Consider the following 144,179-nt stretch of genomic DNA (forward strand, 5'->3'; position numbering starts at 1 on the left):
TCCTCAACACCTAAGAACGCATCTGGCACAGAGTAGATGCATAATAAACAGCTACTGAAAAAAGGGTGTGGGGAGAGGAGAGAGGGAGAAGATGCCGGACTTCTCAAGCGACTCTCACGGCTGATCCCAAAGCCCCAAGAGCAGCCCTTGCTGTTGTTGCCCCCCTGAAGGACCTGGTGAGACTCCCATCACCTCTCCAGGCCTGTGCTCTCCTCACTTATGAGATGGGGTCGGTTTCATTACACCGGAAAAGACTAGCTAATTAGAAAGGACCGTACAGCTCCGGCATCTAAGGCCCTTGGAGCGAGGACTGTGCAAACGGGCTTGAAAGTGTGATGGAGCAGCCTGCCTCGCCGCTGCAGGCTGGCCCCAGCTCCCCTCGCGGGCACGGGTCAGGTCGTGCCTCCGTCTGGCTGAAGCAGCAGCCCCTGCTCCAGGGACGTCCAGAGCCCGGGCACCAGAGCGTGCAGGTCCAGGCTTTCTCGGAGCCTCAGGACAGTTGAGACCTGAGCGTGGCCGTCGCTGCCCTTTCCTTCTCTAGTCCCCTCCCGCCACCGCCGAGCAGCAGGGTCCTGGTAGACACAACCCCAGGCGCCGACCCGGGAGCTCGCGGGCGGCCCTCCGCGGGCCTCATTGGCGGGGTCCCTCGCACGGAGGAGGGAATCCGTGCCCTCTGCCTTCTTTTCTGAAAGGAGGTGATGCCTGTTTTGTCCAGGGCCTCGTGCAGGGAGGTCAGCTCCAGGGCTTCCTAACGGACTCCTTTGCACAGAGTTGTGAACCCCACTCCGCCGGGGGTGGGGGGATGGCTCGCTTAGCTCGGCCGGATCCGAGCGCGGGCTGCTGTGATTACCGCCGAGGGAGAAACAGCGAGGGCGAAAGGCCGACGGAAAGGCTGTGGAGCCCAAACAGGCCGTGAAGTCAGGAGCGCCCGACCAGACCCGTTGCTTGACAGTCCCGACTGTCACTTTCAGGCTGGGCTGTCTGCACGGTGGATATGGAGTTTCACCCCGACTAAACGTGGCAGAGAGGGCGGAGGAGAGGAGAAAAGAGGAAGGAAAGGAGAGGAGGGAGGAGGTGAGAGAGGAGAGGCGAGGATAATGCAGACGCGAGAGAAATGGAGAGAGGAGATGGAAGAGGAGAAAGCGCAGATCTGGGCGGAAGCAGGGTGTGTGTGAGCGAGCAAAGGATGCGAGAGAGAAGTGGGGAGAACACCAAGTGAGGACGGAGACCGAGGAGGCTGACAAGGCCTCATCCTCGCTCGTGGCCAAGTGTCCTCGGCTCTCTCCTACAGGGTCGACCCCACACCGAGCGCCGGGCGCGACCACCGGCCTCCGAGCGGCCGCATCCCCTCTCCTCCCTCCCGCCGGCGGCGGCGCCCCGCGGGCCCGACCCCCGCGGCTGCCCGGCCGGCGCTCCGCGCGCCCCAAGCGCTGGGAGGGAGGGAGCAGGGAGGGAGCGAGCGAGCGAGCGAGCGAGGGAGGGAGGGAGGGGCTGCCGGTGGGAGGCAACCATGTGGTTCCAGCTCACTCTATTCCCCCCCCCACGGCTTTCTTCACTCCTTTTTCTTTCCAAACAGGGAAAAGTGTTCCACGAAGCGGTAGGGTCTTTCTGCCTCGCCTTTTCCTCGCTGACCCGGGTCCCCGCTCCCGTCCGAGTGCCAGCTGGCGGGACGAGTGCTGGAAGCCCTTCTGCGCCTGTTGCGGGGATCCCGGAGCTGGGCGCAGGGCGCGAGGCGTGGGGCCGCTCCCGCGCCGGCACATGGCTGCAGCCGCCCCGCGCGCACCCCGAGGCGCCGCGCCTAGCTTGCCCGAGGTCCGTCGGCTGAGCCCGCCCGCCCCGGAGCCAAGCAGCGGCTGAGCGGGGAGGAGCCCGCGCCCGGGGATCGGGATGATCCTCCTCGTCCTGCTCGGGCTAGGTGAGTGCCTGGGGAGGGCGGGTGGCCCCGAGCACACATTGTCCCGCACCCGGGCCGCGACACGGGCTCCGAACGGTTGTCCCCGCGGCCCCCGGAGTGAGCCGGACGCCTGTGTCCCTGCCTCCCGGCCAGGGAGGAACACATCTGGCAGCGGAGGGCCGCCCAGTCGGCCATCGAAAACGTCTCGCACATCTGGGCCCTGGAGCAGCCTTGGGCGTTGGGGTGTTTCCTGGTTGAGTTTGGCCGAGAACTGCTTGGTGTGGCGGGTGCTTTTGGGGGTGGTGTTTAGTTTCAGGAGTATCTGGGGAAACTGGAGAATTGGGGGAGGGAAGGTATTATTCAGGAATTTTTGTGCCAGGTTCCTGAGGGTGGGGGGAGCTTTTTCGTTTCAAACAGGCGCCTGGAGGGCGCAGATTAGAAACAGATGTGTTGGAGGGTAAGAGAAAGGGAGTGGGAGAAGAGAGGGGGAGAGGAAAGCCGGAGAGGGGAAAGGGCAGAGCACCAGGAGGACCAGGAAGGTGTGGACAGACTGGGAGGGACGAAGAGGGGAAGGGAAAGGGCCGGGAGGGAGAGAGGAAAGAGGAGGAGGGATGTGAGGCAGAACAGCAAGACTGAGAGAGACTGATGAAGACAGAGAAAAACGGAGCGGAGGATAGCATAGAGGGAAACAGGTTCTGGGGCCAAGAGAAGTGCTGCCCTGCGTGTCCCTTCCGGGTGTCACCCAGGCAGGACTCCTGAGGCCTCAGAGGCCCTAAGGCATAGACTCACCCGGGCTGGAAGCAGGCAAGTTTACAGGGTAGGGCAGGACAGTGCCCATCAAGGATGTGTGGACAAGAGCTGACAGGAGGGAGATGCACCAGGGCAGGGAAGCCCGACTGGGGAGCTGAAGAAAAGTCATGAGAGGCACCAGGGAAGCGTGGGCTACACCTAGAGCCAGGACCAATTGTGAGCCTGAGTTCAGAAAACCAAAGAGCCAGCAGGCGTGGTAAAGTGAGTGCTGCCCTGGAGACCAGGCCAGGTGAGAACTGGTCCCGGTTTTGAACTGACTCGCTGGGTGATCTTGGACCACTTACCCACTACCAGGCCTTCAGTTCCCTTCACTCCAAAACAAGCAAATGAGATGGTTCCTAAGTCCCTTCTGGCTCTGACAGCCTTAAACACCAGGAGTTTGTCAGGGACCTAATGGATAGAAAAGCCCCCAAACAAAAGTGAAGAGGCACTAAAAACTCCCTCCGAATTAGATGTCTAGAGCTCTCTGTCTCTCTTTTTGAAACCTTACAAACCAACTAGGCCATATGCATGCCTGCCTAAGCCAGCCTCAGGCCAACAATAACTCTTCACCCAGATTAGAGGAATAAAAGAGGTGGATTAACCTAAACTATTGCTCAAGTAGGGCAGGTGAGGAGCCACGATTTTCTAAGCTCTTTTAAATACCAGCCAAGTATTGCAGTACTGCTCCTGAGCACAGCTGGCATATCTGGATGGCACCTTTACTGGCCTCTACCCCTAAGCTACCAACCACCCGATGTCAGTAGGCTCAAACGTCAGAGCAGCCTTATTAAAAGCAGCTGGAACTCATTGATTACTTATTATGCTGAGCATGTTATATGGGCTATCTTGTTAACTCATTTATTCTTCACACCACCCACTACTGACCACCCACTATTACTACCCCGATTTTACAGGTGAAGAGAATAAGATGTAAAGAGGTCAGGTAACTTGCTCAAAGCTGTAAGCTCCTAGTTAGCAGAGATAAGATTTGAATGCAGGTTGTTTGCTTGCTAAACCGCCATGTATAGTCTTCCGGCACCACAGAAGGACTCTTAAAGATGTTCTCTGCATTGAGATCCAGTTCAGTCCTATTCATGGAGCAGGAGATGTCAGCGAGATCCTGCCCCGTGGGAGGAGTCTGGGAAAGGGAAACAAAACTAAGAGTGTTTGAGCATCTGTTCTACACCAGCCCCATTTGGGCACAGTTTCTGGTGGAAAGTGACTTTGGCCTGCATGGTCAGTTGAAATCAGCTGGCTTTGATGATGGTCAATGTCTTAGTTCATGAGAAAGAGGAACAGACCAAGACATGGATCGAAAGATGTCATTGGTTCCTTAGCCATTTTTTATTGAGTGCCTACTATGGGTATCATTCCTCTGGTGAGAATATCATCTGTTGGGTTGATGTCTTTCTCATACAAGTTGTCTCTCATGATATCTTTTTGGGGAGGGTTCTGTCTTTATAAAATTGTTACAAAACCAAATGCCATGTAGAAGAGAAAAAGTGGACCACTGACTTAGAAATTCTCCATAACTGGATGTTCATCTACTATTCACCTAATAATAGGATGTTCACCTACTATTAAGCTTTTGCCACATCAATGCCCTTGTCAGATGTACCCATACACATGACATCCCAGCTCCGAAATGAATAAACTGTTCAAGTGAGAAGTCACAGAGGAGATGAGTTGAAGAGTCAGGACAAGGGACAGGGCAGGAAACCTGAGATGAGGTTGGAGAGCCAGAGACCAGCATTTGAGGGGAGCAACACTGAAGGAACTGAAATCCCTGCATGGGTCAGCAGCCCCTGGGAACCACTCCTGTGGGCTGGATTAGCCTTATTTGCAAAGTGGTTTTGAGCCCTGGGATGCCTGGGTGGGCACTCTTTAGGAAAGCCAGAAAGAAAGCCCTCAGCGTTGCCTGAATCCTAAAATCATCTCCTGCTCCATGAAAGGAACAGATCCCGGGTGGCTTCTGGCCACTGCTAGCGTGATTTCTGGCCTCTTTTTTCTAGAGAAAGCACAGATTGAAGGGGAGTCAGGAGGGCTAAGGGTTCATAGTCTGAACAAGGATGGGCCAGTTGACTCCTTGCTTTCTGGACCTGCCAGTGAGTGAAATCAAATGTCCTGCCTTTCTGATGTGAATGAAAAGGAATGCTCTGAGCCCCACGGAGGAGAAACAAGGGGGACTTCATGGGTTCCCTCAGCCCCTCCTCTGACCACCACCTCTCCCCTTCCCCTGTTGCTCAGGTCTCATTATCCTACCTGAACTTCTTCCTAGACTTCTGTAATAGCTGCCACGTGGTCTCCTGCCCAAGCTGTCTTCCCTTCCTACATACTGCTACCCGAGTAACCTCGTGAAACAGCTGGTATAAGGCAAAGAATTTGGATTAGGAATCTGGCAAGCTCTCTGGGTTCCTTGACTGCAGAATGGGGGTGGAGGGATTTTGAATTCACATTCTCTCTGATTCCGTGATGTTATTCTGCTCTTCCATAAACTTTTAGTAGTCTCCGTTGCCTGTAATGTCAAGTATAAACACTTCATTCTCATATTAAAGATTTTACACAATATCATTCACAACTCACCCCCCAACAACTCTCCAAGAAACCTGGATTACTTCCCGTACTCAAACCACACCCCATGCTTCTTTCTGGCTCTATGCTTTTGTTTATGATAATCCCTCCACCAAAAATGCCCTCTTACTCTCCACCCTTACAGATTGTTGACTCTAGATCAAAATCATGTTCACTCGCCAAGTCTCACCTCAAATACCACTTCCTCCATACACCTGTCCATGATTTCACCAACAGAATATACTCTTTTCCTTCCTTTGAATCCCAGTAGCCGTTCTATTATGCTACTTTGTATTACAGCGATCTGAATACTTACCTAACATTCCAGTTAGAGTGTAAGGCCCATGCCTCATTCATCTGGGTACCACTTTTAGTACCTAGCAGAAACTAAAAGCTTGCGAAGTATCTGTTAAAATAATTGGGTATTTGAAACATTTGGAACATTTAAGGTCAAGAGAGGTGAAAGATCTGGAGTATTATTACTCTTTGACTGTGGAACAACACAATTACGAGGAACCCAGTTTTAACTGTTTGCTTTTGTGCTGCCTTGTCCATTAATGCAAACACAATGAGTACTGTTTTTAAAAAAGTTATACATAGAACATTACATGGACAAGGAGGACCAGATAATACATTTGTTATACAAACTTAATATATCAAGTACGTTAGTACCAGACATTAACAATAGAATTCATCGAAACTTTTGCCAGGATGAGGAAGTAGCCTTGTTTCCAAAAAAATGAGTTTGAGGAGTGCTTGAATGCTTGGTCCACTGGCCTGTGGTTTAATGACGGGTCTCAGTAGGGTTCCATGTCCTTCCCTCGTCTTCCCATATTAATGGTGATGGTTATAATATAAATACATTCCAGATAGGCTCATATCTTGTCTCGTTCAATTTTTATCTTTTGCTCAGCTGAGCAAAGTACACATGAGTATATTTCATAAATGTACCTAATGATGATGAACTAGACAGGCATTTTTAAAAGGTAGAATCAAAGATTAGCAGACATGGGGAAAAGCTAAGACACTATCTAAATCAGTGGTTCTTAAAATTTTGAATCCCAGACCCCTCTGAGAATCCAGTGAAAACCCTGAATCCACTTCTTAGAAAAAGACACATACACATCAAGTTTTCCTATAACTTCTAGGGGTTCATTGACCTCCTGATACCGTTCCTTGGAACCCAATTAAATCCTTGATCTAAACCTACCCCTTCTTTTATGATGAAGAAACAACCAAAGTTCAGAGAGATTTGGCTAAAGTTAAACAGGTAGCTTAGTAGAAGGGCCAAGACAAGACCCCCTAACTCCATAATCTGTCCTATCACACATTCTTGAAGTGGAAAATCTCTCTTCCTCCTTTTCAGCTCATGTAATTAAGCTCCAAGATCACAGTTGCTCTTCAGATGCTTCAGTTGAATGAAGTCAGTGCTGAATAATTGCCATTGGTTTTATGTTGAGAAATTGTCTGAAAAATAGGGCCGATGTCATAACATTTCAGTTTAGCCATCATAACTAGAAATCCTGGAAACTTCTGCAGTGCCTTGTATAATGTCTGGTATATTCGGGAAGAAGAGATTATACCCAAAGTCCTAAAGATGTAGATATGCCTACAGGGAATAGAATGGGAAATCAATAGCTCTAGCTCCTTCATAATTTTGCTGGGTTATTCTGGGCAAGTCATTACTATTCTGAGCCTCAATTTCTTTCTCTGTGAAATGAGCTTACTAGACTCAGCTTATCTCTATGTTTCCTTATACCATTAACATTCTCTGTTTTTTTTATAATTCTGAGAATTTTCCGGCTGGTCCAGATGTGGCTGTGATCAGAGCACATGGGTGTTACCATGCTTATCTGATTTTTTTCAGGCACTGAGCCCTCATGGCAATAGGTAGCATATGATTATGAATCTAGAACGGCTGGCTGCCTAATGTGAAGAGAGCAGTAGTGACTCCATCCTGGGTCTGCACTGGGGCACTGTTAGCCAGGCAGCATCATTCAGGGTCAGGGTAGATGGCCAGAGACCTCTGCCCTAGAAGTTTAGTACCTGAAATACTCACCAAAAGGATTTCATCCTGAGCAGAGTTACCTACAAAACAAGCCCAAGCATGGACACCCAGGGTAGACTTCTGAGTAGAGGGTCTGTTGCATGAAACTGTTTGCAGGCATTAGCATTTCCTTCAGTTTTTAAAATTAAGACATGATTTACATACAATAAAGTACACCCACTAAGTGTGTAGCTTAACGATTTCCCTGCATGGATTTGAACTTGTGGTTGGGTTTTGAAATATGAATTGTGTATTATTAGCTCACTCGTAGTACCTGAGAGAGAACTATGTGGGTAGGATTATTACGGCAGTAGAATTTATTGCTAACATTTGTACAAAGTTTCACAGTTTACAAAATATATTAACATACCTTATCTCATTCTCAAATCACTCTTTGAGAGTAAATGTCATTATTACACCACTTTACAGGTAAATAAACTGAGGCCTAGAGAAATAAAGTGAGTTTCTCGAGATTACCCACTCAGTAAGTAGCTGAGCCAGGACACCGACCCAACATTTTGGATTCCAAAAACTATTTGCTTTCCAATTATCAGGAGGCACATAGTTATTCTGAAATCAAGGCTTCTGTGTTATCAAGAAGAGAGGATCAGGCTGAAGTAAGGCTTCATTTACAGGATTCCAAACGATAAATCCCACAGTGGAAAATTCTGTTAGAACATTTATCACCCCCTCCCCCACACTCCATTCAAATTGTTAAGAAATGGTTCGTTTGGGTTAATGTCTATCGTTTATAACCCAGAATTACTATGTATGTCATACATGGGTTACATACATACAGTACAGTACATACATACTAACGAATCAGAAGACTCTCATAGTTGTGGAGACCTCGCCTTGCTTTGGGGTTGGTTGCGTGAACTCCTTATTAGTCCTGAGGCTATGGATGGTGAGTGTATTGGCTACAACTCACCCTATATGTTGCCTTTTGTAGTTAAATTCCTCGTTTCAGCAGTTTTGACTTCTTCCCAAAGAAGAATGCAGACGGTACCAAAAAACAAAAAAATCTGGTTATCTGAGCTTCCTAACTGTCTAGATTCTGGGAAAATAAGTTTATTTCCTTTGGCACCACATAGACCAGAATGGGGAAGAATGCTGAAGTCAGACAACCTTTATTTTGTTAGTGACAGTGGTTGGATCACTGTGTGTGGAGCCTCGGCCAGAGTCTGCTGGTGATAAGACTGAAGGCTACTTTGTTTCCTCAGGATGCAGGGAGGAAGCCGCTGCCTTTGTGCCCACACTGAGAAGGGAACACGGGCAGCTGTCTTCCGAGGTCGGTGTGGAATATGGGAGGTTTTTCTGAAGCGAGGCAGCAAGCGGATCTGGAGAGTTCAGGTCACGAAAGGCGACAGGGGAGAAGAAATAGGAGCGGGAGGAAGAGGAAGGCACAGAAATAGAGGGCAGAGGATGCACAAGCTAAAAGCTCGGCCCTCCTGGCATTTACAGGGCAGCTTCTCTGAGCTCTTTCTGTTTCATGGAGAGCGGCAGCAGCTTTCAGGAGCTTCCAGGGACTCTCATGTGTGTCCCCTCACATTTTCGACATCATTCATGCACCCTCACTCACAAAACAATTAGAGGAGGGGGGCTCCTTCTGTAGTTCAGGCCCTGTGCTAGGCTCTCAGATGCCACTGATACGGAACACAGTTTCCACCATCTAAGAACTCAGCCCAGTGGGGCGACATAGTCATAAACAAGGAATTGCAGATATATGGGAGCGCTGTCATCAAGGAAAGTACCAGGGCTTTTAGGAGTCCTGGGGAGGTAGCAACTCAATCCTGTGCCGTCTTACGGAGATGGGCTGTGTCTTCCCACGTGCATCTTCAGGACGGTGGCTGATGTTCCCCTGTCATCCACAGCACTTGCACATTAGTGGGGCTGGTGCTAACTAAACAGCTGGTGGGTTGATGGATCACCCCCATCGTCATCAGAAGGGACGGATTCAGTGCTGTGTGTCCTTGGCATTCAGCCAGGTGCTTTCTGGAAGGATTGGACTGCCCGACATCCTTGCCTATTGAAAGTTATGGTTCGTTCTCCCTCACAACCTGCCAGTTACATAGCTGCCTCTGGTTCCTCGTCCCTCATGGGATGTTTAAAAAAAGAAAAGAAAAGAAAAAGAGGAAGAAATACATCAGTGAATTTGGATCTCTTAATTAAGAATGGTGGTCTGGTCACCTGAGGTTTTAGTAATATTTGTCCACGTGGAAAGTGAATAGGATTAAGCCGAAAAGGAAATTTTTGCTGCAGAAAAAATCTGTTGTATTGAACAGACTGAGCCCCTGACATAACCTTACTTCTTTTCTTGTTGGGAGGGTTGGGGGTGAGGGGGTGTCAAATCCTGGAGAGGGAAAGTGCTTTGCGACTTCACTGTTTAAATTTAGGTTTGGGTTTGTGGGGATCGTTTTGACTTGGAGCAATAAGCCTTCCAACCCAGCCTCTGTCACTTCTCATTACTTCCAGTGACAGTTCCAATCATTTCCAATCACTCTTCAAGGGAAGAGTGGGGGAAGGCACATAGGCGGCCATGTGGATGTGCCGGGTAGCCACTTCTGTAAGAGTTCAGCCCCGGGGTCCTGGCTGGGCCACTTTATAACCATGTGACCTTGGGCACTTCACCTTCCTGACCTTAGTTTTCTCACCAGTAATCACATCTATTAACAATTCATAGGTTTGTTGTGAGAATTAAATGAGACAATGCATACAAAGAATTTTAGCATCCTGCTTGGTACATAATAAGCTAATAAATGGCTGTCCTGATTCCCATGACTGTCCTTGCTGGGAGAGGCTCAGCCCAGAGGTACTTGGAGGGTCTGCTTGAAGCCAGCAGACACCAGACCAGCAGGGCCAGCCTTCAGGGCTCCGGCCACCACTGCCCCTCCATCCTGCAGATGAGTTCCCAGATGTCCTTCGGGGAATGTCGCCCTGCTCCAGGATCCCAAGAGGTGCATAAACCCCGTGTGTGCCCCAGTTGTCTGTAACTGCTCTAGGAGAGTAACTTTTTGTGTTATTCAGCTCCGGGCAAGAGGCGCCCATCGTTATGCTGCCCTGCATACTGTCTGCAGGTTGCTGAAGCTGAATCGCAGGGGGCCGGACTTCTGTTCCCTATTCTGCCCTCTCCATCACACGTTCCCCAAGGCCTGTGCCCGCTTGGGCTGTCCAGCCTGGGCAAACACGGGCTGGTTAATTTTTGCTTTCGCTGTCAGGTAATGTTTTATTGAGCACCTACTATGTAGCAAGCATCATGCTAGGGACTTTCATACCAGAAATTTCTGGTATCCTCACAACAATCTGTGAGGCCGGTATTATTTTTTTTTAATATTTATTTTATTTTATTTATTTATTTATTTGGTTGCACTGGGTCTTAGTTGCGGCTCATGGGCTCTTTAGTTGCGGCTCGCCGGCTCCCCAGTTGTGGCATGCAAACTCTTAGTTGCGGCATGCATATGGGATCTAGTTACCTGACCAGGGATCGAATCCGGGCCCCCTGCATTGGGAATGCGGAGTCTTAACCACTGCGCCACCAGGGAAGTCCACTGTGAGGCCGGTATTATTGTCATCCCTATTTTGGGTCAGAAAAGTTAGACTGAAGAGGTCAGGTGTTCTGTCGTAGGCTGTACAGCTGTACAGACTGGAGCTGAGTTTGCCTTCTGCTTCAGTAATGATCTGGGGAAGACAGGAGTGCAGAGACATATGGATGACATACCTATGGGGACACATGGATGGGAGGCCACCATGTGGTCTTTGAGGATTTGGCCTAAGATGGAGCTGCAAGGCCCTGCATCCTCTGCTTTTGTCCTGACCAAAATTAGATCCAGTGAGCCCAATACCCACATTCAAGACATGTTGAATTGTATTTCCTGTTTAAATTTGGGAGGAAAGGCAAACCTCAAGGTGGGAAGAAAAATGTCTGTTTTTTTCCACTGACCTGAACAACAAAGAGTGTGGGCTAAACTGGGTGTCCCAGATTTCCGCAGACCTAGAATTCCCACTTAGATGGATTCCTGGCCCAGGTGGGTAGAGTCTGGGTTTCTAGCCGAGGCCTGGTCTCCATCTGCTTTCCTTGGCTGGAGGTCCATCCCCCATCCCTCCAGCCAATAGCAAAGTTCAGGCTCCCGCCTTGCGGCCTCTCCATCCTCAAAGAGCCGGAAATGGGGCCACCTCTCCGTAGCCACCGTCTCTGCTCCACTGCCTCTCCCTCCCTGTTCCCAGAGTCCTGCAGCTTCCCAAGCCCTGGGGAATCCAGGTGACCGTCCTCATATGCCTGCCACCTGAGCCTGACCTTCCCCTTGCTCTTCCCCTCTCTCTCTGGACCCAGTGTGGTTGCTCTCGGATCTGGTATTTAATGAGAGAGAGACAGAGAAGCAGAGAGAGAGAGATAAGAGAACAAGACAGAGAGAGACAGAAAAAACAGAGAAAGACAGAAAGAGACAAAGACAGAAAGAGAAACAGACATGCACACACAGAGACAAAGACACACAAAGAAAGAGAAAGAGAGGGACAGAGTCAGACACACACACACACACATACATGCAGAGCAGGCAAGCATGAACTCTGTACATCTCGCCTTTCCTGTGTCGCCTGGCACGTGGAGTCAGAGGTCCTCTTCCTCCCTCTTTCTCCTTTGTTTTGGTGGATTCACCCTGCACATCACTAACTCCACTAGGGTATCCGAGGTAGGGCAAACAGAGGAAACACAAGTCAATGATTACAGAAAGTGTTGGTGGGATTAAAAAAATATTATTTCCAAGCTCAGTGCTTATGTGTATGTTAGCGCATTTAATCTTCACGACAGCTTTGTGAGACAGGTCTTGTCAGCCTCCATTTTATCGAAAAGGATCAGAGAGGTTAAGACATTTTCCTGGTGTTATACAGCTAATTAGTAGCAGAATCAAAAGGAGAAGCCAGGTCTTCTGGCTCCCAAACCATTGCTCATCCCCTTCCTCCAGTGGACCATGAGCCTCCCTATGCATGGCAGCAACACCCCACAGCAGGACTCCTCACTGGCTCTCATCTTCCAGTGTCTCATTACCAGCTCATGGAGGGGGCAATGCATAAGCTTTGTCGCCAGATATGGCTGCCTTCAACTCTGGGAAGGCTTGAGATTTGTCTCGAGTGATCAACCGTTCTGATTTGCCCAGGACTGGGAGGTTTCTCAGGACGTGGAACACAGGATTTTTAATGATAAAACAAGGACAGTCCTGAGAAAACCATCTGGTTGGTCACGCAAGTAGTAGACCACTCAAAGTGTGATCCTCAGATGAGCGGCAGGGGTAGCACAGGGAGCTTGCTAGAAATGTAGCATCTCAGGTCCCACCCAGCCCCACTGAACCAGGATCTGCAAGCTCCCTGCACAACATAAGAAACATCTGAGAAGCTCCAGAGCAGGACCTCGGGCACCTTTGGCAGGAGTTGGGGAAATGGAAGACGTGCACCTGAGTTCCCTGACCTGGGACCGTCACCTGCTGTAACCTCAGGTGATGTCCATTGACACTCCAGACTTAGGCTTATAGGCTGAGAGGAAAGGAGTTAAAGGTCCCAGAGTTGAGCACATGGGGGTGAGAAGGCTGGAGGGTGTCTTGGTGCTGTGTGGGCGTGAGTGATTCGTGGTTAAGCTTTTCTGTCTGTCCTTGGAATGATGATGTTATAAAGGTTCTGAAGTTTCCTGGATTCTCCTTTCCTTTTCCTGGGGCGAGGCTGGAGTGGGCAGTGGCCGACAGCAGATTACCCAGGGTCTACCTGGGGCCAGCAGCAGCCTCTGCCCCTGGGGCCTGGAGACTCGGGAAATGAGAGCACAGGGGGCAAAGCATCTAACTGAGCCATGCTTGCCGAAGAGCAGACTCTCCAAGTTAGTTATTGAAGGAATAGTAGGCTATTCGAGCAGTGCTGCACACCTACAGGATTTCCTGTGTGATGCCTGGCTCCTCGTCACAGGATCCTAACCTAGCTTTGCGAGCAAGCTGGCAGCGGTTACCTGGCCCTCCCTTCCCCATGGCGAGCACTCCACTGGGACGTAAATAGAAGTTATTGAACCTGTTCTCCAGCGAGGAGGTGGTTGGCCAACTCCTCACATGCTTCACGGGCTCCTCTAGGCCTTGGCTTATCTCGAGTAAACCTGGGTCAAAGCAGGTGTTCCGTCCTTTGAGTGATGGTGGTGGTGTGTCATCTTCTGTTAGTTTCTTTGCTCTCAAACCTGACTGTCATGTGAAAACCACAGGTACCAGGCAAGGTAGGAAAAGACGTTTGTAAGACTGGGGTGGCGGAGCAGCCTCAAACTAAAAGAAGCACAACCCACATTTGTCCACTTTCTCTCTGTTCCAAGTCACACGCTCAGTAGGGGCTCTGAAATAAAGGCAGCTCGAAGGAGGGGATGACAGGCAGGCCTGGAGATGGACTTGTTCATCTGCTCAGTTAGAGCCGTTTCAGACAAAGCTGATTTCTGCTGTGATTTTAATCCCACCCTGACACTGAGAAATCAAACCATCACTTTTCTCATAATAGGGAGAGATGCCTCTGACCTAGGTTGGTTTTGTAACAGTCTCATCTGTGCATATTGTTTTCCCTGGGATCTCCAAGGGCTTGGTTGTGGGTGGATTTTATCAGAAGATACAGATTTCCATTATGAAGCAACTCCTGTGTGCTGGATACTTGCTCATCCAAGTCCTATCGGAGGACCAGACTGACAGAGGAAAAAGGAAATGGTGAACGATGTCAGACGGAATGTAGTTAAAGTCCAGAATGTTTGGTACAGACAGGAAGTGAAATGCGGGATTTGGAAAAGGAGAGTCATTAAGGTGTAAGATCTTCAGCAAACAGTGGAGCAAGAGTACGTGTCATGTGAGATGAAGATATTGCGTCGGGGTGGGTGAGGGGTCAGGAGCCTGGAGACGCACAGCTGGAGGCATAGAGGGGGCAGGGAGGACACGGCGGGGATAGTTGTGAAACAGTTATTCAGCCTCACTCTGGGAATAACACACAGTCATAGTTTACAGGCCAGTTTGGGGACCTACCTCAGGCAGTGTGGAGAAGGACCTTGGGCAACTCCCTCTCTGGGCCTCAGTTGTCACCATGCACCAGGAGAGATCGGAGGGGAGAAGTTCTAGGTCCCCCACTGACTCTGCATCAGGAGGACTCTGCTGTTCTCCTTAGCGGGAGGCTTCAGACCCCAGCGATCCTTCGCCATCCTCCCCGTGCAGGCATTGTGAGCTGATGCTTCACCTGCGCCCCCCCAGGTCTCCCTGCTCCCCCAGCTCCCTGGCTCTGCCCCCAGGGCTTTCCCTGGCACTAGAATAGACCCACATACAGTCTGACCTGCCCAGGCCTCTGCCTCTGAAAATGCCAAAGTCGCTCGCATCCCAGGGCTTTTGCACGTCTGTCCCTCGCCTGGAGCGCTCTCTCCCTGGCCTTTGCAAGGCTGGCTCTTACCTTACAGGTTTCAGTGTAAATATTGCCTCCGTGAGACCCTCCCTGAGCTCCACTCAGCCTCCCCTCTAACCAGAGCCTTGGCCTGATCACTTCACATTACCCTGCTATATTTTCCCCCTAACATTTATCACAGTCTGAAGTCTTCTTTTTACCTCTGCTCATGCACTTGTCTCTTGTCTGTTTCTACAAGAGTCTGGACTTCGTATCACTGACTTCTGTATTCGCACAGTGCTTGACACAGAGATAGGTACTCAGTAAAGAGATGATAAACATCTGCTTTTTTTCTCTATGGTGTGCATAGCAACCGAGACATTTTATAAATGAAAAAAGTTATTTAATGAGCCCTTCTTTGTGCAGAGCTCTTTGTATATGTTATTTCATTTAATCCTCATGACAACTCTACCATGTAGATACTATTAGGATCCCCTTTTACAGAGGAGGGCGTGGATCATTACAGAGGTGAAGTCCTTGCCAAAGTTACACAGCTAGTGAGCTGTGAGGTCTGGGTTTGAACCCAGGCAGTCTGACTGCAGAGCTGGTGCCATAAGTTCATGTGCTATTTAGGTCACTTAAGCCAGCGCTTCTCAGACTTTAAGGTGCTTATGAATCAGCTGAGGACCTTCTTAAAATGCAAGATCTGATTTAGTAGGTCTGGGGTGGAGCCTGAGATTCCATGTTTCCAACAAGTTTCCAGCAGTGCCGCTGGTCCATGGAAAATACCTCTCAGGAGGGAAGGGAGAGATGGAGGGAGAGAAACTGGCCTCAGAGAGGCCAGGTGGCTTTCCTTAGATCATGTAGCTAGCTCATGGCCAGCCTGGTGTCCTGGCTCCTAGCCTAAAGCTCTTTCAATGGCTCAGCAACCCCAAGGATTTTAAAGCATGTACACATTTTCAAAGACCGTTTGCAGGAATATAGACACCTGAATTAGAGATTGCAAAGGGGCCCATGATGCTGGCCTGTGCCCCCTGCTGATCATGACCAGGATACCTGGTTGCTGCTGGGCTTCTTTCCATCCCTGAGGCAGAGGGCATGGGAGGGGGTACGTGGAGAACACACACCTTGGCGGCTGAGTTTGTGTGCTTGGAGGAGGTCTGGAAATTCTGGGGAACCATGCATGTCTCTCAAAACAAGAACTGTCATGCCCAGGACAGAAACTGCCATTATCTGCAGTTTACCAAGCTCCCACTGGCTGCTCTAAGGTTTGTGGATATATCAATAGGATTTATTACATGAGCATCAGCTCATTTGAGCCGCCTCCACCCTTCCCCACCTTCCCTGTTCCTGCCTTCCTGACACAGAAGATTCAATTTCTGAACACCTTGACACATTGGTCTGTTCCCCCTCCCACCCAGCAGAAGTCCCTCTGGAAGATGACCTCCATCCTCCAGTGGAACACACCACAGGGTTCTCAGAAACTGCAGAGCCCCATCCGCTCCAGGACAGCTCTTACCCTGGGAGGGACTTTCCGCTCTGAGCTGGAGACGCTTGAAACTGCCACCTCCCAAGGCTACACAGATTAGGACTGCCATAATCTTACAAGTAAAGGGCCCTCCAATTTGTAAAGTGATGTTTTAAGAACATTTATCTGTGATGGGTACTGTGCTAGACATTTTCATATACACGTCACCTCATGTAATACTACAAGCACACCCTGAAGTATGTAGTGATCAATCCCCCTTTGACATATGGACACTGAGGGAGGGATTAAGTGACTCGCCTCAAGACAGACGGCCGATGTCATTTCTACTACATCATAGCTGCCCAATCTCCTTATAAATAGTTGAAGAACGTTCTTTCATGTTTGTCTCCTATCCTGCTCTCTCCTTTTACCAACTAAACACTCCTGTTTCCTTTAACCTTTCTCCCCAGTTATTACAACCATCATTAACTGAAGCCATGCTATGAGCCAGGGACCCAGTATGTAGACTGAACCCATCTCCATAAGAACCTTAAGACATCTCCATTTTGTAGATGAGCAAAGTGCTGAAACTCAGAAAAGTAATTTGTCCAATGTCACTTAATAAGTGACAGAAAGTGAGGATTTGAGCCTGGGCCTTGTAGACTGTGAAAATGAGAAGAATGCTGGGTGAAGGGATGGAATGAGGACAGTGGGATTCGGGTGAGAAATGATGCAAACTTGGACATTCTCCCATCATAACTATCTTTATTGTGTTGGCAGGCATGGCCTCCCTTACAGAATAACCACGTACTAAATTGGGCCTTCAGGGGAGCCGAATCTGTGCAGGGTGAGAGTTACTGAGGGCTTTGTTATTGAGAAGGTGATTTCACACCAATTCTGAGTACTTCAAACAAAAAAAAAACCCAACAGCTTTATTGAGATGTACAATAAACTGCATATATTTAAGGTATATAATCTGTTAGGTTTTGGCATATATATATACACCCATGAAACCATCCCCACCATCAAGATATTTTAAATATATGTCATAAATCCAAAAGGATGGCATGCCTACTTATGAATTTTGGGGGTTCTGATCTTCATGGACGGTCTAGTATAAGGACCCAGGAAGGACACAAACCATCTCCAATCCCTGGAAAGCCTTGTGGAAGGTTTAGACCTGAGGTCAGCGGTAGTCCAGATCTACAGGACCCTCCAGCTCCCTTTGCTTCTAGATGTTCATACTACTTTGCAGTTTTCCGACTTATTTTGACCTTGAGGCCAGAACCCACATCTCCAGCCCTGTTTGGCTTCTCTGGATTCCTGTGAACCTTTCAGGAATAAGTTAACTATCAAGTTCTTGGGGTTGAAAAATTAAGTAAAATGGAACCCAATGGGGCTGGTCCTCCAGTTCAGGGGCCCGTCTTTTCAGGGTTCTGGATTCAGTAAGGATGAGATGGCCCATCTGAGTCTCCAGGAGATAGGAGGCACCGGGTCAATGTCCAATTCCTATCTCCCCACTGCCCCTCTTACCTCACCCTTGCCTCCTGAAACCCCGTCCCCAAATACACACTGCATTAAAGGGAGCAAAGACACCCTAAGTCCTTCCAGGGAAGGACTCTGAATGCAAAGACAGAGGCTTGCTCTGGGATAGCTCAATGGCCTAAATACCCTCTTCACTCTAAGACCTTCCTTATTTCCCTCAGTTGAAGTAATCTTTGTCTGCTCTAAACTCCTAAAACTATCATTATGTCACCAATCACCTTCTACCCTTAGAAATATAATTATTCACTTTCTGGACTGTACGCTTTCTCAGGCATGATCCTGGTTTGATCCATCTTTGCGTCCCCTGCAGTGTCTAACACGTAGTACACATGGTACTCGTTGAACAAATGAATGAATGACCCACCTTGTCCTAAACCTCAGGGAAGAGCTGTGTCGCTTTGCTTAGGCAGGACTCAGAACTGAGCCTAGCATTATCCCGGTGTCTCGCACATCAGATGTCACACATGGAGTAGCGGTACCTTACACCCAAAATGTGATTCTCACTCGGGTGATATAAATAGAGCCAGAAAGATGCATACACCATCTTTGCACACACTGTTAATTCTCAGCAAAGGTGAGGCTTAGCTTGACAGGCTTGGCTCACAGAAGGAAATGGGCTGCTGATACTGGTGAGCCTGCCGTCACTGGTGAGGCTGTCTCCGAGGGAGACGTGGCTCCCGCCTCCAGTGCCTCCAGTGCCTCCAGCTGGTACTGATGAGCCAGGGGAAGGCAGGTAGTTGAAGTGGGAGAGAGTAGTTCTGAGCAAGGCCGGGTGGGGGGCTCAGCAACTAGGGTCCCACTTGAAAAGAAGTCTACAGCGTCCTGGTACCTGTGGGCTTCCAGTCCAATTCCCCGTCCAGAGACAGCCATTCCTTGTAGACAGATGGGGCAAGGCCCAAGTGATTAGATGCCTTAGGTCACTGGGAAAGGAATCCATTCATGTTTTAGACAAAATTTGATTCGAAGTATAGGTGCGCCTAGATTACCATTTCTCAGACTTTTAGGTTTCAGGGACCAGTGAAAGTTCAAAAATTAATTTGGATATGAAATCAGGTGCCCACTTTTTAAATATTGCTGACTATTGACGTTAAACAAAAATGTAAACTACCATCCTGTTACAATTATTCCTAAAAAGAAATGGCATTTCAACAGCAAAAACAATAATAGAAACAAAAAGACAGTTGACAACCATACACAGACAGCTGTCTATCTCAGCTAACATTTACCGAGTGCTAACAGTATGCGAGGCGCCATTCTAAATATTTTACTTTTATCTCATCTTACTCCATACATATTATATCATCTACATTTTTCCTTCCCTGTGAAACCATGAAAATTTCATCATGGACCAATGGTACCAGTTTATACCCAAGAGTTAGGGAATCACTAGCTGAGAGAATTTTTAGAGGTAACTCACAGCCCTAGGAATCAAACTCCCATGAACCTTAAAGTTTCTGCCTGATGCAGAGGCCAGGACGTGATCCTTCAGGGTGAGTGCTCGATGCAGGGTCCAATGACAAAGATCTTCCTCTGAAGTTTTCTTTGAGATGTGGGACCCGGCGAGTTCTGTTCCCCGGTTGCAACGGAGACTCTCAAGCTTGCAGCTTTTATCTACAAATGCAATGACCCAAGTAAATCACAATCCAGCCAAAGATAAAATGCTTCCAACTACATTTTTGGGTCATGAGAGATGAAGGAAAAGTTACCACTTTTGCAAGACAGAGCCTTTTTCCCCTTTCCTTGCCTGTACTTTGAAAAACTTAATATCCTGCTATCATGTTTCACAATGAGTACAAACCAGATGGCTTAAGCCAAGGGAAAAAATGCTAGGTTGAGTAACAGGGTATGAATTAAATAACCCTTAAACAACCGTGTAAAAAAAAATTCCTAAGTGTTTTCTAATTTCTGGATTAAGGAAATTCATGGAGGCCTGAAATAGAGAATACAAAGGACCTTAAGATGCTGCCTCTAGACTTAAGGGCCTTCTTCAGAAGATGGGCAGGCCAGCAAGGTCATCCATTGCTAAGTCTCCCTGGAGGCCAGACACATCTTCAAAAGGAGGAAGAAAGTGAGAGGCACTGTTATTTATTTTTCCAGTGCTTAACAAATCAGCTCAAGGAGACCCAGTGTCAGACCTAGATGTGAAATATTACATTTCTGGAGATAGTGCTTTAATATCCAGATGGAAAAGGAGCCAGATTCAGGATAGAATGTGGTTTAAGTCCAGACGATCTTTGCTTGTTTCATCCCTTCCCCTTAACCATCTTGCTTCCCAATAGGAAAGAAAGACACAGTTGGCACTTCCTATTATAGATAGAGTGCAACAAAAAATTTTCAAACTACTTCTTATTACCAAAGAACTAGATTTGGAGGGAAATATGAGGAAGCATAATGTAGTAGAAAGGACATTTAAGTAAGTGTAAGAAGAACTTAATTTGAAGGGGGAGTCCTAGACTCCATGTCATGGAAGTTTAGACTCATAGGGCTGGAATTTTTGAAATCTAGTGGGAGCTGGGGATAGCCCTGGATAGTGATAGCTCCATTTTCTATCAGCTCTATGACCTTAGGTAAGTCACTTACCCCTGAGCCTCAGTTTCCTTATCTGCAGAATGAGGATACGCATTCCCATTTTACAAAGGAGGAAGGTAAGGATCTTAGAGATTCATAAACTTGGCCGAAGTCACAGCCCAGTAGGTATCTTATTGCAAAGCCTGTGCTCTTTTCCCTAACCACACCAAGATGAGATCATAGGCACTGAAATGTTTGCAATGAGCCAGGTACTGTGCAATCATCCCTGGTGGCTATTAGGCACAGACATCCACCTGGCATGTGCAAACAGACATGTCAGCCCACTTCTACATGTGTCCACGAAGACATTCGTGTCAGACTGTGCTTTACAAATAGAAGCAATTTTGTGCTCTGACCAGCATGAGTATACTTTAAGAATAAATGGACAAACCCAGGGACTGTCCCAGAAATCCAGGCTTGGTGGTGGCTCCAGCCACAGGAGAAGCAATCCTGGGTCACAGACAATTGCTCGTGCTCTAATGCCAGTTCTGATCTTCCCAGCATGAGTGACACTTCCCTCGCTCTGGGATGAGCCTAGTCCAACCTCAGAAATGAGCTCTTTCTAAGAGGTTAAAGCAAACACCATATCTGCTCTGACTGATCACTCTTCTGGGAAAGTCTGGGAAAAAGAGTGTGGACTTTGAGGAAATGATAAAGAGGGAGTGAACTCCTGGTCTGCACCCAAGGGTGCAATGCTCATGCATAATTAGTGGGGTGCTAATAACACAAACCATTTTAAAGAGCAGTTTAAAAGTCTGCTTCAGGAATTTTAAAGCCATTCATAGCCTTGGACCAATACTTCCATTGTTAGGGACCTATGCTAAAGAGATAATTGAATAGAATGTACAGAAATTTATGTATTAAAATGTTTACTGCAGTAAAAACACTGGCACAAACTAGATGTCCCAGAATAGGAAAGTGACTAAGTAAATTACAATTCATGAATCCATACAATTGAATATAATGCTGTTAGTGAAACAGGTAACAAAGAACTTTCATGACTTGTATGAATGTTCATGATATAAAAAGCAATAAAAAGACCTCAGAACTATGTATATAGTAAAATCTGTACTCTGTGTGTGTGTGTGTGTGTGTGTGTGTGTGTATGCATAGAAAAAAGACTGGAAGGAAATTTTACAGGTGTTTGTTATTTTCTGTGTTATTTTTGTCCCTGTTTTCCAATTTTTGTATAATAAGTACACATAACTTCTACTTTTTTAAATGTTATTTTTAGAATTGCTGAAATCTCTGAGTGCCGTCCTTAAGTGGCTTTCTCTTTTGCTTGGATAAGTATGACAGCCTCCCAACCGCCACCCCTTCCTCCCATCCTACCCGCTTCCCAGCCCAGCCTGTACTGTCTCCAGGGTCGTCTTCTCTGACTCCAAGCTGATCAGGTTGAATACCGTTGGTCTAATACAGACTCTGACTACCTGTTGCCTTTAGACTAGAAGGTAGGGTTCAAACTCCTTTGTATGATTTGCTGTTCAACCACACAGACCAGACTCTCAGATCTCTGGCCTCATGCATGGTCTTCCCTCTGCTTAGAACACCCTTTTCCTTCCTTCTCCACCAGGGAAAGTCTTACTTGCCACGAAGGCCAAGCTCAGAGGTGAGCCCCTCTGTGAAATCTTACCCATCAGTCCCAAGCAGAGCTGGTTGCTATTGGCTCTGTCCCCAAAGACTTTGCCTATAGCTCTGTGTTAGCAAATATAATTTATCATAATAAATGTATTTTAATATATCCTGCTCCCCCTCAACTTCCTCCCTGTGTAAGACCATATGATTGTGAGGGTCAAGTTTGAGACTCATTCATCTTGGTGTGCCAGTGACTGGCACAGAGCCCAGGGATGGATAGGTAGGAAAACCGGTGACTGAGCTGGACCAGAGGAGGCAGCAGGGGGTTCTAAAGCCGAGGAGGTCGTCTGTGTAATATGGCGGCGAACTGACCTTCATTCCACTGCAGCCAAACAGGTTTAAGTTAGCCAGAAAAGTTGCACAGTTTGCCGTCACTGGAACAGATGAATGTTTGGGGTAAGGAGATGCCTTCAGAAGAGGGTAGAAACCTCCCTGTGTAAGAGGAGTTGTGACTGCAAGGTGGACAAGGGGACTTCAGCCAGACCCAGGCTTCAGCGAATTGTCCGAAGAAGCTGGGTGGGAGGCTCCCCGCTTCTCCCCAGCCCGCTGTGATTCTGCTCTGAGCCCCGGGCAAGTTTCCATGTCAGCTGTACTTCCAAACCCAGATCTGCAATTTGAACCTAAAGGCCCGCCGACAAAGAAGACTGCTAAGAGTGAAGCCAGTTGGTCACAGAGCCCAGCAGGGCCCTTGGCTCCACACCAGTCATTAGCATCTTAAGTTCACATATATGAGGCCTGTGGATTCACCCGGGGGTCCCAGAGGCCCTCACAGCCAAAGTAACATCTCTCCCCCTTTGCACCTCCTCCTGGGCTTTCTGAGCCCAGTTGCCTCTGGGGAGCCCAGTGTTGTGTGGCTATTCCCTGGCAGGGGCCCAACAGCTCATTTTCGGGGTGCAAAAATAGACACTTGGCCCTTTGGGAGACCAGCTCTGTTCTGCCCCTCCCCCTTTGTGGTGGTCCAAGGTCTCTGAAGACCAGGGGTTTCCCTGCTGTCCCTCTCACAGCCCGGGTCCTAGACACTAGAAGGCAAAGTGAACCCACAGCATGGATGCAGCACAGCCCCCGGCAGAGCCCTGACTGGATGCTGTAAAATGCAGAGCTGAGGGAGTAAGGACACTCTGGGCTTTTTGTGCTTAAACAGCCCCCAGTCTAATGGCATATCCAAGACAGAGAAGGAAAATCAAAAAGTAGAAACCTGAGACATAGTACCAGCCGCAGGGAGATGTAAATGAGAAGATAATCAGCAGTGTGTGAAGCCTGTAAATTCCCAGGAGGGGGCAGGGCAGGAAGGAAGTCTGGCTCCATCCAACCTCAGAGCTTCTTGGAGGAGGTGAGTTTTGAAAGGAAAAGGATGGAGTTGGGAAGGGTACTGACTGCTGGGCAGGGACAGCTGATCGGCTGCCCTTTCCCCACCCAGGGGTGCTGAAGGGCAATGGGAACGGCAGGGAGACAGCAGGTCCGGAGGTGCGCAGACTCCCAAGAACAGCCCCGTCTCATTCCAGACTAACTGGCCCAACCACCTCGACTGTTTCCAGGTCTGGAAGGAGAGAAGGGCTTGCAGAGAGAAGCCATGAAATGAAGCCGGTGGACTCCCGATACGGATGGGGGAGCCCGGTGTGGGTGGCTGTGCCTCGGTGTTTTCTGGCCGCAGCTGCGGGATGTGGTGTCATGGCTCTGCCCTGGCCAGATACGTGACTCTCCCTCTACAGCTTGCTCTGCAAAGAAAGCACGTGGATCCCTTAGAGGACTAGAAGAGGGCAGTGGATGGAGTGGAAGGAGGAAATTATGGTGGCAGATTTCCAACCTCTGACAGCATTTTTAGCTCAGATTCTTTGGACAAGGTTTCTCCAGTCCCACTTCCTTTGCTGACCTGGTGTCCCTCAGGGAGGCTAAGAACAAGCATCCTGCTTTCTGAAGCATCCTTCACCCTAGTTTTCTGTCCATCTTTCTTCCTTGGGCCTAAAAGAGCCCAGGCTCTGCGTCTGCTTCTTATGGACCGCAGTCACCCTCCCCATCACAGCAGCCTCTCTTGGACGGGGAAGGAGACAGACTTCTCAGCTAGGGAGGAGCTCCCCTGCCCCTGAGATCTTCAACTTGAAGTCACAGCAGGTAACACTGGAAGGATCCTTAGGGGTCATTAATTTCAACTCCTACCTCAAGCCCAGAGTGAGGAGGCGACTTCTTCAGAGCTGGAGTATAATACGTGGTCGTCTTGTCCCCACGGTGAGAAGTGGCGCAGAACAGAGGCTACAGCACCATGTCTGGCTTTACACCCTGACTCGAATGCGATGAAACCAGGAATAAGTTATTGAATGTCTCTGAGGGTCTGTTTCCTCAGCTGCCAAAAAACAAAAGAGAAAAAAAAAAAAGGGTAATAATGAATAACAATACGTCTTTGTAGGATGATCTATAAGGTTATTGATTATTGATAGTAAGAGCTCTCGCTTACCGAGTACTTACTGTATACCATGTGCTGTGCTGAGCACTGGACGGGCATCACCACAGCCCCGCCCCGCCCCGAGCCTGGCGCCGTAATTGTTACGACACGCAGACCCCAGCCATCGGCACTGGTCATGGACATGCCTCACCTTTGATTCTGAGATGATGGAATTCCTATGGTCTCCAGTTTATACAAGTCAGAGGACCTAAAGGCAGGAGAGCAGTTCACCTTAAGTCTGAGCCCTGACTTGCTGACCTGCCCTCTGGTGCTGGGGGAAGGTCCCTGGTCTTCTGGTCCAGACACAGCCTGCTCTCATCTTGTTTAAATAAGGCCAGGGAGGCAGGCAGGAGGCCTGTGGCTGGGGAGGAAGAAACAAGGGCTGTTTGGGATTCCATGTAGACTCTGGGCTATTGAAGCTGTCAGGCTGATACACAAGTTCTGTCAGGCTTGTAGCTCTTGGCATTCTGGCTGCTTCCCCCTGATGACCATTTATAGTCAATCCCTCTGAAGCGAACGTAGCCCTGGGCTTGGGCGAAAATGATGAAGCTGGAGGAGAGGCACCTGGCCGTGGGGAGGCTGGGGGTCACTACAGACACCTCCCTACCTCCACATGCTACACGTTTCCCAGAACCCGTGTTCTACTGTTCCTTCTTCAGGCCTAAGACGTAAGAGCAGGCCAGTGGCGAAGGGAGGTCGGACGGTGGAAGGGACCAAAGGATCGAAGGAGTGTGGCCACACGAGTTTTAATGCAGGACAAGCGCATATGGTTTTGTGGCAGGGAATCCAGTCCCTATGCCCCTTGGAGTTTTCTTTGATTTTTCCCTTAACTGTAATTCAAGACCCTTTTACTGGAAGTAGCACGCCTTTAACGAAGCTTGGGAAGGGGAAAGATGGCTTGACAGCATCCACAGTTCAGTCTGGACAGTGAGCTGTGGTTGCTATTACTGTGATTTCCGTGGCATCAGCTTCGGGAGAGGGCACTAGATTACGTGGATCCTAGGTAGGCCCTGTGCTCTCTTTGTGCCTATGATGATGAAAGATTAAGAGGTGCGTTTAGGGCTTCCCTGGTGGCGCAGTGGTTGAGAGTCCGCCTGCCGATGTGGGGGACACAGGTTCGTGCCCCGGTCCGGGAAGACCCCACATGCCGCAGAGCGGCTGGGCCCGTGAGCCATGGCCACTGAGCCTGCGCGTCCGGAGCCTGTGCTCCGCAACGGGAAAGGCCACAACAGTGAGAGGCCCGCGTACCGCAAAAAAAAAAAAAAAAAAAAAAAGAGGTGCATTTAGAAACAGTCCTGCGGAGTCAGGGTTGGGTAAAAAAGACACTGTCCTCAAAGCCAGCTAGGTCAATTGCTAGCAAGACAGGAAACTCCAAGAAATGGTGATAAAAGGAGAAGCTTACTGGGGGCTGAGGCCACAGGAAAACAGTACTTTGAGGTGGTCACCATGGGCCTGCGTGCATGTGTAGGAATGCAAACTAGTAATAATGTCCTTGTTCACCATGATAGGGATATGGGGGGGAGCGGGGGTGAGGGATGGATAGAGGCAGGGGATGGACAGGAGCAATGATATTATCGTCCTCGGTACCAGATACTGGGTTGGGCGCTTTACATACACTAATTTATTCTTTAATGTTCATTATCTTGAGAGGTCAGTTTCAATCTACTTTACAGATGAAGAAACTAAGTCTCATAGAGGCCAAGTAAATTGCTCAAGGTTTCAGACTTAGCCTGTGATGGAGCTGGGATTCCAACTTCTTTCTACTCTGTCAGGCCTTTTCAGCAGCTGAAGGTTAGTTACTTGTTCAGGACACCGCCATAGGGGGAGTGGGAGTTACACGTGCTCAGGAGGCCAGAGGACAGACCAGCAGTTGCTGTAGTGGATACGAGGATCCTTCCATCAGGCTGAAGGAGCTGAGACACTGTCTCCAGTCTGAAGAGGTGTCTGTTTTTATCAGAACAGTCTGTCCCCTGCACAGTGTGGAATGACACTGTCACAATCTCATTTTTCTGGTTCATTTTTCTAGAACTTTGTAAAGATCATGACCTTTCTCTGATGACATCCTTTCTTCCTTGGCTGAATGAAAACATACTTGGTTATGTTACAACATTCTTTGGTTAGTTTCAAATCCGAGGATTCTGAGGTCCTGTTTTTATTAACTTTAGGGGTTTGTTGTCACATGTTAAAAACCTTTTAGTGCAATCTACAAATTCATTCATTCATCCAAATTTATTGAGTACTTGCTATGTGCCTGACAGTGGTTCAATACTGGGAACAGGAGAATGACTAAGTTTGTCTCTTCCTATACGAGGCAGATGCATTATCAAGTGCAATGTAATGTGTGACTAAACATCAAGATGTTTAAAGCATCGTACACATAGCTAGTCTCGCTCGATTGGGGTTTTTTGGTTTTGTTTTTTAATGAAGGAAAAACCAGTGAGTTCACTGTAAGGTGCTATGTTAAGTACTAGAAAAACTAAGAAGAGTTGAATGGGGGAGACAGATGAATAAATAGATAAATAGATAAATTATATGGTGCAAAGGAGGTAAAAATCTATAACAATCAAGGGCAACGTTTGGTAGGCATATTACTGTTGATTTGCATAGTAGTCAATGATTTAGTGTTTTCCCTGGAACAGAGCAAGCACTTAATAAATGGTAGTATATGTTGCTGTTATTATCATCACTATTATTGTTGTTGTTAGCAAACACTTGGTGAATTAATGTGGATCTTTTCCTATATAATTTATAGAAGCTGGACGATATTGTTATGTCTCCATTTTACAGAGAAAATTTTACAAAATATGATTCAAGTGGCTCCACCGTACAATGATTTGGAGTAAACAAATTAAGCAAATACTCTGGCTCCCGACATATGCCTCCAGCTATGGGCCCTTGAACCCACAAGCCGGTCAGTAGTCTGCTCCTCTCAGCCTCAAGTCAAACGTATTCTGACTCCGCCCCCAACCCCTTATGGTCCAGTCCTCAAAACATCTGATGATATCTTCGAATCTTCTCCTTCCCCTACGCCCTGCATTAAGGAACTTGCCTGGTCCTGGTAACCCTTGCTTCTCTAATAGTGCTGTGCATACAGATCACCTGGGGCTCTTGTTAAAATGCAGATTCTGACTCAGTAGAGGTCGGGCGAGGGGCCTAAGGTCGCATTTCTAACAAGCTCCCGGGTGATGCTGGTACTGCAGGGCCCGGGAGTAGCGAGCAGTCCATTATAACTCCAAAGCCTCTCTTTCAGCGACCTGCCTTTCTCTTGCTGCTCAGGCCATCCTCCCTCCTCTAGGTTAGACCCAGCCTCCTCAGTGGTCTCCCCACCTATACATTCTACTTCCACTCCATCCTACGTTAGTGCCCCCAGGTTGCTCCCCTCTAAAACGTCTTCCGCGACTCCCCACTAACTAGGAAACGGGCCACAGATTTCTCCAGCTGCAGTTAAGACCCTCTTGAATTTAGCCTCAGCCTCTTTAGTGTGAGAAATCTCATGATTCCCATTGATTTACCCTATTCTTTCTCTCCATCACTTCTTTGCCTCGGGGACTTTGTGGATTCTCTTCCTCCCACTGATGCCCCTTCCTGCTTCCAACTGTGGCCCTAATCTCAGCACCCAAATCCTCTCCCTCCTTCAAGGCATGGACACCCACTTCCCCAGCTCAAAATGATCTCGAAAGTGCCACAGCTCTTGGCTAAAGTATGGTCATTTATGTGCACTTTCATCTTCCCTGGTGGGGTCCTTCATCTCTCAGCAAACCCCATAGCACCTCTCACAGGGCCTTGCTCCCAGCCAGCCCTCAGTTAATACATCCCAGTGCCTGAAAGATCTGTTTCCCAGTTGCTTTTAATGGGACTCTGTTCCATTTGCATTATTTATGCTCCTGTGTTAGATGTGTTTTAACATTATAAACCACCTCAAATCCTGTTTGGAAATTGGCGAGCTAGAGATCATAAATAATCAGCCGTAAGAGTAGACATTCAGGAAATGTTTGTAAAATGAATAAATGGATGCTTGCTTCAGGGCCGAGTAAAGAGCAGGTTGCTGTCCGCCCTTCCCACTCCTTCCTGCCTCTGGACCTTTTGCTCATCTGTCCCTCTGAAAGGTCCCCCTGCAGATCTTTGGACCCCTGTTCAACTTTAAGGTGCAGGGTGAGCTCCAGCTCCTCCAGGAATTCCCCCCAACCCAAGGTGGAGCTGTTCCGTGGCCTCCAGTAGCATCTAGTTTAATACCGTCCACTGAACCGTGAGCTCCTTCACGTCAGGGGCCGTGCTCTCAGCATCCCTGTGTCTCTCATATCACCAGCCCAGTGGTTCCCAATCCTGGCCTCACGTCAGTATCTCTGTGCAGCTTTGGAAATATTCAGGAGCCCAGACACCCCATCCCACACCAAGCCTATTGAATCAGATGGTTCTCAGATGTGTGTGTGTATGTGTGTGTGTCATAAGCACCTGGAAGGCTTGTTAAAACGTCGATGGCTGGCCCCTACCCTGGAGACTGTGGGATGGGACCAAGAATTTGCATTTGTAACAAGTCCCCAGATGACTGATGCTGCTCTGAAAATGACTCTTGGACCACTGCTCTGGGGGTGAGGCCCAGCCATTCTGTATCTAAAGAAAAGAAACCACAGGGACTTCCCTGGCGGTCCAGAGGTTAAGATGTGCTTCCACTGCAGGGGGTGCAGGTTCGATCCCCGGTCGGGGAGCTAAGGTCCTGCAAAAGAAAAAGAAAAAAAGAAAGAAAAGAAACCACAGAGCTTTTCATGGGCTGACTGTGACTGGCTTACCACATGGTAGGGACTTCATAAATATTTCACGGGTCAAATTCTTTGCTCCATCTACCTTAGTCCTACCTCCCCAAATAGATTATATAAGTAACTTGCCGTTAGAGATCAAGTCTTCAACTACTTCTCTTGCAAATTCCGTCTGGCAGAGCCCAGGGCTAGGCCTCAAGTTTGCACTTAATACATACCTTTGAATGAATAGCAGCCTTTCCTGTTCCTTTTCAGTATTGCTGTCACAGGAAAGCCAAGGAAACCTCAAGTTCCCCATTTCAATCAATGAATAGGAGGAGGGCAAGTTCCTTGTCAACTTCTTTGAAGTGCTCATGCCTAAGACGTTTACAGGGGAGGAGGTTTCTAAACAAGAGAACTACAGCAGGCCTACGCATTCTATGCATCTGAGGAAATCAGCACAGCAGAGACATGTCTCTAACCCAAACCATCCCAACTAATTCAGCATGATTCAGCCCCTCTTCCAGTGGTTCTGGTGCTGCATATCTGCTTTCTGGTTTTCCCTTAAAATAAACAGTCTGTATTCATGTGAGCCAGCATTTAGGAAATCATTAAAACACGTAGAGGTGCTTCCCTGGTGGCGCAGTGGTTGGGAGTCCGCCTGCCGATGCAGGGGACGTGGGTTCGTGCCCCAGTCCGGGAGGATCGCACATGCTGCGGAGTGGCTGGGCCCGTGAGCCATGGCCACTAAGCCTGCGTGTCCAGAGCCTGTGCTCTGCAACAGGAGAGGCCACAGCAGTGAGAGGCCCGCGTACCAGAAAAAAAAAAAAAAAAAAAAAACACGTAGAGAAGCCACTCAGGAAAACATGCTTCTAAGGACTGTCCTTCCCAAAATGTCAGTATTTATTTACCTCCTCGGGAAAAAAATTAAGTTCATGAGGGTATACCTGGACTGTTGAGATAAATTCTTATCACCAGGGTCTGTTTTGTGGTTCTCAGAACATTTAATAACTTGTTATAAAATCACCATCATCACCATTAGGCAGGAGGTCTTAATAACAAACAAACGTGGCAAATTTAAGCAAAAAATGGATGAATTCCTCATTTTTTCCCTTTTGGGCTAGAAATTTAAAATAATTTTTTAGAACAACAATTCTTAATCCAGAGGATTTGCGGAGAATTATGGATACACCTCCTTGCAGACTCAGGGCAGTCATCCCAACCCTCCTGTGGGGTCCCCATGCTGTACCCCCCTACCTTGTGCCCCCAGCACAGCCCAGCCTCTTGCCACCATGATAGCACTTACCTCACTGCCTCGTCATGTCAGCTGACCAGCCCCTATTCTGTTATGCTTGAGACAGTTATCTCAAGATTGAAGCAGTAGAGAAGCTAATGTAAATTAAAATCGACGCAGCCCACAAATTTTCAGCATCCAGCATGCTCCACGTTCTCATGTTCTCATCCAGACGCAACACACACTCAGGTGATCCCCATATCATCTGTTGCCTGTGGAGTGGGGACCCAAAGGAGACACCAGGGACACCATTTACTCATCTCACCACTGGGTCTTGGTGTCTCCCTGCTCCTCCCTCTCCTGCCCAGGCTCACCCCATGGGGGGCCATGCAGCTCTGTTTGCACAGTGGCCCATGGGGAATCTGATAGGAGCACTTTCTGGAAGGTTCATAGCCTGATATTTATCTTCTCATTCAAAATAGAGGTTAAATGGTTCCCTGGAGAGACTGGGATTTTGCTGGGCTTTCCAGACACTGTTGTAATCTTTTTTTTTTTTTTTTTTTTTTTTTTTCTCGGTACGCGGGCCTCTCACTGCTGTGGCCTCTCCCATTGCGGAGCACAGGCTCTGGACACGCAGGCTCAGCGGCCATGGCTCACGGGCCCAGCTGCTCCGCGGCATGTGGGATCTTCCCGGACCGGGGCACGAACCCACGTCCCCTGCATTGGCAGGCGGACTCTCAACCACTGCGCCACCAGGGAAGCCCTGTAATCATTTTTTTAAATAACACACACCCATCCATATTTAAGCACATTCTTTTTTTTTATGCTTTGACAGATCTTTGGGCTTTCCACATTTTCCAAATGTCTTAGAACCAGGCATGCAAGGCAACTACTTCATGAACTTCTTGAGGGAACGACTATCTTTTTTATTTGAATCCCCAGTGATTAGTGTAATTCCTGGCACATAAAGGAGCTCAGAGAATTAGACACAGAATAGCAAGAGTCACAGCTAATACTCACTGAGCATTTTCTTGGTGCCACACTGTGAAGACCTTTATGTGATGATCTTAGTGTGATCCTCACAACCACGTGGTGGTGGGCTGTGGATTACTAGCCCCACACATGGTAGAAGGAAACAGCATGGGGCTCAGAGAGGGGAAGTAACTTGCCCAAATCCAACAGCCAGGAAGTGGTAAAGCCAATTTTGAATCCATGTCTGTCTATTTCCAAAGCCCCTGTGTTTGATACCGCACAACGTGAGGACTAGAGTTGAACTAACTCTGATTTTAGGGACTGAAATATTCAAGTACGCTACTGATTTTGTGATTTATTGCAAAACTAAAATCATATATGCAACAGCATAACATGTATGAGAAAATAATGAGCAGTGCCTTTTCAAGGGGGAGACAATGAGGCCCAGCTAGGTGCCTGGGTCCATCCAAAGCAGGCAGGCTGAGGCAGCACTGCCCCTGGGTTCCCCGAGGCTGATTTCTAGCAGAGGAGACTGGCACTTCCAGCTTCCACAGTGTCTGAATTCTCCACCATTGTTCTCTCTCTTAGTCTTCTCCAGGAGAGAGGCATTTCATCAAGACTGCAGCATTCCATTATGTAGGCACGCTGAGAGCTGGCTAGCTCATTAAACAGGATGGCTCTCTGATTGATGGGGCGGCGGGCTATAATTGGAAGGGCGCTTCAAGGCTGAGAAGCAGTACGTGACTTGCCTAAGATTCCAGGGCCGATCTTTGGTGGCCGATCGATATTGGAGCCCCAATCCCTCACCCTGCCATCCGTCCGGGGCACGTTCCCTTCCCCCTACCTTCCTACCTGACAAAGGCTTGCTGGCTATCAGAGTTCTAACAAAGCAGCAGAGGGTGCTTTCAGGTAGGCTGAGTGATCTATGTGCGGAAGCCTGCTAGAGCAGACCTGGGGGGGTTGTGTAGAAGGGATCCCGTAGGAAGGAGCAGGAAAAAATCATCTGATGAGGACATGGCTGCAGGGAGGGCAGTGGTGCAGAGCTGCGTCGGGTCAAGATCCCCCTTCGAAGAAGCAGCGGTCTAGCGCTCTCCTCCCAACCCTGGGACAGAACAGCACGAAAATCCAAAGGCCAGAGCTCCAGGCTCTGCTCCGTCATGTACATGCACATCACGTGCGCTTGGGCAAGTGACTCAGCTGCTGGGCCTTCATGTCTCCTTTACTGTGAAGTAGAGAGCTTCTCTTGGGTGATTTTTAAGATAGTTTAACTCTGAAATTCTCAGATTCTCCTGAACTGGGATGATTTAAGGTTAGGCCTGATGTCCTAAACCTTCTCAGAATATTCCGCCGCTGTGACCTCCTCTCCCAGTTCCTCTGAATTTTATCTTGGAATACAGAGCCAGCTGATAATTTGTTCCCAGATATTTACCCTCCATGATTCCAACGTTGTCCTGGAAGTACTGTAACTGTATCCCTCAGTGTTTCTGCTCCTAAAACTCTTAAACATTAATTTGGTCATAAACTTCAGCATTCAATAGAAATATTCACCAAAATAATTTATGAGCAAAATAAAAGACAGTGTCCAGGAAAGAAAGTGTCCAAGTAGTGACATTTGGGGAGATTTTCCCTGGAGCTGTATGCACTGCTCCTGGGGATGCTTAGCAAGTATTTCTGAGAGGAAGGAAGCATCATTTGGGAGATGTTATTTGTGGGGCGGTGCATAGCTGGCCATCTCTCTCCCACATCTCTCCACCGCTTTGCATAGCTACAGGAGGAAGCATCGTCTGAGACTTTGCCTGTGGGACAAAGCATAGCTGGGCTCTGTCCCACAGGTAAAGTCTCACAAATGATGCTTCCTTCCTTTGGCTATGCAGAATGCCCTGCGGGTACTGCCTTGCCATCAAGGGCCCTCTCCCTCACTTTTGCATCAGTTGTCTATTGCTGCATACAAAATTATCCCGCCCTCCAGTTAAGTGGCTTAAGACAAGAAACATTTATTATTTCACAGTTTCTGTGGGTTAGGAATTCAGAAGAGGCTTGGCCAGGTGGTTCTGGCTTGGGATCCTGAGTTTGCAGTCACGTTGGGGCTACAGTCATCTGAAGGCTTGGCTGAGACCGAAGGATCTGTTTTGGCTGAGACCGAAGGATCTGTTTCTTCGGTATTAGTGTACTCAGGCTAATGTGATAAGAAAATGTCACAGACTGGGTGGCTTAGCTTAAGAAGCAGACATATATTTTTTTGCAGTTCTGGAGGCTGGAAATTCATGATCAAGGCGCCAGCAAATTGGTTGCTTCTGAGGGCTCTCTTCCTGGCTTGCAGATGGCACCTCCTTACTATGACCTCATGGCCTTTCTTTGGTACATGGGTACAGGGAGAGGGAGGGAGGGAGAGGGATAGAGAGAGAGAGAGAGGGAGAGAGAGATATGGTGTGAGTGCTCTGGTGCCTTTTCTTATAAGGACACTAGTTGTGTCAGATCAGGGCCCTACCTGTATGACCTCACTTAACCTTAATTAATTCCTGAGAGGTTTCATCTCCAAATACAGCCAGCAGATCTGGAGCCGAAGTCAAATCCCAGTTCCACCACTTGAGGGCTATGCTAACACTAAGCCTCTCTGAGCCTGTTTCTCCATCATAGGCTAAATAATACCTTTCCTCATAGGATGGTTGTCTTAAAGGAGAGAATAGATTTGCTGAGTCACAAACTGTGGTTATCAAGTAAATATTCTTTCCCTCCCCAACCTTCTCTTGTCTCTCACCACCTTGCTATTCCCACTTCCAGCGCTTGCCCAGGCTTCACATACTTTTCTTGTACAATGGCAATACAGACAAGAATTCTAGATTGTCAGAGTTAGAAGGACTTCTGTATAATCTAGTCTAATAATCCCAACTTTTTTAACTGCCAAGGTTGTATTTTTTTTCTCCCAGTGAGACCCATAGTTTGAAATACTTTTGATCCCCAAACAAATTACATTAACTACACATTTCATTTCCCATTAAATTCATCAAAGGCATATATAACTGCCCATCAGAACTTCTGATCAGTGAGAGACCATCAGTGATTCCACACTGGGTTGTGATAATTTCAGTGAAAAGCAAAGCAATTATCATCTTAGAGGCCCAGAGAGATGAAAGGTCATTTGTATTAGTTAATGATATAACTAGGACTCAAACCTGGACCTCCTAATTCCAAACCAATGATCGTCCCCTAATTCTAAATTGTCACCTTATTTATTTGATGTACTGTTCTATAGTTCATGATATCTGACATGATAAGAGATCTATGGTGTCTTTCAGTCTAACATAAAAATCCAGGATAAAAAAACCTTCTCAGGGCTCAGGTTAAATGAACAGCACAAATGAGCAAGACCTCCAAACCTACCATTGTGGGCCTGTAAATATCCCAGAACAGGCTATTATTGCCAGTGTGGCCTCCATGGAAGGCTGCCTCACTAGCCAATATGCCTGTAAGTTCTCAGGCTATTTAATCAGAGCTTTTGGATAGGGAGCTAGTTTTGTGTCTTCAAGTTTTCTGATACGCTCCAATCACAAAGAGAAACTAGCTTCTCACTGACAAATAGAAGTCAAGTCAGGGGGACTTTCCTGGTGGTCCAATGGTAAAGAATCCTCCTTCCAATGCAGGGGACGCAGGCTCGATTCCCTGGTCAAGGAACTAAGATCCCACATGCTGCGGGGCAACTAAGCCTGTGCGCCTCAACTAGAAAGCCTGCGTGCTGCAAGCTATAGAGCCCATGTGCTCTGGAGCCCACGCATCACAACTAGAGAGAGAAAACCTGCACACCACAACTAGAGAGAAGCCCACGCGCTGCAGCGAAGAACCCACGCGCCGCAACTAAGACCCCATGCAGCCAAATATAAATAAGTAAAAAATAAATAAAATATTTTTAAAAAAGAAGTCAAGTCAGGATGGGGCAATGACATCATCCCTGACAATACCTGCATGGAGGAAGCTGTGGGAGGGCGCGGTTCTGCATGCCCCCTGTCTTGCTGTGGAGAATGAGAGCTGAGAAGTGGAGAGTTCCACTTTCATCTGGGGTGTGCCTGCGACCCACTACAACCCCACGCGGCTTTCAGGATCTTAATTCCCCGACCAGGGATGGAACCCGGACCCTCGGCAGTGAAAGCATGGAGTTCTAACCACTGGACCGCCAGGGAATTCCTGCGACCCACTTTTTGACCAGCAGGTCAGTATATGACAACTGTTTAATTCCAGTACCTTCTCTGAAAGGGAAAAGAAAAGAACCAAAGGAAGAAAAGCCAAAGAATTACAGAGGAATTTCCTCAGCCTAGAGGTGGAAAGAATAATGCCTATGAGCATGTTAAGTGGGCCAATTGTTTAAAAACAAATACTTCATAAATGTTGTTATGCCCATATGCACATGTATGTTATTGCATATATGTATTACATATAAACACATATGTTCACTCCCCTGTTAGTTCACAGTAAAGTTCCTTTTGAATGTTCCTGCCTGCCTCCGCTTTATTAGTGGACATGAAGAGAGAAGATGTTCTATTTTCCATACTTGGGCCAAAATTCTAAGTGGGAGAGGAAAATCTCTGGGGACAGATGTGGTCATGGCAATAGGACTCAAAGGAGAAAAGCTGGCAGGAGAAAAAAGGAACTTCAGAGAAAAAGATCAGATAAAAGTTTTCAGTTGTGCCTTCCTCCATAAAGAGAAAATAGCTGAAGCTCTTATTTGCTCAAGCCCTGGAGGCTGCTCTATGCCTGGGGAGAGGAGAGGAGTTCAGTGTTCCAGACGATGGGCAAGCTTGAATGTCAGTGCTTCCTGCAACACGAGCCCTGAAACCTTGGGAGCCCCATCGACAGCGGTCCAGGGAGATGCTTTAATGTCATTTACGGTTAATGTCATTGCTCTGTACTCTCTCAGCCAGATGCGTTTCAAGGCAAGAGATTTCGTTTCCTAGAGAAAACCTTTAGAAAAAAGAACAAATGTCCTCAATCAACTTCCTTCGAGGGCAGTCTGTATCAGCCCAGTGGTGAAATACTTTTAACACGCTTCCCCTTCAGGCATTTCTTACAAAACCTCTGTGCTCCAAGTCCCTTATTGTACTGAGTATGTACAATAAAAGACGTGGCCCTGAGCTTTCGGAATGTACAGTCTGGTTAGGACGTACATGATATACAACATGCAAGGATACAGAGGGAAAGATGGAGTCAAAGGAAAAATGACAAGGTACTTGGCAGATATTTCCCTAATTTCAGCTTTGGGAGAAACTCAAAAGTGGCTGCCCTTCAGGGGCTCCTTCACGGGAGTACTCGTGTGCTAGGGCTGTCCTAACAAAGTACCACGGACTGGGTGATGGAAACAACAGGAATTGATTTTCTCACAGTTCTGGAAAACCAGAAGCCCAGGATCCAGGTGTCAGCACGGTTGGTTTCTTCTGAAGCATCTCTCCTTAACTCATAGATGGCTGTCTTCTCCCTGTGTCCTCACATGGTCCTCCCTCTGAGCCTGTCTAGGTCCTAACCTCCTCTTCTTGTAAAGGCATCAGTCATATTGGATTAAGGCCCATCCTAATGACCTCATTTTAACTCAGTTACCTCTGTAAAGACCCTCTCTCCAAAGACCTTCACATTCTGAGGTACTGAGGGTTAGGGCCTCAACATATGAATTGAGTGGGACAGAATTCAGTCCATTACAAGGGATGTTTAGGTTAGAGGAGGAAACAACTCATAACCATGTGAAAAGTTAATCTATCCGTTAGGCGGCTGTGCTACCTGCCAGGTGTGTGCTACTACGAAGGAGCTCAGGAGATGGAGGAATTGCCATGAGCCTGAGTGGCTTGAGGAGGCCTTTATTTTTATTTTCTTAAACTTTTTATTTTACATTGGAGCATAGGTGCTTAACAATGTTGCATTAGTTTCAGGTATACAGTAAAGTGATTCAGTTATACATATACATGTAGGTATTCTTTTTCAAATTCTTTTCCCATTTAGGTTGTTACGTAACATTGAGCAGACTTCCCTGTGCTATACAGTAGGTCCTTGTTGGTTATCCGTTTTAAACATTTAAGCATAGCAGTGTGTGCATGTCAATCCCAACCTCCCTAACTATCCCTCCCCCCAACCCGTCCCCCATCCCTGCCCCGGTAACCGTAAGTTTGTTCTCTGTGAGTCTGCTTCTGTTTTGTGAATAAGTTCATTTGTAGCATTTTTTTTAGATTCTTCATCAAGCAATATCATATGGTATTTAACTTCACTCAGTATGACAATCTCTAGGCCCATCCATGTTGCTGCAAGTGACATTATTTCATTCTTTTTAATGGTTGAGTAATATTCCAGTGTGTGTGTGTGTGTGTGTGTGTGTGTGTGTGTGTGTTTGTATGCCACATCTTTTTTATCCATTCATGTGTCGATGGGACTGAACTAGCTAGAGAGGAAAGTAAGGCTTGGATGAGAGTAGAGGAAGGGAGTTGGGTGGAGGAGCGCGCATTCCAGGTGGAATAGCATGGGAAATGGTCCATGTGGGGCTCTAAGAAGACGTGCTCAGAGGATATTGACTACACTGGTCCTGTAAGATTGGAGCATCCATTTTATAGGAGAGGAGAGGAGAGGAGCTTGAGGACATAAGCTGAAACTCAAGCGTGGAGGGCTAGGCTGCAGAGAGACTGTTTCCCACTGAGGGCTTTTAGACTGGTAGTAAAATGAGAACACTAATAACACATGTGAACAGCCTCTAACAATTATTAAGATTTTTCATATACATTATCTCATTTCCTCACCACAGATATTTAATGAAATCAGCAGGGCATCATTATAACCATCCTATAAATGAGGAGATTGAGGTGGCGAGAGTTTAAATTGCTTGACCAGCAGATGTAAGTGCTACGATCAGAGCTGTGCTGTCAGCAAATTAATCTGACAGGCTGTGAAGAAGGCTTTGTGGTACAAAGAGGCAGGGGCAGGGAGCTGTTAGAAATCAGAACAGGAGTGAAGTGATGAAAGCCTGAATTAGGGGAGTGGTACCAGAAGTGGGATAATTTAAACAGACATACTGTGTTGGTTCTGATTAATAAACATGCTAAGAACGAAGATGCTACGAGATTAGCAAAAATGCCCCTGGGAAGGGTAACGCATTTGGTTTTCATCAGGCTTCTGATTCTCAGCACGAATTCGTTGATCAGATTCCTCCCGGACTTTGGTGAGCAGGAGCAGGGAGGACGTAAGTGCAGCTGTGCTCCTGTGTGTCTCTTACAGGCACTTAGTATATTGCACTGTAATGATATTCATATGTCTGCTCCCTCACCGGCCCATGAGTTCCTCTAGGAAAGTGACAGTATTTTATTCATCTTTGCATACCCAGTACCTAGTAAAACATTTCTATAGTTAGAAGCTCAATAAACACTTTTTGAATGAATGAATGAGAGTGAGCAGGTGGACACCGACACAGAGGAGGGAAAGAGCATAAAAAGCAGAGGCAGAGGACCTTGAGGGCAAGTGTCAGTAACTTCTCAGGGGTCCCCAGGACAGCCTCCTCTGCAGTCAGGTAATGGACCTAACAGACATCTCTGTTAAGACGGAGAAACTTCAAGGAAGTGGTTTTGCCCACCAGCTCACTGCAGGCAGCAGACTTTTTCACATATGGACTTCATTGTACAGAATCGCGAGGGAGATGGCACCAATGATGTGAAGTAACTTATTTCAAAGAACAGGTTTATGGGCAGAAGCCGGTGGTTTCCTCTCCATGGCCTCAGCCCGTCAGTGCTCCAGGGTCCTTCCCCGCAAGCTCCTGGCTGACCTCCTGTCCTCCCTGCTGCGTATCAGCGGGGCCCCCCAAACACCTGCTGGATGGACAAGTCCACCTGTGAAAGAAAGGTGGTGAGAGGTACAAACCTGCAGTTACATAATAAATAAGCCACAGGGATGTAATATGCAGTGTAAGGAATAGGGTCAATAATATTGTAATAACTTTGTGTGGGGACAGATGGTTACTAGACTTGTGATCATTTCATAAGGTATGCAAATGTCAAATCACTGTGTAGTAACCTGACACTAATAATATTGTATGTCAACTACATTTCAGTAAAAAAAAAAAAGAAGGATGGAAAAAAAAAAGAAGGTGGGGCGATAAGAGGGAAGGAACCAAATACGTCAGCGTGACTTTTTCTCCTTTCAGCGTCTATCGAGAGGTCCCAGGTGGGTTGGAATCACATGACCTTCCTTCTTATATTCCCCTGGGGTATAACTGTAATCTAAGTCAGGAGTGGAATTGCTAGATCATGTGGTAGTTCTGTTTTTAGTTTTCTGAGGAGCCTCCATACTGTTTTCCACAGTGGCTGCACCGGTTTACATTCCTACCGGGTACATTGTCTTCATTTATTCCTTCAGCACCCATTTCCTGAGCGCCGTCTCTGTCCAGCTCTGCACAAGGTGTTGAAGATGCAGTGAGGAAGGATACAGCCCTGACCCTCCAGGCACTGACCGTCTAGAGGGGGAGATGTCATAGCTCAGAGGGCTGGGTCAGAGGTGTGCAGACAGCGCTAGGGGAACACAGAGGAAGAGCAATCAAGAGAGGGAGATGTGACCCCTAAGTCTCAAGGGACCAGTGGAAGGTAGACCACGAGGCCACAGGCAGGATAGAAGGGCAGGGAAGGCCCTCTAGATGGAGGAAGCAGTGACAAAGGTGTAACAAAGACCAAGGTGTAACAGTTCACGTGCAGAATAGGAAGCAGTTCGGTGTGGCTGGAACGTCGCATGGGGGTGGACCGGTTACAAGGGAGGATGTTGGAGAGCCAAGTCAGATCTCCAAGGGTCTGTTACCATATACTGAACTTGAGGCTGAACCTGAGAGGAAAAGTAGCATTTCAGAAAACGATAATGAGTGAATTGGAAAGTATAAAACTGCAAGCAAGGGGTTCCTGTTGAGGTAACTCAGTGAAGATCCTGGGCAGCTGCACTACAGCAGGGCAGCGAGGATGGGGCGGGGCCAGAGTCAGAGGCGTCGGGAGGCAGAATCCACGGGACGGGCGTGGGGTGGACGTCAAGCAAAGGAGGATCTAGGGGTCGGCGTGACTCCTGGTTCTGGCTCTGGAAGTAAGGGGCCATTCAATCAAATAAGGAAAATGGGAGGCACAGCGCTGAGTTTGGGACCCTCCCTCTGAGTTCAAGGAGCCTGTGAGACATGCAAGGAGACCACTTTTCGCTGCATCTGCAGGCCCTGGGGAAGAGGTCTGGGTGGTAGGGCTGGATAGGAAGCTCCATTAGCGGAGCTGAACCCGCTCCCGGAGCAGCGCGAGGTGCACAAGGGAAAGGGTGTCCTCTAACTTGGGTTTCCCTGGCCCAGACCTAAGACATCCCTTACCTTGGGCAGCAGCTCTCCACCAACCAGTCTAGATCAGAGCACAAAGTTAACCTTTAATGTTACCCTAGAGTAGCGGTGCCCAACCTTTTTGGCACCAGGGACCGGTTTCGCAGAAGACAATTTTTCCACGGATGGGGCGGCAGTGGGGTGGGGGGATGGTTTCGGGATGATTCAAGCGCATTACATTTATTGTGCACTTTATTTCTATTATTATTACAGCGTAATATATAATGAAATAATTGTACAACTCACCGTAATACTGACAGGAGGTGGAGCTCAGGCGGTAACGTGAGGCTGTAAATACAGATGAAGCTTCCCACGCTGGCCCGCCTCTCACCTCCCGCTGGGCAGCCCAGTTCCTAACAGGCCAGGGACCGCTTCTGGGCCGTGGCCCTGGGGTGGGGGACCCCGGCTCTAGAGCAACGCTGCCCAATAAAAAATTCAGAAATAAAACGCAAACTTACTTGTAATTCAACATTTTCTAGTAGTCACATCAAAAAGAAGCAATGAGAAATAGGTGAAATTAATTTTAATAATATATTCTATTTAGCCCTAAATATATAGAATATGATTATTTCAGCTTGTAATCAATATAAAAAATTACTAGCAAGATATTTTACACTCTTTTTATTTGCACTAAGTTTTCAAAATCTGTGTGTATTTTATACAAAGGTGCCTCTCAATTCCAATTAGCCACATTTCAAGTGCCCAGTGTGGTTGGGAGGCTGGCACAGCTCTAAAGCCTTGTAACTGTGAGGGGCTGGGACAGCAGAGATGGTCAGGGTCCCTCCAGGCTCCAGTCAGGCAGTGGAATGGGGACAGACCCCACACAGCCAGAGATATGGGGTAGAGGGGGACCCACCAGCTGGTAACCTGAGGGCCACTTGCAATCAGCCCATAAATCTGCAAGGTGGAGGACTCCCTGCGCTGAAAAAAACTCAGTCTGTTGCTCTGTACGACTTCTCTTCTGTCATGATGCTCACCTTGGTTTCCATTTTAATGTCATCATGCACAAATTGTTACTGCAAGTACAGTGTGCCTGAAACTGTGCTAGATATTGGATCCAGTAAAGCCTTATGCACATACAGTGCCCAGCAGATTACAAAGCTCTTCACACACAAACCAAAGGGAGAGGTATATTTATTATCTATTGCTATGTAACAAATTAGCATAAACTTAGCTGCTTACAGGAACACACATTTATTAGCACATAATTTCTGCAGGTCGGGAGGCCAGACACAGCTTAGCTGGGCCCTCTGCTTAGTCTCTCAAGGCTGCAGTCAAGGTGTCAACCAGGGCTCGATTTTCATCTGAAGGCTCACCTGGGGAAGGATGTATGTACCTGTTCACATGGTTGTTGGCAGCATTCAGTTTATTGGTGGTTGGAGGACTGAGAATTTCCATTTTTTACTGGCTATGGGTCAGAGACCACCCCCAGGTCCCTATCACGGGCCATTCTCCATAGGCAGCTTACGACATGGCAGCTTGTTCTTCAAGGCCAGCAGGAGTGCTTCTAACTCCAGTCCACTAGGAGGGAGTTCTTTATAATTTAACATAATCATGAGTGACAGCCCATCTTCATCTTGGCCATGTTTATTGGTTAGAAGCAAGTCACAGGTCTCTCTTACACTCAGGGGCTGGTGATTACACAAAAACATGAACACCAGGAGGTGGGGGCATGCGGGCCACCTTCAGATCTGTCACTACAGTGGTATTATCCCCATTTCACAGAGGTGGGCACTGAGGGTTGGGGAGAATGACTAGGTTGTAGGGAACTAAGTTCCATGTGTTCTGATTCCATGGCCAGTATCCCTTCTACCACATAGGGACAGTGAGACATGGGTCCTGCCCTTATGTTACTGGGAGGGGGATCCCTTCCAGGACCCAAGAGTGGGCTCTTGTCTGACACTCAGAAATGAATTGTCCGAGGAGACACACATACTGACAAAGCAAAAGACTTTATTGGGAAGGGGTGCCCAGGTGGAGAACAGCAGGGTAAGGGAAACCAGGAGAACTCCTCTGCCATGTGGCTCTCAGTCTCAGGTTTTATGGTAATGGGGTTAGCTTTCTGGGTTGTCTCTGGACCGTCATCTTGCCTGTGCCCATATTTGGTCCGATTCCTGGTGGCGTGCGCATCTCTCAGTCAAGATGGTTTCCACCGTAAGAGTTTCTGGGAGGTTGGCAGGGCATATTATTGGCTGGCATCTCTTCCCTCCTTTTAGCCCCTCCTGAATTCTTCCGGCTTGTCAGGGACCTCCTGTTGTGAGATAACTCATGCAAGTGGTTACTATATTATCCTGCCTGGCCATGGCAGGCAGTTTCAGTCAATGGTTCCCTAACATTTAGGCAGCTTGCAAAAAAACTGGGGAGTAGGAGCTAGAAATAAGACCACCTAGAGCTCAGCTGTGCTCCCACACAGGGAATAGGTTGCCAGGAGCCTCTACTGGCTTCTCGACATGCCCCTTCCTGGATCTACGGAGACCCCAAAGGTGAAATGTGGGACTTCAACATGGAAAGAATAAATCTAGAATATTCATAAAATTAGTAATTTTTTTTTTTTTGCCCGCGCCGCATGGCATGCAGGATCTTAGTTCCCCAACCAGGCCTCGAACCTGCTGTGCCCCCTGCAGTGGAAGCATGGAGCCTTAACCACTGGACCGCCAGGGAATTCCCAAAGTAATAGTTTTTATGAATTACCTGGGGGAGAGGAGGAGGATTAAAAAGAATGGGTCGAGGGAAGCCTTGAAGTGTTTCCTTTTTTTTTTTTTAATAGTGAGACTACAGTTATGTATTAGTCTTAGAACTTCATAAAGTTTTAAACTTTAAAAAGGTTATTGTGTATCTTATGCTATTTTGATAAATATGCCTCTCCACCCCCTCCCACACCATCAACAACAACAGAAACAAAAATCCACCCCTCCTTGCTGGTTTATGCGAGGGAATTGAGGTCTCCTGTAGGTAGAGAAATCTAGGAGAGTGCTTCGAGGCAGAGGCCTGTGGGTCCCTGGGGGTTTCTAGTCATTTGGGGGTGGAATTACAATACGTTCATTACATTTAAAAAAAAAAAAGAGGAAGCAACTTACTGCTGTTTCTGCTGGGATGCTGGGGGTCTAGAGCCCTTAGAGCATCTGACTGTGGAAACAGAGAGAAGGAGGCCACAGGCTCCCCGGCATCTGGGCCGGGGCGCGAAAACCTGCAGCCCATGTGGCTTCAATCACTGAGCAGAAGCCCGGCAGCTCCAGCTCCAGGCGCCCATCTGACTTCTTTGTTTGCTAGGAGCTGGACCCCGTGAGGGTGGCTGCCCTCAGAGCCGTCTTGGGGCTCGGCCTTCCCCCTTCTGTGAAATTCCGGAAATCGCAGGGCAGCCCCAGGCGACAGGCTGCAGGCTCCGGCGGCTGCTCAGGGAGCTGGGCTGCTAGGTTGGGGCCACTCGGGATCTCTGGGGACCACTAACCCTGAGACCTCTTGGCCGGCTCTGTCCAAAGCAAACAGCCAGCAGATGTCCCCAGCGCAGCCTCTGGTGAAACAGTTTATTCTTAGGAGATGGCCATCTCCCCTCTGGGACCCTGCAGGCTCAGCCAGCCTTCCTCCTCTCTCACTTCCTCCCCCTCCCTCCCTCTGAGATGCTTTCCTCTGAATTTGATACCACTTGGTGAACTTTAAAACAGAGGACTGCAAGGAAAATTCAACATTCCAACATGGGAAGTTAATTTGGTTCTCTAGTAAAGAAGAGTTGGTGGAAACTTCTCTGGGGCTCAGACAACTGAGCACTGGAGGTCTACTTACCCAATTTGGAATGAGGATAAACCCTGTCAGTCTATGTTGGCAGCCTGTAACACCGAAAACCAGAGGGTGTTAGCCAGCCTGTAAGTAAGATTCCACTTATGGCAAGTTATTAAAGTTACATTTCGGGTCTGCATTTCAGATGTATTGTTTAAAAGTAATAAGCTAGGTTCCAGCCGTGAACCGTTACACTGGAAATGAAAACCTATGGGTCATGATCTTGCTTCAAACAATTCAATACCCATCCCACATTCCTGAAAAATATCTATGACAGACACCTCATTCAGGTTTTTTTTTGTTTTTTTCCACTGTTCTTCCCTCTTGGGACATTAACTTTCAGTCCTTAGCCTTGACCTTACATGCATGTAGTTTACAGATATTATAAGTCAGGATTGCCATTTTCATAGAAATACTTTATTTTGGAGAATGTCAGTACAAACATTACAAGGATGTTTGACAAGTTTCTCAGGTATTCTGTTGTCCTCAAGGCGAATAAGGAGAAAGGAAAAATTTTCACAAGGTCAAAAGCTGTTAATTTATTTATTGCTGCTCATGGATTTATTGCACCCAGCCTCCATGAACCAAGCCCTCCCCTTGCAGGATCCATTTGTCACACAGGTAAACAGAGTTCTCATGCTAGAGTATAAATTTAGCATGAAACACTCCTGCTTAAAAACTCTTATGGCTTCCCATTACCTGAGCATCAAGGATAAACTCCAATCTTCTTAGTATGTCAGACAAAGTTTTCCTGGCCTGGCCCTATCCTGCTTTTCCAGCTCATTTCCAGTCATTAGGTCCTGTCAACTCTATGCTGAAGTTCCTGGAAATTTCTCATCTTACCCTGAACATATTTCCAGGTCATCCCAACAACTCTGGAATTCCTTAATCTGCAGTTATAACCTGAGAGCCCACAGAGAAATAGGAAATATTGGAGAAGCTGTTATTTAGGAAATAGCCTTCTCCACAGCGACGCTCCAAAAAGCTTTCCCTATTCCACAAATAAGTGAGATCGTGATATATTTGTCTTTGACAATTCTCCAGAGTAATTAATCATTCCTTTGCTGAGTCCCTTAATAAGAGCTGCTCCCCACTCACCAGCCATGTGCCCTGGCGTCAGAACAAATCAGCCCACAGAAAGGTATAAATCGTCTTTCTGCCATTTGCTCAAAAAAGGTGCTGTTTGTCCTAGCAGAGACCCTGCCTCAGTACCTGGGGTCAATTTTGCTCCTTCCTCAGAAGTTTCTTACACATATGTCCTCCCTCTCCCTAGAAGGACTACTTTCTTTCCACTTTTGTACTACTTACAATAGCAGCTAAGACGTATTTCATATTTCATACTTTAAAGCATTCATGTGCTTTAAAACAAGCGTTCCTTTGTTTAATCCTTACAAAAGCCCTGGGGAAAAGGGACTACTACTATGTAATTTACAGATAATAAAATCAGGTCTAGACAAGTTTAAGGATCTGAAGGCCACATAGTATTGGCCAATGAAAGGCAGGATCAGGACTGAGTCTGACCCAAGCCCGCTTGGGTGACCACTCTCCACGCTGTTTTTAAAATGACTATTTTAAGACTTTGGAGGAAGTAAGTGGGGGCTTGTTTTATTGTTACTGTCCTTTGTTTGTTTTGTTTTGCTTCTAATCTTAAATACATAAGATTAAACTAAGAGGAGTTAAGAATTCCCTCCAAGACTCAAAATATTCTTTTCCATATTTATTTTCTAACCTCTGTGGCTACCAGGAAATATTACTTAATGCAATGATGGGGCAAGTGAAATTTCTATCCCTTTATGTTTTTTTTAAATGATATTTTATTTATCTATTTTTGGCTGTGTTGGGTCTTCATTTCTTTGTGCAGGCTTTCTCTAGTTGCGGCGAGCGGGGGCTTCTCTTGTTGCGGAGCATGGGGCTCTAGGCACGTGGGCTCAGTAGTTGTGGCTCGTGGGCTCTAGAGCGCAGGCTCAGTAGTTGTGGCGCATGGACTCAGTTGCTCCACAGCATGTGGGATCTTCCCAGACCAGGGCTCGAACCCGTGTCCCCTGCATTGGCAGATGGATTCTTAACCACTGTGCCATCAGGGAAGCCCCTATTCCTTTGTGTTTGAGGAAGGAGAACAAGGAACAAAAACTAAATGGTCAAACTATTTTGGGGGAAGGAAAAACAATCTCGTACATCCATCCTACTTTGGAATGATGTATGTTAGTTTTGAAATCCACCTGGGGAAGAATAACAAAGATTTTGCTGATCTTAGGCACACTTTTTCTGCTCTGTGTGAAGATCATATGCACATGTGTACCATGATGTGTTTAGAAACAACTTTCAACCAAGTTCTGGATTTGTGAATATTTTCTGACTCCTGAACTACTTTTTTTTTTTCTGCAACCATTTTCTTTTCTTTCTTTTTTTCAGTATTAACAGCATTTAATACTAAAAAATCATACAATAAAGAAAATGTAATCAGAATTAATTGCATGGCTCAGTTGTGAGTATTATTTGCGCAGTCACAATAATATATATGCTGAATACACATATTGAAATGTGATATAACTCCATTGTGATCATTGCTGGAGGGGAAGTGTGTATTTGAGAGGCAAGGAGTGGGAAGGAAACAAGAGTATAAATTTTCATCTTCCGTAGGAGAAAGTCAGCAGATAATATCTAACTTTTTTTTTTTTAATAAAGGGATATGACAGAGAGATAGCTAGAATAATTCAGAGTGATTGCCCCTGGGGAACAGAAATTGGGAAGTAAAGTGTGGAGGGGGAGATTACTGTTTTTATGAGCATTATAGATGCACTATTATTTTGTTAAAAAATAAAAAGTATTTTAACAAAAGTAAAAATAAAATTCTGGACAAATTCGGTGGTTGTCTCTGGATGATATAAGAAATGGGTGGTTTTTATTTCCTTCATTCTAATTTGCTCTATTTTGAAAATATGCTATAATTTGGAACCAAATCTGCAACCATTTTCAACAGCTCAGTGCTCATCATTCAAAATGCTTGCTCCACATTCCTCTCTGTAGTGCAGGACACAGGAATGATGCCGGTCACGATGGGTGGTGCCAGACAGGGAAGGTGGGCTCCTTTCTGTCCGGATGAGAGCATCATTTAGGGAACTTCAGCCCGTCTAAAAGGAAGGGTGCTGACATTGTTCTTCTCCCTCCCGACCTGCTTCAACACCATCCAGCCCATACCATTTCTCTTCTTAATTCACATTGCTTGAATTGCAAAGAATTTTTTCTTTCTTTTTATCTTTGCCAAACCTTTCCAGAGGGCAGAGCAAAGCTCCAGAGCCTTGATGCCTTTGGGACACTTCCCAGCACCTCTCAGGTGGTTCTAAGAAGTCCTGGGGGCTGTGAGTAGGAAGATGGGAACTGATCTTTGTCACAGAAGGGCCAGTTTGAGGTCTCCTGGGGCACTTACACCGTCTGCATTCCTCTGTTGGGGGTGGGGGGCGGCCAGAGTTTCAAATCACTGAGAGATGAAAACCATGAGCATTCTCTACCCTCAGCCCTAACTTTCTTTACCTCCTTTTCCCTTTAATACATTTCCTTTCTCACCATCTGCATTCCTATGAAGGGAGGATTCCACTCGATCCTGCTTTAAGTTGCTCTTTTCTGACCGTGGGCAGAGTCTTCTATGTGGCTTAGTGGTTTTGAATGCTAAACAAAGCAGGAGATGAAATGCAATTCTTGGCTCTCTAAATTATATTTATTTCTCTAGTATTTTGGGCCTGGAGCTTCCAAGGAGGAATAACGTGTGTTTTGTTGAAAAGGAAGGGGTGGGAGGATTAGATGTGAAAGTAACACATAGTGCCCCTGGAGTCAGAAGGCCTGGGTTCTAGTCCTAAATTTGCCAGTAACCTGCATCAGTGTGACCCGACACTCAGTTGCTTAGTTTATAAGGTAAAGTGGCTAAATGAGTACTGACCACGAATGCCAAATGACAGACCTATTATGGTTCAAATACTGGCTGTGCCATTTACTAGTTGCATTTCCTTAGGCACTTTACGTGATTTCTCCAAGCCTCAGTTTCATCATCTGTAAAATGGGAATAAAAATCGAAACTATTTTATAGAGTGGTTTTAAGGATTAAATAAGATAATATTCGTAGGGTTCTTAGCAAGTGATCAATAAAATGAGTTATTAGTAGGAACTCCCTGGGGGTCCAGTGGCTAGGACTCTGCACTTTCACTCCTGAGGGTTCAATCCCTGGTCGGGGAACTAAGATCCCACTTGGTGTGGTGCCATGAAAAAAAAAAAAAAAAAACTATTAGCATAGAAGTTCCACAAGGTTCCTCTCACCTCTATATTTGATGACTCAATTTGCAAAAAAGGTCATTGATGATTAAATTTTTAAGTAATGTTCACTTTTTTACTTGTAGTTCTATTTTTTTAAAAAACAACCAAAATTTATTTCTAACAATTCTGAAGGCTGGAAGTCTGATATCAGGGTGCCAGCATGGTCAGGTGAGGACCCTCTTTCGGGCTGCAGACTTCCCACTGTAGTTCTATTTTGTTTTTGTTTTTTTGTTTTTTAAGAAGTTCTTTTTTTCCTGGTTTGCCAATAATTTTTTTTTCTTGTATCATAAGTGGGTGTTGAACTTGTTAAATTCTTTTTCCTCATCTACTGAAATGACATTTCTTTTCTCCTTTTCTATAAATATGGGCGATTACTATGATTGATTTTTTAATGTTAAATCAATCTTACATTCTGAGGATAAAACCCACTTGATCTGATGCATTATTCTTTGTATATATTGCATGATCTGATTTTGTTAAGAGCTGACTGCATCTGTGTTCATGAGGGATATTGGTCTGATTTTCTTTTGCGTGTGTATAATATCTTTATCTGGTTTTCTGGACCAGAGTAATACTGATAACATGTTTTGGGAAGTGTTCCCTCCTTCTCTGTTTTCTAAAAGAATTTGTGTAGAATTACTATCACTCCTCCTCTCCAGGAAGGTTTAGCTCTGATTTTTAAATGTTCCTCTCAACCCTCCCCTTCCCTACACAAGAGTCTTATTTACCAAAATGGAAGAGAAGTCATTATCTCAAGGGGTAGAACAGTCTATAAATACAGTTCAAAACGTGCTTGAACAAATTAAGGAAAGGTTTTAAAAGGAAGAAGAATTCCACTATAATCCAAACAATATAATTGTGTGGAATATTAAGAACTCAAAGTATATTTCAAAATGGAATTATATGTTCATAGCTTCCTGTACTTTTCCTTTAAAACATTTTTTACTTTTACAGATTTTATCTAATTATATTTAATTGATCACATTTAATATAACTTAATACTTATGATTAAGTATTTTTCTTTTATTCCTGTGAGTCTTTATCACACAAATATAAGCTTCATGAGGGAAGAGACTAATTCTGTTTTCCTTACAATTATCTTCATAAACCTGGCTCAATTGTAGAAAGCTGGCAAGTATTTAATTAATGAATAGATAGGTGATGAATAAATTAATGCTTTCAGATGAGCTTCCCAGAGAATTTGCATGTCCCTCTGAAAAATTAGCTCCCTTTCACTGAAGGCCTATTTTGTGACAAGCATTGTATAACTACAAAGATGGGTACAAAACTGTCCCTGCCTGGGAAGCTTCATGTCTAGTGGGAGAAAAGACGAACAAATATTCAGGCACAACAAAATATAAAGACTCTAATAGATGTCTGTTGAGTACTATGGGAAAGGGGATAAGAGAAAGCCATGCTGTTCAGGCAAAGCCACCTACCTACCTGGGCTGTATCCATGAAAGAGGTTGAGAGATTTTCCAGGCAGGGAAGGTGAGGCAATAGAGAGTGAGCATCTTCTTGTGGGTCATGGAAAGGGTGTGTTTTGTCACGTTCAGACCCCCAGATATCCTAAAAGCGATATGGGCAGATGCCTGCTAGATTATTTCAGAGGCACGATCCAGAAAAGTGGGGATTGGACACTTCAGGCCTCTGCTTCCAGATAGGCCTGTGGTGCTGAATGAAATATATCTAAATTCCTTTTTATCTCGATTTACTCACCTGTGACACTACAGTCCAGCAAAAGCCTGGAGACTTAAGAGGGGTTTGTGGGGTGGAGAGCGGGCAAAATTAAGTCTCCATCTGCTTCTGGATTAATCTCAAAGAACAGTAAACCAGGCCAGGTGGGAAAACTGTTGATAAAACTTGAGACTACTGTTAAACTAAAAACAACCAAAAGAAAAATTAGAGCTGTTCTCTGAGGGCCAGTTTAAGTAGTATTTCTCTGGAAGCTTCCGTATCCTGAATCTCGCCACAAGTGACTTGCGCCCTCCTCTCTGCTCCTCTTGTCTTTCCCTTGCCACCCAACCTGGAGTGATCACGTCACTCCCACCCAAACATCCAGCACTACTCTACTCCCAACTGTCTACCTGGCCAAGGTCCCCTCTACCTGCCACCCGTCCTGCCTACTGAAATGCCGCGATCCTTCAGACCACAGGGGTTACTTCCTCTACTGATTGTCATCATCCCTGGGTTACTATTTCCTCTGAGCTCCTGAGACTTTACAGGATTTGCCATTTGGAGGGTTTTATTTGTTTGTTCGTTCTGATTTTTGGTTTTTCTTTTTGGCCTCGCCGCACGGCTTGTGGGATCCTAGTTCCCCAACCAGGGATTGAACCTGGGCCCTCAGCAATGAGAATGCAGAGCCCTAACCACTGGACTGCCAGGGAATTCCCAGGATTTGCCCATTTTGTACTGTCTCATGGTATTCTGATTCTTTCACACCACTTACAACTACATTGGATGCTCCTTGAGGGCAGGAATCAGGAATCCTGTGTTAATCCTACTCTCGTGTCTCTCACAGAATCCCTGTGCACAGTGGGGACATAATACATGCTCACGCTGTTGGTTCCCTGGTTGACACAGGAGCTAGCAGTCAAGGAAATCTGCTTGCATGTCCCAAGCAGCTCCTCGCAGGGCTCGCCACCAATTTCTCCTGAACAAAAATCTTCAGATCTCTGCTAGAGTTCTGTAGAGTTCATGCCCCTAGAAAGGTCACAGATGGAGACCAGTGTGATATGCCCAGAAAAGCTGATTCCGGGACTAAGAACCACAGTGGCTTTTAAAGACCACAGAGAAAATGAGAACTTTAAACAAATATTTTTCTAGGAGGGCCTCGGCCTCTCGTAGGGTTTCTAAGCTGCAAACGCAGCAAAAGAGGTGAGGGCGGAGGAAGGCGGGTGCTGGGCAGAACAGGGCTTCATTTATGTTGGGCAGGATGGCTTTATCCCCAGGGTTTCTGAACTGCTTCAAAGCTTGATTTTTTCCCCAATCTGAACCAAAATAGTTGAAATACAACATGCCTGGTGAACAGGAAGGAGGGAAGGAAGGGAGGAAGAGAGGGAGGGAGGAAGGAAAGAAAAAACAAGATAAGACTTGCTTTCACATTGTTCTGGTGCCCTGCTCTTCAGGCAAGGTCCAGTGGAGAAGACAGAAACGTCCTTTCTCCTTTTCTATCTGGCTGAACAAAGGAGGTTGCAGCAGAAATACTTTCCAGCAGGGGTGTGACCATCCTGTCGGACAAGGACACACAGCTCTGTTCCCAAAGGACTGTCCTATCGGGCACAGGGTTAGATATCAGTGTCACAGTCTGCAAAGATGACTATCTGTTGAACAGGAGAAGTGGGAGGATAAAAAGCCACAGGTGTTATCAAGTTGTTAGTTGGTCTCAAACATGGAGCAGAGAAAATGTCTAGGGCATGGAAGACAATGCTTGCTCCCTGCCCCCAATCACCTATTGGGTTAAACACAGGTGTTTTTCTCTGTTTCCTCCCCAAATCCCATTAAGATGAAAGTAAAGGAATAAAACGGCTGTAAATCCACCAAGGTCAAGAGAATAGGGGAGGAAATTGAGGGGAAAGAGAAATGTCGACAAACATTTGGATGAAGGGAAGCAGATGAGGGGAGAACTGACTCACCAGGTCCCCGTGGCCGAAACCTGCTGCTTGTGGAGGGCAGCCGGCTCGTGGAGCAAAAAGATGAGCTTAAGCATGTTCTTAACGCTGGGGGGTCAGGCGACAGTCTGTTTAAAAAGATATAAGTTTCTCCTTCCGCACCCTCCACAGAGAAGCCCCACCTCCTCTCCCACCCTACAGGAGAAGGGAGTTTGGAGAAACAGAGACATCAGACACAGCAAAGAGCAAAGGGCCAAACTGTAAACGTGGGGCTTCCCAAAGTCAAGGTCTGGAGGCCTTTTCTCTGAGGCTGTTGGATTTGCATTCTGAACAGGACTCTCTGACCCCCTGGCCACCCAGCTCAGAGATCACTGGCAGCCATTACTCACCTCCCACTGACAGATGGGTGACTTGAGAATTCTTCTCTGGAGAAAGAGAACAGCTTCAAAGAAAAAGCCTCCAGATGCTGACATTTGGGAATCCCGCAGTGAAAAAGCCTACAGAGAAATCCGTGGCACAAAAAGCCCTGTTGGCTCACAGCACTTCCAAAGAGCTTTTTGGTATCTCTCTCCCTCACATGAGACATTTGAGAAAAGTAAGAGGAAAACAAATAGAAACAGAGACTGTGCAAGGAACCCTATGATCAATAAATATCCTAAGGGACATAAGGGAAGAAATTGTAGAAGGTTATGCAAAAGGAACAGATTAATAATAATAATAACAATATTTATTGAACATTTCCTATGTACCAGGCATGTATTTAAACGAACTTAATCCTCATTACATGCTTTAATCCTCATTTGTTTAATTTAAAATTTAAAAAAAATTTTATACAATTTTAAAGGTTACTTTCCATTTACAGTTATTACAAAATAATGGCTATATTCCCCATATTCCCCATGTGGCACAGTACATTCTTGAGCCTGTCTTCTACCCAATGGTTTGTACCTCCCACTCCCCCACCTCTATAATGCCCTTCCCCCACCACTGGTGACCACTAGTTTGTTCTCTGTATCTGTCAGTCTGCTTCTTTTATGTTATATTCACTAGTTTGTTGTATTTTTTAGATTCCATATATGAGTGGTATCATATAGTATTTATCTTTCTCTGTCTGATTTATTTCACATAGCATAATGCTCTCCAAGTCCATCCATGTTGCTGCAAATGGCAAAATTTCACTCTTTTTTATGGTTTTTTTTTATAGTTAGGGAGTAGTATTCCATTGTGTATATATATACCACATCTTTTAAAAAAATTTTTATTGGAGTATAGTTGATTTACAATGTTGTGTTACTTTCAGATGTACAACAAAGTGAATCAGTTATACATATACATATATCTATTCTTCTTCTTAGATTCTTTTCCCATATAGGCCATTACAGAGTATTGAGTGGAGTTCCCTGTGCTATACAGTAGGTTCTTATTAGTTATCTACCTTATATATAGTAGTGTGTATAAATCAACAATCCTCATTAAATGCCCATGAGTTGGGTACAATTATTTCCCCCATTTTATAGATGAGAAAACTGAGGCACAGAAAAGGTAAGGAACTTGTCAAAGGTTATATAACCAGAAAGGAGTGTGTACTAAATGTATTTGAATTGATGATTTTAATGACCTCTAAGAGATCCTTTGAAAAAAACTCTCCTAACAACTCAAACAACATGAGAAAAAGGTAAGAGAATGAGAGGATCAACCCAGGAGGTCCAACATCTAACACATATGTATACAAAGAGGAAGAAGTAAAAATGGAAGGAATTATTTTTAAATAGTATAATAACATTGCCTTACATTTAAATGAGCTTTCAGATTACTAACAATAAATGAATGGGAAAAAAAAAAAGACGTACAATCCAAAACCCATCTTAGCAAAATTTGACAACTCCAAGGATGAAGATAAAACCCTAAAAACTTTCAGAGAGAAAAAAGAGGTCACTTATGAAAGATTGGAATTAAAACTGGCATCAGACTTCTTAACAGTAACTCTGGAAGCCAGAAGTCAATGGAGCAATGCCTTCCAGAATTGAGAAAACTGTATCCAACCTAATATTCCATAGCACCCAAGCCAGGAGTCAAGTGTGAGACACTGAATGCACAGGAACTGGTAACAGGTGTTACCTGTAGGAGGGAAACTGAGGGCTAGGTGTGGGCAACAGACTTACCTTTCACTGTGGACCATTTTGTTCTGTTTGAATGTTTACCATATGCTTATCACATTATTCCAAAAAGTTTAGAATCAAAAAATCATGTTTAAGTGATGCCAATAGTTAATTAAATTTGGAAACCACCAAAAGCCCTTGGATGATTACTGGTTCTCCACTCCTCTCTTGTAAGCATGAAGTAGGCAGGGAGAAAGGGAGGTCAGCCAGAACCTGTTTGCTGCACTGGTGAAAATGCAAAGATCTTCTGGAAGTCAGTCCTCTGGCGAGCCAAAGCCAAGACTCATCATTAGGTCATTTGAATAAATACATGAGTGAATGAAAGGATAAATGAGCATGAAGCAGCCATTTGAGTCATTTGGGTGTGGGTGAGTGAGAGGAAGGAAGTAAAGCTAGGGGAAATTGGCATTGTAAATCCTCCCTTGCTGAGACCTGACATTTTCTGCAGGGATGTATATTGGGTGTAGGGAACCAAAGTGCGAGGCTAGGTCTCTTCTTACCACCTCAACGTGAGAAGTTGAAGTCTGGTTTAGCCGATTTAGCTGTATACCATTATTAAGTAGTATACAAATCAAGGTCCAGATTTTTAATTGCCATTCTCTGTCTCTGGGAGAATAGAAGCTCCCAGAGATGTTTCTTGTGAAGCATGAGCTAAGCCTGATTATAGTCCTGCTCACATACTTGATATAGGAAACGTATTAAAGCTTATTGCAGTCCTTAAGAACTTACCTAATTCAGTAGTTATTTATAAGCCCTTTTAAAAGAGTCTGTGTTACACACGTAGAGAACGGACTTGAGGACACGGGGAGGGGGAAGGGTAAGCTGGGACGAAGTGAGAGAGCGGCCTGGACTTATATACACTACCAAGTGTAAAATGATAGCTAGTGGGAAGCAGCCGCATAGCACAGGGAGATCAGCTCGGTGCTTTGTGACACCTAGAGGGGTGGGATAGGGAGGGTGGGAGGCAAACACAAGAGGGAGGAGATATGGGGATATATATATATATGTATAGCTGATTCACTTTGTTATAAAGCAGAAACTAACACACCATTGTAAAGCAATTATACGCCAGTAAAGATGTTAAAAAAAAATAAAAACACTAAGCCGCGTAAGAAAAAAAATAAATAAGAGTCTGTGTTAAATAGTAATGAATGGTCACTTTTTCATGAGCATATTAGTAAGACTATATTCCAGAACTTTAGCCAAATGATAATAGGTCAGTAGCATCAGCCTCTTGGAGAAAGACTATATTCTTTTTTAAAAATTAATTAATTAATTAATTTTATTTTTGGCTGCGTTGGGTCTTTGTTGCTGTGCTCAGGTTTTTCTCTAGTTGTGGTGAGCAGAGGCTACTCTTCATTGCGGTGCATGGGCTTCTCATTGTGGTGGCTTCTCTTGTTGCAGAGCACGGGCCCTAGGCACGTGGGCTCAGTAGTTGTGGTGCACGGGCTCAGTAGATGTGACGCACAGGTTTAGTTGCTCTGCAGCATGCAGGCTCTTACCGGATCAGGGATTGAGCCTATGTCTCCTGCATTGGCAGGAGGATTATATTCTTGAATCTTGGATACAAATGCCATTTGGGGGAATTAGTGTCTTCCACATTCTACCTGCCATAATCTTTGAAGATGATTTCTTTTTGCCCCCATGATATTAGGATGGCACAGCTTCTGTAAACATTTCCCCATGACATATTCCAGGAAAATGTGTTACTGGAATGATGTGAAGAGTATAGTTTATATCATTTGTAGAGCATGGGAAGTCTGAAGTCAGACTGAGTTGAAATTATTAACTTTGAGATCTTAGCAAATTACTTAACTTCTCTGAGTCTTAGGTTTTGCTCTGTAAGATGAGGTAAACCCTGCTTCATAGGGTTAAGTGATTAAATGAATTTATATATATAAAATGTATATATATGTATGTATTCCTCAGCATACGGTAACTGGCATATAGTAAGCACTCAGTGAATGTTAGATATTGTTAATATTATAAAGCATTTTTACGATTGCAGAGCACTTTCAGATAAACTAACACTAAACTACAATTCCCACTTACTCTGCATAACAAAACTCAAAATATATATGGGAAAGAACTGTGAAATCTAAAAAGTGCTATGCAGACATAAAAGTGGTAATATCAAGCTTATCATTACATTTTTATAAAACAGAATGAAGAATTGATGTCATAACCTACTCCTAGGGCTGTTGTGTTTACCAAAAAACTTGTGAATAGTTAAAGCATTTTTAATTCTATGAGACAGTGATTATCATTGTGAGTGGGGAGGTAGAGGAAGCTAATGCATAATTTTTTAAACATTTATTAAAGGATGTGGTAGGCAGCCTCTAAGATTGTCTCCAGAATTCCTCCCTCCTAGTATTCCTTCTGCTTGATTGTGGGCAGGAATAATGTAATCACTTATAACAAATATCAATAGAATATGGCAATAGGTGTCTCCTCTGAGTTTCCATCTTTGACACTTTCTTGTGCTTTCTTTTGGGTCACTTACCCTGGGGGAAGCCAGCTGCCATGGGGTGAGGCAGCCCTTTGGAGAGGCCCATGCAAGTGAGGGATTGAGACCTTCCAACAGCCACGTGTGTAAGCTTAGAAATGGAGTCTCCCTACCTCAGTCAAACCTTCAGATGAGACCACAGCCCCAGCCAACAGTTTTACTGCACCTCATGGGAGACCCTAAGCCAAAGCTACCCAGCTGAGCTGTGCCCAGATTCCTGACCCACAGAAACTATGAAATATGTTTGTTGTTTTAAGCTGCTAAGTTTTGGAATGAGTTTGAAACTCTAACTGCTAAGTTTTGGAATAAGTTCGATTTGTTATGCAGAAAGAGGTAATTAGTAAAGAAGTATGAGCTACACACCTAAAATGCACAATCATAAGTGTACAGTTTGATGAATTTCACAAATGAACACTCCCAAGTAACAAGCACCCAAATCTAGAAATAGAACTTAGTCAGCCCCTTGGATGCCTCCTCATGTTCCCATCAACCCATTCCTCCTTCTTCGAAGGGTAACCACCATTTGGACTTCTAACAGAATAGATGAATTTTCTGTTCCTGTACCTTGTATAAACAGAAGCACGTAGCATGTACTCTTTTGTGTCTACCTTCTTTGGGTCAGCAGTACATTCCTCTTGTCTAGTTTTTAAAGGCCTGCTCTAAAATGCCATTGTTTAATTACAGTATTTAATCTATTCCAAATAGTAGTAAAGAAGAGTATGAGTTGATATATATGTAAAAATGGGAGCATAATAGAGAAAGATTGAGAAGCATCTCTGTATATGACCAAGGGTAGAAAAGAAGATGATGAGAAGGTCTGCAGGAATTCACAAGAATCCCAGCAGAACTCCAGAGCAATAAAATGTTTGTTAAATCTGTATATACTGACAGGCAATATAATACACTGTTAAGAGTATGGGTGTTACAGAAAAAATGCCTGGATTAGAATCACGGCTCTACTCTTTACTAACTGTGTGATCTGGGCAAATTAATCTCTCTGTGCCTCAGCCTCTTTGTCTATAGAATGAGAATAATACTAGTGCTTACCTCACAGGATTGTTGAGAAGATTAAAACTGGAAATAAATACAAATTGAGGGCTTCCCTGGTGGTGCAGTGGTTAAGAATCCGCCTGCCAATGCAAGGAACACAGGTTCAAGCCCTGGTCCAGGAAGATCCCACATGCCGCAGAGCAGCTAAGCCCGTGCACCGCAGCTACTGAGCCTGCACTGTAGAGCCCGCGAGCCACAACTACTGAACCCACGTGCCACATCGACTGAAGCCCGCGCACCTAGAGCCTGTGCTCCACAACAAGGGAAGCCACCGCAATGAGAAGCCCGTGCACTGCACCGAAGAGAAGCCCCCACTCGCTGCAACTAGAGAAAGCTCACGTGCAGCAACGAAGACCCAACGGAGCCAAAATTTTTTTTTAATTAAAAAAAAAGCAAAATAAATATAAATAGAATAGTGCAATGCTTTGCACAAAATGAGCATTCAAAAATTGTTAGCTATTATTGATAAATGTTTCCATAGGGAGTTTTTAAAAAATATATTGGGTGACCAATTTGTACTATCATTTTGTTTCTTGGCTCTTCTGTCTGTCCCTAGAGTGGGTGATGGAGAGGGAAACAGATGAAGTTCAGACCGGGCATCTTCTCTTCGTAATTAGCTTTGATGGGAAGGTGGAGGAGGAAGGATAAAGTTAAAGGCTGAAATGAGGCTTTAACTTATCAATAGATTTTAATTATAAGCATAATCTCAAGTCTCCATTGCTATGAATCCCTAAAAATTGACTACTCTCTCAGTAGCCAGTCTGTGTCTATTTTTAATTTCCTCCCTCTGGTCAAATCTCTGCTGAAGGTAATAAAAGATTTAGATTTAGAAAGCGACTTAGCATTTGGAATGAGATAGAGGCTATAAATAGGCATGTCAATGAAACAGGTTAGCTCTTGGAATCTCAGCATCAAAGGCATACATTCTTGTCTGATCTGCACACTGACACGGGCATGCTTGTAGGGGTCTCTAGACAGGTGTGTGTGTGTGTGTGTGTGTGTGTGTGCATGTGTGTGTGTGGTGCTGCATATGTGGACATGAATACATGCACGGAACATATACAATCATACTACTGAGAACAGAATTCTGAGGGATAACTGGTGTATTTTTTAGTAGCAGAGTGATCCCTGTAGACTAGATTGGTAGCCTTACCCTGACAATTAGTACTGGAGAAATCAAGGTAAACCATTACTCCCAGATGGCCAACCCCCAGGTGTAGGACAGTGGTAGGTAGAGCTTACATGCTGATTTTGTGATACTACAGACCAGTCTGTGAGACCTGACCAGGATCGAGGGTCCACAGTGATGTTCTAATCTACCAAACACTTGAGGTCAGCTTGACAACTCATTTCCTAAGCAGTCAGGCCGCCATTCCCAGTCTTTGGAATGTCATCACCTATGAATTAGAGCTGCTAAAAGTCCAACCTATTCTTCAGGCCCAGGTTAAATACTTCCTTTTGTATGAAGCCATCCCTGATCGCCTTGGTGATCTTCCTCTTCTAAATCCTAGAGCATGTTCTGACCCTCACATTCATATTTATCACACACACTGCTTTGAACTGGATTTGTTGGGTGCCTCTTTTGTTTCTCTATTATTGGGACGTCTTCATAGACAAAAGACAATGTCATTCATCTCTGTAGCCCAGCACGGTCTAGGGTGGTAACAGGAGTGCTACTCATATTCCTTGAACAACTGTGCACTCCTGGTTACCCAGCTCTGGCTGCCAACTATTTTGTCAATGTTCCCGTTAGTTTGTGGCACCCAGAATCTGAAGCATGGCGGATAAGATGTTTAAGGAAATGCTATAGAAATCAGTATTCCTGAATATCTTATGATACACAATAATAAACAATTTGATACTAACAGACCTGTCAAGAACTTATAAAAGTTTTCCTGTGATTTCAGATTCTCCGTGATAATGAGAGACTATGAACAATTTCATATGTTTTAGCAGATTAGTTTTAAACGTGAAATTGACCTGAAGGCAGGATAATGACCAAGATGACCTTCTGGGCCTTCCCAAGCTTGAGATTCTAGATTACAGGGAACCAGAGCATTCTAGGGTTTTGTAATTCAGTAAATTACCAACCTAAAACAAAAGCTAAACATCAAGATTTAAAGGACCCTGAGGGTTCTTCTGCTGATTTCTCCCCTCTAAGCCACCTGGGATGGATTTTTGTTCCTTCCCTCTTGCCTTTCCTTATTGACTCTCTGAAGATGATACTTCACAATACCTGAGTAATTGATTTGTTTCATAAGAAGTTCTGCAATGAAAATAAGTTTTTTTGGTCTTAGACAAAGTAAACACCTATTTCAGTTGGAAAAAGTTAAACCAGTGACCTTAAGTTATTTTTTTAAAGTGTGTGTTTCTATTTCTTTAATGACGTTTTTCTCAAATGCCTGATCATATTTTCTAAGATTTCCATTTTTTCCATTGTCCTTGGAAACTAAACGCATACAGTTTGAAATTTAGCATATAACCACAAATGGCAGCAAAGTGCTTTTCAAGCTTAAATCCAAGGTCGTCTATAATTCTTTGTCAATTTTAATCCTTCTTACTATTATAAAAATATAAGGTGAGGCTCGGCTAATCTCGCTAAGCAAATTCTGCCCCCTTGTGGATTAAAATATCCACATATAGGAAAGAAATGCTACAGTTGCATGGGGCCAGTTCCTTTTAGTTCTATCAAAGAGCCCGTCAGTGATCTTGGAAAGTAATGTTACAATGGAACAAAACTAGACTATTTGTATAAATTGTGTAAGAGGTGATAGATGATGACAAAATACACTGACAGCTAATAGTATACATCTGTATCTTACACTTTGTATACGAGGACCGTGCCTTGACTATATCAAGCATTGGAAAAATATTTCATAGAATGTTAGGAAGGACATGAAATATTGAGTTTAACATCCACACATAAGGATCCCTTTCACAGCCCCTGACATACCCACACTTGAGTGACTCCAGGAATGGAAAATTCACTAAATGATTCAGTGCATTCTCCGATCAGGCAGGGGCTGTTAGAAAGTCTATCAACATATTAAACCCAAATGTGGATAAACAACAAGGTCCTACTGTATAGCACAGGGCACTATATTCAATATCCTGTGATAAACCATAATGGAAAAGAATTTGAAAAAGAATATATATATGTATAACTGAGTCGCTTTGCTGTACAGCAATAGTTAACACAACATTGTAATGCAACTATAATTCAATTAAAACTATTAAGCCCAAATGGAATAGATCCTTTGTAAGAGAATCATATCATTTCAGAATTGGAAAGAGGTGTTGGAGATCTCCCAGTTTATCCTTTTATGATTGAATCTATTACACCATCTGGACCTAATTCTCCTCTCTGGAACAACACTCAATAAGCCTATTACTTGTTTTGTAGGCTTTTAAATGTTGGAAAGGAACTACCACGTTGCCCCTTAGTCTTCCATCTTGCTACCTTTTCACCAATAATTGTGTCAACTATTCCTCATATGACATGTTTTTAGATTCCATCATCTCCCAGTTACAACCCTGGATGCCAACTTTTTTGTCAATGTCCCTCTCATGTGCAGCTTCTAGAACTGAACACAGATGTTCTGGATGTGCTCATGTGTCTAGGATAGAGGACAATGAAGGGGTTATTCCTCAAAGTGGTTTTGCAACCCAAACTCCATGGGCTTTTTCAGCAGTTATATCATACTACTGGTCAGTGTAAATCTGGTAGCCCCCCAGGTCCTCCAGGTCTTTCCCACCCTACACTGTACTTGTGCCTAGCTATAACTTCTAACAATTGTCTCTATTAAATTTCATCAAGCCTTTGGCTCAGAATCCCAGCTAGCAAGATAATTATATATCTTAAATGTGTTCACTCAGATTAGCTCAGCTACCTAGCTCTGTGCCACCCATATTTAATAAACATGACCTCTGTGTTTCCAACCAATTTCAAGGCAAAGGCAATGACCTCTGGTGTGGGAAAGAGATTAGAATAAACACTGGACGTGGGCCCATGTCCCCACAGTCCCACCCATCAGCCGTGTGGCCTCAGCTATGTGGTCCTCTGTTTTCTCTTCTCTGAAACAGAGGTGATAACATGAGCTCATCGTGTGCTCATAGGGCCACGTGAGACAATGTATTTGAATAGGCTGAGTTAATTGTTAATTGCTAAATAAATGTAAAGTATTATTAATCATTAGCTTTCAAATGGTTTGAGGAGGGAGGAGTAAGTGTTATCATCTTATGTGTTCCCTTTATGCCTGATAGGTGAAGAGCTCCATACAATTTTTTAATGCGGATAAATACAAAGTATATATTGAGACAGTTTTTCACAGAGGGGACGGAAGGTGAGTTGATAATTTTTAAAAATTTATTTATTTATTTTTGGCCGCATTAGGTCTTCGTTGCTGTGTGTGGGCTTTCTCTAGTTGCGGTGAGCGGAGGCTACTCTTTGTTGCAGTGCGCCAGCTTCTCATTGCGGTGGCTTCTCTTGTTGCAGAGCACGGGCTCTAGGCACACGGGCTTCAATAGTTGTGGCACACGGGCTCAGTAGTTGTGGTTCGCGGGCTCTAGAGCGCAGGCTGAGTAGCTGTGGCGCACGGGCTTAGTTGCTCCGCGGCATGTGGGATCTTCCCGGACCAGGGCTTGAACCCGTGTCCCCTGCATTGACAGGCAGATTCTTAACCACTGTGCCACCAGGGAAGCCCATGAGTTGATAATTTTTAATCAGCCTGTGTTTAGTCTGGAAACTTCTTCACCCATCTTCTGTCAGCATAAGGCTCTCCCTTTTCCCCTCTCCTCTCCCCACTACATCCAGCCCTGCTCCTTCCCTCCCGCCCGCCTCCTTTACTCCATCTTCCTCCCCACTTCCTTCTGCCTTCCTTCTCCTCCTCTGAAACCAACCCCCAGGCTGGGAAGCCAGAGGAAGCTCTATACACTCCCACCTGAAGCCCAAGGCTGCCATCTTGGTCCTTGCACCCACATTAATTTTAGGATTACAGGAACAAATGCTCACCTCCTGGGGGAAAAAGATAACAAGGCACCACACTGATTCCCAGATGCCTGAAATTCCACTGATAACCACAGCTGCGTTCCTTCAGCTCTAGGCTTTCTCTAAATATCAATTATACGTTTGTCTCTGAGAAGACATTGAGATGAATCTAGCAGCTCAGAGTGAATTGGTTTTCCTTTTCTGAACACCTCATAAAGGCAGCTGGCTGGAGAGATGCTGGGTTTGGCCTGGGAAAGCAAAATAGAGAGAAGAGAAACTTGCCTGGTTCACAGCAAGGGCGCCTGAGAGGCTGACGAGAGGAGAGAGGCTGCCTCTGCTCAAGCTGCTCCTCCACCAGGAATGTTCTCTGCCTTCCTTGGGGTCTGTGCAGGAAAAGCCTGTCGTCTTCAGAACCAGCTTAATCCCACTTACTCTTTGGCGTCTTCCTTAACCACTCTTGTCGGAAATGATTGATCTTCCATACAATAGGATCACTTTTCCTAGGTGTGATCAAGATGTTGAAACATAGCAGCAAAAATAAGCAGCAAAATATACATGTATACATACATATATGTATGTATATATATGTATACATATGCTTACATATATATACAGATACATATATATATGGAGAGAGAGAGCAAATGTGGCCAAATATTAAGAGTTACCTAGCAAAATGACTTTCAGCCTCCTCACAATTCTTCTTCACTTCCTCAGCATGTTTTTCTGGTTTTCCTTGTCTTTCAAAGCATGGCGTGTACAACTATTAATAATAATAATGAACATTTGTTGAGTATGTACTGTATACCATGTGCCAGTGCCAGACACTTTACATACATCAAATGTAACCCTTAAAATCACCTTTCATGGCTGATGTTTTTATGCTCATTTTACAGAGAAGGAAAAAGACTCAAGAGTGGTCAGGGAATTAATTGGTCTTAGGGCCAATTAAGTCCACATCTGTCTGACTCCAAACTCATGCTCTTTCTATTGCATCCTGCTATACTTTGAATTGCATACAGTGTTCCAGAAACAGTCTGGAAGGTACACGCCTTCACACACACACACACACACACACCCCTACAGAATTTATATATATATATATATATAATATATATATATTAGTCTTAGAAATCAGGAGGCATTTGGGTGAGTCACTTCTCTCTAAGCCTCGATTTCTTGATCTATAAATTAAGAGAAGTCTATTTTTTTTTTTTTTTTTTTTTTTTTTTTTTGCAGTACGCGGGCCTCTCACCATTGTGGCCTCTCCTGCTGCGGAGCACAGGCTCCGGATGCTCAGGCTCAGCGGCCATGGCTCACGGGCCTAGCCGCTCTGCGGCATGTGGGATCTTCCCAGACCGGGGCATGAACCCGTGTCCCCTGCATCGGCAGGCGGATTCTCAACCACTGCGCCACCAGGGAAGCCCCGAGAAGTCTATTTTTAAATTTCCAAAATCCTTTTAATTTTTCTAAATGACGTTCGATGATTTTGATTTTCTTGAGGCTTTCTCAAATGTTCCATGTAAAGCAAACCACAAGAAAATTCTCCTCCCCTTCAGTTAAGAGAACAGGTCCATTGAAAAGAGTGTAATCACCGAGTGGAAGGGGGTGCCTGCACCCCTCCATTGCCTGTTAGCATTGCCTGTTGCCCTGCTGTACACTAAATAGCGTGCATGACCTGTGTTGATGAGGGCAGCATAGAGGATCCATTCTTTGGAGAGAGTAGCAAGCAGACCCTGGGCAACTTGTACCCTGTAGGCATTCAGTAAGTATTTGAGAAGTAGAAAATTTCTCTCTTAGGGAAAGAAAAGAGAAATAGATATTTTATATGCAGCATACTGGTTTCTATTAAAACTTACCCTTAGCCATTTGTCTCTTTGCATCCGTGAAAGCACGATGGGTCACCGGCAGCCCTAGGGGAGCCGTCTGAGAAAATTCAGCCAGGATTCTCACTCCTGCCGCGTCTCTCGAACCCTACAGTCTGATCCAGAAATAGGGCCTCAGTATGTGAGGGAAACAGTGTTTTTGTCAGGGCTTGAAGACTATAGGCTTCACTTACTTGGCCTAAGTGAGCTTCCTTGAAAGGGTCGTCCAAGGCGTCTACCTGACCACTGAAACAATGCCAGCTCTTCATACATCACATTTACAGAAAGGCTATTTGAGAGTGACTGTTTTATGCGAGTAGAATAGTCAACTAAGAGTGGGTTTTTTTTTGTTTTTTTTGTTTTTTGCCGTACGCGGGCCTCTCGCTGTTGTGGCCTCTCCCGTTGCGGAGCACAGGCTCCGGACGCGCAGGCTCAGCGGCCATGGCTCACGGGCCCAGCCGCTCCGTGGCATGTGGGATCTTCCCAGACGAGGGCACGAACCCATGTTCCCTGCATCAGCAGGCGGACTCTCAACCACTGCGCCTCCAGGGAAGCCCTATGAGTGTTTTAATGTGAATAGTCAATGGGTTATAGAAATCGCCTTTTAAAAACTGACTCATCTCCTCAGTGGATTCATCTTCAAAATATGTGGCTTATTTTCCCTCAGTTATATACAAGTATTCATGTTGAAAAAAAAAAGTGAGCCCCGCCCCTTCTCTTTGAAGGAGGTCTTGAAGGTTCAAGAGAACCTTTAATAAATGTAAATGCCCTTTAGAGAATAAACCCTTAAACTAATCTTAGCGAAGGTAGGCAGCAGTCATCTGAGGAAAAGCTCCTTTCTGTACTAGAGAAGAAAATTTTAGGGGGAGACCCCTATGTGCTATCAGCAGGTGCTTTACCTCAGCGTCTAGTTTAATTCCCATTTTGCAGATGAGAACACTAAGGCTCAGAGAGGGTAATTCTCCCAAGCTCACAGGGGTCCTTTTGTTAAGTGCTGGAGCTGTAGGCAAAGGCTTCAGCTTAGGGAGCAGCCGCAGCGTCCATGACTGCATTTGCACATGGCGGGGGTCCTTACCACTGCCGCCTTCCAGCCCCTGTCTCCACCGTCACAAGTCCCAGTCACACAATAGAGGTAATTCCCTTACTTGCAGTTCTGCCACCAACCAGCTTTGTGACTTGACGCTTCAATTCTCCAAGCTGCAGTTAAATTTTGATGATCCCCAAGGTCTTCCTCAATGAAGACAAACCGTTCAGTGTCCAGGGAACCCAAGGCTGGCCCCGGGGTGTTGGGATTGCTCCTTCCTGCTCACCGGCCAGGCGGCAGACGTGCTCGGCATCCCCCATGAGCATTGCTGAGCCTGGGGGTGGTAATCAGAGCCCAGGCCCCTGTCTGTGTAGACTGTAGAACACGTAGACTGTGGGTTAAAAAGCACAGAAGGACCTGAGAAATCTGCAGGGGTCCTGGGGAACTGAGGTTCAGGGAAGACTAAAGGTGCATGCACCCTGATCTTGAGGCTCCCTGCCTTGGTAAAGGCGTTTGTATTCACTGAGTAGCCAGTCCCTGCACTGCTGTGTTTAATTCTGGGTGTGGTATAGATACAACTTGGTGCTCTGGCAAAGCACAGGGCCCACCACTATGTTCCTATCCTTGTGGGGCAGCAACCAAATCCGAGCCTTTGATTCCCTCTAGTGGCTAAAATCAGCAACTTACATAGCTGATTCTTTGCAATTTATTCAATGTATAGAGTGCCTACTGTATGCACCAAATTGGTACTGGGTTCTCTAGCTTTGCCAGGAGTGCTTCATTTGAACATTGTCGTGTCCAGTGGAATGATCAGGGATGGAAGCCAGAGCTCCTCCTTACAAGCTTAGCTTAGTACAGTGCAAACCGCCTCTGCTTTATGGGGACTGAGGGAGGATGGGTTTTATATGGGTTATTTCTGCCACTAAATGAGTTGTAGTGTTGCAGGAAGGGGGACCCCTTCCAGGGCCTGAGAGTGGGCTGTTGTCTAACACTAGGAAATGAATTGTCTGAGGAGACACACGTGCTGACAAAGCAAGAGACTTTATGGGGAAGGGGCCCTGGGGGGAAAGCAGCAGGGTAAAGGAACCCAGGAGAACAGCTCTACCACGTGGCTCACCGTCTCAGGTTTTAGTTTCCAGGTTGTCTCTGGCCAATCATTCTGACTCAGGGTCCTTCCTGGTGACATGTGCATCGCTCAGCCAAGATGGATTCCAGCGAGAAGGATTCTGGGAGGTTGGTAGGACACACGGACTGGCACCTCCTCTCTCCTTTTTTTTCTTGCGGTACGCGGGCGTCTCACTGTCGTGGCCTCTCCCATTGCGGAGCACAGGCACCAGACGCGCAGGCCCAGCGGCCATGGCTCACGGGCCCAGCCGCTCCGCAACACGTGGGATCCTCCCGGACCGGAACACAAACCCGTGTCCCCTGCATCGGCAGGCGGACACTCAACCACTGCGCCACCAGGGAAGCCCATTTTTTATTCTTATTTTTCGTGGTACGCGGGCCTCTCACTGTCGTGGCCAGTCCCGTTGCGGAGCACAGGCTCTGGACGCGCAGGCCCGGCGGCCATGGCTGACGGGCCCAGCTGCTCCGTGACACGTGGGATCCTCCCGGACCGGGACACAAACCCGTGTGCCCTGCATCGGCAGGCGGAGTCTGAACCACTGCGCCACCAGGAAAGCCCTCCTCTCTCATTTTGACCTTTCCTGAATTCTTCCGATTGGTGGTAGCTTGTCACTTCCGAGTTCCTTACGAGGACCTTCTGTTGTAAGATAACTCACGCCAGTGGTTACTGTCGTGCCTGGCCAGGAAGGGCACTTTTGGTCAGTGGTTCCCCTAACAGTAGGACCTTGGGCCGACTCCTTTATTCCCAGACCTCAGGTTGCTCATTGGTAAAATCATGGTGTGGGTTAGATTCAAATCCATCCAACACATATTTATTGAGCACCTGCAGTGTGTGAGACCCAGGCTGAATGCTCTGGGCATGCAGTGGTGAACAGAACTTGATCTCAAGGAGCTTAGAGGCTAACGGGAGAACCAGACATCCAGGAAGCCACATAAAACAAAGGGCATGAGATCACACCTTTGCTACCACATGGCAGAGGTAACTGAGAAACCACAGGAGCCTAGCTCGGATTCAGAGATACACACCAGAAGTTCCCAGCAACAAACACCAAGCGTCAAAGGCAAGAGGAAGAGGAAGGCCCCTTTTCAACTCCAGGACTATGAAAGCGAGAAGATACGGAAGATAGTCATGAAGGTAAAATCAACTCTTTGGCAGAGTGTGGGAAAATGTAAGGAAGGGAAGAAGTCAATGATACTAGTGTTCTACTACCAGCAGAAGAAAAGAAAGAATGAAAATCAGCCAGAGGAGGATGAAGAAGTCCTGGAAAGTTCTTCTAGCAGTTCATCAAGTACTGCCTTGTGTCTACCAGGTAACTGAGACCTTGCTGTCTCTGTTGTCTCTCCAGAAAAAGCACTGGAGAAATGGTCATTTGTGTAGAGATCAAACACAAATGGTCACCTGTGTAGAGACCAAATAAAGCACTCAGGTGTTGATGATTAAAATACCAACAAGCTGTAAAAATGAAAAGCAAAAAACAAAGGGCACGTGCAGCACAGCACGGTTGTCAGTGTGAGCTTCGCAGTGAGACAGATCTGGGTGGAGACCAGCACTGCCACATTGCACTAGCTGTATGATATCGGGCAAGTTGGTAACCCCCTCTTTACATTTCCTCAGTAATTTTGGATAATAACCCTTTCTTTATAGAGTGGCTGCTCAGTGCAGAGCCACACCATTGGAAGTGCTCCCTACATGGCGGCCAGGCCCACTGCAGTGTCAAGTTCTAGACAGAAATAACGGACACCTTCTTGAGAATGTCAGTTAGACCCCACGAGGGGCTTGTCTTTTGGTGCTGAGGCCCCTTCTTATGCTCAGCAGATTTCTCTAGTCTCCTTTCTTGGCCATGGAGCTTGGGGATCCAGTGGCTACTGTCGTGCCTGGCCAGGAAGGGCACTTTTGGTCAGTGGTTCCCCTAACAGTAGGACCTTGGGCCGACTCCTTTATTCCCAGACCTCAGGTTGCTCATTGGTAAAATCATGGTGTGGGTTAGATTCAAATCCATCCAACACATCTTTATTGAGCACCTGCAGTGTGTGAGACCCAGGCTGAATGCTCTGGGCATGCAGTGGTGAACAGAACTTGATCTCAAGGAGCTTAGAGGCTAACGGGAGAACCAGACATCCAGGAAGCCACATAAAACAAAGGGCATGAGATCACACCTTTGCTACCACATGGCAGAGGTAACTGAGAAACCACAGGAGCCTAGCTCGGATTCAGAGATACACACCAGAAGTTCCCAGCAACAAACACCAAGCGTCAAAGGCAAGAGGAAGAGGAAGGCCCCTTTTCAACTCCAGGACTATGAAAGCGAGAAGATACGGAAGATAGTCATGAAGGTAAAATCAACTCTTTGGCAGAGTGTGGGAAAATGTAAGGAAGGGAAGAAGTCAATGATACTAGTGTTCTACTACCAGCAGAAGAAAAGAAAGAATGAAAATCAGCCAGAGGAGGATGAAGAAGTCCTGGAAAGTTCTTCTAGCAGTTCATCAAGTACTGCCTTGTGTCTACCAGGTAACTGAGACCTTGCTGTCTCTGTTGTCTCTCCAGAAAAAGCACTGGAGAAATGGTCATTTGTGTAGAGATCAAACACAAATGGTCACCTGTGTAGAGACCAAATAAAGCACTCAGGTGTTGATGATTAAAATACCAACAAGCTGTAAAAATGAAAAACAAAAAACAAAGGGCACGTGCAGCACAGCACGGTTGTCAGTGTGAGCTTCGCAGTGAGACAGATCTGGGTGGAGCCCAGCACTGCCACATTGCACTAGCTGTATGATATCGGGCAAGTTGCTAACCCCCTCTTTACATTTCCTCAGTAATTTTGGATAATAACCCTTTCTTTATAGAGTGGCTGCTCAGTGCAGAGCCACACCATTGGAAGTGCTCCCTACATGGCGGCCAGGCCCACTGCAGTGTCAAGCTCTAGACAGAAATAACGGACACCTTCTTGAGAATGTCAGTTAGACCCCACGAGGGGCTTGTCTTTTGGTGCTGAGGCCCCTTCTTATGCTCAGCAGATTTCTCTAGTCTCCTTTCTTGGCCATGGAGCTTGGGGATCCAGTGGTTACTGTCGTGCCTGGCCAGGAAGGGCACTTTTGGTCAGTGGTTCCCCTAACAGTAGGACCTTGGGCCGACTCCTTTATTCCCAGACCTCAGGTTGCTCATTGGTAAAATCATGGTGTGGGTTAGATTCAAATCCATCCAACACATATTTATTGAGCACCTGCAGTGTGTGAGACCCAGGCTGAATGCTCTGGGCATGCAGTGGTGAACAGAACTTGATCTCAAGGAGCTTAGAGGCTAACGGGAGAACCAGACATCCAGGAAGCCACATAAAACAAAGGGCATGAGATCACACCTTTGCTACCACATGGCAGAGGTAACTGAGAAACCACAGGAGCCTAGCTCGGATTCAGAGATACACACCAGAAGTTCCCAGCAACAAACACCAAGCGTCAAAGGCAAGAGGAAGAGGAAGGCCCCTTTTCAACTCCAGGACTATGAAAGCGAGAAGATACGGAAGATAGTCATGAAGGTAAAATCAACTCTTTGGCAGAGTGTGGGAAAATGTAAGGAAGGGAAGAAGTCAATGATACTAGTGTTCTACTACCAGCAGAAGAAAAGAAAGAATGAAAATCAGCCAGAGGAGGATGAAGAAGTCCTGGAAAGTTCTTCTAGCAGTTCATCAAGTACTGCCTTGTGTCTACCAGGTAACTGAGACCTTGCTGTCTCTGTTGTCTCTCCAGAAAAAGCACTGGAGAAATGGTCATTTGTGTAGAGATCAAACACAAATGGTCACCTGTGTAGAGACCAAATAAAGCACTCAGGTGTTGATGATTAAAATACCAACAAGCTGTAAAAATGAAAAACAAAAAACAAAGGGCACGTGCAGCACAGCACGGTTGTCAGTGTGAGCTTCGCAGTGAGACAGATCTGGGTGGAGCCCAGCACTGCCACATTGCACTAGCTGTATGATATCGGGCAAGTTGGTAACCCCCGCTTTACATTTCCTCAGTAATTTTGGATAATAACCCTTTCTTTATAGAGTGGCTGCTCAGTGCAGAGCCACACCATTGGAAGTGCTCCCTACATGGCGGCCAGGCCCACTGCAGTGTCAAGCTCTAGACAGAAATAACGGACACCTTCTTGAGAATGTCAGTTAGACCCCACGAGGGGCTTGTCTTTTGGTGCTGAGGCCCCTTCTTATGCTCAGCAGATTTCTCTAGTCTCCTTTCTTGGCCATGGAGCTTGGGGATACAGTGGTTACTGTCGTGCCTGGCCAGGAAGGGCACTTTTGGTCAGTGGTTCCCCTAACAGTAGGACCTTGGGCCGACTCCTTTATTCCCAGACCTCAGGTTGCTCATTGGTAAAATCATGGTGTGGGTTAGATTCAAATCCATCCAACACATACTTATTGAGCACCTGCAGTGTGTGAGACCCAGGCTGAATGCTCTGGGCATGCAGTGGTGAACAGAACTTGATCTCAAGGAGCTTAGAGGCTAACGGGAGAACCAGACATCCAGGAAGCCACATAAAACAAAGGGCATGAGATCACACCTTTGCTACCACATGGCAGAGGTAACTGAGAAACCACAGGAGCCTAGCTCGGATTCAGAGATACACACCAGAAGTTCCCAGCAACAAACACCAAGCGTCAAAGGCAAGAGGAAGAGGAAGGCCCCTTTTCAACTCCAGGACTATGAAAGCGAGAAGATACGGAAGATAGTCATGAAGGTAAAATCAACTCTTTGGCAGAGTGTGGGAAAATGTAAGGAAGGGAAGAAGTCAATGATACTAGTATTCTACTACCAGCAGAAGAAAAGAAAGAATGAAAATCAGCCAGAGGAGGATGAAGAAGTCCTGGAAAGTTCTTCTAGCAGTTCATCAAGTACTGCCTTGTGTCTACCAGGTAACTGAGACCTTGCTGTCTCTGTTGTCTCTCCAGAAAAAGCACTGGAGAAATGGTCATTTGTGTAGAGATCAAACACAAATGGTCACCTGTGTAGAGACCAAATAAAGCACTCAGGTGTTGATGATTAAAATACCAACAAGCTGTAAAAATGAAAAACAAAAAACAAAGGGCACGTGCAGCACAGCACGGTTGTCAGTGTGAGCTTCGCAGTGAGACAGATCTGGGTGGAGCCCAGCACTGCCACATTGCACTAGCTGTATGATATCGGGCAAGTTGGTAACCCCCGCTTTACATTTCCTCAGTAATTTTGGATAATAACCCTTTCTTTATAGAGTGGCTGCTCAGTGCAGAGCCACACCATTGGAAGTGCTCCCTACATGGCGGCCAGGCCCACTGCAGTGTCAAGCTCTAGACAGAAATAACGGACACCTTCTTGAGAATGTCAGTTAGACCCCACGAGGGGCTTGTCTTTTGGTGCTGAGGCCCCTTCTTATGCTCAGCAGATTTCTCTAGTCTCCTTTCTTGGCCATGGAGCTTGGGGATCCAGTGGCTACTGTCGTGCCTGGCCAGGAAGGGCACTTTTGGTCAGTGGTTCCCCTAACAGTAGGACCTTGGGCCGACTCCTTTATTCCCAGACCTCAGGTTGCTCATTGGTAAAATCATGGTGTGGGTTAGATTCAAATCCATCCAACACATACTTATTGAGCACCTGCAGTGTGTGAGACCCAGGCTGAATGCTCTGGGCATGCAGTGGTGAACAGAACTTGATCTCAAGGAGCTTAGAGGCTAACGGGAGAACCAGACATCCAGGAAGCCACATAAAACAAAGGGCATGAGATCACACCTTTGCTACCACATGGCAGAGGTAACTGAGAAACCACAGGAGCCTAGCTCGGATTCAGAGATACACACCAGAAGTTCCCAGCAACAAACACCAAGCGTCAAAGGCAAGAGGAAGAGGAAGGCCCCTTTTCAACTCCAGGACTATGAAAGCGAGAAGATACGGAAGATAGTCATGAAGGTAAAATCAACTCTTTGGCAGAGTGTGGGAAAATGTAAGGAAGGGAAGAAGTCAATGATACTAGTGTTCTACTACCAGCAGAAGAAAAGAAAGAATGAAAATCAGCCAGAGGAGGATGAAGAAGTCCTGGAAAGTTCTTCTAGCAGTTCATCAAGTACTGCCTTGTGTCTACCAGGTAACTGAGACCTTGCTGTCTCTGTTGTCTCTCCAGAAAAAGCACTGGAGAAATGGTCATTTGTGTAGAGATCAAACACAAATGGTCACCTGTGTAGAGACCAAATAAAGCACTCAGGTGTTGATGATTAAAATACCAACAAGCTGTAAAAATGAAAAACAAAAAACAAAGGGCACGTGCAGCACAGCACGGTTGTCAGTGTGAGCTTCGCAGTGAGACAGATCTGGGTGGAGCCCAGCACTGCCACATTGCACTAGCTGTATGATATCGGTCAAGTTGGTAACCCCCGCTTTACATTTCCTCAGTAATTTTGGATAATAACCCTTTCTTTATAGAGTGGCTGCTCAGTGCAGAGCCACACCATTGGAAGTGCTCCCTACATGGCGGCCAGGCCCACTGCAGTGTCAAGCTCTAGACAGAAATAACGGACACCTTCTTGAGAATGTCAGTTAGACCCCACGAGGGGCTTGTCTTTTGGTGCTGAGGCCCCTTCTTATGCTCAGCAGATTTCTCTAGTCTCCTTTCTTGGCCATGGAGCTTGGGGATACAGTGGTTACTGTCGTGCCTGGCCAGGAAGGGCACTTTTGGTCAGTGGTTCCCCTAACAGTAGGACCTTGGGCCGACTCCTTTATTCCCAGACCTCAGGTTGCTCATTGGTAAAATCATGGTGTGGGTTAGATTCAAATCCATCCAACACATACTTATTGAGCACCTGCAGTGTGTGAGACCCAGGCTGAATGCTCTGGGCATGCAGTGGTGAACAGAACTTGATCTCAAGGAGCTTAGAGGCTAACGGGAGAACCAGACATCCAGGAAGCCACATAAAACAAAGGGCATGAGATCACACCTTTGCTACCACATGGCAGAGGTAACTGAGAAACCACAGGAGCCTAGCTCGGATTCAGAGATACACACCAGAAGTTCCCAGCAACAAACACCAAGCGTCAAAGGCAAGAGGAAGAGGAAGGCCCCTTTTCAACTCCAGGACTATGAAAGCGAGAAGATACGGAAGATAGTCATGAAGGTAAAATCAACTCTTTGGCAGAGTGTGGGAAAATGTAAGGAAGGGAAGAAGTCAATGATACTAGTATTCTACTACCAGCAGAAGAAAAGAAAGAATGAAAATCAGCCAGAGGAGGATGAAGAAGTCCTGGAAAGTTCTTCTAGCAGTTCATCAAGTACTGCCTTGTGTCTACCAGGTAACTGAGACCTTGCTGTCTCTGTTGTCTCTCCAGAAAAAGCACTGGAGAAATGGTCATTTGTGTAGAGATCAAACACAAATGGTCACCTGTGTAGAGACCAAATAAAGCACTCAGGTGTTGATGATTAAAATACCAACAAGCTGTAAAAATGAAAAACAAAAAACAAAGGGCACGTGCAGCACAGCACGGTTGTCAGTGTGAGCTTCGCAGTGAGACAGATCTGGGTGGAGCCCAGCACTGCCACATTGCACTAGCTGTATGATATCGGGCAAGTTGGTAACCCCCGCTTTACATTTCCTCAGTAATTTTGGATAATAACCCTTTCTTTATAGAGTGGCTGCTCAGTGCAGAGCCACACCATTGGAAGTGCTCCCTACATGGCGGCCAGGCCCACTGCAGTGTCAAGCTCTAGACAGAAATAACGGACACCTTCTTGAGAATGTCAGTTAGACCCCACGAGGGGCTTGTCTTTTGGTGCTGAGGCCCCTTCTTATGCTCAGCAGATTTCTCTAGTCTCCTTTCTTGGCCATGGAGCTTGGGGATCCAGTGGTTACTGTCGTGCCTGGCCAGGAAGGGCACTTTTGGTCAGTGGTTCCCCTAACAGTAGGACCTTGGGCCGACTCCTTTATTCCCAGACCTCAGGTTGCTCATTGGTAAAATCATGGTGTGGGTTAGATTCAAATCCATCCAACACATACTTATTGAGCACCTGCAGTGTGTGAGACCCAGGCTGAATGCTCTGGGCATGCAGTGGTGAACAGAACTTGATCTCAAGGAGCTTAGAGGCTAACGGGAGAACCAGACATCCAGGAAGCCACATAAAACAAAGGGCATGAGATCACACCTTTGCTACCACATGGCAGAGGTAACTGAGAAACCACAGGAGCCTAGCTCGGATTCAGAGATACACACCAGAAGTTCCCAGCAACAAACACCAAGCGTCAAAGGCAAGAGGAAGAGGAAGGCCCCTTTTCAACTCCAGGACTATGAAAGCGAGAAGATACGGAAGATAGTCATGAAGGTAAAATCAACTCTTTGGCAGAGTGTGGGAAAATGTAAGGAAGGGAAGAAGTCAATGATACTAGTATTCTACTACCAGCAGAAGAAAAGAAAGAATGAAAATCAGCCAGAGGAGGATGAAGAAGTCCTGGAAAGTTCTTCTAGCAGTTCATCAAGTACTGCCTTGTGTCTACCAGGTAACTGAGACCTTGCTGTCTCTGTTGTCTCTCCAGAAAAAGCACTGGAGAAATGGTCATTTGTGTAGAGATCAAACACAAATGGTCACCTGTGTAGAGACCAAATAAAGCACTCAGGTGTTGATGATTAAAATACCAACAAGCTGTAAAAATGAAAAACAAAAAACAAAGGGCACGTGCAGCACAGCACGGTTGTCAGTGTGAGCTTCGCAGTGAGACAGATCTGGGTGGAGCCCAGCACTGCCACATTGCACTAGCTGTATGATATCGGGCAAGTTGGTAACCCCCGCTTTACATTTCCTCAGTAATTTTGGATAATAACCCTTTCTTTATAGAGTGGCTGCTCAGTGCAGAGCCACACCATTGGAAGTGCTCCCTACATGGCGGCCAGGCCCACTGCAGTGTCAAGCTCTAGACAGAAATAACGGACACCTTCTTGAGAATGTCAGTTAGACCCCACGAGGGGCTTGTCTTTTGGTGCTGAGGCCCCTTCTTATGCTCAGCAGATTTCTCTAGTCTCCTTTCTTGGCCATGGAGCTTGGGGATACAGTGGTTACTGTCGTGCCTGGCCATGAAAGGCACTTTTGGTCAGTGGTTCCCCTAACAGTAGGACCTTGGGCCGACTCCTTTATTCCCAGACCTCAGGTTGCTCATTGGTAAAATCATGGTGTGGGTTAGATTCAAATCCATCCAACACATACTTATTGAGCACCTGCAGTGTGTGAGACCCAGGCTGAATGCTCTGGGCATGCAGTGGTGAACAGAACTTGATCTCAAGGAGCTTAGAGGCTAACGGGAGAACCAGACATCCAGGAAGCCACATAAAACAAAGGGCATGAGATCACACCTTTGCTACCACATGGCAGAGGTAACTGAGAAACCACAGGAGCCTAGCTCGGATTCAGAGATACACACCAGAAGTTCCCAGCAACAAACACCAAGCGTCAAAGGCAAGAGGAAGAGGAAGGCCCCTTTTCAACTCCAGGACTATGAAAGCGAGAAGATACGGAAGATAGTCATGAAGGTAAAATCAACTCTTTGGCAGAGTGTGGGAAAATGTAAGGAAGGGAAGAAGTCAATGATACTAGTATTCTACTACCAGCAGAAGAAAAGAAAGAATGAAAATCAGCCAGAGGAGGATGAAGAAGTCCTGGAAAGTTCTAGCAGTTCATCAAGTACTGCCTTGTGTCTACCAGGTAACTGAGACCTTGCTGTCTCTGTTGTCTCTCCAGAAAAAGCACTGGAGAAATGGTCATTTGTGTAGAGATCAAACACAAATGGTCACCTGTGTAGAGACCAAATAAAGCACTCAGGTGTTGATGATTAAAATACCAACAAGCTGTAAAAATGAAAAACAAAAAACAAAGGGCACGTGCAGCACAGCACGGTTGTCAGTGTGAGCTTCGCAGTGAGACAGATCTGGGTGGAGCCCAGCACTGCCACATTGCACTAGCTGTATGATATCGGGCAAGTTGCTAACCCCCTCTTTACATTTCCTCAGTAATTTTGGATAATAACCCTTTCTTTATAGAGTGGCTGCTCAGTGCAGAGCCACACCATTGGAAGTGCTCCCTACATGGCGGCCAGGCCCACTGCAGTGTCAAGCTCTAGACAGAAATAACGGACACCTTCTTGAGAATGTCAGTTAGACCCCACGAGGGGCTTGTCTTTTGGTGCTGAGGCCCCTTCTTATGCTCAGCAGATTTCTCTAGTCTCCTTTCTTGGCCATGGAGCTTGGGGATCCAGTGGTTACTGTCGTGCCTGGCCAGGAAGGGCACTTTTGGTCAGTGGTTCCCCTAACAGTAGGACCTTGGGCCGACTCCTTTATTCCCAGACCTCAGGTTGCTCATTGGTAAAATCATGGTGTGGGTTAGATTCAAATCCATCCAACACATATTTATTGAGCACCTGCAGTGTGTGAGACCCAGGCTGAATGCTCTGGGCATGCAGTGGTGAACAGAACTTGATCTCAAGGAGCTTAGAGGCTAACGGGAGAACCAGACATCCAGGAAGCCACATAAAACAAAGGGCATGAGATCACACCTTTGCTACCACATGGCAGAGGTAACTGAGAAACCACAGGAGCCTAGCTCGGATTCAGAGATACACACCAGAAGTTCCCAGCAACAAACACCAAGCGTCAAAGGCAAGAGGAAGAGGAAGGCCCCTTTTCAACTCCAGGACTATGAAAGCGAGAAGATACGGAAGATAGTCATGAAGGTAAAATCAACTCTTTGGCAGAGTGTGGGAAAATGTAAGGAAGGGAAGAAGTCAATGATACTAGTGTTCTACTACCAGCAGAAGAAAAGAAAGAATGAAAATCAGCCAGAGGAGGATGAAGAAGTCCTGGAAAGTTCTTCTAGCAGTTCATCAAGTACTGCCTTGTGTCTACCAGGTAACTGAGACCTTGCTGTCTCTGTTGTCTCTCCAGAAAAAGCACTGGAGAAATGGTCATTTGTGTAGAGATCAAACACAAATGGTCACCTGTGTAGAGACCAAATAAAGCACTCAGGTGTTGATGATTAAAATACCAACAAGCTGTAAAAATGAAAAACAAAAAACAAAGGGCACGTGCAGCACAGCACGGTTGTCAGTGTGAGCTTTGCAGTGAGACAGATCTGGGTGGAGCCCAGCACTGCCACATTGCACTAGCTGTATGATATCAGGCAAGTTGGTAACCCCCTCTTTACATTTCCTCAGTAATTTTGGATAATAACCCTTTCTTTATAGAGTGGCTGCTCAGTGCAGAGCCACACCATTGGAAGTGCTCCCTACATGGCGGCCAGGCCCACTGCAGTGTCAAGTTCTAGACAGAAATAACGGACACCTTCTTGAGAATGTCAGTTAGACCCCACGAGGGGCTTGTCTTTTGGTGCTGAGGCCCCTTCTTATGCTCAGCAGATTTCTCTAGTCTCCTTTCTTGGCCATGGAGCTTGGGGATCCAGTGGCTACTGTCGTGCCTGGCCAGGAAGGGCACTTTTGGTCAGTGGTTCCCCTAACAGTAGGACCTTGGGCCGACTCCTTTATTCCCAGACCTCAGGTTGCTCATTGGTAAAATCATGGTGTGGGTTAGATTCAAATCCATCCAACACATATTTATTGAGCACCTGCAGTGTGTGAGACCCAGGCTGAATGCTCTGGGCATGCAGTGGTGAACAGAACTTGATCTCAAGGAGCTTAGAGGCTAACGGGAGAACCAGACATCCAGGAAGCCACATAAAACAAAGGGCATGAGATCACACCTTTGCTACCACATGGCAGAGGTAACTGAGAAACCACAGGAGCCTAGCTCGGATTCAGAGATACACACCAGAAGTTCCCAGCAACAAACACCAAGCGTCAAAGGCAAGAGGAAGAGGAAGGCCCCTTTTCAACTCCAGGACTATGAAAGCGAGAAGATACGGAAGATAGTCATGAAGGTAAAATCAACTCTTTGGCAGAGTGTGGGAAAATGTAAGGAAGGGAAGAAGTCAATGATACTAGTATTCTACTACCAGCAGAAGAAAAGAAAGAATGAAAATCAGCCAGAGGAGGATGAAGAAGTCCTGGAAAGTTCTTCTAGCAGTTCATCAAGTACTGCCTTGTGTCTACCAGGTAACTGAGACCTTGCTGTCTCTGTTGTCTCTCCAGAAAAAGCACTGGAGAAATGGTCATTTGTGTAGAGATCAAACACAAATGGTCACCTGTGTAGAGACCAAATAAAGCACTCAGGTGTTGATGATTAAAATACCAACAAGCTGTAAAAATGAAAAACAAAAAACAAAGGGCACGTGCAGCACAGCACGGTTGTCAGTGTGAGCTTCGCAGTGAGACAGATCTGGGTGGAGCCCAGCACTGCCACATTGCACTAGCTGTATGATATCGGGCAAGTTGGTAACCCCCGCTTTACATTTCCTCAGTAATTTTGGATAATAACCCTTTCTTTATAGAGTGGCTGCTCAGTGCAGAGCCACACCATTGGAAGTGCTCCCTACATGGCGGCCAGGCCCACTGCAGTGTCAAGCTCTAGACAGAAATAACGGACACCTTCTTGAGAATGTCAGTTAGACCCCACGAGGGGCTTGTCTTTTGGTGCTGAGGCCCCTTCTTATGCTCAGCAGATTTCTCTAGTCTCCTTTCTTGGCCATGGAGCTTGGGGATACAGTGGTTACTGTCGTGCCTGGCCAGGAAGGGCACTTTTGGTCAGTGGTTCCCCTAACAGTAGGACCTTGGGCCGACTCCTTTATTCCCAGACCTCAGGTTGCTCATTGGTAAAATCATGGTGTGGGTTAGATTCAAATCCATCCAACACATACTTATTGAGCACCTGCAGTGTGTGAGACCCAGGCTGAATGCTCTGGGCATGCAGTGGTGAACAGAACTTGATCTCAAGGAGCTTAGAGGCTAACGGGAGAACCAGACATCCAGGAAGCCACATAAAACAAAGGGCATGAGATCACACCTTTGCTACCACATGGCAGAGGTAACTGAGAAACCACAGGAGCCTAGCTCGGATTCAGAGATACACACCAGAAGTTCCCAGCAACAAACACCAAGCGTCAAAGGCAAGAGGAAGAGGAAGGCCCCTTTTCAACTCCAGGACTATGAAAGCGAGAAGATACGGAAGATAGTCATGAAGGTAAAATCAACTCTTTGGCAGAGTGTGGGAAAATGTAAGGAAGGGAAGAAGTCAATGATACTAGTATTCTACTACCAGCAGAAGAAAAGAAAGAATGAAAATCAGCCAGAGGAGGATGAAGAAGTCCTGGAAAGTTCTAGCAGTTCATCAAGTACTGCCTTGTGTCTACCAGGTAACTGAGACCTTGCTGTCTCTGTTGTCTCTCCAGAAAAAGCACTGGAGAAATGGTCATTTGTGTAGAGATCAAACACAAATGGTCACCTGTGTAGAGACCAAATAAAGCACTCAGGTGTTGATGATTAAAATACCAACAAGCTGTAAAAATGAAAAACAAAAAACAAAGGGCACGTGCAGCACAGCACGGTTGTCAGTGTGAGCTTCGCAGTGAGACAGATCTGGGTGGAGCCCAGCACTGCCACATTGCACTAGCTGTATGATATCGGGCAAGTTGCTAACCCCCTCTTTACATTTCCTCAGTAATTTTGGATAATAACCCTTTCTTTATAGAGTGGCTGCTCAGTGCAGAGCCACACCATTGGAAGTGCTCCCTACATGGCGGCCAGGCCCACTGCAGTGTCAAGCTCTAGACAGAAATAACGGACACCTTCTTGAGAATGTCAGTTAGACCCCACGAGGGGCTTGTCTTTTGGTGCTGAGGCCCCTTCTTATGCTCAGCAGATTTCTCTAGTCTCCTTTCTTGGCCATGGAGCTTGGGGATCCAGTGGTTACTGTCGTGCCTGGCCAGGAAGGGCACTTTTGGTCAGTGGTTCCCCTAACAGTAGGACCTTGGGCCGACTCCTTTATTCCCAGACCTCAGGTTGCTCATTGGTAAAATCATGGTGTGGGTTAGATTCAAATCCATCCAACACATATTTATTGAGCACCTGCAGTGTGTGAGACCCAGGCTGAATGCTCTGGGCATGCAGTGGTGAACAGAACTTGATCTCAAGGAGCTTAGAGGCTAACGGGAGAACCAGACATCCAGGAAGCCACATAAAACAAAGGGCATGAGATCACACCTTTGCTACCACATGGCAGAGGTAACTGAGAAACCACAGGAGCCTAGCTCGGATTCAGAGATACACACCAGAAGTTCCCAGCAACAAACACCAAGCGTCAAAGGCAAGAGGAAGAGGAAGGCCCCTTTTCAACTCCAGGACTATGAAAGCGAGAAGATACGGAAGATAGTCATGAAGGTAAAATCAACTCTTTGGCAGAGTGTGGGAAAATGTAAGGAAGGGAAGAAGTCAATGATACTAGTGTTCTACTACCAGCAGAAGAAAAGAAAGAATGAAAATCAGCCAGAGGAGGATGAAGAAGTCCTGGAAAGTTCTTCTAGCAGTTCATCAAGTACTGCCTTGTGTCTACCAGGTAACTGAGACCTTGCTGTCTCTGTTGTCTCTCCAGAAAAAGCACTGGAGAAATGGTCATTTGTGTAGAGATCAAACACAAATGGTCACCTGTGTAGAGACCAAATAAAGCACTCAGGTGTTGATGATTAAAATACCAACAAGCTGTAAAAATGAAAAACAAAAAACAAAGGGCACGTGCAGCACAGCACGGTTGTCAGTGTGAGCTTTGCAGTGAGACAGATCTGGGTGGAGCCCAGCACTGCCACATTGCACTAGCTGTATGATATCAGGCAAGTTGGTAACCCCCTCTTTACATTTCCTCAGTAATTTTGGATAATAACCCTTTCTTTATAGAGTGGCTGCTCAGTGCAGAGCCACACCATTGGAAGTGCTCCCTACATGGCGGCCAGGCCCACTGCAGTGTCAAGTTCTAGACAGAAATAACGGACACCTTCTTGAGAATGTCAGTTAGACCCCACGAGGGGCTTGTCTTTTGGTGCTGAGGCCCCTTCTTATGCTCAGCAGATTTCTCTAGTCTCCTTTCTTGGCCATGGAGCTTGGGGATCCAGTGGCTACTGTCGTGCCTGGCCAGGAAGGGCACTTTTGGTCAGTGGTTCCCCTAACAGTAGGACCTTGGGCCGACTCCTTTATTCCCAGACCTCAGGTTGCTCATTGGTAAAATCATGGTGTGGGTTAGATTCAAATCCATCCAACACATATTTATTGAGCACCTGCAGTGTGTGAGACCCAGGCTGAATGCTCTGGGCATGCAGTGGTGAACAGAACTTGATCTCAAGGAGCTTAGAGGCTAACGGGAGAACCAGACATCCAGGAAGCCACATAAAACAAAGGGCATGAGATCACACCTTTGCTACCACATGGCAGAGGTAACTGAGAAACCACAGGAGCCTAGCTCGGATTCAGAGATACACACCAGAAGTTCCCAGCAACAAACACCAAGCGTCAAAGGCAAGAGGAAGAGGAAGGCCCCTTTTCAACTCCAGGACTATGAAAGCGAGAAGATACGGAAGATAGTCATGAAGGTAAAATCAACTCTTTGGCAGAGTGTGGGAAAATGTAAGGAAGGGAAGAAGTCAATGATACTAGTATTCTACTACCAGCAGAAGAAAAGAAAGAATGAAAATCAGCCAGAGGAGGATGAAGAAGTCCTGGAAAGTTCTTCTAGCAGTTCATCAAGTACTGCCTTGTGTCTACCAGGTAACTGAGACCTTGCTGTCTCTGTTGTCTCTCCAGAAAAAGCACTGGAGAAATGGTCATTTGTGTAGAGATCAAACACAAATGGTCACCTGTGTAGAGACCAAATAAAGCACTCAGGTGTTGATGATTAAAATACCAACAAGCTGTAAAAATGAAAAACAAAAAACAAAGGGCACGTGCAGCACAGCACGGTTGTCAGTGTGAGCTTCGCAGTGAGACAGATCTGGGTGGAGCCCAGCACTGCCACATTGCACTAGCTGTATGATATCGGGCAAGTTGGTAACCCCCGCTTTACATTTCCTCAGTAATTTTGGATAATAACCCTTTCTTTATAGAGTGGCTGCTCAGTGCAGAGCCACACCATTGGAAGTGCTCCCTACATGGCGGCCAGGCCCACTGCAGTGTCAAGCTCTAGACAGAAATAACGGACACCTTCTTGAGAATGTCAGTTAGACCCCACGAGGGGCTTGTCTTTTGGTGCTGAGGCCCCTTCTTATGCTCAGCAGATTTCTCTAGTCTCCTTTCTTGGCCATGGAGCTTGGGGATACAGTGGTTACTGTCGTGCCTGGCCAGGAAGGGCACTTTTGGTCAGTGGTTCCCCTAACAGTAGGACCTTGGGCCGACTCCTTTATTCCCAGACCTCAGGTTGCTCATTGGTAAAATCATGGTGTGGGTTAGATTCAAATCCATCCAACACATACTTATTGAGCACCTGCAGTGTGTGAGACCCAGGCTGAATGCTCTGGGCATGCAGTGGTGAACAGAACTTGATCTCAAGGAGCTTAGAGGCTAACGGGAGAACCAGACATCCAGGAAGCCACATAAAACAAAGGGCATGAGATCACACCTTTGCTACCACATGGCAGAGGTAACTGAGAAACCACAGGAGCCTAGCTCGGATTCAGAGATACACACCAGAAGTTCCCAGCAACAAACACCAAGCGTCAAAGGCAAGAGGAAGAGGAAGGCCCCTTTTCAACTCCAGGACTATGAAAGCGAGAAGATACGGAAGATAGTCATGAAGGTAAAATCAACTCTTTGGCAGAGTGTGGGAAAATGTAAGGAAGGGAAGAAGTCAATGATACTAGTATTCTACTACCAGCAGAAGAAAAGAAAGAATGAAAATCAGCCAGAGGAGGATGAAGAAGTCCTGGAAAGTTCTTCTAGCAGTTCATCAAGTACTGCCTTGTGTCTACCAGGTAACTGAGACCTTGCTGTCTCTGTTGTCTCTCCAGAAAAAGCACTGGAGAAATGGTCATTTGTGTAGAGATCAAACACAAATGGTCACCTGTGTAGAGACCAAATAAAGCACTCAGGTGTTGATGATTAAAATACCAACAAGCTGTAAAAATGAAAAACAAAAAACAAAGGGCACGTGCAGCACAGCACGGTTGTCAGTGTGAGCTTCGCAGTGAGACAGATCTGGGTGGAGCCCAGCACTGCCACATTGCACTAGCTGTATGATATCGGGCAAGTTGGTAACCCCCGCTTTACATTTCCTCAGTAATTTTGGATAATAACCCTTTCTTTATAGAGTGGCTGCTCAGTGCAGAGCCACACCATTGGAAGTGCTCCCTACATGGCGGCCAGGCCCACTGCAGTGTCAAGCTCTAGACAGAAATAACGGACACCTTCTTGAGAATGTCAGTTAGACCCCACGAGGGGCTTGTCTTTTGGTGCTGAGGCCCCTTCTTATGCTCAGCAGATTTCTCTAGTCTCCTTTCTTGGCCATGGAGCTTGGGGATCCAGTGGCTACTGTCGTGCCTGGCCAGGAAGGGCACTTTTGGTCAGTGGTTCCCCTAACAGTAGGACCTTGGGCCGACTCCTTTATTCCCAGACCTCAGGTTGCTCATTGGTAAAATCATGGTGTGGGTTAGATTCAAATCCATCCAACACATACTTATTGAGCACCTGCAGTGTGTGAGACCCAGGCTGAATGCTCTGGGCATGCAGTGGTGAACAGAACTTGATCTCAAGGAGCTTAGAGGCTAACGGGAGAACCAGACATCCAGGAAGCCACATAAAACAAAGGGCATGAGATCACACCTTTGCTACCACATGGCAGAGGTAACTGAGAAACCACAGGAGCCTAGCTCGGATTCAGAGATACACACCAGAAGTTCCCAGCAACAAACACCAAGCGTCAAAGGCAAGAGGAAGAGGAAGGCCCCTTTTCAACTCCAGGACTATGAAAGCGAGAAGATACGGAAGATAGTCATGAAGGTAAAATCAACTCTTTGGCAGAGTGTGGGAAAATGTAAGGAAGGGAAGAAGTCAATGATACTAGTATTCTACTACCAGCAGAAGAAAAGAAAGAATGAAAATCAGCCAGAGGAGGATGAAGAAGTCCTGGAAAGTTCTTCTAGCAGTTCATCAAGTACTGCCTTGTGTCTACCAGGTAACTGAGACCTTGCTGTCTCTGTTGTCTCTCCAGAAAAAGCACTGGAGAAATGGTCATTTGTGTAGAGATCAAACACAAATGGTCACCTGTGTAGAGACCAAATAAAGCACTCAGGTGTTGATGATTAAAATACCAACAAGCTGTAAAAATGAAAAACAAAAAACAAAGGGCACGTGCAGCACAGCACGGTTGTCAGTGTGAGCTTCGCAGTGAGACAGATCTGGGTGGAGCCCAGCACTGCCACATTGCACTAGCTGTATGATATCGGGCAAGTTGGTAACCCCCGCTTTACATTTCCTCAGTAATTTTGGATAATAACCCTTTCTTTATAGAGTGGCTGCTCAGTGCAGAGCCACACCATTGGAAGTGCTCCCTACATGGCGGCCAGGCCCACTGCAGTGTCAAGCTCTAGACAGAAATAACGGACACCTTCTTGAGAATGTCAGTTAGACCCCACGAGGGGCTTGTCTTTTGGTGCTGAGGCCCCTTCTTATGCTCAGCAGATTTCTCTAGTCTCCTTTCTTGGCCATGGAGCTTGGGGATACAGTGGCTACTGTCGTGCCTGGCCAGGAAGGGCACTTTTGGTCAGTGGTTCCCCTAACAGTAGGACCTTGGGCCGACTCCTTTATTCCCAGACCTCAGGTTGCTCATTGGTAAAATCATGGTGTGGGTTAGATTCAAATCCATCCAACACATACTTATTGAGCACCTGCAGTGTGTGAGACCCAGGCTGAATGCTCTGGGCATGCAGTGGTGAACAGAACTTGATCTCAAGGAGCTTAGAGGCTAACGGGAGAACCAGACATCCAGGAAGCCACATAAAACAAAGGGCATGAGATCACACCTTTGCTACCACATGGCAGAGGTAACTGAGAAACCACAGGAGCCTAGCTCGGATTCAGAGATACACACCAGAAGTTCCCAGCAACAAACACCAAGCGTCAAAGGCAAGAGGAAGAGGAAGGCCCCTTTTCAACTCCAGGACTATGAAAGCGAGAAGATACGGAAGATAGTCATGAAGGTAAAATCAACTCTTTGGCAGAGTGTGGGAAAATGTAAGGAAGGGAAGAAGTCAATGATACTAGTATTCTACTACCAGCAGAAGAAAAGAAAGAATGAAAATCAGCCAGAGGAGGATGAAGAAGTCCTGGAAAGTTCTAGCAGTTCATCAAGTACTGCCTTGTGTCTACCAGGTAACTGAGACCTTGCTGTCTCTGTTGTCTCTCCAGAAAAAGCACTGGAGAAATGGTCATTTGTGTAGAGATCAAACACAAATGGTCACCTGTGTAGAGACCAAATAAAGCACTCAGGTGTTGATGATTAAAATACCAACAAGCTGTAAAAATGAAAAACAAAAAACAAAGGGCACGTGCAGCACAGCACGGTTGTCAGTGTGAGCTTCGCAGTGAGACAGATCTGGGTGGAGCCCAGCACTGCCACATTGCACTAGCTGTATGATATCGGGCAAGTTGCTAACCCCCTCTTTACATTTCCTCAGTAATTTTGGATAATAACCCTTTCTTTATAGAGTGGCTGCTCAGTGCAGAGCCACACCATTGGAAGTGCTCCCTACATGGCGGCCAGGCCCACTGCAGTGTCAAGCTCTAGACAGAAATAACGGACACCTTCTTGAGAATGTCAGTTAGACCCCACGAGGGGCTTGTCTTTTGGTGCTGAGGCCCCTTCTTATGCTCAGCAGATTTCTCTAGTCTCCTTTCTTGGCCATGGAGCTTGGGGATCCAGTGGCTACTGTCGTGCCTGGCCAGGAAGGGCACTTTTGGTCAGTGGTTCCCCTAACAGTAGGACCTTGGGCCGACTCCTTTATTCCCAGACCTCAGGTTGCTCATTGGTAAAATCATGGTGTGGGTTAGATTCAAATCCATCCAACACATATTTATTGAGCACCTGCAGTGTGTGAGACCCAGGCTGAATGCTCTGGGCATGCAGTGGTGAACAGAACTTGATCTCAAGGAGCTTAGAGGCTAACGGGAGAACCAGACATCCAGGAAGCCACATAAAACAAAGGGCATGAGATCACACCTTTGCTACCACATGGCAGAGGTAACTGAGAAACCACAGGAGCCTAGCTCGGATTCAGAGATACACACCAGAAGTTCCCAGCAACAAACACCAAGCGTCAAAGGCAAGAGGAAGAGGAAGGCCCCTTTTCAACTCCAGGACTATGAAAGCGAGAAGATACGGAAGATAGTCATGAAGGTAAAATCAACTCTTTGGCAGAGTGTGGGAAAATGTAAGGAAGGGAAGAAGTCAATGATACTAGTGTTCTACTACCAGCAGAAGAAAAGAAAGAATGAAAATCAGCCAGAGGAGGATGAAGAAGTCCTGGAAAGTTCTTCTAGCAGTTCATCAAGTACTGCCTTGTGTCTACCAGGTAACTGAGACCTTGCTGTCTCTGTTGTCTCTCCAGAAAAAGCACTGGAGAAATGGTCATTTGTGTAGAGATCAAACACAAATGGTCACCTGTGTAGAGACCAAATAAAGCACTCAGGTGTTGATGATTAAAATACCAACAAGCTGTAAAAATGAAAAACAAAAAACAAAGGGCACGTGCAGCACAGCACGGTTGTCAGTGTGAGCTTCGCAGTGAGACAGATCTGGGTGGAGCCCAGCACTGCCACATTGCACTAGCTGTATGATATCGGGCAAGTTGGTAACCCCCTCTTTACATTTCCTCAGTAATTTTGGATAATAACCCTTTCTTTATAGAGTGGCTGCTCAGTGCAGAGCCACACCATTGGAAGTGCTCCCTACATGGCGGCCAGGCCCACTGCAGTGTCAAGCTCTAGACAGAAATAACGGACACCTTCTTGAGAATGTCAGTTAGACCCCACGAGGGGCTTGTCTTTTGGTGCTGAGGCCCCTTCTTATGCTCAGCAGATTTCTCTAGTCTCCTTTCTTGGCCATGGAGCTTGGGGATACAGTGGTTACTGTCGTGCCTGGCCATGAAAGGCACTTTTGGTCAGTGGTTCCCCTAACAGTAGGACCTTGGGCCGACTCCTTTATTCCCAGACCTCAGGTTGCTCATTGGTAAAATCATGGTGTGGGTTAGATTCAAATCCATCCAACACATATTTATTGAGCACCTGCAGTGTGTGAGACCCAGGCTGAATGATCTGGGCATGCAGTGGTGAACAGAACTTGATCTCAAGGAGCTTAGAGGCTAACGGGAGAACCAGACATCCAGGAAGCCACATAAAACAAAGGGCATGAGATCACACCTTTGCTACCACATGGCAGAGGTAACTGAGAAACCACAGGAGCCTAGCTCGGATTCAGAGATACACACCAGAAGTTCCCAGCAACAAACACCAAGCGTCAAAGGCAAGAGGAAGAGGAAGGCCCCTTTTCAACTCCAGGACTATGAAAGCGAGAAGATACGGAAGATAGTCATGAAGGTAAAATCAACTCTTTGGCAGAGTGTGGGAAAATGTAAGGAAGGGAAGAAGTCAATGATACTAGTATTCTACTACCAGCAGAAGAAAAGAAAGAATGAAAATCAGCCAGAGGAGGATGAAGAAGTCCTGGAAAGTTCTTCTAGCAGTTCATCAAGTACTGCCTTGTGTCTACCAGGTAACTGAGACCTTGCTGTCTCTGTTGTCTCTCCAGAAAAAGCACTGGAGAAATGGTCATTTGTGTAGAGATCAAACACAAATGGTCACCTGTGTAGAGACCAAATAAAGCACTCAGGTGTTGATGATTAAAATACCAACAAGCTGTAAAAATGAAAAGCAAAAAACAAAGGGCACGTGCAGCACAGCACGGTTGTCAGTGTGAGCTTCGCAGTGAGACAGATCTGGGTGGAGCCCAGCACTGCCACATTGCACTAGCTGTATGATATCGGGCAAGTTGCTAACCCCCTCTTTACATTTCCTCAGTAATTTTGGATAATAACCCTTTCTTTATAGAGTGGCTGCTCAGTGCAGAGCCACACCATTGGAAGTGCTCCCTACATGGCGGCCAGGCCCACTGCAGTGTCAAGCTCTAGACAGAAATAACGGACACCTTCTTGAGAATGTCAGTTAGACCCCACGAGGGGCTTGTCTTTTGGTGCTGAGGCCCCTTCTTATGCTCAGCAGATTTCTCTAGTCTCCTTTCTTGGCCATGGAGCTTGGGGATCCAGTGGTTACTGTCGTGCCTGGCCAGGAAGGGCACTTTTGGTCAGTGGTTCCCCTAACAGTAGGACCTTGGGCCGACTCCTTTATTCCCAGACCTCAGGTTGCTCATTGGTAAAATCATGGTGTGGGTTAGATTCAAATCCATCCAACACATATTTATTGAGCACCTGCAGTGTGTGAGACCCAGGCTGAATGCTCTGGGCATGCAGTGGTGAACAGAACTTGATCTCAAGGAGCTTAGAGGCTAACGGGAGAACCAGACATCCAGGAAGCCACATAAAACAAAGGGCATGAGATCACACCTTTGCTACCACATGGCAGAGGTAACTGAGAAACCACAGGAGCCTAGCTCGGATTCAGAGATACACACCAGAAGTTCCCAGCAACAAACACCAAGCGTCAAAGGCAAGAGGAAGAGGAAGGCCCCTTTTCAACTCCAGGACTATGAAAGCGAGAAGATACGGAAGATAGTCATGAAGGTAAAATCAACTCTTTGGCAGAGTGTGGGAAAATGTAAGGAAGGGAAGAAGTCAATGATACTAGTGTTCTACTACCAGCAGAAGAAAAGAAAGAATGAAAATCAGCCAGAGGAGGATGAAGAAGTCCTGGAAAGTTCTTCTAGCAGTTCATCAAGTACTGCCTTGTGTCTACCAGGTAACTGAGACCTTGCTGTCTCTGTTGTCTCTCCAGAAAAAGCACTGGAGAAATGGTCATTTGTGTAGAGATCAAACACAAATGGTCACCTGTGTAGAGACCAAATAAAGCACTCAGGTGTTGATGATTAAAATACCAACAAGCTGTAAAAATGAAAAACAAAAAACAAAGGGCACGTGCAGCGCAGCACGGTTGTCAGTGTGAGCTTCGCAGTGAGACAGATCTGGGTGGAGCCCAGCACTGCCACATTGCACTAGCTGTATGATATCGGGCAAGTTGCTAACCCCCTCTTTACATTTCCTCAGTAATTTTTCATAATAACCCTTTCTTTATAGAGTGGCTGCTCAGTGCAGAGCCACACCATTGGAAGTGCTCCCTACATGGCGGCCAATCCCACTGCAGTGTCAAGTTCTAAACAGAAATAACGGAAACCTTCTTGAGAATGTCAGTTAGACCCCACGAGGGGCTTGTCTTTTGGTGCTGAGGCCCCTTCTTATGCTCAGCAGATTTCTCTAGTCTCCTTTCTTGGCCATGGAGCTTGGGAGTCCACCCGCTGCTTCTCTTGCCGTCTACCTCCGAAGGCCCCTGCATTTCAGCCCATCAGCCCCCCCGCCCCGAGCGAGAACCACAGTGCCCTCTGCTCGTTTCTTCCTTGTTTCACTTCTCTGCAGGCAAGAAGACAGGCCCTTCTCCTTCCTACATGTTTGCTTCTAATCAATTTGGGGAAATGAACAGGGAATAAGAGAGGTGGGGGGCTCCCGGGACAGGCTCAGTCTGCGTCTTGCCGAGCCCCAGAGCCCTCGCTGCAGCCGCCCACTGGCAGGTCCCTAGTCTGGAAGCAGCAACGTACTGCTCCCCCACCCTACCTCCGCGACCTAATGGCGGCGGCCCCTCGGAGCCCAGATGCCGCCCACCGCCGGGTCTCTTGACCCCACGCTGCAGGGGTTAGGCAAAGCCTCCGGCAGGCACCCGAGGACGTGGCACCGTTGCGCGTCGGGCGTGGCAGGGAGAGAAGAATGGCGGCCACTGGAACGCCGCGGAGGGTTGTTAGAGCCTCGAGGGCCCGGGAAGGCGTGTCTACGTGGACGCCAGCTCAGCCACGCTTAGGCCTTGGAGCCCGCGCGGATCCGGGACCTGAGGTGACCTCTCTGCCCCAGTTGGACGAGACCTCACGTCGTCCGGACAACGACGGACAAAGGCCTTAACGGGCCCGGAAGGTGAGCGGAGCCCCGGTCGACAACGGGTGGAACCTTCGCGTGTCATCGGGCGGTTGGTCGTCGTTCTACCAAGACCTCGATGTCGGAAGATAGAAATGGTAGAATCACGTACCACATGCGGCCAATAGGAAGTGCCCGCCACCCTTTGGGAAGATTTACTGGCCGTTTATAGAAGGCCTGTGTATATAATATGAAAAAGCTGCTCTCAACTTTCCCCCCAACCTTTTGAAAGAAAACTTTTCGCTGCATATAGGCCTTCTGGATGTGAAGAGGTTGCCGACGTATGACAGAGTTAAAGTCCCATGTCTTGTAAATGCCCATTTGTTTCTTTAAAAAAACCGTAGAAAAGAAATGTCTTCTGGAAATGACTTTCCGAAATGCAGTTGTTTGACCATCACTAGAGGCGACATCAGGAGCCACAGAGGTCCACGTTTGTTCAGTGGGTTACAGGACATGCAATGGAAGACGTTGAGGAGGAAGAAAAGAAGGTTCTGTGCCAGACTGGTCACAGAAGACATTTGCATATTAGAATCGTTGTTTTGTGTGTGCATTTGACTCCTTACTACTGTATATGTAGTTGACAATAAGTACTTTTTTGAAATATCTAGTCTTTCTAGATGTTCTAAAGTGCCTGATATATGTTCAAAGTAGAGGTAGTAAAAAGACATTTTGTAAATATCTTTTTGTTAAAATTCGTATGAAATGTTGTTTTTTTGGGGGGGAGGGGTGGCCAAACCACCTTTTTGAACAGTACGCAGTATGCACTGTGTTTGTTTGTGCACTGGTTCGAGGTCGGGGGGAGGAGAAGGAAGTGCAAAGAGCTCTGTGCCAGTGTGTTTATAGTGAGGCAAGATTAACCATTGTCTTTTTTGTGTTCCTGCATTTTGTTTCACTTTGCTGTGTATATAGTGTATATAATGGACAAATGAGTCCTAATTTACAACACCTAGTCTTTGCAGATGTTAAAGAGGTTGCCAGTGTATGACAAAAATAGAGTTAGTCAATAATACATTTTGTACATTTTGTGTTAAAATTTCTAGGAAAGATTGTCTTCTGAAAATTTGAGCATGATAGCCCTCTGGGTTGGTGGAGCGGGGCGAGAGAGAACGGGGTTGGTCTTAGAATGGCTAGAATGCTGGTATTTTGAAGACACTTTCAGATTATAACTGTTACATGTGTGCAGTTCATTCAGTACTGCTCTGTATATAGTGTACAAATTAAGTCCTTATTTGAAACAGCTAGTCCATCTAGATGTTTAGAAGTGCCCAACGTATGTTAAATGTAGAGGTAGTAAAATATCACTTCGTAAATATCTTTTTGCTAACATTCACAGGAAGTACTGTCTTTGGGAATGTTAAATGTTAAACCACCTCTCTGAGCAGTATGCTCTTGTTTATACTTGTTCAGTGGTTTGGAGGAGGGAGGGAAAGAATTGCAAAAGGTCATATGCTAGTGTGTTCATACCGGGACATTTTCAGACAAAACCATTTTTTGTATGTTCATTTTGTTTTGCTGTGTATATAGTGTATATAATGGACAAATTGAGTCCTAGTTTTGCAGCATCTAGTCTGTAGATGTTAAAGGGGGTTGCCAGTGTATGACAAAGTAGTAAAATGAGCACATTTTGTATACTTTATTGAAATTCATAAGAATGCTTGTCTTCTGTAAATGACTCTTGGATATGAATTTGTTCAGCCACCTCTAAGCATTACACATGCATGTACTTGTCCACTGGATTGGCGGTGGAGAGAAGGAAGTGAGGGAGGAAAATGGTTCAGGCCAAAATGGTCATATTTAGAAGATACCTCAGATTATAACCATTGTTACATGTGTGCAATTTTATTTAACAGTGCTGTGTACATAGCGGACAAGTAAGTTCTTAAATAAAATATCTATTCTTTCTAGATGTTTAGAAGTGCTTGATGTATTTAAAAGTAGTTTTAGTAGAATAATGCTTCTTGTAAATAGCTTTTAAAAACTGATGGGAAATAGTTTGGGAAATGGAATTGTTAAACCTCCTCTCTGAACAGTATACTCTGTGCTTGTTCATTGGGTTTAGGGAGGTGGGAGGGAAGATTGCAGAAGATGTTTTGCTAGCAGGAACTGGAGCATTTCAGCTTATCCATTGCTCTATATGTTACATGCATTTTGTTTCACTTTACTGTATATATTTTGTATATACTGGCCCAAAGGGTCCCAATTTTATAATATCTAGTCTCTAGATATTAAAGAGGCTGCCAATGTATGACAAAAGTAGAGTTAGTAAACTAACACATTTTGTACACTTTGTGTTAAAATTCATTGAAAGGCCGTCTTCTGAAAAGGGCCTTTGGAAGTGAAATTGTAAATCACATCTAAGTGACACCTGTGCCTGTCCTTGCCCAATGTTGGGTGGATGGCAGAAAAGGAGGTACTGGGAGAAATGAAGTGTTCTAGATTAGAATGTTCCTATTTAGAAGACACTTTCAGATCTAACCGTTGTTACATGTGTGTAGTTTATTCAACACTACTGTGTATATAGTGGACAAACTTAAGTCCTTATTTGAAACATCTAGTCTTTCTAGATGTTTAGAAGTGCACGAAGTATGTTAAAAGTAGAGGTAGTGAAGTAACATATTTTGTAGATATACCCTTTTGTTAAAATTCATATGAAATACTGTCTTTTAGAAATGGAGTGATCAAAATGATCAAACCACCTCTCTGAGCAGCACACATTATTTTATTTGTGCTGGTTCAGGGAGAAAGAAGAAAGTGTAAAGGGCTTTATACCAAGACTAACCATTGTCTGGTGTGTCTCTGCGTTTTGTTTTACTTGGCTATGTACACAGTGTACATAAAAGACAGAGGGTCCAAATTTACAACATCTAGTCTTCCTGGATGTTAAAGAGGTTGCCAGTGTATGACAAAAATAGCTGATAAATACATTGTGTACACTTTGTGTTAAAATTCATAGGAAAGACTTCTGAAAACAACTGGAGGAAGTGAATTTGTTAAAATCCCCTCTAAGCATTACAGATGCTTATTATTCTTGTCCACTGGGTTGATAGAGATGAGAAGGGGAAGCTTCTAGGCCAGAGTGTTCCTGTTTAGGAGACACTTTGTGACTATAGCCTTTGTGTGCAGTTTCTTCAGTGCTACTATGGGTGTACATAGTGGACAAACTTAAATCTGTATTTGAAACATCTAATCTTTCTAGATGTGTAAAAGTGCACAACACATGTTGAAAATAGAGAGTTAAAAGTAAGACCTTTTAAGTATTTTTTTTTCTGTTGGGGGAGTGGAAATTGTTAAACTTGAGTCTTGGAGAGTAAGCTGACTATTCATGGGGTGGTGGGGAGGCGTGGAGCGGACAGGGAAGGAAGCACAGAGAAGGGATCTGTGCCCGTGAGTCTTTAGACAAGTTCAGATTGTCTAACCATTGTTCTATTTGTGTGTTTTAGTTAAGATTGCTGTGTATTAAAGAATAAGCAGGTCCTAATGCCCAAAGTATATTAAAAGTAGAGGTAGTAAAATAACCCCTTAATAAATGCCCTTTTGTTGGTTTTTAGGAAGGCCTGTGTCTTCTGGGAGCGTCTATGTTAATCCACCTCTTGGAGCTAGATATAGTCCTGTACTTAGTCGCTGATATGCTGGAGGAGGGGTAAGAGGAAGGGTGAAGGGAAGGGCTCTTAGCTAATATCTCCATATCTAGAAGACAGTTTTAGGTTATAACCATAGGTCTAAATGTGCATTTTTGTAAAGTACCAATGCTTATAATGGACAAGGTTCATTCATTATTTTGCAACATCTAAGGCTTTTTAGGAGTCCTGAGGTGACAATGTATGATAAAAAGTAGAGCTAGTGAATTAACCAATTTGTAAATATCTTTGTTATAATTGGTAAAAAAGTAGCATCTTGGACATGGAATTGTTAAACCATCTGAGAAATGTACACCAGGACTTGTTCATTAGGTTGGCAGCAGAGAGGCAGAAGGAAGTATAAAGGGGAGGGAAGTATGTGGATGTGTTCCTTTTTATATTTGGATGATAACCGTTGATGTGTGTGCATCTCTTAGCTGTACTATAGGAATACATTGTTAAGTAATTCAGTGGAAACATACCTCCTTGCTAATACTTTAATAGTTTAGATCAGATAATGAATCCTCTTAAAAGCATTATACTTTGGGTACTGTGTTGCTTTATGTCTCATTTTTAATTGAACGGTAAGGGAATGTAGTATTTTAATCATAACTCTGCCAATATATTTATCTAGAGGCCTGTTGCCATTTTTGTCTTTTCTGAAGCTTTTGTCACCAAGAAAGGATTACATTTTTTTTCCTTCCAGATTGAGTTGGTGTAATGTATTTTTGGTTATCAAAATACTCATAGCTTTGGGACTTTGAAATGGTAAATATTCATGATGTGTGAAAAAGCATGATACATAACTGTATGATCTTAATTACATAAAAATGGATGCTTAGTTTTGTTTAAGTACACAAACGAGACCTAGAAGGACACATCAAATGGTAAATGCTGTGATGATGGATGACTTTGTTTTTTGCTTCTTGTGTTCTTTGGTTTCCTATTATGCACATTTTAACTTTCAAGAAATAAATGTTTTGAAAACCTTAATAAAAAAAATAAATAAACAAAGTGACAGAGTGAGTTCTCTGCCAGAGAGAGGGCTTCACACAAGCCCTGGCACTTGGGGCTGTTCCATCTTAGAGGTTGTGTTCCATTGTGAATGGCTTGAAAGAGATCATTTTTGACGCTGAGCTTCTCTATCACTGTGTAAGGAGGTAAAGGAGGATCAGAGCTAAAGCACACCTTAAATGCCAGACACATCATACCTAGAATCAGGTGAGGTTTCATTATATCAATCGGTCATCAGTACCGTAGATTTAATAGTCATGTACTAAGAGAGACTTCCCTGGAGGTCAAGACTCCGAGTGGTTAAGACTCCAAGCTTCCACTGCAGGGGGGCATGTGTTCGATCTCTGGTTGGGGAACTAAGATCCCACATGCCATGCGGTGCAGCCAAAAAGTAAAAAAAAAAAAAAGAAAGAAGAAAAAGTCAGGTACTAAGAGATGAATGGGAAGGAGAGAAGGTGAACTTGGGATGTAAAGTTGCTGACACCATACCATTCCTGGAAAAAGATGACAGTTAAAGAAAGCAAAGGTGGAACTGAATTCCTGTTGGCCAAAGGAATATTGGATGGATGAAGGGCCAGGATCCAAATGTGGTAACTTGGGATTCTGCTTTGGACAGAAAGTGCTGCTGGATATTGTGAAGCCATAGGTTACGAAACTACAGAGAAAATAAAAGGGTAGGGGACTAAGAGGTATAAACCATTATGTATAAAATAAACTACAAGGATATACTGTACAACATGGGGCATATAGCCAATATTTTATAATAACTATAAATGAAGCATAACATTTAAAAATTGTGAATCACTATATTGAACACCTGTAACTTATATAGAATATTATATCAATTATAACTCAATTTTTAAAAAAAAGAAACTACAGAGAATGAAAGAAGTTGGTGGGGGTGGCAAGGTAGGAGAATGTGTGTCCATAAAGGAAGCAGGGACTGCCTGTAAGAGCCCACTTGTTCCCAGAGGCAATGGTGCACTTACTCAGAGTTCTGTGAGGGCAGCCTGACTTTAAGAAGATTCTCAGGAGTGAACCAGTATCTGGAGCCTGTTCTGGGAGGAGGCCAACCCTGCCTTCCCTTTTAAGTTCCGTCCTTTTGGAAGCCTTTGCTAGTAGAGGAGAGAAAGGTCAAAAGACAAAGCTGTTGTTGACCTGAGTTATTTCATTGTTCCTGAAAACCCAGTAAGGTAGGAAAGGTGGGCATTAGTTGGACTGTAATTTGGGGGGTTAAGGAAGATATGATGAATTCAATTAATATGGAGGAGCCAGTGTGAGACCCGGGACTTCTATTACTTCTGGTCCAGGATTCTTCCAACACTTTGACTCGCCCCTTGCCCACAGAAACATCCAATAACTATTAGTTGTAATATTTGCTTCCTGCACGTTGCCATCCAGTTTCTGCGTGATTCATCAGAGGTTTTCCTCTTCCAGTTTCCTACTGTGTTGGAACCTTGGGGACTCACACTGAGATCAAGAGAGTGGCAGAGGAAAAGGTCACTTTGCCCTGTCACCATCAACTGGGGCTCCCAGAAAAAGACACCCTGGATATCGAATGGCTGCTCACCGATCATGAAGGGAACCAAAAAGTGGTGAGTGTGCGCCGGCTAGAGCCCCGCCTCCTCTCCTCCCATCCTCCCTCGCCTTTCTCCTTGTGTCAGAATGGGCTGGAACTGCTTTTCTAGCTAGAAAAAGGCTAGAGTCTTCCAGATGCAAAACTATAAACAAGAAAGGGTACTGGGTTGTGAGGATAAGAGATTCTATGTTTCCTGAGCAAGCAAGAACTACGAGAAAGCCGTCTATCATTTGCCTAAGGAGGGAATCTGCACTAGTAGGGTCTTCCCTATGAAGGGGACTAGGATGAAGTAGCTTGATTGCCTGGTCTGTGGGCCAGAGCCACACCTGCGCTGGGAATCTTGCTCCTCTTCCTCCTCTGAAACCATCCCCACCTGCCAATGCTTAAGCTTTGCACACTCATGCCTTCTGAACTCTAAGATTGTGTAATATGATGAACAATATAGGATACAGAGGAACAAGTACGGGACATAAATGGAAATGTTTAACACATGTATAACTGGTTAGCAAAAGAACTGATACTGGTTCTAGAGTTGGAAAACAAAGGAGCTGGCCCTGGGTCTACAGTGCTCAGGTTCTGTAGGACCACCAGAGTGGTCCACTGGTTTCTATAAGCTTCTGGCGGTGTGAGCAGAACTTGTCACAGTCTGCTCCTGGTGACCCCCTGGTCTGGTCTTCATTAGAGAATGAGAAGTAGGTAACCTATTGTTACCATCCATTCTGCCTTGGCTGCACTCAGCCACCATACCTTGCCTCCTAGGTTTTCTAGCATAACTATTCTTACTCCCTTTACCCACTGACTTATTTTTAAAAATCTTTGTGTTGAAAGTCTTGTGATTTTAAAAAAACAAACAAAAAACTATAACCCAGGGAAGCTGACTTTAGACTTTCCTTCGTTTTCAGAACTTTACTTCTTTCCCTACAAGAAGTGCAAAGCTGTCCTTTCCTCTCCTCTGTCTGTACTACTAATTTCATAAGGTGGTTTATGCAGGGAGAAGCAAAGGTTTCTGCTGAAAATAAAATTCAGGATCCCGGTTGGAGTTTAACTTGCTTACAGAGCTGCCTACATCACCTTGTTATTTTGATACTGCTTGTCATTTTGTTCTCACAGTACATCATCCCAAGACTCACTCTGTTCTCTCGAGAGCAAGGTCACCTTAACCTGTGCATGTTTATTCCAACAATTTCATAATCAATCCTAGACATGATACTCTCAGTTCTGAAGGAAGTAAATAAGAGGCCATGTTCCTCTCATAAAAATCCAAGAATGACGCCACTCATCTAACTTTCACCCAAGCGGTTTCATTTAAACTAAAGAAAAAAAGAGTTGCTTGGTTATGTAGCCAAGTGAACATAAGGGTTGATTAAAGAAGGCGCCACTGATATGGCTTCTGTTATCACTCTGCTAAGCAGGCCCAGTTCCCTACTTATCTTCAGTGAATGCTCTGAAGTAAGGATTGCCATTTATTCAGTCATTCACATGGCATGAATTTATTTTGCACTTACTGTATGCTACGGTAGGCACTGGGGTACAATAGTGAAGAAGATATCAGCATCCCTGCCTTCTTGGAGCTTAAAGCGAAATGTCATTCAATAATTTAAAAAAAATTTTTTTGAATTTTATTTTATTTTTTTATACAGCAGGTTCTTATTAGTTATCTATTTTATACATATTAGTGTATAAATGTCAATCCCAATCTCCCCCAAGAAATTTTTTTTAAGGACAGAGCAATAAATATTAGCTACATGCCAGGCACAAGTCTGTTTAGCACATACTATCTCACTTAACTTAATCCTCATAACCAGGATTATTGGTGCCATTTCACAAATAAGGAACTAAGGCACGTGCATATACACATACAAAGTGAGAAAATTGCTTAAAGTCACCCATTTTTGAAATTGGGCACGCTGATATCGGTTATCGGTACCTGGGCTATTAACCACTAGCTATGTCACCTTCATAAATAATTTGAAATGAGAAAATGTGCTGCTATATAGGAAATAAGGAGAATATGGGGAGAAAATTATTCCAGACAGAATTAATTATGCAGAGACTCTGTTGCTGGAAAAAGCTGAGCACTGTTGGAAGTTCTGAAATATCAAAAATCAGTTTAGTTAAATATAATAAATATTGGATTCCCACTAAACACACATACTCTCTCTCATAAAGGAGCTGCTTGAAGAGATACATATCATGATAGAGATAAGCAGAGTGCTCTAGAGGAAGACAAAGGAGGAGCCACTGGCTGAGAGCCTTTGGAGGAGGGGAGAGGTCAAGGTGTGCTTCTCAAGGAGTGCAAGTGTGAGCCTGTAGGGTTGCAGGACCAGGAACTGAAAGGTCTCGCCTCTCATACCAGGGAGCTGAGAATGTTTCCTACGACGTCATGGCGTTCTTGAAGGCTTTTAAGAGTGAAAAGGGCATCTTTGCACTTTAGAGCGTGCACTCTGGCTCTGTGAGGCTGATCTAAGCGGGACTCCAGCAGAAACAAGGTCAGTTGAACAGTTTCCAGCTATACGATAAGGGCTTAAACTACAGTCGTGGGGAGTTGGGATACCAAGCAGTGGGTGAAGTTGCCAGAGCTGGTTAATTGCCAGGGGGTTGGGAGTGAGAGTAAGGGGGACCGAGGAAGAAACTACAGGAAGGGTTGCAACAGACGCGGTGCTTGTTTTTCTTTTTTCTTTTTTTTTTTTCTTTTTGGCCGCGCTGCACGGCTTGCAGGGTCTTAGTTCCCCAACCAGGGATTGAACCGGTGCCCCCTGCAGTGGAAGTTCAGAGACCTAACCACTGGACCACCAGGGAATTCCCGGATGTGAGGCTAACCAATGACCTATATCCCAAGGTTAGCTTTGCGTTTCAATCTGAGCAGAAACACTTTGATCCCTCTTGTTTAGGATGCTCAGATATGCAGGGAACATTTAGGGGTGGGTAGCCAACCTCAGGAATATCTGAATTTCAACCTAGAGAGCATGGCCACTAGAAATCTGGAGCTTTCCTCCTGGTTCCAGGATGGAAACATGGTAGAATTTCCAAAGTAAGAGTGCTCACCTCCCCCAAGGTCAGTCAGAAACTCACAACATGTCCCCTCTGTTATTCAGTTGGAGAAATCAGGACAGAAATGTTCCAATTCCCATGCCAACCCTCTTGGCCACTCTTTAACCCTTTCCCCTTTCTCTTTGGCTTTAAGCAAGAAAAATCCTGATCTAAAACATAGAGAGAGGGGCCTACGTCCATCTCCTTCAAGGCAGTTTCACAACTGCTACGTAGGGCCTGGCACAGCAGAGCAACTGCCAGAAAGTTGTGCTGTTCCACTGGAGTCCTAGCAAATTGTCCTGCCTTCTTTCCCTAAAAATGCATCCGGAGCAGGTCCACCAGGAATGTCATAAGACAAACAGCCCTACAACAGCTGCGATTCATATATTTAATTTGTTTGTTTGCAGAAGGATTAAATTTATTCACTGTTCCCCCATCACACCCCTATTGATCCATGGTTTAGTCTCAGCACTACATCCCCTAGAATTAAAAAACAAAATAAAACAGAAAGGCACACAAGCATCTGAGATTCAATGTGTGTCTGAACAACAAAAAAAAGTCAAATTGCAAGGCTGTAACTGAGCCCCAACCCATGTCAGAAGTGTTGTGAAATTCTCATATTAAATACGGGTTATTTAATTATATTAAGATTTTTTTTAAATAAATTTATTTATTTTTGGCTGTGTTGGGTCTTCCTTGCTGCACGTGGGCTTTCTCTGGCTGTGCGAGTGGGCGCTACGCTTCATTGCGGTGCGCGGGCTTCTCATTGCTGTGTCTTCTCTTGTTGCGGAGCACAGGCTCTAGGCATGTGGGCTTCTGTAGTTGTGGCACACGGGCTTGGCACACGGGCTCAGTAGTTGTGACTCGCGGGCTCTAGAGCGCAGGCTCAGTAGTTGTGACTCATGGGTTTAGTTGCTCTGCGGCATGTGGGATCTTCCCGGAACAGGCAGGCATTGGCAGGCAGATTCTTAACCACTGAGCCACCAGGGAAGTCCCTATTAATATTATTTTGGGGGAATTCCCTGGCGGTCCAGTGGTTAGGACTCCGTGCTTTCACTGCTGAGGAAACGGTTCGATCCCTGATCTGGGAACTAAGAATCTGCAAGCCGGGTGGCGTGGCCAAAAAAAAAAAAAAAAAAAAATTATTTTGAAGTTGTATAATCTCTGCTTCCCAAAGATGTTAAATACTTACCTGTAGTTATCTCTTTTTTCTTCATTTAATATTAAGACAGGATTTGGGGGAAAGGGAGGGAAAAGCAATACACCAGGAAAGCTTGTATACACAGAAGGTGACCCTCAAGCTTGATCTTGAGACCTGTGTAGGTGTTGTTTAGGTAAAAATAAAAGGAGAGGCATTTCAGAAGGAGAAGACTGTATGATTCAAGACAAAGACACATCAGAGGACGTTGTCCGGAATCAAGTTTGGGGACTAGGCTATTCAGAGATGTGAGGGCAGGGGTCAAAGCTGAGGTGTGGTCCAGAGTGCACTGGCCTTAGGGGCCACATTCAGAGGGTCAAACTGTAGACCACAGCGTGCACAGGTGATGGGAAACAATGGAGGCTTTTAGCCAGGAGAGCTTCACTATAGAAATGAATGGAATGAATGGGCTGAACAGTTTGGAAACCTTAGGGGCTTCCTTGAACCCAGAATCTGCCTAATAAAAGTGATCATGAACGCTTACTATCTCATCCCACAAAAGTCCTATGAAGTAGCTTGTCCCTGTGTGACAGTTGAGGACCTTAAGGTTTAGAAAATTTCATTAGTTGAGCCCAGGCACACAGCTGTAGGTGGAGGAGCTCTCATTTGAATACAGAGGACTACCGACTTCCCAGCCAGTAGCGTTTCTCAAAATTAGGACTCAGTAGTGGATCCTAAGCAACCAGACATTTTGTTTTAATATAGACTAGAAAGTATCAGGGCATATGGCACATACGCTGTTTCATGAAACTTATGTTTCAGTTATATATGTGTATGCTCTGTGTGTGCTGGGTCAGGAAGAAAAATGTATTTCTTAGTGTGCGCCTGTTCAAAACGTTAGAAAGCTCCTACGGTAGTGAACTTCTAACAGTCCAAAGCAGTCAGGTTCAACTCTGGACCACACCTCCTAAGGCTCTCCGAAGTCAAAAGTACCTTTTGAGACAAAGGTATCTCCTGATATTAGTCCAGATACTAAAATGAACAAGGAAGAAATCCCCTAGACCACAAAGGGTCACCAACCTCCCACAGCCCACAAAACCCAAAAGTCCCTAAAAATCACCCAGCTCTGTACTGATTTCTAGGTTTAGAGTCTCTGTTCTTCTTAGGAAGCACATAGGTGATGTGTACCTACATAAATGTACACAAATATGAAAAAAGAGAGAAAATAACATTAATTGAGTGCCTATTAAGTGTTCCACGCTTACTTGTTCTATCTCCAAACATCAGCCCCCCCTACTCCCTCTTAGAGAGGAGGTGAGCTCTAAAGCTTCCAGTTTTTTCCTGTTGCTAATGTGTTTCATCCTCTCCCCATTGTCCCACTGGTTTGGCATTTCTATGGCAGCTCCTCTACCCTGTAAGAAACCTCTTCTTCCCATGGAGTGCAGCAGGAGGTGGGGCAAGAACGCCCTGCAAACGTTTAAAACCAACAAGTACCATATCGGGAGGATGTGGTCCTAGCTCCTCCTGGTCTGAGTCTAAAGCACAGGGCTTTAAGTTGAACACCAGGAACCCTAAGGAATTGTCTGCAAAATAAGATGTCATGTACATTTTTCTGGGTCAGAGTTCATAGGTTTTATCTGATTGGGAGAAAAACAAAAAGCAGTGAGGTGGGATGAAGAAATTATTCAGAAATGTTGCTGGCCACCTCCTGGCACATGAGGCTGGTTGCCTTTTAAGGGATAAGAATAGGATAGAAACCTCTCTCTGGCCCTGAGAACTCCTCCCTGGGATGCCCAGCCTCAGTGGGAAATGCAGTTATTAATTAGCAACTACAGGAGGATCCCAAAGAACTACCCCATTCTAGCAGGATTCAACTGCAGGGCCCCAGTTTCAGGTTAAAGATATATGTACCCACCCCATGGAAGGCACTCTACAAATATTTATTAAACAAAAGAAAGGCCTTAAATCTAAGCAGTGTACTGGAGAGCCTACTTCCTTAATCTCCTTCATCTTGTCTTAAACTTTTCACTGTATGATTCTGCCTCTTGAATGCAAGGAGTTAATATTTGTTAAGTGTTTAGAACAGTGCCCAGCACAAAATAAATACCACATACGTGTTTGTTAAACAAAAACAAAAAACCTTGAGTGGGTGTATTGTATTGTGTTGGTGGATTTTCATGTCTACATCTAATTCACATGCTTGATCCCAGAGCCAAGCGCTGTGCTGAGGAGTTGCTAAATGGTCATCGAGGGAAGGAATTGTGCCCATTCTCAAATGTTGTCTCTTAAAATTTTTTTTTCTTTTTTTTTTGTCCACACCGTATGGCTTGCGGGATCTCAGTTCCCCGACTAGGGATTGAACCTGGGCCACAGCAGTGAAAGCCCAGAATCCTAACCACTCGGCCACCAGGGAACTCCCATCTTAAATTTAATTCTTCCTATAACCCTGTGAAGTCGGTAGGGTAAGGATTGTTACAGTAGTTTTCTTTTAATATGTGAGGAACACGAGATCTTACTTCATCTCCAGAAAACTTGGACTCTAAACCTTTCGGACTTGCAAACATGCAGGACTTGCCCGATAGATTTCAGGGCTCGGATCTGAACCCAAGATTCCTAGAGTTAAAGCCCTCTGCCCCTCCCCATTAATTTCCTGTACTTTCCGGAATATTCCTCAGCTTGAAGACGGTGTTCAGGAGGCACCTCCCTAGAGGGTAAGTTGTGCAGGTGGCAGTTTTCCGGCTGGAGTAGGGAGAGAGCCTCTACTGGAATGATAACGAGGATAATTAGCTCTCCAGTTGGCTGTTTCCCCTCCCCCATGCCTCCAAGGCCTCCTCCTGGCCTGTGGTCTCCCTGAGACTTCACCAGTGACTCAGAGAGCCTCTAGGAAGAGAGGGTGGGAAGAAGACGAGCTGTCATCCAGAGGTGAGGTGGGACTTGTATATTAAGCAATCCAAGATGACGTCACTCGTTTTACTCTGAGGTTGTTGGTATTTTACTGGAGTTCTCGATCTTGTGTTTCCATATCCACTATATGAATAGCCTCATTCTCCCTTCTGTGTTCCTGGCCTCTTATTCATGCTTTCAGCGATCCTACCCAGTCTCCTGGCTTTAAACACCAACCACATGCTTATAATTCCTAAATGCCTATTTCCAGTCCAGGCCTCACCCTGGCACAGAAGACTCACAAGTATGCAGCTGCTTACTCCACACCTCCTTTGGGTGTCCAGCAGGTACCTCAAATGGAGTAAGTCCAAAACTAAACTCCTGACCCCTCCCCACTCCCCACGCTCTGACCCCAAACCTGCTCTGTGCAGTCTTCTCCCTCTTGGTCGAGGGCAGTTCTCTCTTGGTCGAGGGCAGTTCTCTCCCTGTGTGGACTCATGCCAAAAACCTGGGAGTAGTCCTGGACTTCTCTTTCTCTTGTCAACGAAAAATGAATCAGTCAATCTAAGAAAGAATTGGAAAATTTTATTTGAGCCCAGTTTGAGGATTGTAACCCGGGAAGAGCATCTCAGAAAGCTCTGAGAACTGTTCTGCCCCTTAGAAGTCAAGACACACTTTATATACGTTTTTTATGTATTTATTTTATTTTTATTTATTTTTTGTCTGCGTTGGGTCTTCGTTGCTGCACACGGGCTTCCTCTCGTCACGGCGAGCGGAGGCTACTCTTCCTTGCAGTGCACGGGCTTCTCATTTTGGTGGCTTCTCGTTGTGGAGCACGGGCTCTAGGTGCACGGGCTTCAGTAGTTGTGGCACACGGGCTCAGTAGTTGTGGCTCGCGGGCTCTAGAGCACAGGCTCAGTAGTTGTGGCACACGGGCTTAGTTGCTCCATGGCATGTGGGATCCTCCTGGATCAGGGCTCGAACCCGTGTCCCCTGCATTGGCAGGTGGATTGTTAACCACTGTGCCACCAGGGAAGCCCTATATACGTTTTTTGAGCCAGAGGGCTGTACATTAAATGACATATGATCGACAGGTTACATAATTCAGATTTAAGCACCATCGTGGTGGGTCATGTGACCCTTTACAAGATCAAGAAGGAATATTATCTCTAAGGAGCTGTCTTGCTGAGGCTAGGAGAATGTTGCTCTTTACAGCTGAGCAGGCATTCCTGCTGATGGGAGGTGTGGTCAATGCAAAATGCAGACACACGATGCAGAGCGGGGTGGGGGGGTGGGGGCAAAGGGCAAAGAAGAATCTTTATGTTTAAATCGTTCTTGTTTTGCCATAAATACGAATTTTAGTTCACACTCTCATGCCACAAACATTTCAATAAGTTGCTCAGTCAGTCTATTGGGAAATCTAGTAGGTTCTATCTCAAAATCCATTCAAAATCTGATGACTTCTTATCACTTCCATTGCTTCCCTTCCAGGCAGCGTATCTCTTGCCTGGATCTTCACTACAATAGCCTCCTGACTGGTTTTCCTGTATTCACCTTTGGCCTCCTACAGCCTATTCTCAAAACGTTAATCGGTCTTGATTCTCCTCTGCTCAGAGCCCTCTAGTGGCCCCCCATTTCCCTCAGAGTAAAAGCCATCTTTACAGCGGCCCACGAGGCCCTACATGATGAGGCCCCAGCACCTGACTTCATCTACTGTCCTCCAGCTACCTGGCCTCCCTGCTGTTCCTCAAACATGCCAGGCGCCCTCCCACCTGAGGGCCTTTGCACTGGCTCTTTCCTCTGCCTAGACCTCTCTGCCCCGAGATAACTCCAAGGCTAGGTCTGTGTCTCCTTCGAGTGTGTGCTCTAATTTCACCTTCCAGTGAGGTCTACTTTGATGACCTTATTTAAATTGCAGTCTCTCTCCCTGGCCCAGAAGCCCCTCCCCCGCTCTGTATTTTCATAGTATTTCACGCTGTCAGGTCTCCCATATAATGTTCTTCTATGTCTGTTTTCCATCACTAGAATATATGCTTCTCAAGGGCTGGATATGTACGTGTTGTGTTCCCTGAAATTCCCCCAGTGCCTAAAACAGGTGCTGGCACATAGTGGAGGCTCAAAATGTGTTGAATGAATGACTGTCATCTTGGATCTCTTCAGCTTAAGATTCAAGTCCAGCCTTTGGTCACATGTCCAGCCTTACCTATGGATGACTCTCCCTCCTACCCTGTCTTCCCTCTCCTAAATATTCTCTAACGGGCCATGCTTGCCAATTTGTTTTATTTTTTTGGCCGTGCCACGTGGCATGTGGGATCTTAGTTCCCTGTCCAGGGATCAAACCCGTGCCCCCTGCCGTGAAGCACGGAGTCCTGACCACTGGACCACGTGGTTAGGGGACTCCCGCAATTTGCTTTAAGACGTCTTTGAAGAGTTCGCCTCAGCCTTAGGGAGCAGCCTGATGGTGCTGTCCTAGCAAAGCTGCCCCAGTTCCCTCTCCACCCTCATCCCAGTAAGAAGCAGACACCCCCATAGTGCTGTTCCCAGTAACCTTTCAGGTTCTCTAATGTAAAGACTCAGCGAGTTGAACCTGGAGACCTAAGGACCCTAAGGAACGCAGCTGTAGGGGAGCGGGAACGCATGGGAAACAGCTTTCAAGGTATCTAATTCCCCTCATTGTCATACCAAAGTGGCTTTCTCTGTACCTGAGCCTGAAGACTTGGCCCTTCCCTGCAATACACCGTAGGGAGGTGCCTCCTGAACATCAGCTTTATGCTTAGAGTCCAAGTTTTCTGGAGAAGAATTAGGGTCTAATTTTCCTCATGTATTAACTTCTGCAGAAATGGAAGTTAACTTGTGGAATGCTGATGGTGATGCCAAGCTTCCTATCCATAGGATGGAAATGGTTCCTGTTCATAGGGATGCAAATGGATTTTTGTCCAAAGGAGAATATAAACTCTTTAGTCCAGTTCTCCTGTGAACCTGTTGTAACAGCTTTCCGGTTCCATCATTAATTAACGAGTTAAGTAAAATCTTTGATACGTGTTTATTTTCTACGTATATGAGAGTCGCGATTTCACCTTTTTTTAAAAAAAGTTGTTCTTTAAAACTGTAAGGGAGGAAAAAAATATCTTTTTCCCTCTACTCTCCTAGGTGTTCAGGCTGGGGCACTGTCAGTTAGATTGACAAAAGACAGGTTAATAAGAAAAAAAGCAAACATTTTATTAACCCATGCATTGTGTAAGTAACACCTGGGAGTACCCAGCAATGAGTAACTCAAAGAGGCAGTTAGAGTACACCTAATTTAGTGTGGGACGGGAGGGGTAGAAAGGGCACTTATGGAAAAGCAAATGACCTTTTGGAAAGATTAATGGACCCTTAGAAGAATAGATGGGAGATGCGGTAGTTTGTGACAATGTCTGGGTGTGATGCCCACCCCTGATCTCCCAGAAGGGGAGGTTAGAGTTGCCCTGGGAAAGGGGATTCATGGACACAAATTCTTTGGGGAGGCTCTGCTTTTGGGCAGAGAAGGGATTTCAGGAGCTCAAGTGACTTCCGCTGAAATTTATCCTTATGCATGTGCAAAGTGGCATGTTTGGGGGTGGCATGTCCTGGTCCCTGACAACACTTATAAAATTCATTTCCCTGTATTGTTATCATCTCTAGAACAGTGCCAAGTGTAGAGTATGTTTTCGATTAGTGTTTATTAAATAAATGATTGCCGGGTTGCAAAATTGCCTAGCCAAAGACAGTCGATGGCAACAGACATACATAAAATCAGAGCGGCCTGAAGGATCTCCCAGACAATGCCCAGAATTATAGAAAGAGGATCCAGCAACCTGTTTGCCCAATGTCTTGTCTTTCACACTTTCTCCTCACATAAAAATGGTGCCAAGGGGGCTTCCCTGGTGGCGCAGTGGTTGAGAGTCCGCCTGCCGATGCAGGGGACACGGGTTCGTGCCCCGCTCCGGGAGGATCCCACATGCCGTGGAGTGGCTGGGCCCGTGAGCCATGGCCGCTGAGCCTGCGCATCCGGAGCCTGTGCTCCACAACGGGAGAGGCCACAACAGTGAGAGGCCCGCGTACTGCGGAAAAAAAAAAAAAAAGGTGCCAAGACATGCTATGGATGACAGCATTCTTAGTCTGAGTGTCCTATCAGGGAAGGTTTCATAAGGAATTAACATTGATTTGGGGTTTAAAAGAATGAATAGGGATTCTTTATGTGGAGAGATGGAGAAAGGGGTTTCTAAGTGGAAAATTGCAGTGGGCAAAGGCATGTGAGCACAAAGAAAGCGCACCTCATATGAAAGCAAGGGAAATGTACCCTGACTACACCCAGGAATGTGAGGGGGACTAAATAGGAAACGAGGTTGGGAAGGTAATGCAGAGATCATTTTGATGTCCCTGGTCTGAATCTGGTCATCATTCAGAGGCAGTGCAGAGCCATGAAAGGTTTTTGATCTGGGAAAGAGCTAGCGTGAGTTTTACATTAATATTAACTTGGCATTAATTTACATTATTATGTAAAGTAGACTGGAGAAGACAGACATCTATAGGGGCCAGGTAGCTGGAAATATAAAACTGGAGCTCAAAAATATGTTGGCGATAGTGACAAAGATGTCAGAATTATCACAACTGTGGTGTTGGTTGAAGTGAGGGGACAAAATCGAATACTGAAAACGTTTTAAGTGTATTATCGATTACAGTGTTTACCTTAATTTTACTTGCTGCTCCCCCATTTCCCCCTCCCCCACAAAACTGTGAGGCCCCATGGTAGGAACTGTGTCTTATTCCTGCTTGTTTTCCAGTGCCCAGCAAAGCACCCAGCAGATGCGTTCAATAAATATTTGCTGAAGAAAAAGAACATGCAGAAAAAGGAGAAAACACTTTTTTTCAGAGAGGTGGTAAGGGCAAAATGGATGATACTGAAAAGTTTTGATATAATGGTGAGAGCATTTATGGCCATTTTATTGGATGGCTTCATATCTTTTCAGGAAAGCATTTCCCGTGCTGCAGGGCATCACGTGATTGACAATAGGGTTAAGGCCTTAAAGTAGAGTGAAACAATTTGGAACAGCTGCAGCCAGAAATGTGCCTGGGGGACTCCCATATGCTTGCTGCTTTTTTTTAGTGCTGTTCTTTGTATCTGGCATGCTCCCTCCAGCAAGCTTCTCCCTGCCTCTCTAATCTCTTATTTAGTCTACTCATCTTTCAAAGCCTAACTCAAATGCCACCAACTCTTCTGGGACATTGTCTCTTGATACTCTTTCAAGTTAATCATTCCTTTTTCTATGTTTACACTTCTCTCCTTGTTAATCCTGCTAGATTATAAATTACTTGATGATAAGAAGAGGGTTTTACTTCATCTGCATAGCCTCCTCCTGACCTGATGGGGAGCAGTCATTCCATAAATGTTTGCTGATGTTTAAATCAAGTAATTTTAGGAATATGATTGCTAAGTGGCGGGGAGGACAAAACTGAAGTTACATGGCTTGAGGTCTTGGTAGACAAGATCAGCATGGTTTTTGTGATTACCAGGAGGTGATGGACTAAGAGAACCAGGAAAAGGTTCAAGAACTAGAGGTAGTGTTGCAGGCAGATGAAAATCCAGTAAAAATCATGATTGTTTTTTCCTGTTGGGGAAATCTAAAGTTTCGTCTCCCTACCAGGGAAAACAAAGACATGAAGCTCACGTGTATTTTATGGAAGGAAAGGACACAATGTTTTCCCACCTAACTTACTACTTCACAGTGAAGCCAGACAAAGAAGGAAAGCCAACAATGAATCCCTCAGTATCAAACCTAGATTTTAACCATAAACTTCTACTCCTTAACTTCAGCTGGACTCGAAACTTTTGTAAAAACAAAACACATTTTTTCATTTCACATTTTCTCCTTCATTTCCAAACTTTCTGGAACAGCAGTTTCTGAGCAGCGAAATGAGTGCAGGTGGGACAAGGAGAGGTAATTGTGGTAACCAAAACAATGAACTGGATGGCTTTAGACTGCCGTGTTCAAATCCTGGTTCTGCTATGTGCCTGTGAAATGGGGATAGATAATGCCTACTTGGAAAAACTGTGAGAAATAAACTAGATGTAAAAGCACTTAGCACAAGGAGTGTATGTACTTTGACCAGATCATGTGCAAGTGGTAGGAAATGCAAAAGTGAGGAAGGTATGCAGAGGAAAGGTAAGTCTCCTCCCCTTCTTAGCCTCCATTCTCTCAATTCCCCTCAGAGTCAACTCTGGGGACAGTTCTGTGCATTTACTTCTTTCCTGGACTCAGCTGTGAGAACTTGAGTCTGTAACTCAAATTTAAAATTCCTTATAACACAGGGAACTATACTCAATATTTTGTAATAACCTATAAGGGAAGAGAATCTGAGAAAGACTTTATATATATGTATGTATATATGTGTATATATGTATGTATGTGTATATGTATGTTTATATATGCATGTTTGTATATGTGTGTATATATGAATATGGGTATATGTGTACATATGTATATATGTGTGTATGTATGTATATATGTATTATATGTGTGTATATATCTATATATGTATATATGTGTGTATGTGTATATATGTGTATATAAGTATATATGTGTGTATGTATATATATGCATATATGTGTATATATGTGTATATATGTGTATATATGTGTATATATATATACACACATACACACATATACGTATCTATATATATCACTGAATTGCTGTGCTGTGCACCTGAAACTAACATGATATTCTAAATCAACTATACTTCAATGAAAAAATACACATATAAACATTTAAAAAAAATAAAATTCCTTACCTGTAAAATGGAAAAGTCCTGAGCATTTAATGCAACAATTACTACTTTATAGTTAAAATGCTACACAAATATGAGGTGTTCGTATTCTTAGAAAAAGGAAGGCCTAGACAAACATAGTGTATTTAAGTTTGTTTAGAACAGAGATCTCTTCGACTCTTAGAATCACCCCCAGGCTTGGCTGCTTTGTTCCATTTCCTTTCCTTTCCTCGTCTTTTTTTTTTTGGCCGCACCACGTGGCTGCATGAAGGCTCTGAGTTCCCCAGTGAACCCGCGCCCCCTGCAGTGGAAGCACAGAGCCCCAACCACTGGACCACCAGGAATTCCCATCTTTTCTTCATCTTGACCTCAGTTAGAGGGCAAGGCTGAGAGCCACACAACTTGACTCTGCCTCCGTCTGTCCCACAGGTGATCACTTACTCCAGTCGTCATGTTTACAATAACTTGACTGAGGAACAGAAGGGCCGAGTGGCCTTTGCTTCCAATTTCCTGGCAGGAGATGCTTCCCTGCAGATTGAGCCTCTGAAGCCCAGCGATGAGGGCCGGTACACCTGCAAGGTGAAGAATTCAGGGCGCTATGTGTGGAGCCACGTCATCTTAAAAGTCTTAGGTAAGACAGAGTGCCCTCGTAAATGCCTACATCTTATTAATAAGGTCTCGGTGAGGGATAGGCAAATGTGTCACACTGGTACAAAACTTCTTGTTCAATCCTTCGTATTATACGGATGTCACCTAGTCCAGTTCCCTGGGAAGAAGTGTATATGTTTTGTATTTTAGCCATAATGAAAGAAGAAAAAATAATTACACTTTTCCACAGTAGCCCATTACAAAATTTAAATATCCTCCTATGTTTAAAAGTATCCTCATACTTAACAAATCTCTCAGATCTGTTTCAAGTCCATTTCTCTGTTTTGTGATAGCAAGAACTACTAAGTTCTTAATTGCTTACAAGTTAATGAACTTCTGTCCCTGTTTCAGTATTAGTAAAATCACACTCGACTTTCCTAAAATTTCCAATTATAAAAGTTTCTCTTCTTTGAGAAGTGATGAGAGAGTTTCTGAGGCAGCCTCTAAAAATTACAACAGTACCACTGGAAACAACTGGAATTGGGTGTATATGTGTGCAGGGGATGTAAGTGGGTATATTTTGGAGGGTGATGTAAAGCATGGCGAGGTAACAAAGTGCTATTGAATCCACACTCAAAAGTTGACCATATGGGTGGAAAAACAAGTCAACAGGATGTAGTTCTTCCACTGAATCGGGTGTTTGGGGATCTTTTTTTTTTTTGCCAGTGAGACCATCAAAGCCCAAGTGTGAATTGGAAGGAGAGCTGACAGAAGGAAGTGACCTGACTTTACAGTGTGAGTCATCCTCCGGCACACAGCCCATTGTGTATTACTGGCAGCGAATCCGGGAGAAGGAAGGAGAGGATGAACGTTTGCCTCCCAAATCTAGGATTGGTAAGTCATCTTTCTACCGGTCTACTGAGATAGCAGGACAGTACTCTCTCCATGAATTCTAAATCTGCTTTTGTCAGCAACTCACAAGGTGACTTTGAACACACTGCTGGACCTCTTTGAACTTCCATTTTTCATCCCTAAACGGGGACAGAAAAATCTGTCTTTTCTTTCCTCAAATGGCAAAAATAAAAGTGCTAAGATTAGGAATAAATGTACTCTATAAATCCATTATATCTAATTATTGTGTTTAGTATCCCTTAAATGTTCAGAATCTTTTGTAACTTTTGAGGATGCACTGCAGTTTAAAGGAATGTTCACCTTTCTTCCCACATTCCAAAAAGGGATCGATTCTCTCACCTCATCCTTACCAAACCGTATTATATTGATAGAATCTTAGGTCAGTGACACAATAAACGATAAATATAGACCTTGTCACTAGGGGATTACAGTCATCTTTCTGCTTGTGTAGACTACAGCCACCCTGGACGCGTCCTGCTGCAGAATCTCACCATGTCCTCCTCTGGGCTCTACCAGTGCACAGCGGGCAATGAGGCCGGGAAGGAGAGCTGTGTGGTGCGAGTGACTGTTCAGTGTAAGTACCCAAAGGGTTGGTTTGGTTTTGTCTCTGCACTGTGGTTCAGTGTAAAATGTTTTTAATCACAAGTAAGAGTAAGGTCAACATCTTTATCTACAGAAGAACATGGCTATCACTGAAATAAATTCAGTAATTACCAAGGACTGTTCAACAGTTGTAGCTAACTCTGTATTTATAGTATGTGTGAATTTTCCAGCCCCCTAAAGAAATTTATTACATCCAGGAGGGGACCAAAACCAAATGGAGGTTTCCTTTATAGATATAAATTTCCCTTACAAAGGGTAACTTCTGCTCTGTTTCCAGAGCTTCTCTTGTGTCTGTTGTTTCTCAAAAATAATCAGCTAAAAATAATCCTAATGTCAACGAGGCATATTTTGGGGTGTCGTATTCTGCTCCCCTTCAATATCAAGGGGGACAGTCATACACCAAGAAAGGGTATATGGGGAACTCAGGAAGATAGATACAAAGATCTGGAAATACTCATCTTGTCCAGAGCTTATGTTTTTTAAGTCTATGTGTTGCTTAGCTTATGTTTGGCTTTACTTTTGCTTTTGTTTCTGAGAAAACAGATGTACAAAGCATCGGCATGATTGCAGGAGCGGTGACAGGTATGGTGGCTGGAGCCCTGCTGATTTTCCTCTTGGTGTGGCTGCTAATCCGACGGAAAGACAAAGAGAGATATGAGGAGGAAGAGAGACCGAATGAAATCCGGTAAACCTTCCGCAAAACCCCCTTCCTCACCTAGGCTGCCTTTCTACCGCCAGCTCCCTAGTGACCAGCCAACAAAAATGTCCCATTTCCTCTTAACCTTAAATCTGTTAAAAGGATTATTCTGGTGGGTAAGGAGTTCCAGCCTAGGGGCAGGAGGACTGGTTTACCTTGACTTTCTTGTGGAACTATCCGCAACAGGGACTTAATAGCTAAACTCTGCAGTTCCTTCTCATTGCCTTCCACTTATAAAGGGCATGCAATAGAGAATGGGCCTAGCCTACGGGCCATGAAAGGGCTTCTGCAAACTCCCAGTCAAGGGGATTGCTGTCTAGACATCCAGTAGGGAGTGCCCATTCCCCCAGAGTAACAGGGTGGACCTCCCGGCCAAGGGGCCGCACACCCGCCCAAGCCTGCCAGAAGGGCTCAGGACACAGGGGGAGTCCCTGTTTCCCTACGTGGTAGCTCGAGGTTTCCACCTTGAGGAGTTGATCGGACAACCTCAGAAAGCAGCAGCCGCAGCGGAAGCTTTCACCGTCCTGTGGCCGTAAAATCTATCTTTGCTGTTTTTCCTCTTCAGAGAAGATGCCGAAGCCCCGAAAGCCCGCCTTGTGAAACCCAGCTCCTCCTCCTCGGGCTCTCGGAGCTCACGCTCGGGTTCCTCCTCCACGCGCTCCACGGCAAACAGCGGCTCCCGCAGCCAGCGGACACCGTCCACGGAAGCGGCGCCCCGGCCAGGGCTGGCTACCCACACCTACGGTCCCGTGGGGCCGGAGGCAAGAGGGTCTGAACCAAAGAAAGTCCACCACGCTACCCTGACCAAAGCAGAGAGCACTCCTGGCACGATCCCCAGCCAGAGCAGAGCCTTCCAAACTGTCTGAGTTCGAGCGGACTTGACTCCCATCCTTTCCCAGGAGTCAGGACTCTTCTCGTCATTGACGCCCAGTCACCAGCCACACAACCGCCTCGGACCAAATGAGAGGTCATTTAAGTAGCAGTGACCATTGCATGGGAGAGATTCAAATGAACACTTTCCTCATATGACACCAAACAGGAAAAGGATGTAAGCTGATGGTCTCCAAAAAGGCATCTCACTGTGCTTTTAGACCAGAGCGGGGGCCAAATCTGTGCATTTGGGGACCAGGACCTGTGGTGAGAAAGGCTGGGGAGAGGGGAAGTGAACACACTTAGAATTCCTCACTTGGGCTGTTTTGTGTCAACACTTTGACTCACCACTGTTAAGAAATGAGGTGTTGTTCATACATTTTCTATGCATTTCTGCAAACCTACTGGATTGCTATGATTATTCAGAGTCAAGCAGAACCCACAGCCTTATATCACACCTATCTGCACCATGAAAAACTCCAAAAAAGGAAACATGTCTCTTCCACCCTGACCTGACTTCATTTACCAGAAAGTTTGGATATTAATTTCAAGAGCAGTTGAGAAATAGTGGGAGATGGAGAATGAGATTTTCCCACTCTGATCTTGATGTTCAGATGGCCACTGACAAATATCAGAAATATAATGCTGGAATAATTGTGGATTTTCCCTCAAATTGGATGTCTCTAAGGACTTCCCTGCTGGGTATCTCTGGAGCAAGAAAACAATCATTAGGTGTCATTTAACAATCTCCTTAGAAGTCTTCTAGAGAAAAAGATATTTTCAGAATGCTGGAAGATCATCCAATAACAGTCTCTTCTTTCAGTGAACATATGAAATCAGGATTTCAAGACTGACTAGACTAAAAAGTGAGATTAGATCAGCTTTCTCTTAATATGTCAAGGAGTGGCATCAGAAGTTCAGCATTGCACCAAACTTGAAGCTTCCTCCATTTCTTTCACTTTCGGAGAAAGATGTGAACCTAGGACTTTTGTTGATTCTAGGCCTTAAATTATCAAAAAGTTCAGGGATTGACAACCTTTCCTGATGGCAGTGCATGGACATCATACCATTCCCTCCTGAGAGGTTGAGGTTGAGACAGAGAGAAGTTCAGTATTTTCCCAGTTTAGCCTCTCAGGAAGCCTAGCTCTGGGCTGGAAGGATAGGAAATTAACATTTAGGGAAGAGATGGTGAGGATAACTAGTGGGTGGCAGGAGGGATCTAGGTTAGTGCCTGTTAAATACTGTTGGCATCTTGGAAAGAATTAGCAGAAATGATTTACCAGGATAGCTCTCAGAAGAGAGGACTCATGGGAGAAGAAAGGTGTCTGAGAAATAAAAAGAAAGCAGCCTCCAATACAACAACTTGCCTTTTAAATAGTTTTGACGACTCTGTTAGTCAAATTCATCCTATGGCAAGAATGCTAAACCTGAAATAGCCCTTCAAAGACTCTAAAGCAAGTGTCAACAGATCACCAGTGGTAGGGCAAAATATTTCTTATTATTAAAAGGACACGGAATTCCCTGGCAGGCCAGTGGTTAGGACTCTGCACTTTCACTGCCGAGGGTGAGGGTTCAAGCCCTGGTCAGGGAACTAAGGCCCTGCAAAAGTAAAAATAAACAAATAAATAGATAAATAAAAATAAAATAAAGTCTTAAAAAAAAAAGGCAGCACGCTGTAGGAAAGAAAAAGTAGTGCTGAACATGGTGATGAAAGCCCTGTTCCTAAAATGGGAGGAATCAGGTGCTTAAAGGGAAAAAGTTGATCTGGGATTTTGTCCTATTTCTGATTTTCATTTTTACATCTAATTCTCACATAGTACAAATGCATTTCCTTCCAAAGTCCTTTAAGAAATAGGGTTTTATCCTTGAGTGAAAGTTTCATCTTGAGTTTTGTCTTCCTCTAAAAAAAAATTGGGGGTAATTCCCTGGCAGTCCAGTGGTTAGGGCATCACGCTTTCACTGCTGAGGGCATGCGTTCAACCTCTGGTCAAGAAACTAAGATCCCGCAAGCCACGCGGCATGGCCTGGGCGGCCCCCACAAAAAAAAAAAGTTGGGACATAAGAGACATTGAGGAAGTAATGTAAAGAATGCCTGCCATTAGTTTAAGAGGGCTAGCACATTTGGAATGCTTTTTATACTAACACTGCCTCATTGTAAGACATAAACTCCTTACTCCACTTCCTTATTCTTCTGGTAGTGTGGTGTCCAGGCAACATAACACATCTGCTCTGTAATTCTGAGAATTCTCATTCCTGAAGTACCTGAGCCAAATGAGTACGCTATGGCAGCTGCAGCTCTACCATCACTAGAAATTTGCTCTTATCATTATTTATTACCTTTGAACCTAAGGTTTCCTGCCTATGCCTCTGCAAACAGAAATCAGTCCCCTTTGCGTGAAAAGGTTTAGATTATTTAAACAGGTTAGTTATTAGAAGACTAAAATACCAGTTGAATATCCATATTATTTTGGAAATCCATTCATACTGGATATCTACAAAAAATGTCACAAAACAAATTATTACCTGAAGTCTGAGAAATTCTAGGAATTGAAGATTCTGAGAGATAAGGTGCTGAAGTCTTAGTAGTGATAGTGTGCTTCTCTTTCAGTCAGGCTTTTGGGTTCAGATACGACAGGCTCTGGGTTTAAGATAAAAGTTTGAGCCACTACTGGTTTCAAACCATATTCCATTAATCTTGCAAGTCAAACAAATTTGATTCTTTAATATAAAACAAAAAAGGATAAAATAGATGGTAGAAGAAAAAGTGTTTGTAGGAAGAAGATACAGATGGAATGCTGTGGATGTTTAGAAAATAACCATTTCAATAAAATGCATACACTAAACTTAGAACTGTAAAATAATGAAGTGATGCCTTTGTTGTTACCCTGTATAAGAACAATTTCAAAACTGCCGTTGCGAAAAAGACATATATAATTCTGCTTCATTTCTGGTGTTAAGCTGTTTATATTTCAATTTTAACTTCTAAGTTGCCGTGTAAATGGGACTGTGTTTGATCACAAAAACCAAGTATTTATTACAGGTGCATCTGTGTCGACAATTTAAAAATAAATAAGTAAAGGTGATACTGTAGGAGAGGCTGAAGCTCATATAACCTGCATTGGAAATTTATTTATTAGCTTGCAGCCAACTGAAGAACAGAAGAACTCAGACTGAATATGATCTATTATTTATTGATTCCAGTCACAAATATACCAAGCACTTTTTTCTCACAAGGCGAGATACTAAGTAGTCCTGGACAAACCAAGTGACAACAAAGTTCATGACAGAGTTTCTGACCTTAAGGACTTTATCAAAATAACAAATATTTACTAAGCAAATATTTTATATCAAGGTGAAGTGCCAGTAAAAAAGTACACACTAAGGGGTTCAAAGAAATCTGAAAAGTAAACACTATGAGATTTAAATAAATCTGAAAAAAATGTCACAGAATTACATGAGATAATATATGCAAAGCACTTAGAACAGTGCTTGGCGTGTGACAAGCACTCAAAAAATGTTAATCATGACCCTCTTCCCTAGTCAGAAACTCTAGGCCTCAGACTGGAGCCCCAGGCACCCAAACTTTAACTTTAGATCCTGAGTGGGTTTGAAACCCTGTGCATTTAAAGAGGTGGAGGCAGGACATTTATCATAATCTGAACTTTATACATAATACATAAACTCTCACTCTAGTCGATAAGAAGATAGTTCAAATCCTAGAACGCGTTTTGGAAGTGACCAGAAGGGAAGATTATCTGTTCAGCTTTCTGTAATCACTGGTACTACGTGGGATACCCCAAACCCGTGGATTTGGGCACCCGTTCTATTTTCCACCGGTTCAAATCTTGTAGGTAGGTCAGAGGTTAGTTTAAAAAGCTGCAAAATATAGGGTGTGGTTCAGAGATTGTACTCGATAAATTGGGTGGGGAGAGGAAGTCTGCAGATGCTAAAGAAAATTGTAAGAAGTGTACATCTTTCTCTGCAGTTCGAGTTACACGTGTTTTCAGGAAGGAAATTACTAATAAAAAAAGACCAAAGATTCCGGAATCAAGAGCTAGGTTCTACTGTAGCTCAGCCAGATGTTTAACTTCCCACAAATAACATCTCTGAACCTCATTTCTCTCCTAACACAGGAATGAATGATCTCTCTCTGAGAATCGTTTTGATGATTAAATGAAATAGCAAATGAAAGCACTTTGTACCCTGGGAAAGCATCATATAAAACTCCTTGGGAAGTGGGGAGAAGTTAGGTACCTACCTCCAAGGACTCAAGATCACATTTTCCCCCAGAAGGCAAATACAGAAAGGACATCCTTTGATCCAATATTCGAATCTGTCTCTAGGCTTTACTGGCTTTGCCAAGGACGTCTGACAGCCCTTCTCGAAGTCTGGAGGCCTTTCTAATTCCAGCCACGCCACTAAAAGTTCTGCTAGGTAGTCTTAAAAAAAAATCTGTTCACCTATTTGTGCCCACTCATCTACTAAATAGGAATACTACCTGCCCAGCCTGTTTGAAAGCGCTCACTAGAAAGCATTCAACGTGCTGAGAAAAGCTTAGAATGACAAGGCCCCAAACACCGCATCATGCGCCGCAATGTGAAATTCTAGGTACACTGTTTTGTGCACTCCACTCGTTCAGTAATATTCTCAAGGCGTTTGTGCCTGGTTTCTCGCTTAGTTTTTGCCTAAAGTCTGGGCAGGAAAGATACTACCTTGAATTACTGAAAGTAAGAGGCTCAGGAAGTCTCAATCAAGGACACAGGGCTACCGGAACCCAGGTTCCTTACGCCTGGTTCACTTACAAGGAAAGAGCTCCCTAGCTTTTCTTTTTTTTTTTAAACAAATAACTGAGAAGTGAGGGGGCCCGGGCGGGTGGCGAAGGGGCCGAGCCAAGAAGCCGAGTCTATTCTCGGTGGGCGCTGGGGGGTGACGGAGGCATCCGGGCTCCAAGAAGCGACTTTAGCCATCTATTTCGCTAAGGATCCAGACACAGCATCGGACCCTAGAGATTGAGAAGTCGGGCCCCTCCGCACTCTGCGTCGGGGTCAGCCGGCCTCCAGCTACCACAATGAACAGAGGGTCCCGGGGGCCTGCCCGGCTAACCTGTCGCATCCCGCGCAGAGGCGAGACACCGCGGCGGCCGGCCGGCTCCTTCCATCCCCAGATCTGGGTGCCACTGGGCAAGTTACCCTCGCAGCGCCCTGGGGTCGGAAACTTCGGCCCCGTCGCTCGGGGTCAGTCCTAGGACAGAGCCACGCTGGCTATGTGGGTGTGTGGAATGCCGGAGGGCCGAGAAGACCATCTACAAGGCCGGGGTGGGAGTAGGGGAAAGAGAATGGTGGGGGAGGGGCGCAACCACCTTCGCGGCCATCTTGTCCTCGCTCCACTTCCGCCTTCTCTCCAGGGCTGCCGGCGCCGGACCCCTCCCTGCAGGCCCTGCGCTCTCGCTCCGGGGGTTCCGCAGGAGCCAGATAGCAGATCGCGCTGCTGTCATTGGTTGGTTCCAAGTTGGCCCGCCCCTCTTCCTCCCCCTCCTTCGTCCCTCCCGCCTGCGCTTTCTGGAGCGCATGCGCAGAGGCAGACGAGCCCTTCCCCCGCGCCCGGGGTGACTGAGGACTCCCGCGCGCGGGCTCCGTCGGCCCCACCCTCCCTTTCCCCGGGGCCTTTCAGACAGCGGGGGCGAGAATGAAAGTTCCAGAACGCTGCGGTGAGTGCGTCATCGCTAGGCGGGGCGGGCTGGGGCGGGAGAGGGGAGGCCCGAAAGGTAGAGCCGGGTTCGTCATTGGGGCTTGCGGAGGTGGCCGCGCGCCCATTGGCCGAGAGAGCCGTGATGGGCACTGGCAGGGGCGGGCCCCTTCTGGAAGGTTCTGAGGCGGGGTATAAGAGACTGGGCGGAGGACGGAAACCGGTCTCGTTGAATGCGGCGGCGGCTCGTTAGGTTCCTGTGTTCTCTTCCAGTGGAACCGGCACTGCGCTCCAGGTAAGTTAAGGTCTCTGTCTTCTAAGGCTTTTGCGGCCATTCGGGAGCCTGCCGCCCGGCTCAGGCTGCGTGGGTTTGCAGCGGCCCGGGGCCTTTTGAGCGTGTCAGGCAGGGTACGTGCGGCGATTCTTCTGCCCGGCTGGGGAGCTTTGTTTCCGAGGGGAGGCAGCCTCCTTGGGGTGCAGTCGGGACGGAGGAGCGGGCTGCGGAGGGCGGGTCGCCCGGAGGGAGAAGAGGCCGCGTCCGTTTGCGGGGCGTGGAACCGGCGCCTTAGAGCTTGCCGTTCCCTGTTTCCTTGTTTCAGGAGCCATTCTTCTTAAAGGAGGAAGTCGTTATTGGCACGCGCCCAAAGTGGGGGAGGGAGCTTCGGACCCTTGCAGGCCTTGCTGTGTTGAGCACGGTGGGGAGGGGAGGACTAAGGTTCAGCCCGGGACGTGGGACCACGTGCTCAGGTGTGGCGCAGACCCTCCTGGCAGGTGCGTGCTTCCGTCTGCGGCGGGCTCTGCGGTTCGGACGGCAACCTTACTGCAGCACGCCGTGCCTGCTCTGACCCTTCCGCATGGTTATTTCCGACGAGAGAAGTTTATGGGGCGAGGTTCTAAGCATCACTTTCGGAGTGGTCGTATCTGGTAGCGTTGACTTGGTAAACGTTTTCTAAGTGCTTGAATCGCCTTTTAAACCATGGGCTTTTTTTTTTCCTCCTCCCAGCAACCATGTCTAAGGGACCTGCAGTTGGCATTGATCTTGGCACCACCTATTCTTGTGTGGGTGTCTTCCAGCACGGAAAGGTGGAAATAATTGCCAATGATCAGGGGAACCGAACTACCCCAAGCTATGTCGCCTTTACTGATACCGAACGATTGATCGGTGATGCTGCAAAGAACCAAGTTGCAATGAATCCCACCAACACGGTTTTTGGTAAGCCAGTAAATCTTCATGGTATGAATTTAAGTGATTTCGGCAATATGTAATCTGAGAAGCTGTCAAATGTGAGGCGGCCACGAAAGCCCTGAGAATAGGAAAAGTTATCCGTAGGGAACTTCAGTGATTATCCTTTTAAGGCTTAAGGTTTGCAGCATCTTGGTTATTCAGAATTTGAATCCATAGGCATCTGGTCTTGGAACGGATGTAGTGTAATGAAATTCAAGGTAACGTTTTTATTGATACCTTTTGCAGATGCCAAACGCCTCATTGGACGAAGATTTGATGATGCTGTTGTCCAGTCTGATATGAAGCATTGGCCCTTCATGGTGGTGAATGATGCAGGCAGGCCTAAGGTTCAAGTGGAATACAAGGGAGAGACAAAAAGTTTTTATCCTGAGGAGGTGTCGTCCATGGTTTTGACAAAGATGAAGGAAATAGCAGAAGCCTACCTTGGGAAGGTGAGTAGTGCACAGAACTGCAGGGGGGGATGTAGATGGGGATTATCGGGTAAGAGTGAGCAGTAGATAAAGCTATCAAAATGGGTGGTAAAACCAGAACGTTCTTTGAGGATGTATCTTTGCAGGTCCCGGTAGATGATACAGTGGTTACGTTTTCACCTGTTTTTTCCTAGACGGTTACCAATGCTGTTGTCACGGTACCCGCTTACTTTAATGACTCTCAACGTCAGGCCACCAAGGATGCCGGAACTATTGCTGGGCTCAACGTGCTTAGAATTATCAACGAGCCAACTGCTGCTGCTATTGCCTATGGCTTAGACAAAAAGGTAAGTACTATGTTTTATGTATGCGTCACTCAAGATTGGTTTGAGTCACCACAAATAATAGATATGAGAATAATTTGTGTTTTAATTGCAGGTTGGAGCAGAAAGAAATGTGCTGATCTTTGATTTAGGTGGTGGCACTTTTGATGTGTCAATCCTCACTATTGAGGATGGAATCTTTGAGGTCAAATCTACAGCTGGAGATACCCACTTGGGTGGAGAAGACTTTGACAACCGGATGGTCAACCATTTTATTGCAGAATTCAAGCGCAAGCACAAGAAGGACATCAGTGAGAACAAGAGGGCCGTCCGTCGCCTTCGTACTGCTTGTGAGCGTGCTAAGCGCACTCTCTCTTCCAGCACCCAGGCCAGTATTGAGATCGATTCCCTCTATGAAGGAATCGACTTCTATACCTCAATTACCCGTGCCCGATTTGAAGAACTGAATGCTGACCTGTTCCGTGGCACACTAGACCCTGTGGAGAAAGCCCTTCGGGATGCCAAGCTAGACAAGTCTCAGATCCATGATATTGTCCTGGTGGGTGGTTCAACCCGCATCCCCAAGATTCAGAAACTTCTACAGGACTTCTTCAATGGGAAAGAACTGAATAAGAGCATCAACCCTGATGAGGCTGTTGCTTATGGTGCAGGTAATCTTTCTATTCTAGTTAAAACAGTTTAACAGGCAGCCTGTTAGGAGGCCTTAGCTAACTGATTTCGCTGTGATGAATGATTTTTAAACATTCGTGGTTTCCACCGAAAGCTGTAGCTAATGATGGCAAAACTTCCTTGGATGTCTGAGCGATTGAGGATGGTTAGTTACATAATGAGTTGTTGTACTGTTTTATTTAAAGTTTTATTTTTAATTATATAGCTGTCCAGGCAGCCATTTTATCTGGAGACAAATCTGAAAATGTTCAAGACTTGCTGCTGTTGGATGTCACTCCTCTTTCCCTTGGAATTGAAACTGCTGGTGGAGTCATGACTGTCCTCATCAAGCGCAACACCACCATTCCCACCAAGCAGACGCAGACCTTCACAACCTACTCAGACAACCAGCCCGGTGTACTCATTCAGGTATGTTTCTCTGTGGCCTAGATTACTTGAGGTCCTATAAAACTGGGGAAGACTTGTTCCGCTGTGATGATGGATTCCAAAACCATTCGTAGTTTCCACCAGAAATCCTGTGTTGGCCAATTCCTTCCTTGGATGTCTGAGCGATCAGTCTTTCCTAATCAAGCTTATACAGATCTGAAGTAGCACAGATATTCGTGATTTTTTTGTTGTTTTTGTGTTTTTATTGTAATTTTGAATTTATTTCTCTTTCACACCAAGGTTTACGAAGGTGAGCGTGCCATGACCAAGGATAACAACCTGCTTGGCAAGTTTGAACTCACAGGCATACCTCCTGCCCCCCGTGGTGTTCCTCAGATTGAAGTCACTTTTGATATTGATGCCAATGGCATCCTCAATGTCTCTGCTGTGGATAAGAGCACAGGAAAAGAGAACAAGATTACCATCACTAACGACAAGGGTAAGTTTGGGCAGTATTTTGTGAGCGTGCGGATAAGCGCGTGCTCTTGAGCACCCAGGCCAGTATTGAGATTGACTCCTTTGTAGAGGGCATCAGTTTCTGTTATCTCTGTCATCCATACCTGACAGGAAGAATCAAATGCTGACTTGTTCCCTGGCACCCTGGACCCTGTGGCACTTACCTGCTTTTTTTAGAGGCAGATTTGGTTCATAATGGTTTTATTTTCCAAGTGTTTCTATTCCTACTCCAAGGGCATTTAGCTGAGATCATACTTAGTTGCTTAATTGGAGGTGCAGGGTGATGGTGCAGAACTGCAGGTGATTGTCTTGCCTAAAAGGTTGGTTAATTTTACAGGCCGTTTGAGCAAGGAAGATATTGAACGCATGGTTCAGGAAGCAGAGAAGTATAAAGCTGAAGATGAGAAGCAGCGGGATAAGGTGTCTTCGAAGAATTCTCTTGAATCCTATGCTTTCAACATGAAAGCTACTGTTGAGGATGAGAAACTTCAAGGCAAGATTAATGATGAGGACAAACAGAAGATTCTTGATAAGTGTAATGAAATAATCAACTGGCTTGATAAGAACCAGGTTTGTAATTTTCGTTGCAAAAATTTGAGGGTGTGGGGTTGGGTGTGTAGGGCTTTAGCAAAAGTTTGGGTGGGTGGGTTTTACAGATTTGTAGGGTCACGATGATGAATGGTTCAAAACATTCGCGGTTTCCACCAGAACTACAGATGTTGGCAACTTCCTTCCTTGGATGTCTGAGTGACCCAATATCTTAAACGTAACTTCATGTGCTGTTGTGTCTAGTGTGTCAGATTGATTACATCAGGCTTAAAGAGTCTTCTATTTGAAGAACTTGTAATAAAATATTTTTTTTTTCCCTCAGACTGCAGAGAAGGAAGAATTTGAACATCAGCAGAAGGAGCTGGAAAAAGTCTGCAACCCCATCATTACCAAGCTGTACCAGAGCGCAGGAGGGATGCCAGGAGGAATGCCAGGAGGAATGCCCGGGGGCTTCCCTGGTGGTGGAGCTCCTCCATCTGGTGGTGCCTCCTCTGGACCCACCATTGAAGAGGTTGATTAAGGCGGTCTAGCGTAGGTTTAGCATTGTTCCACACAACATTGAAGGACCCAAATTTGTAGCAAATTCCATGGCAGTTTTAAAGTTGAGCTGCTGTAGTAAACTGGGCATTCTTGATACTTGAACATGGAATGTGTGCACAGGGAAAGGAAATAACATTGCACTTTACAAGCACTGTATTGTAAGTGGAAAATGCAATGTCTTAAATAAAACTGTATTTAAAATTGGCACCATAAAATTGTTTTGACTCTGTTTACAAGGGCAGTAAGGTAGTGTTTGGTTTTGGGGGTTGAACTTCTTTCTGGCCGAAGTATTCCAACAGTATCTGGGTTGTCAATGACAAATTGTTCAGTCTAAGCAACTGCCTGAACCTTTTAAGGTGTAAATGGGAAAATGTGTAGACCTTTTGCTAGCTAGGCTCGTTTAGTACTAAGTCAATGTAAGTGTTAGTGTGGTTTGAACTGGAGATCATTGTGCTTTCCAGTGTTTGTGTTAGACTGGAAAGGGGCATCCCAAATGCTTTTGAGTATTCCATGTGGTTTACTGAAACCATCTGAGGGTTCAAAAGGGTAAATTTGAGGCCAAAATCAGGATAAGGAAAAATCCTAAGTCAGAAGTAACATGTGGTATACACAGGGGACTTCAGGTAGAGTGTCCATCTGAAATCCTTTAATCCGTGGGCAGAGGCTTTTCTGTTTTCTCACCTGAGTATTAAGGGCTGGGAGTTAATGGAGCTGGCCATAAGGTTGGCATAGTGAGGGCCCTTGACCCCTTTGAAACCGACTTTAAAGAAATTGTCTAATTCTGATCTCATGTTAAATCATAGCCGATCTTAACTCAGCAACTTGAGGCAGAACATTTGTGCTTACCAAGCCTAATTACGCTGGAGTCTCTAGGTAAGCTTGCTTAGGAGCAAAGGCCTTCTCATTGGTCTTTGTTCATTGTGCTATTGGTATGTTAGCTTGAGTTGACAGGCCAGAAGGTATTGCAGCTGAGAGTGAATCCTGTAAAGTCATTTTTGTGTGACATGGGCCTGCTTAGTGCCAATCAGCCACCTAGTGATCACTTAGGAAGAATCTCAGTTCTGGTATGCTGGGATGTCTTGGGTCACAGTTCATTCTCAGCAGAATGACACAATCTTAGTTTCTGCTTTAGCTCTCCTTCCTCTACCTTTCTGTAGCTGTTCTTGGATGACCCATCTAGCATAATACAGATGACAGTTGAGCTTCATAAGAGTTTCCCCAATAACCACCCAGCATTGACCCTCATTCAGGTTAGTGCGTATAGCCAAAGGCTATCATTCATAATACAGCTGAAGTTTCTTCTAAAAATACATCAAATTGACTAAGTTGAGTGCCTTAGCTGTTAATGTTTGACAACTCTCCAGGAATTTATAGCACTGCACCCAATTTGTTTTCTCCAAGGGCTACAAATGAAAGCATAGTTTATGTACTTTTTCCACCCGTTTTCAAGTGAGTGGGAATCTGACCTGGGTTTTAGTATTTACTGCATTGGTTGTGAACCTGGAGCAAACTATATGTGGGGTTTTTTTGAGACCACTCTCAAGGAAGTAACAACATGTCTCATGAACCATGGAATGTTGGTAAGAAAATTGAAGATCAAATATGATGGTGAAAATTAGCACAAGGCCTAGTGGAAGGTACCAGTGGTAACCGTTACTGGAAGTTGTTGAACTTCAACAGTTACATAAGCTGTAAGTTTCATCAGTGAGACTGAAAATTATTTCCTTTACACAGATGGGAGAAACAATGCATTGCTGGGCCTGTGTAATAGAAAGTAAGTGGGGTCAGGGAGGAGCTACGTATTAGATTAACTATTTGCTAGGTTTAATTACACAGTAGAGGGGGAAAGCCAGCCAGGCATTCGAACTTGGGGTAGGCTTGTTCCAAGACCCGTATGTTTGCTCCTGCATCCCAGTGTAGTGAATTAGGTGCTGGCTCATCTCAGTGCAGAGCCTGAGGTTCACGTTGACTGGAAGGGATTTCTTTAAACCAAGGGAATTTGTAATCTTGCTTCTGAAAACACTTGCAATTATGTACTTAATAACTTGGTCCCAATGTCCTTCAGATAATTCCGTTTGTCTTTTTTTTCCCCCCCTCAGTCCTTTGGGTGTTCAAACTTGGAGTTACCTTTTGCGAGAAGTCTAAGCAAGCTGGGGATTTGAACCCAATGACTCAAGTCAATTTTTGTCTTTCACTTTGCCTTGTTTTTTAGTTTCCTGCTGTGGGCTAAGCCCTGACTGCAGGAGTAGATACAGAAGCTGGTGAAGATGTGTTCCAGCCTTATAGGAGAGACTGACATTCACAAGATGAAGACAGTTACAAAATGGCACCCTTTTTGCGGGGAAACACTGGCAGTAAGTGTAAGTTAGATTGTTTATTACAGCCTAGAAGCTGTGGAGAAGGTGGCCATAAGAACAGCATTTACAGTTTTCCATTCAGGTAGTTTAATGGTTTTCGCTTGTCTTACCCTATTTGATTATCCTAACAACCTTAAAAGAGAGTGATGGTTGGATCGTCTGGCTGTGCATGTGTAAGTCTGTATAGGGTGATGACAAAAGCAATTTCATTTTTGTGTGGATTATTATAATGAGATTGTGGTTATAAATCTAAGGTCATGGCCCTTGGATGCTTGGCATTTAAATTTTGCACAGGGCACCATTGGATTGGGAAGTGAGAGCAAAGAAGTTCAGTGGCCCTCGATCTCCATGTCCAATTTTAAGAGTTACATGCTGGTTTCAGCTGCACTTGGCAATAACATGGTTATGTTTAAAAATGTATTTTTATTACCATAGCCCGTTGAGTAGCAGTAATTGTACTTTTTAAACTACTAAGCGAATAATTTTCGTCTTAGAAGCCACAGCAGTACATTTACTCCCAATAATATTACTGCAGTTATTTATGTACTTAAAATGTACTGTAAAGAAAACGATGCCTGCAAACAATTCTTTGCTGAAACAATATTGAGTACCTACAGTATACTTTCATAGGAAAAATAGCGTTTTGGGTTCTGTTAAGGTGAAATGGGGTGATTGGTGGGACATAACAGGGAAGGCTGAGGATTTTCTTTGGTCTCTCTGTGGCTGTAAGGACATCTTTATCCACTAGATGGCAGTAAGCTATTTAGAAAACTACTTGGGCCTCTGAGAGAGGCTGCTGGAACATTTTCACTAAGGTTTGTGCTTTTTGTTTCACAAGTTGCCTAGCTAGAAGCACAGTAAATGCTGAGGAAAGAAAGCTCCAAATGTTCACGTTCTAGGCAAATCATTCCCGGCTGAGTAAGTTGGGCAAGTGCCTTGACTGTGGGGTATGGGTTTGAGTAGAGATTTTAGGGTACTTGGGACAGACAGGTTAAATACAGACAGCTTTGAAATACGCAGGGAAAAAAGATGAGTCTCCCTGGGAAGAAAAAACAGTCTTTCCTGATGAGTTCTTTCTAGTTTAAAACGCTGTTATTTTCCTCATCACCCTTGACTCTGACTCCTGAGACTCATGACTTGTATGAAATGTTTGAATTCCTCACCAAACTGAAATCCATGAGTGCAAGAATATTCCACGCACTCTTACAGTTCCAACCAGTGTCTGGCCCATTATAAACATATAATGTCGTCAAGTGAATGAATGAAAAGGGGTGGAGCAGGCACCCAAGAAGTTAGTGATAGAATGTGTTCCCTTTGGGATTTATGATGCTTTGGTCATGGTCATGGCTCTTGGAGTGGTGAGAGGCTGGCTGACTGGCTGAGTTCAGGCTCCCTGCATATCTCCACTACAGTTGCTCCTTGCAGAGTGGGGGAGCCAACATTAGAGATGCATGAGATGAGGAAACAATCAAGCCCAGAGCAGCTCTAGCCAAATGAAAGTTGGCAGTAATAGAACTGTCAAAGTCTTTGACCTAAAGGACCACCTGTAGTCTTCAGATTGCCCCTGAGATCTGGGCAGTATGTGGTTTGAGTGGGATGAGCAGAAGTAGTGTACATAGTCTCTGCAATATGAGAGGACAGTCAGGGCCTGCCAGGAGAACTGAAGCCTGTCCTAAGAAGCTGGGCCACAGAACATTCAGGATGCAGCCAGCCCCAGGACCCTAAGAAAAAGGCTGCAAATCTTGACTTTGCATTGGACACCAAAAACACAAGCAGCAAAAGAAAACATATATTGGGCTTCATAAAAATTAAAAATGTGCTTCAAAGGACACCATCAAGAAAGTGAAGAAAGACAACCTACAGGATTGGGGAAGATATTTGCATGTCATATATCTAACAAAGTAGTACTATCCAGAATGTATTACAAAAACTCTTAAACAAGAAAAACCAATGTTTATAATGGACAAAAGATCTAAGTAGATATTTCTCCAAAGAAGATAAACAAATAGCTAATAATCATATGGAAAGAAGCTCAACATCAATAGCCATCAGAGAAATGCAAATCAAATCCACAATGAGGCAGAACTTGATATCCACTAGGATGTCTAGACAAGAACAAGTTGGCAAGGATGTGCAGGAATTAGAACCTTCATACACTGCTGGTGCTCATGTAAAATGGTGCAGCCGGTTTGGAAAACAGTCTGCAGTTAGAATTAACATAGGACCCAGGCATTCTACTTGTAGTTATGTACCCGAGAGAAATTAAAACAAACCTACACATTTATACACAAATGTTCACAGCAGGATTATAATAGCCAAAAAGTGGCAATAACCCAAATATCCATCAGCAAATGGATGAATAAAACATGGCATGTCCATACAATGGAATAGTATTCAGTAGTAAAGGGGAATGAAGTACTGATACATGCTACAACATGGATGATCCTTGAAAACAGGGCAGTGACAAAAGCCTACATATTGCATGATTATGTGGAATGTTCAGAGTAGGCACATCCTTTGAGATAGAGGTGGTTTCCTAGGGCTGGGGGAAAAGGACAGGGAAAAATGCAGTTACTGCAAACAGGTATGGGGGTTTGTTTTGGGATGGTGAAATCGTTCTAAATTTTGTGGCAATGGTTGCATAGTTCTGTGACTATACTAAAAATATTGAATTGCACACTTCAAGTAGATGAATTAATGAATATAGTGTGGTATATGAATAGTATTTCAGCAAAGCACTTAAAAATCTTTTTTGAGTTAGAAAAGAAGGAGGCTGCAGAGCTGGCTTCCCCAAAGTGGGGGGAGAGAGAATGTATGTGAATATGAAACCATATTACTCTCAAGGAACTAAGTAATAACATTGGCTGTGCGGTGGTTTTCTGTTTTAACCCCCAGCTTTATTGACATAATTGTCATATAACGTGGTATAAGTTTAAGGTGTACAAAGTGTTGATTTGATACCTACATGTTGTGAAGTGATTACAACAATAAGGTTAGGTTTTCTGACTTAACAAATATCGTACATTAACGCATGTATATGGAATCTAGAGAAATGGTGCAGATGAACCTATTTCCAGGGCAGGAATAAAGATGCAGACATAGAGAACGGACATGTGGATACATTGAGGGAAGGGGAGGGTGGGATGAAGTGGGAGATTAGGATTGACATATATACACTACCATATAGAAAATAGATAGTTAGTGGGAACCTGCTGTATAGCACAGGGAGCTCAGCTCGGTGCTCTGTGATGATCTAGATGGGTGGGATGGGGTGGGGGAGTGGGAGGGAGATCCAAAAGGGAGGAGATATATGTATACGTATAGCTGATTCACTTGCACAGCAGAAAGTAACACAGCATTGTAAAGCAATTATACTCCAATTAAAAAAACAATGAGGTTAATTAGTACCTGCATCACCTCACATAATTACTGTTTCATTTTTGTGGTGAGAACATTTAAAATCTACTCTCGGCAACTTCCAAGTATACAATACAGTGTTGTTAAATATAGTCACCAGGCTGTACATTATTAGATCCCCCGAACGTACTCATCTTGTGACTGGAAGTGTGTACCCTTTCACCAAATCCTCCCATTTCTCCACTGCCCTATGCTGTTGCCTTCTAATGTCTACACATCCATTTGAGACTGTGGACTCTCAAACCAAGCTGATACAGCTTCCAAACCCAAGAGTTGAAAAAATTACATTGGGCTGAAAAGAAAGCAGGCTGCAGGCAAGTAACCACTTGAAAATACATTGCATGGACTTCCCTGGTGGCACAGTGATTAAGAATCTGCCCGCCAACACAAGGGACACGGGTTCAAGCCCTGGTCCGGGAAGATCCCACATGCCGCAGAGCAACTAAGCCCGTGCGCCACAACTACTGAGCCTGCGTGCTACAACTACTGAAGCCTGTGCACCTAGAGCCCGTGTTCTGCAACAAGAGAAGCCACCACAATGAGAAGCTGGCGCACTGCCACGAAGAGTAGACCCCGCTCACCACAACGAGAGAAAGCCCATGCACAGCAACGAAGACCCAACGCAAACAAAAATAACTAAATTAAAAAAAAATTAGATCAAGCCACATTTTAAAAAAAGACATTGCAAATATTCATCAGAAACCTTATTTGTCGATTTAGTGTTTCTCGTGTGTCTGGGACCTGATGTGTCATTTACTACCTGTGTGACCTTCAGTGAATTATTCTTTCTGAAGCTGATTATCTTTACCTATGAAATGGCCATTATAATAATCAGCCATTAGGTGTGTTATGAGGATTAAGTGAGCCAGCGTATGTGGAGAGTTTAGCTCTGTGCCTGACGCATAGAGTACGCGCTAGTAAGGGTTATTAACTATTAATTAAATGAATTAAGTGATCATATTAACATTTCCTAAGTCTGCCATAATAAGATACCAAAAACTTAAACAACAGAAGTGTATCGTGTTGCGGTTCTGGAGGCCAGCAGCGGGAAATCACGGTGTTGGCAGAGGCACACTCCCTGCATGCTCAGGGAGGGAGCTGTCCTGTGCCTCCCTTCTGGCTTCCGGTGGCTTCCTGTGTCCTTGGACTTAAAGATGCAGCACTCCAGTCACATGGCTGTCTTCTCCCTGTGTGTCTTCACATTGTCTTCCCTCTGTGCACGTCTGTGTCCAAATTTCCTTTTTTTATGAGGACACCAGTCGTACTGGGTTAGGGCCCACCCTAGTGACCTCATTTTAACTAGATTACCCTGTAAAGACTTTGCAAATAAGGTCACATTCTGAGGTTGTGGGGATGAAGACTTTAACTTTTTTTAATGGGCAGGGGGCGGTGGGGCGGTGGTGTGGACATAGTTCAACCCATAACAATCACATTCCCTGTTATCAAAGAAGAGGAATCTCTTCCCAAGCTTTTGCACAAGAATAGAAAGTAAATGAGACGAAATACCTGTTCTTTTGTGGGACCAATAGAAAGGCCTTTTCATTGCAGTCTCTTTCCCTGAAGCGCAGGTCACCAGCTGTGGGCAGTGTTCCTCTCTATCCCTTTACCAGCCCTTGGTCCCTCTGGATTTTCCAACAATGCCTAATTCTGTTATTTCCAGTGATTTCCCTGTGGGCAGCAGTTTATTTCTGTCATCAAGCCTCTGATAAAATCTTTAGCCATGAAATATTTAGTCCAATACCAACAAATCGTGTATGGTGTTAATATGTCACAAGCTGCCCGCGGCCTGCATTATGTGGTAATTTAGAAGCAAGAGAAGTGATAATATAGGGCCGGGCTTCTTTTATGAGCTCGCGTTAATGCTGGAGCTGGTGTTGTCAATCGACAGCCCATGGATTTGGGCTAATAGTGCGTGGAGGGGACAGAATTGGGGCGAGGTAGGGAATAAAGGGTAGTGACGGCCAGTCGCCAGGATCCCGGCAGCTTTTAATCTATTATTGCCCTCTTTTAATGCAACTTCCGTGTCAACTGCATTTACTTCCACCAGCTCTGCCTGCTGTGCTGAACTGTGAAGCCAGTGGGTTGCCACCCCCAGAGTGGCCCAAAGATCCCCGGTATTGATTCTTTGATGCTCCGGGGTGTGAATTATAATTATTTAATTAAGCCCTTTAATGGGTATCAACTCTGAACCTTCGCCAGCCCAGGCTGGGGTGGCCAGGGCGAGGTCCTCGTCATTAATCTGTGTTCATCTCATTGCCACCAATTGTCCTAACCTCGACCCTCTTTTTTTCCTCCTATTGTCGCATCTATGGTTTTAGTGGGAAGCAGGTCGATCTACTCTCATAGAGGAGCTGGGAAGGGGAGTTGCTGATTTGGGGAGGCCATGGTTGAGCAGATTGCAGTGTCAGCTGTTCACACTGAGGGAGCTCATCACTCTGTCAGACCTGCTCTGCCCAGTTCTAGTTTGCCTATGCAAGGAGGTGATACAAGAGATCTCGCAGCCACTTCCCTGTGTAGCTTTGAGTCCTATTTTAGCTCAGGAACTTTCCACACCCTCACTTAAGTCATTCATCAGCCTTCCCAGAGTACAAAGTACTGCCTTGTGCCCTCAGGGAACTTCAACTCGAGTAAGCCAGTAGAGGGATCAATGAGTAAATAAGTAGCCACAAGACACTAATGAGCCTTGAGAAGGAGCAAAAAGTATAGGAAGTTATGGCACCTCATGGGAGGGGCCTTGACCCAGGCTTGGGGGTCAAGGAGGGCTTCCTGGAGGGACATATTCCTAAACTGAACCTGAAGAATGAGTAGGAGGTAGTCATAGGAAAGAGGAGAAGGGCATGCTAGTCAGTGGAACAGCACGTTGGAAAGGCCTGGGAATGAAAGAGAAGGCCCAGGAAATTTGGGGACCTCATCTAGTTGAGGCCAATACTTTGTATGAGGTGGGGACAGGTCCCTCTCCCAACCTGGGTTCTTGTCTTCTACCTGCCTGTCATGCTGAGAAAGCTCATCAGGAGCTTTAGGAAGCTCAAAAAGTCCCGGATGGTATTTCCCATCATTTTGTCAGATGCTTTCGTGTTTCTACCATACTTTCTTCTAGGCCAAGAGTGATTTTTATTTCAGGCCCTTCACTTGTTTAGTTCATGTGGTGGTTTTAAAACATGTCTGCAATTTTTTTGAGCACTCCTGTCATCAAGGAATGGAATCTAATTCCTCTCCCCATGAACATGGGCTGGCCTCAGGGACTGACTTCTAATGGATAGAAGGTGGAGCAAGCAACTCTGGGTAACTTCCAAGTCTAGATGATTAAATTCCTGCTGCTTCCACCTGGTTCTCTGGACATTCACTGTAGAGTCTTCAGCTGCCCTGTAGGAAGTCTGGTCCCCTGAGTCCCCCATGTGGAAAGACCACATAGAAAGAGATGCTTGAGGAACCTCATTGTTGAGTGGTCCTAGTCTGAGTATCAGACACATGAGTGAAGCAGCCTTGGAGTTGACTCCAGCCCCGGCCATCAACCGACTACATCTTCATTCAGAGAGCCCCTGAGTGACAATTGGTCAGCTGAGCCCAGTCAACCTCCAGATTTATGGGCAAAATAAATGATTGTTATTGTTTTAAGCTACTGTTTTAGGGTGATCTGTTACACGGTGACATAATTGGAACAGTTAAGTTTGATAAAGTTTGTGTTTGATTAAGTTTGATTACTATAGCTTGATAGTAAGTCTTCAAATCAGGCAGTCATAGTCCCCCAATTTTTTCTTTTTCGAATTCGTTTTCACTCTTAGATCTTTTTCTTTTCCATGTAAATTTAAAAAATCAACTCATTTCTTTTTTTAAAAAATTAATTAATTAATTAATTTATGGCTGTGTTGGGTCTTTGTGCGAGGGCTTTCTCTAGTTGTGGCAAGCGGGGGCCACTCTTCATCGTGGTGCGTGGGCCTCTCACTATCGCGGCCTCTCTTGTTGCGGAGCACAGGCTCCCAACGCGCAGGCTCAGTAATTGTGGCTCATGGGCCCAGTTGCTCTGCGGCATGTGGGATCTTCCCAGACCAGGGCTCGAACCTGTGTCCCCTGCATTGGCAGGCAGATTCTCAACCACTGCGCCACCAGGGAAGCCCAAAAAATCAACTCATTTCTTTTAAGAAAATTGCCTTCTTGAATTATAATTGGGATTTTAATGACTACAGATTAAATTGGGTAAAGCTGATATCTTAACAATATTGAATACCAATCCATGAACATGGCATAGCTTGCTGTTTATTTAGGTCTTCTTTAATTTCTGTCAGCAATGTTTTGTAGTTTAGAATGAAGAAAGCTTCTGACTTTTTTTTTTTTTTTTTTTGGTGGTACGCGGGCCTCTCACTGTTGTGGCCTCTCCCGTTGCGGAGCACAGGCTCTGGACGCGCAGGCTCAGCGGCCATGGCTCACGGGCCCAGCCCCTCTGTGGCATGTGGGATCTTCCCGGACCGGGGCACGAACCTGTGTCCCCTGCATCTGCAGGCGGACTCTGAACCACTGCGCCACCAGGGAAGCCCGCTTCTGCCTTTTGTTAAATCGGTGTTCATTACATTTTTTAATGCTACTGTAAATAGAACTGTTTTCAAAATTTCATTTTCCAATTACTTGCTCTTACTTTGTAAGAATACAGTGGAACTTAAATGTTAACCATGTATTGTGTGACCTTGCTAAATTCACTTATTAATTCCAGTACTGGTTTTGAAGAGTTTCTTAAGATTTTTTCCATAAGCAATCATGTTATCTGCAAGGAAAAATGATTTATTTCTTCCTTTCCAATATGTACATATTTTACTTATTTTTCTTTCCTTGTTGCTTTGGCTGAGACCATCAGTAAAATGTTGAATAGAATGGTGAGAGTGGACATCCTTTGCCTTGTTTCTGATCTTAGGAGGAGAGCATTTAATATTTTACCATTAAGTATGGTATTATCTTTGGGTTTTTCATAGATATTCTTTAACAAATTGGGTTTTGGTATCATGCTTGTATTAAGGGTAAATTTGAGCATGACAGCCTATCCATGATAAAACTGCCAGCAAAGACCAGGATGGAGGAAGGAGACTAATGCAAGAAATGTAGGTGCTCACAATTTAAAGGAAATGACTGAAACTCAAAACAGGAAGTGTTGCAAAATGTGGTTTCAGAGACAGCCTGGGAAGAATGGCCATAGGTAGGGCCAAGAGACAACAAAATCCTCAAGATGGGACTCGTAGGCTTAGAAAGGGTTCCTTCTTCCTCTCCACCTGCTGATCTATTCATTTTTTTAAATAAATTTATTTTATTTCTTTTTGGCTGCATTGGGTCTTCATTGCTGCACTCGGGCTTTCTCTAGTTGTGGCAAGTGGGGGCTACTCTTCATTGCCATGGGCGGGCTTCTCATTGCGGTGGCTTCTCCTGTTGCGGAGCACGGGCGCTAGGCGCACGGGCTTCAGTAGTTGTGGCGCACGGGCTCAGTAGTTGTGGTTCGCAGGCTCTGGAGCGCAGGCTCAATAGTTGTGGCGCACGGGCTTAATTGCTCCACGGCATGTGGGATCTTCCTGGACGAGGGCTCGAACCTGTGTCCCCTGCATTGGCAGGCGGATTCTTAACCACTGCGCCACCAGGGAAGTCCCAATCTATTCATTTTTCAAAAGCTGAAATAGTCCCTCTTGGGATTCTCCTGGGCAACGTGGGTGACGCCCCCATTCAGTGCTCCCTATACATTTGATACCTTTAGTAGAGCACTTCTCACATGTTTTGGAGCTGTGTGGCTGGCTCTCTCCCCACTGGACAGTGAGATCCTTTGAGGTAGGGACTGAAGCTTCTGCATTTTCAATTCCCCCCACCCTTTTGAGGCCTTGCCTCCCTGGGAATCACGGAGCAGAGTCAGAGCTCTGGGGTCTGCGTAGCATGTTCCTCCAGCTGTGCAAACCTCAACAAGTTTCCCCTCTGAAAATGCTTTTCTTTAAAATATGATTTCCTTCTAAGAAGTTGTACCTAAGTTGTTTCTTACTTGTGGGAGATTCCGTTTTCTCATTTATAAAGAAAGGAATAATAATACCTATCTTAGAGGCAGTTGCTACTTGCTCTTTTTTGGGGGTAGGCACTTAGTGCATATGTGTTGAATCAAGGGACAGTTTCTTTTACTGGAACAGAGGTGTGGCTTAGAGATGAACAAATGGACAACCTTGCATGGTCCCAGACACAGGGTGAATGGAAACTTAATTAGTTAAATCCTACCAGGCTTTAGAAAGTGTATACTGTAATGCAGTGGAGTTCCCAATCCAATTAGAACTTGAATTTCTTTTTTATAACAAATATTTTATAAAATGTCTCTTTACTGTTCTGGAATGAAATTCGTAGGTAATCAAAATATTGCATTTAATGTTCTAATTATAAATCTGAAAAAGAGTGAAAGAAAAAGTTTGCAATAAAATGACGTGTGTTTCAGTAGATGCTCAAGTTCAGTTAAACTGGAAGACATAACTAGTGGGATGCTCACCCCTTCTGCAGAATCCTTGTGAAAGCAGAATTCAGGCCACTGTTTTGGTGGCTCAGATGTCAGTGGCACTGCTGTCAAGATAGACTCTTCTGAAATGCTGAGCAGATCTTTGTGTTGTCCCAAATGAAGCAAGGATATTCATTTCTTATTTTACATGGTATTTACCTTCTGGAAAAATTCAGTGTATTTTTCAGTTGTGCAAAAAAGACTTCATGTTATTTTTGTACAACATTATAGAAAGCCTTTTTATCTACATGAATATCTGGAAGACATATAGAAATCACCCTGGGTTCAAAAACCCTGGCACTGTCTCTTTTTGTCTATGTGGCCACTTCACATTGTGTCTTCATCTGTAAAAGGTGGGTGATATACCCAGTCACAAGGCATGCAAAGGTTTAAATGACAGGGTAGCAAATGACACCAAATGACACTCTGTACGGTATCAAGTACCCATTGCTCAGAAATAGCTAATATATATTGAGCATTTATTATATGTCATGAATAGTAACAACGCTCTGAGTTCAGTGCCATTATTGACTCTAATTTTTAGTTGAGTAAGTGAGGCCCAAGTTACTTGCCCAAGTTCACATAAGAAGGGACACAGCAGAAATGTGAACACAGGTGACTCCCAAGCCTGTTTGGTTCCCCTCCACACTGTACTGAGCCTACCATGAGCAGTGCCAGGCAAGACTATCCCTGAAATTGGCCAAAATTGATCCCTCCTGAAAGCCCACCACTCTTACAAAGGATCTCCACTGGCTAATGCTCTAGAGTGCTTGCATGATCTGAGGAGGAGAGGGCAGCTAGGCCAAGTGACAGGAGAAGGTGCAAAGGGCATGCAGAGAGTTCTCATCTGGGGAGTCCTGAACTGTAATCATGCCAGGGTCTTAAGTGGGTGAGGTGGTGTCCTGAATTGAATAGGCCACTTGCTTTGAGGACAGGCTGATTTGGGCTGAGTATAAAGACTAATTTCCCAACATTTAGAGCCATCTGACAATTCACATCAATGCTGAGAAAGCACCTGGTGTGTTCGTAGTGTTATGCTGACTCCAGAGGGGCACAGAAATGAGTCCCAGAGACTCTGTCTTAGGAGCCCACAGTGGAGAAATCAGCATAAGTCTCTGTTAGGCTGGAAAAGGAAAGCCTGGGCAGCTGAGCTACCTACTCTTTTTTTTTTAAATTAAATTTTTATTAAATTTATTTATTATTTATTATTTTTAAATTTTTGGCCATGCCATGCGGCATGCGGGATCTTAGTTCCCCAACCAGGGATCAAACCTGTGCCTCCTGCAGTGGAAGCGTGGAGTCCTAACCAGTGGGCCGCCAGGGAATTCCCAAAATTTTTATTTTTTTTAAATTTTATTTTATATTGGACTATAGTCCAATTTAGGGAAATTCTTTCCCATTTAGGGAAAAGAATTACAGAATATTATTACAGAATATTGAGCAGAGTTCCCTGTGCTATACAGTAGGTCCTTTTTGTTTATCTGTTTTAAATATAGTAGTGTGTATATGTCAATCCCAAACTCCCAGTTTATCCCTCTCCACCCTTTCCCCCTCAGGTAACCGTAAGTTTGTTTTCTAAGTCTCTGAGTCTATTTCTGTTTTGTAAATGAGTTCATTTGTATCACTTTTTTTAGATTCCACATATAAGTGATGTCATATGATATTTGTCTTTCTCTTTCTGACTTCACTTAGTATGATAATCTCCAGGTCCATCCATGTTGCTGCAAATGGCATTATTTCATTCCTTTTAATGGCTGAGTAATAGTCCATTGTATACATGTACCACATCTTCTTTATCCATTCATCTGTCAATGGACATTTAGATTGCTTCCATATCCTGGCTTCAGGAAGCAACGCTGCAATGGACATTGGAGTGCATGTATCCTTTCGAACCATGTTATTCACCGGATATATGCCCAGGAGTGGGATTGCTGGATCATATAGTAGCTCTATTTTTAGTTTTTTAAGGAACCTCCATACTGTTCTCCATAATGGCTATACCAGTTTACATTCTCACCAACAGTGTAAGAGGGTTCCCTTTTCTCCACACCCTCTCCAGCATTTATTATTTGTAGACTTTTTGATGATGGCCATTCGGACTGGTATGAGGTGATACCTCATTGTAGTTTTGATTTGCATTTCTCTAATAATTAGCCATGTCGAACATCTTTTCATGTGCCTCTTGGCTCTCTAGAGAAATATCTAGGTCTTCTGCACATTTTTTTTAACTTTTTATTTTATATTGGAGTATAGCTGATTAACAATGTTGTGATAGTTTCAGGTGCACAACAAAGTGACTCAACCATACATGTACATGTATCCATTCTCCCCCAGACTCCCCTCCCATCCATTCTGCCCATTTTTTGATTGGGTTGTTTGTTTTTTTGATATTGAGCTTATGAGCTGTTTGTAAATTTGGGAGATTAATCCCTTGTTGGTCACATCGTTTGCAAATATTTTCTCCCATTCTGTGGGTTGCCTTTTTGTTTTGTTTATGGTTTCTTTTGCTGTGCAAAAGCTTTTGAGTTTAATTCGGTGCCATTTGTTTATTTTTGGTTTTATTTCCATTACTCTAGGAGACGGATTGAAAAAGATATTGCTGCGATTTTTGTCTAAGGGTGTTCTGCCTATGTTTTCCTCTAAGAGTTTTATAATATCTGGTCTTACATTAAGGTCTTTAATCCATTTTGAATTTATTTTTGTGTATGGTGTTAGGGAGCCTTCTAGTTTCATTCTTTTACATGTAGCTGTCCAGTTTTCCCAGCACCACTTATTGAAGAGGCTGTCTTTTCTCTATTGTATATTCTTGCCTCCTTTGTCATAGATTAATTGACCGAAGGTGCGTGGGTTTATTTCCGGGCATTCTATCCTGTTCCATTGATCTATATTTCTGTTTTTGTGCCAATACCATACTGTTTTGATGACTGTAGCTTTGTAGTATAGTCTGAAGTCAGGGCGCCTGATTCCTCCAGCTCCATTTTTCTTTCTCAAGATTGCTTTGTCTATTTGGGGTTTTTTGTGTTTCCATACAAATTAAAAATTTTTTGTTCTAGTTCTGTGAAAAATGCATTGGTAATTTGATAGGGATTGCATTGAATCTGTGGGCTACCTACTCTTGATAGTTGAAGAGTATGAATATATCAGGGTTACTCTGGAGGTCAGAACTGGCATCTGTGGCTGAGTCGAAGTAACAGGAAGCAATTTGGGGGCTGTCAGTTATGAAGTTATTTTCTCTAGTGCCAAACCAATTCTTTTAGAGTCTGCTTTTTGATGCAGGGCCTGGGACTCTGACAATCATATTTCTCCTTTCCAGCTGGATCCCCGTTAAGTTCGCCAGTTAGGGGGCATCAAAGGGAGCCTGGAGAGCAGGAGGAAGGATAAGGGACATCCATATTCTGGTTTGCTGTTACTGATAGCATCACTCAGCAGTGGCCCTCCACCATGACAGTGGCAATTTGTTCTAGTGTTCAGCTGTTTTTCAGCATACCCAGAGCAAATATCACTGTGGCCCTTCAGAGGTTATCAGCACTGGGTAAAACTGCCCCCTCAGAGGTCTGAATCACAGCTCTACTGGGCTCCTCTCCAACCTCCTGAGGTTCCAGCAATAACAAGGCAGAGTCCTTCCTCAGAGGTCTGGGTCCAGCTTTGTTGGGGACTCATCTAAGCTTCTAGGCTCAAGTAGCCTCTCCTCATCCCTTCGTGCCCCAGCCTTGGATGAGGTGACTGAAGTTATTATCTCTGTATTACCTCAGTGTCCCCTTTTAGCTTTGTCAGTTATCCAATACCTAGTTTCTTACAGGAAATTCTCTCCATTGAAATCACTAGTATGGTTGCTGGTTTCTTCACTGGACCCTGACTTAATTACTATCGAGAAAGTTTCATTTAATACTTATATATAGCACTTACTATAAGAAGACACTGTTCTAAACACTTTGATAAATAGCTCATTTAAACCATAATCACATTGTCCTGTAGGTACTGTCATAAATCCCCCTTTCCTAGGGTGGGAAACCGAAATACAGACTGGGTAAGTAACTTGCCCAAGATCACATAGATAATAAATTGCAAAGCTGAGGTTTGGACCAAAGATTTCTGGCTTCAGTTCCTACTTTTACCCATTTTCTCTCTGTTGCTGTTAACTAGCAGTAGTGCCCAGATTAGAGTCTAGGACAACTGACTTCATTCTAGCATTCTCCTGCTGCCATGCTGATGGTAGGGCAGGTTGCCACTCTAGGCTGGAATTCCGTTAGGTGAGCCTTCCAACACTTGGATACTAATTTATATTACCTTTTTATAAACTTCCTGTCACGTATCTCAAGAAGTTCTATGTTATATTGATTCACCACCTATGGTTAAAAGTTCCCTAGGGCCTTGCATGGTGTCCGGCACTGTGCAGAGTAGATACTCAAAGATGTATTTAAAGAGAGGCTGGGTATATAATTATTGTTAGTATTCATATTATCAGCAACACCTAATATTTATATTAAATGTTAAAAAGGTTTTTTTTAAGATTTAAAATATTTTTAATTGGGGTAAATTAAAATACATATAGCAAATGTGACCATCTTAACCATTTTTAAGTGTACAGTGCAGTAGTGTTGAGTATATTCACAGTGTTGTACACACAATCTCCAGAACTCTTCCATCTTATAAAACTGAATCTCTGCACCCATGAAGCAACAACTCCCTGTTTCCCACTCCCCCCAGCCTCTGGGAAAGTAGAAGTACCATTGTATTTTCTAACGGTGACTATTCTAGAAACCTCATATAACATGTAAGACCTTTTTATAGCCAACTAATTTTTACCTTCTTAATCTTATTTGATTACAACAGTCTTTTTTAAAAAATAAATTTATTTATTTATTTTTGGCTGCATTGCGTCTTCGTTGCTGCACGCAGGCTTTCTCTAGTTTCTGTGAGCAGGGGCTACTCTTCCTTGCGGTGCGCAGGCTTCTCATTGTGGTGGCTTCTCTTCTTTCAGAGTTCGGGCTCTAGGTGCACGGGCTCAGTAGTTGTGGCTCGTGGGTTCTAGAATGCAGGCTCAGTAGTGTGGCGCACGGGCTTAGTTGCTCCATGGCATGTGGGATCTTCCCGGACCAGGGATCGAACCCTGTCCCCTGCATTGGCAGGCAGATTCTTAACCACTGCGCCACCAGGGAAGTCCTACAACAATAATCTTATAAGCAGGTAGGACAGAGCCTTTTAGAGAGAGTCCTGGACCATTTCCATTTTTCTTTTTTAGACTCTGAAGATATTAAGAAACCTGAAACTGAGATTTTAAAAATTGTGGTATATTAACATTTTTATTACATGGAATAAATGAATACTTTTTAAAATGCAATGCCATATGCTTATCCCAGACAAAATTTGTTTTAAAAAATCCTTTAGAATGTGCCACAGAAGGTGTGAAGCTGTGTGACACATCAGCTTGAAAGTGGAGGATGAACATCTTTCACTCTCGTCAGTATTTCTCTGCAGTTGAATGTATACTAATTTTGAGATAATGTCAAAATGTAAATTTAGGGAGCGTCATTAATGTGAGACTCAGGTGAAATGACTCTCTCTCCATCAACACTTCCCATTGGGAAAGTCCATGGGGTAGATGTCATCCCCATTTTTACAAACCAGAAGGGTCTCAGCAAGCATTGTTCGTAGTTGAAGGTAGGACAGCAGATTTGGTGGTGGTGTCAAGACCCGAACTCAGGTTTTTGGCTGGAAGTGTAAACACTCCAAGCACCAAGCCCTACTGACCGGGCTGACCACCTTTGGGTTCACTGCCAACACAAGCAGAATGTTAATAAGGCTGCTGTAAAGGACACTGCTGGGTTCTGCTGAACGTGCTGATTGAAGTGGACTGCCCTGGAGGTAGTGAGACCCCAGGCTCTGGGAGCAGTCAAGAAGAGGTTTGCCAAACATGATTTGGGTTTGCTGCAGAGGAGAATCAAGAGTAAGGGGTGGGAGTGAGGAGGAGGGAGTTGTGTGAGATTATTTCTACTTTTCCTTCAGAACCCCCAGCATGGAGCTGAGCCCAAACCATCAGCATGTCTGCTCTCTGGGGGGAGGCCATCTGGGCTGCAGGCTCATTCCCCCACCTTTTCATTTGCAGCAAGCTGCCGCTGGTTGTTGGGCAGCCGCAGCTTAATTTGCACAATTGGACCCGGTTTCCCGAGGAAAACAGTCCGGGTGCCTCGGCCATCCATCAGTATTCTCTTCAGTCCCCCGACAGCTGCTCACTGCGGGCTGGCTCAACCCGCGCTGACCTCATCTTCTCACACAGAGCACAGGAGGGTTTGGAAAAAATTAGTTATATTAGTGACTCCCCGAAACACTCCGTTTACTTGTGATATGACAAATATTTCAGCCATTAGGATCTCTCTGTCTCTTATCATCTTAAATGCACTCACTTACATTCCAAATCACTACTTAATTTAAAAGCCTATTTGTCAAGATTGTCGCAGGCCCAGGGAAAAGGAGAGACAGACACTCAGCTCTGGCTGGAATAGAATCAGACTTGGAACCTTGATTGAATCTTTCTCCCCAAGACTTATGCTCAGTCAGGTATGATCTAAACACACAGGAAGCAAGAGACTTCAAGGGAAACCCACACTGGAGAGATTTATAAACTCTGCTCTGAAGTGGCAGAGTGGCAAATGTCTTTATTGCTGGCTGTCCTTGTGCTCCCCAACCCCTGGAGATGGTGACTCATTCAGTGAACATTTATTGTACCCCTAGGATATGCTGA

At 45.2% G+C, this 144,179-nt stretch overlaps 2 protein-coding genes across 4 annotated transcripts; both read left to right on the forward strand.

Annotated features, from left to right (window-relative positions):
- Window positions 1-865: 865 nt before the first annotated feature.
- On the forward strand, window positions 866-117,951 carry CLMP (CXADR like cell adhesion molecule). 3 transcript variants are annotated; one of them, XM_081239206.1, is made up of 9 exons: window positions 866-988; window positions 1,577-1,915; window positions 62,282-62,361; window positions 97,188-97,345; window positions 111,599-111,800; window positions 112,484-112,651; window positions 113,121-113,243; window positions 113,816-113,957; window positions 114,535-117,951. In XM_081239206.1, exons 3-9 carry the CDS (start codon window positions 62,307-62,309, stop codon window positions 114,833-114,835), a joined length of 1,149 nt encoding a protein of 382 aa, XP_081095332.1. In that variant the 5' UTR covers window positions 866-988; window positions 1,577-1,915; window positions 62,282-62,306; the 3' UTR covers window positions 114,836-117,951. The 3 variants fall into 3 exon arrangements, with proteins under 3 accessions (XP_081095332.1, XP_081095331.1, XP_081095333.1); XM_081239205.1 differs by lacking the exon at window positions 866-988 and adding an exon at window positions 1,100-1,165; XM_081239207.1 differs by lacking the exons at window positions 866-988; window positions 62,282-62,361 and adding an exon at window positions 1,102-1,165.
- A 2,766-nt stretch (window positions 117,952-120,717) lies between these two features.
- On the forward strand, window positions 120,718-125,379 carry HSPA8 (heat shock protein family A (Hsp70) member 8). The gene is made up of 9 exons (XM_081239204.1): window positions 120,718-120,819; window positions 121,528-121,737; window positions 121,996-122,201; window positions 122,375-122,527; window positions 122,619-123,174; window positions 123,399-123,601; window positions 123,860-124,058; window positions 124,413-124,645; window positions 124,947-125,379. Exons 2-9 carry the CDS (start codon window positions 121,533-121,535, stop codon window positions 125,142-125,144), a joined length of 1,953 nt encoding a protein of 650 aa, XP_081095330.1. The 5' UTR covers window positions 120,718-120,819; window positions 121,528-121,532; the 3' UTR covers window positions 125,145-125,379.
- Window positions 125,380-144,179: the final 18,800 nt, after the last annotated feature.

Source organism: Mesoplodon bidens, assembly GCF_964165515.1.
Source record: "Mesoplodon bidens genome assembly, chromosome: 7".
Lineage (NCBI taxonomy): Eukaryota > Metazoa > Chordata > Mammalia > Artiodactyla > Ziphiidae > Mesoplodon > Mesoplodon bidens.

What these genes read in the sequence shown, in the direction of transcription:
- CLMP (XM_081239206.1), top strand. Translation starts at nt 62,307, where the DNA reads ATGCGGATAAATACAAAGTATATATTGAGACAGTTTTTCACAGAGGGG. An exon ending in ATGAAGGGAACCAAAAAGTG is followed by an intron (nt 97,346 to 111,598) that starts GTGAGTGTGCGC and finishes TCTGTCCCACAG; the next exon opens with GTGATCACTTACTCCAGTCG. An exon ending in GCCTCCCAAATCTAGGATTG is followed by an intron (nt 112,652 to 113,120) that starts GTAAGTCATCTT and finishes CTGCTTGTGTAG; the next exon opens with ACTACAGCCACCCTGGACGC.
- HSPA8 (XM_081239204.1), top strand. Translation starts at nt 121,533, where the DNA reads ATGTCTAAGGGACCTGCAGTTGGCATTGATCTTGGCACCACCTATTCT. An exon ending in GGCTGTTGCTTATGGTGCAG is followed by an intron (nt 123,175 to 123,398) that starts GTAATCTTTCTA and finishes TTAATTATATAG; the next exon opens with CTGTCCAGGCAGCCATTTTA. An exon ending in TACCATCACTAACGACAAGG is followed by an intron (nt 124,059 to 124,412) that starts GTAAGTTTGGGC and finishes TTAATTTTACAG; the next exon opens with GCCGTTTGAGCAAGGAAGAT.